Source organism: Drosophila rhopaloa, unplaced genomic scaffold, assembly GCF_018152115.1.
Source record: "Drosophila rhopaloa isolate 14029-0021.01 unplaced genomic scaffold, ASM1815211v1 contig_3, whole genome shotgun sequence".
Classification (NCBI taxonomy): domain Eukaryota; kingdom Metazoa; phylum Arthropoda; class Insecta; order Diptera; family Drosophilidae; genus Drosophila; species Drosophila rhopaloa.
In genome coordinates, this window is record NW_025335123.1 from 22,529,899 (window position 1) to 22,674,077 (window position 144,179).

The following is a 144,179-nucleotide window of genomic DNA, read 5'->3' on the forward strand; positions in this document are numbered from 1 at the left end:
TCATCTTATTGACTATTTATAATGTTTGATAAGTCTTTTTGACACATAATAAAATGATTAATATGTGGATAATATCCTTTTTTACTCTAAGCAGAGCTTCTCTGTGATTTCAAAATGAATTCTGAAAACTTAAGCCCACAGCTGCTGACAATTCCTGTGATCTCCGATGAAACTCCACTTTGTTTTCGAGTTATGAGGGTGCATGTGGGATTTTTTCGGGACTGGGGATGCAGTCAAGTAGATTTAATTGCCGCTAACCCTCAAATTCAATTGATGAGATGGATTTTGCGCTGCCTTACTGCATTTACTTCTTTTTTTTTGTTAGTGCAAATGTTCTCGATTTCATTGATTTCAATTGCTGCATTGCAATGCCCAAATATCGATTACAATAAACACACAAAATGCAGACAACAAAAGCAGCAAAAGGCGGGATTCGGGCGACAACAAAAGATGCAGTGCAACAATGGAATGGCACAAATCGTTTAAGTTTAAGGCCATTAGAGAGATTCCGGCTACCTGGATATCTCCTCTCTTTTCCTGGATTTGGGATCACTTAATTTCCTTTTCTCCTGGCTATTTTCTCCCACTCCCTCGCAATTGCCAGTTCGGATTCCATTCGCAGATGCCAATTGTTTTATTTACACGTGTAATCGATAGCTGGGCAGGTGGCGCTTTTCTCACCCCCAAATATTTTCAGTTTTACAGACTGTACTAAAGGTAATTAGATATGGAATACTTCGGTGGATTGGAATATATATATCACAATATATATATATATGGAATATATATATCACATCTAAAATATGGATAATTGTGCAGTTCACAATCATTTTATATAAAACAAGAGCTGTTCAGTTCCAAATTCTTTTCGATGTTCAAGGAATAGAAATAAGTTTTAATGGGGACTCTCAAGTTTGGATTCTCATGCCCTAAGATATGAAACTACCTACAGATAGAAACATAGTTCCGTAATACAGCTAGGACCCCTTGGCCGATCCGATCTCTTGTCTTTCCCAATTGCCCAGTTGCCCAACATTTTGTCAACCGACCGACAACGAATACCGCCCCTAATTACAGGCTCCCACCCTCCCCACATTATGCCGCAAATCGCAAAAGCGTAAAAATATGTGACAACGCCCGAGCAGCGCTCCAATGGTCACAGCTCGTTAAAAACTGCACTGAGCGAAAAGGTTAGCCCTATTTAACTTTATATTAATAGCTACAAGATACCTATAAACATAACAATGGCTAGGAAAACCATCAAATCAACAATAAGTTCAATATTTCAATATCCTTTTAGATCAGAAAAGTTTCTTAATCAATATCAAGGAATAGATCCTCGTGAGAAATTGTGTATCAAATACTTAGGTATCATATTTTAGATAGAAACAATTACTATATTATAATAAAACAACTGACTAATTTATTTAGCAAATGGACCAAATGTAAAGTCTTAAGTTCGAAACAATACTTTAAAACTAGTTTCTCTAACTCCATTAGTCTATTTTCTTTCAAAACAAGAAACCAGGGAACTGATCATCATAAAAAACGTCATATGAAATATTTAAATCCAATATGCAGTCAAAGTTTTCTTCAGTGTAGTCATTATTACTGGCCGCTCCACTGGCCGCTCCAGTTCACGCCCACACGTTGCGTCGCCTCTTTACATAATGGATATGGAGCAGGGATAGGGGCAGATCGGAGGAACTCCCATGCGAACACTGCGAACAATGCAATTGTTGTGCAAGTGGGGGGAGGGGGGGCTTGAAAACCCCTTCAAAAATATCCGCAATAATTTCCAGTCACAGTCACAATCACAATCCCAGAGATCGGGAGTTACGCTCCGACTGCGCTCTAGGTGAAAGTACACCTCAGTTGGACTTGAGACCCCATATCACCTCGACTAGCACCTACTTACCGACCAAATAATACCAACCTAATGGTTCCATAGATAAATAGATAAAGCAACAGAGAACTTGGAAACGGGCCTTTTCTTGTAATCAGTTACTAGCAAATAAAAAGGCTACTGTAGAGTCGAGATATGTTATAGTATTATTTAGTTATGGCCCCAATATATTTGTATACTAATTTAAAATGAATATCATAAATGGTACATTGCCATAGGGTCTAGTTTGTATAAGAAGTTATTTTTTATTATCAGAAGTATTATGAGGAATGGCCTTTTCTCGTGATTTTAATCTTGATCTTAAAAGTTCTTAATTTGATATAATAAAAGCGGCAGTTTTATTAAATGATTACCCCGCCTAGAGAGTTCCTGGCACTTCAATTGAGTTTCCTCTTCTTCTGGGCCTGGCTTGAAGACTCGTCTTCTGGGTGGGCGATTCTTCTCGATCGCCCAAATTGCGTGGCCACCTCAGCAGAAGAGCGAGCAAGCAGGATGGGTGTAGAGAGTGGGATAGACATAGGGCAGGAAGGAGTGGGAGCGAGGCAGAAGACATTTTGCATAACGCGACATCAGCATGCGAGGCATTACACTGAGAAAAATGATATACTAATATGAAATACTAACAATACTAAAAAGAAATGTTATTAAATTTAAAGTAATTCTATAGTCAGTCCAAAGAAAGTCTTAAAAATCTAAAGCAAATTGTAATCCAATCTAAGAGAAACCTTATCTTCCGAATTTGTATTGTCTGAGTGAATACCAATAAGTTTCAGAAGTATTTATATAAAAATGCTGGGCTTCAAGTTAAGGTTTTACACTTGTTCTCCGCTCACTTTGAGCTAAAAATGTAATCATTTTCTTACAGTGCCCTGAAGACTCTCCACTCGCTCTGTGGTCTTTCATTTTCTCAGGCTAGCAATCAAAATGTGAGCAGCTGGGGGAAGAACACGAAGAGGGACAACGACCAGCTAAATTTGAGACCAAAGTGGAGGCGACGCGTCGCCATCATCATCTTCATCTTCATCAGGCGAGGCAAAAGTTGAAGCAGCATCGTGCATTTACAATTTTCTGCGAAATTTCTGGAAATCTGAACAAACCCGCCCCCCTTTTCCACACCCACTCGCCGGGTTTTCCATTCTTTTTTTTTCTGAATTCTGTTTGTTGTCTTGTTTGCTGGAAATTTTTCTGCTGTTGTTGCTGTGGCCCGCCCGCCATCATCGCTTCGCAATTATAATTAAGTTTAATTGAGTGATTGACGTTTTTAGAGAGTGCGCGGTCACCCACAAATCTACAACAACAATGGCAGCAGCAGCAACAACATGCAGAAAAACAAAGCATTAATAATATCGGTCCTAAATTGTCATCTCGTAATTTACGGAACAAAATACGGGTGGCATTAAAATCCCAAGAGGTTCTGACGAAATTTAAAAGCCAACAGTTCAAATATTTTTGTATAATAACTATATTATTTTGATGTTCTTTTGTAAAAAATATCTGTTGAGTTGTCTACATATGAAAATTGTTTTTACTATATTTACTGAACTAACCAGCAAAATAAATGTTTTTAAAATCATACTATCGAAGACTTTTAAGATTACAAAATAGCAATTTTATATACGAAATTCTTAATATGTCCTAAAACAAATAAGTTAATAGGTTTTTAAAAATATTTTATTCTCGAGAAATACTTTTAGACTTTAAAGAGACCAAAGTCTTAACAACATTACCATGTAGGCTCTGTAAATAATTTATGAAACTAAGGCCCGATTTTTCACTGTGCAAGAGCAACAGAAGAGATTATGAAATCAACGAACAAACAAACAACGACGTCCCCCGTCATAATCAAAACAAGTCAAAAATGTTGAAAGACAACAGCAACAATGGCCGTTTGTTCAAGTGCCTCCGCTCCTCTGACATCTGAAAACCCCATCTGAAAACCCCCATCCGAAATCCCCATTGGAGCCCCCCTCCCACCACTTTTTTTTTTTTATTTTGGGGGAGGGACGGACAGCGTGGGTGGCCCCTTCACTAGACCAAAAGCTCAGGCTGCGATTGCAGCATGCCGCTTTTCCACTTTTCCAATTTTCCGCCGGCCACTGGACATTGCACAAATTCGAGGCAACAACTACTGCAGCAGCAACAACAGCATCTGCAACAGCAACGGCAACAGCAACAACATCAACAGACACAACAGCAACATGAAAATGTTGACAACTTTTTTGGCTCGATTTTGGGTGGTCCCTCCAGTTGGTTGAAGGAATTTGGGAGGTGATTGGCTAACTGTTCTACCGAAAATTGGGAAACCGCTTTTTGAGACATTTCGTTAAAGTTTGTATGACAGATAAAGATGCTATTACCTTAGCAATTAGATTAATTTTTGGCTGACTTACAAATATTTTATCATACTTTATTGGTTGACGCAAATTTCTGTATAATTAAAAACTCATCATTTATTCGATTGAAATGGTTGTAACTTGGCAGGAGTTTTACAAAAGAAATACCAATCAAGAGTGATTAAAAATATCAAATACTGGTTACAAAAATGTTTCAAAAAACGATGAAATGAAATTATGAAAGATGTGCAATTACTATGCGAAATTTACCAGCACCAAAGTCGAATAGCGATAAGTCAACGAGTATTAGAATGAGCATGTCCTCAAAAAAATCTGCCATCATCGGCTTGAGGCCCATTGAGATACACATACATGTACTAACGGCTGCCTTTGATTTCCCCCTAATTAAATCCCCCGCCGACTATGTGGATTGGATTGGCCATCAAAGCGGGTCATAAAATGCTCCCATTCAGCGACTTTTAACAAGCCACTCGAGTGGTGGAGGCCCCATCGATAGACTCATCACATCCGCGCGTAATAAAATGCACGCACGCACGTCCGACACCCAAGAAGATATGGCGGAATCGGTGTAGAGGGGGTGGGGGGATATAAACGGAGGGGAAGGGGGAGGGGTGGACCGAGAGGGGAAGGGGGTTCTTGGCTGTACAGCATCCGCAGACATCTAATCAACTTTGATCGCATCTGGGGGCCCCTAAAAAAAATGCCCACCGCACACACTGATTTATCCGTTGTAGCTTCTCTTTCTCCGCTTCTTTTCATCTCCTCACCCATTCTTCACCCATTTCGTCTCCCCCTTTTTTCCTACATTTCTTCTCCCCCTTTCTTTCTCCATTTCTTCTCCCCATTTCTCTCTTCAATTCTTGCGTGTTTGGTCATTTGTAACACCTAACGGTTTGATTTGTATAATCGTTTAACCCAAAACATTATAATTAACATAAGCTGCTGCCTTGATTGGCCAAAACAAGAGTTTCTCGATCTTCTTTTCTACCCAATTTTATCTTTATGAAAAAAAGGTTGAGTATTCTACCTCAAACTCGATGAAAAGTCTAAGGAGTTAATTGATTTTTGATTTGGCCTTGATGAGCCGAGGAATATCTTATATTCCAGAGAAATGCACACGATAATTGAGGATTTCGAATAACTTGGGCCATAGGGATAAAAATTGGATAAATATGATAATAGACCTACAGGTGGCACAATAAAAAAAAACATTAGCTACTGAAAACATTTATGTCAAACAATATTTGTATTTTTGTAAAAGAAAAAGGGTAATAAGTTAAAGAACAATAAATATTCGTTACAGTATCTAATTGTTTTTAACAATGATTATTATTATTTGATATTTATAATAGCTGTTTGAAAATATAATACCAATATTAATAAAAGCTTTTTGTAAAAACCAGACAGTGGCCCGGTGTTTTTATTGTTAATTAAATATTGAAAGGTATATGTTGATTTAAGATGCATATTATTTGAATCATATAGGTCCCCTTAAATCATAATATATTAGGACTGCAAATGCTTGGCAACTTTCGATTTGGTCGTTATATTTTATGCATTTCCTGAAGGCCTGCCATTGAAACCCATTTGATGCGATGTTTTTTAACGGCAATCAATGAACTTCGATTGGCGAAGGATCCTTTGGCCTGGCTGCGATCCATCAAAGATCACCTGCCCGGATCAGACCGATCATAACTCCAGCCACAGCCGCCGGTGACATCTCTCAATCTCCCGAAACTCGATCCCCGGATCCCCTGATCCCCGGATCCCCCATTTTCGGTCCTCCAGGATCCCAGATCCGAGTTTATCCAGAGTTACGAGCTGCTGTCAAGCGCAGGGCAAAGGCAATGACGTGACCCTTTGTGCGCAGTGCCTCCATAAATTGGATCGCCCGGAATCAGACGACTCGGGATGGGATGAAATCGGATGGCTTTGGAATGGAATGGGATGGGTTCGGTTCGGTTCGGATCAGTCGAGAGTTGAGTGAGTTCGGCGGAAAGTCGGCCGGTCACGGTGGTCTATGTATGTCAATTAAGAGCCAGCGGTTCGCCGCCGCTGATTTATGCAATTGCTTCTACACAGAGCAAATTATTTTAGAATTAATCATATACTAAACAATACTAAATATGTCCTAAGGTCTATTACTTATTGAGAGTATATGGTATATAATAAATGTTCCATACATCATTATTTTAACAATACAATAATTTTTGATTCATAATTCATATGTAAATTAATTCAACGATTGTGGTTCTTAAAAGCAGACAACTTCAGGAGTTTAAGGATAACCTCTGAACTTATCTCTGAAATTAATAACTCAAGTAGTTAGTTTCCACCCTTTTTTCTCCGTGTAAAGCAGCGCCCACGGCTTTGGGTTAGAGATCAAGAAAGAGACGGCGACTTCCTTCCGTTACAGTTGCCCAAAAAAGTATTTTCTCGGACATTGGCCAACTAATTGGCGGACGTTGCCCGCTTTGGGCGATATATAACCAAAAAACACAGGGAAAAAAAGGGGGGGAGACAACGAGGGGGCAGGGGCACTGATAATAACTTCTTCAACGAGCCCCATGAAGTGAAATTATTCGGGTAAACATGCACGCTAATTACAAAACCCTCAAACGAGCAGCCAGAAACCAAAAAAAACTGAAAAAAAAACGAATAAGGAGGAGGGTAAAAAGGCAGCAGCAGCAGAGGAGCTGGGGAGAGGGACGGGGGACGGGGGACGGGGAGGGGGGTCTTCAGAAAAATGATATAATATTTTATGAATCAATTCACGAGAGCGCCAAGTGGACCACCGTCGCTGTCAGCGGCGACGCCAGTCGCCAGTCTTCAGTCTTCAGACCTCAGTCTCCAGTCTTCGGGGCCCCTCTTCCGCCCCCGCCACGCCCCCCTGTGGGCTGGGGGACTTGGGAGGCACACGAATATCGCCATCGTCGTGCAGTTAGCGAATGAGCCACTTAAAGAGCCACAAATAATAATAACGACTTTAACGACAACCACAACAACAGCCACACAGCGAGCTGCGATCTTCGGTGTCTACAGAGTCTTCGGTCTTCAGGCCCGATTCTTCGGACGCAGTCTCCCGTCTTCAGTCTTCAGTCTCCAGTCTTCTGTCTTCAGGCCCAGTCTTCTCCCCCCAGATCCACACAAAGTTGAGCTGGCCGCGCTTATGACTGCTCTTTTCCCTCGGTTATGACTGGGCTTTTGGGATACTTTCGGGCTCTTTTTTTATATTTATATTTTTTGGGCTTTGGGTCTGGGGTTCTTGGGTTTGGGTTTTGGGCCTCCTGAGAAGGGTCGTTCTGGGGCCATTGCCGCGCCCTAACAAGCACAAATCAACAGGTTTATTATGATATGATGATGGCACAGAGTATGGGCCAGTGGCTGTCAAACTGTGATCTCAGGTCATTAGCAACAAGTCAATCGCACTGGGCTCAAACAAACCATTCAATATTTCATTTTTTATTTCAATTCCCTTATGTCAGGAGCTCCTGTTTGCTTTATAATATTTGTATAACACAAGAATATCTTCTCTTAAACTAAGTATACCATTTTTATTTAACTAAGATGATTGATTGTAATTTAAAAGTAATCTATCAAAAAAATATATACTGTGAATGCAAGTTGTTATGAATATAGAAATTATTCATTAGTTGTATTTCTTCTACTTATATTTCCATAACTTTATTTTATTTGCTTACCTAACCAAATATTCAGTCAATAGAAATCAAGGAAAAATCATGGTGAAAATTGAGCCGAAGTTGTGGTAAATAAATTGCAAGAAGGACTTTCTACCTCTGCCGAAAATTCACAAAATCCGATGCGAAATGAGGGCTAACCCCATTTTGGGGGTCATGGTATGGATGTGACATGTATGGGCTGTCAATCAATATTTGCACCTTTGACCCGACGCCTGCGTCATTAATGATGGCCGCCGGGCGGACAAACGAGAAACTCACACCTCAAACAAACAGAGAAGGTCCACATTTGACCAAAATTCTGTTTGCGAATCGTATTAATAGTTGACTTTGCATTGCAGAAAACTACAGAAATATTGCTGACAACCTGTGACAAACAAAGTCGTTGTAAAATCGGAAATTGTGGCTTTTCAATTCAGATATATATCTTTATTTACCCTTTAGGTTAAAATAAGGAAACAAGTTAAGGTTTAAAGTTGCCTTAATATTCATATAACAACACATATTTTTAAAGAGTTAGGAAATGCAAGAACTGCTTAACATGAAATAGTTTACTTAACTCATTTCAAAAACTCGGTTTCCTTAAAATTCTCGCAATTTATCCTGAACTAATCTAAAAGTCTTAGTATTGGCATTTTAAGAAAATACCTATGCCTTGTTACTTATTGGTTTTGGCTGGGGAAACCCCTTTAACAAAACCCCAAGCTTGCGGGACAACTGCGGCAGATGTCTTCATTTCGATCTGGTGGCACCTGGAATCTAGCCTAGACTTTCGGGGCAGGGATCGTCATCCTTGTGGAGAGAGGGGAGGGGAATGGAAATCCCTGTCAACAATGGCAACAGCTTAATTAGGCCTCTACGCTTACCCAATTTGGAATTAGCATCGTGGAGTTGAGAGTTGAGGGGCAAGAGGAGATCTTCTGGCGGAGGAAGGACCGCTGGAGGATGGGACCCCATATAAGCTTACACTCGGGCTCCTGGCTCAATGAATGAAACTCAAGCACAGGATATGCGGCTCCTTTGATCCGCGATTTGAGGAGGGGGAACGAGGGGACGTGGGCGGAGCTGCCTCGAAAACTTAGACAGCCAGGAAAAGATCAAGAAACCTCTGCCGCCGAACCAACTTATGGTAATTCGAGATGCCCCAACCTAAAAAAGGATATGCGAGGATGAGTATGTGTGTGTGTGTGTGTGCGGCAGGATAACTCACAATAATGACTGGGTCGTTCAACCGAGGAGTCAAAGAGCATCCGCATATAATATGGCGAATTCGCACTGATTAACTGATCGTACCCGTTATGAAATGTAACAACACGATATATTTACCCTGATTAAAACAGTTTTTCAGTTATCCCATAACTAGTTTTAATACATTTTTGTTTTAAGTACAACTTTTAAAGCTGTTGGAGTAGTCATATCTTTGTACGAGCTGTTTATAGTTTACAATAAAAATAGATGTTATCCACGAACTTCATTTCAGATTTCAGTTATTAAATTATTAGTATGCAATCTTGTGGAAGTCATTATTACAAATAGATGCACAACATTAAGTTAACGTTTTCATATTTTTGTATATGTTTGTTGTGCCTGATTCTGGTCTTTAATTTCTTAAATTTCTTGAAGGGATTGCCTGGCCCTCCCACTTTCCATGAGTGAATGCATTGACCTCCTTCACACGCAAGGATGTGGAGAAGGGGGGCTGGGGAAAGGGGAAGAAGGTGAGGAGAAGGGCGTGCAACACACACTTACATGGCACTAGGCAATAATGGCCGGACCGAATGGCAAACAGGGTTCCCCTTCCCCCATAAAGATTTCGCCATGTACAAGAGGCTATGTGGCATACGTCGCATATATATACACACACACATATATGTATATATATATAAATATATATATTTGCCCGTCTGAGAATTCCACCCCATAGTCGAATGTTCGAATGTCTGGTTCTTGTGATTTCCTGCAGAAAGTGCCTCGAACGGAGCTCTAAGTGGCCTAATTAGCAGCCGTGCGGCGATCAACACCACTCGTCACCAGCCATCATCCTTGTAGCCCCTGCCCTTTGACCCCCGACTACCCTGCCCCGCCCACCGCCCACTGCCACACACACACACACACACACTGTTTGCACAGCACTTACACCACATGCATGTGTGTGCGCGCCAGAGTATTTTGCATATTATTTCACGCCATTGTAGCGCTTTCAACGCAAAACTGAACAAAGTAAAGTAAAAACGTGGACAGAAAAAAAGTAAAGATGGCTAAAAAAAAGTGGTTACTAGTGGGGGAGGGGGAGGGGGAGAAAGGGAAGGGGGCTCAGAGGTGACTGGGGTGAAGATGGAAACAAACTACGAAACAATGAGGCGACTGAGTGCCATAAAAACTCTGTCGCCGAAACCTCAGAGAACCAGGGTTACACATATTCCAACGTCTCCTCTTCGGAACACTGGGAAAACATCTATTAGCCCCAAATAAAAGTGATCTTAAAAGGTGTTTATTCAAACAAAAATAGTTTATCGTGATGGTTCCAAAGAAATAACAACTAATAGTCAAATATATGATATAATATCTGATATTTATTTAGATTTGCATTATCTTTTCGTTAGAGATTTGCTCTAGTCTTATATTGGTTTTGGTTTGCCTTTCATTTCCTTCATGTTTATACACATATATTCTTTAAAATTGCTATAAATTTAGTTTGGATATCCTTAATTAATGCTTTGTTTTTAAATTATTCTAATTTGCTTAAATTGTTTGAATACAAATTGCCTTTTAATGGTTTTGATTCTCTTAAATTTAGTAATGCAATTGAGTTAACAACATACAAAAAAAGTGTCCAATTACAGTTTTATAAAAGATTAAAAATCGAAGTTAGTACTAAGGATTACAAAAAAATGAACACTGATTTTATCGTAGGAATTTGCATGAAATATTATTGATTGTTTTGTTCAGTGTGTTAGCAGAGTCTGCAGTTTTTTGTGGTCTTTGGCGTTAGTCGCCGCACTTTGGGCGGCAAAAATGCGCTCGGCACACAGCAATGGCGGCCTCCATAGTTTACGGTTTGATTTAACCAAGCCCCAATGCCCCCTTTCCCCCCCCTCCTCAACGTTGCATGCCCCCCTTCCCCCCGCTCACCTTGAGGTGAATGCAGGTGTGGTTTTCCCCCATCGCTTCGGTTTTTTGCCGGCTTTTTGGCATGGCTTCCGTTTTGGGCTGACGTTGCCACTGCCACTGCCATGATTTGTTGAATTTTCTTCGCTTTTCCCTCCCTTTTTTTTGTGCTGTTTTCCCTTGGAAGGTGTTGTCGTTGTTGCCCCACACAGTGGATCATTTAGAGGCTCCACATCCACTTGGGTCTTTCCCCAGCTGCCGCCATTCGTACACAGAGCGAAAAAATATTAATGAAAAATGGGTTTTTAATCTAATATTTAAGAGCAGCTTTAATATATTGTACTTACATTTGAATTAAATTTCTTGCATAGTTAATACATACAAAAAAACTCAAGCAATCCTCATCGTTGAATCCAATTCATTGAGCTCACATTTTTTCTCAGTGTATTGGGAAAATCCTCTGAAAAGTCCTTCGCCGCAGAGTCACTCAGTTGGATGCCCCTTTTCATTGGCATCCATAAACACTTTGCACCAGGCAATCGCATTCCTTGCCAGAGACAACAAAGGCAAACAATCGAATGTTGGGCCAAAAAACCAATGGAAAATATGGAACATTATTTTCTGGCCTGAACCATCCGACAACAAAAGAAAAGAGCAGTTTCTCGGCATTGAGATTCCGAAAACAGGAGTGGAATTCAGGACCAAAAGCTCAAACGGACTTAGTTGTCAAGGTGAACTGAATTCGACCAATTCATCCTTGAGGTCCATTCGAAATTCGGTTATAACATTTCGTTGCCCTTTAGCCAACTTGGAACTTCTGAAAATTTGAATGCAGATTATTAAAGAATCAAACTACAAGTCTTAAAAGGTATATCAGTTTGGAATCGGCTTTCATTTGATAAAGTTATGGACTTCAATTCAATTTTGGGTCACATTTCTAAACGTCTAAAAAACTAACATTAAAATGAGTCAATAAATTGATTAACGATAAAATTGAAAAATTGAATGTAGATTTTTAGAGAACAAAGGAATAAAAGGTTTATCACTTTGGAATGGGCTTAAATTTAGTAATGATATGAACTAGAGAAGTCCAGTTTTTGGTCACCTATTCACAAGTCATCGGAATCTTAGTTGGATGGAGATGGCTAGATCGACTCACCTGGTGATATATACTTTATAGGGTTGGAAATTTGCTCTTCACTGCATTGCAAAGTTTTGACTGATATTTAATACCCTTAGCAAGGATATATTAATCAGTATTGTTCTCTACAGAAAATATAGTAAAATTTTGTTAAAATGTGTCACTTTTGGATTCACTTAAGAATGTATTGGTTAAAGACACGGATTTTGGCCAAAGATTTCCCGAAGATCTGGACCAGCTGCTAAGCCGAGCTTTGGGGGGAGCGATTGGATAAGAGGTCAGAGGTTGTGCCTCTGCGGGGTACAGTTGCCATCGCTGGCGGTGCAGATGGGTGCCTCAATTAGTGGCACTCCACAAGCGCAAGCGCGCTGAAAAGGGGGCAGTGCAAGGGGATGGGTGGGGGGGGTGGGTTGTCGTTCTGGGATTGGGAACTTGCCATTCGAGGCAGAAGGCAGAAGTGTGTGCCATTTTAGACGAGAGAGTCGCACACTCGGCGTGTGTGAATGACATGGAAGACAGCAGCGACATATGCACAAAAGCTCCGGCAACAACGACACATGGAGGCGGCATTGTCAACGCTGCAAACTGTCACACGGGTGAGGAGAGGGTGAAAGGGGGGGGGAGGAAAGCGGAGACAAGTGGCTCTCAGTCGGGGTCACCACCCAATCCCCAATCCCCACCATCCACCGTCCACATCCTCCCACAAACTGCGAATGGAACTGAAACTGGCATGCAAATTACTGTCGAGCATGCTCATCTAAATTAGCAGCGGGATTGTACGGGGGTTGCAGGGGATTTTCAGAAGGGAGGGGGTGTGTAGGTGCTTAGGGGGTTTTTCGGGAGAGGTTAGGGGGATGGGGGGCGGACAGAGGGGGACTAAAGAGAGGTTAAAGAGGCGCAGCGATTCGAGGAACACCGGAGGCTCTGCGACCGTAGGGTGGCATATGCATAATTATTTTTATTATTATTCTCTATGCTTGGTCCCCGTAACCCCGCCCCTCGTTCCCTTACCGCCCCGAACCCCCTCTCAACCGCCACCTCTGATCAACCCCATTTGGGCACAGATTGCAACTTCAGCGCCTACAAAACAACGAACACTGGGCCTACAAATAAGTTAAACAGTATCAAAATATTACAATAATCAAATTACAAACTAATTTTGGAAGAAATACAGTTATATACTACAAACATGTGTTTCTAAATAGTTTTTAGCCAGGAGAAACTTCTTTAAGATGCTCTTTTTTATTTGTCTATCTATCAAATAGCTTAAAAGGCTTCAGTCAATAAAAATTGGGACATTAAATATTCTTTAAAAAACCACAAAAGATTGTACATCTAGAAAAAAAACAAATTCGCTTAAACTCTTTTTATAGAATATATATTTCTTATGAGTAACATGTATGTATATATCATATATCTAAAAAAATGTATGAGGACTTCATTAATTAGAATTCTTTTAGCAATGGAAATGTTATAAAAATCAACTTTATGACTTTAAATGCTTTTTAAATATGATATATGATTTAAATGATATATTTAACAAATGAAAAATTGTAAATTAAAAACACTTTGTTTGAATCTAACCCACTGTTCGGGGTCTCCATCTTCTCTGGCGGCACCGACGCAATGTGCCGTAAAAATAATTATGGCTGCAACTGCACAATTTTCCTGCCAACCCCCCTGCCCCCCCTTTGAAACCCCGCCGCCCATGATTTGCCACACCCCCAGACGCTTGCAACGCTTTCTGCGCCCTCTTGCCAGGAGTTTTCCGCTGGAAAAGCGGCGGGAAAATGCGATTTGGGGGAGTGGCAGACGGTCTTGTCACAAGAATCTAATGTGCAATTTTATTTTACCGCATGCCACGCCCCCTTTTGCGTTCACTTCCCTCGAAGTGGAATCAGACTTACATAATTAACATATACATATACAAATACAAATAAGTATATATATATACGCCTTTCAATCGGAGGTTTTCCATGGTGGTAAATGGCACTTTCGAAATTTATCAAATGCCTTTGTGAATTTCAAGATAAGAACTAAATAACATTTTTTAACTCAAAATGCTGTAAGCCTTGATAAATTTGTACCTAAAGTTTATTTTTATTCCGAAATGTACAAAATTGTCGTCTTTAATGTTCATGGTTAATCAATTAAATAGTGAGTAATTGAATCTAACATGGGTTTTCAATTTAGTTATGTATAAGTATGTTTTTTTAACGGAAAACTCGAATATAATTATTTGCCAATGTGTTTTGCCTTCGTAGTCTGCCGCATCTGTTCATCATTTATTCGTCAGAGAAGAGCATAGCCCATTTGTGGTTAAGGGTTTCCAGGATACCTTGATAGAAGTTGGAGCACAGTTCGAGGGCCGTATCAATGATGAGCTCCACAGCCTGGAGGAAGATGTCCACCAGGTCAACGGGGTCGAAGGTGCGAAGGAATCGCACGATGAAGAGTGCCGACACCACAATCACCACGGGCCAGAGAAGGGCCATCAGGAACCGGGCCACATAGAGGACGACGTACCAGGACACCAGGAACACCACTGCGTAGCTGATGGCGGTGGTGAAGTCCTCCGGGAGGCGGAAGTCCTCCACGAAGAACTTGTAGCCCATGGCCATCCACCAGACACTTAACTCAGTCATTGCAGAATATATTTTGGAATATTAGAAGTATAGTCGATAGCCACAAAATGTCGATTGTGAATGAAAACAGGAAACTGCTAGACGACTTGGAAGACATTGCCCACTTACAAGCATACTTGATCTTTACAATCACAATAAACTATTCTTTTTCTTGAAAATTTAAAATAGTTTATGTGAAGATTTTGTGTCTCACGCAGTTTTTTTATCCGATAAATTAATACAAATCATAAATATATATGTATATATCATATATATCAATTCAATAGTGGTTAAACTCTACGGAATAGAAGTAAAAATATTAAACAAAATATCAGTAATCATTTACTTGAATTATCGGCCATATTCATCAGCTTTAAGACTTCTCAAATCATTTTAAAATCCCGTCAAGTAAGCTAATTCTCCACCGGCTTTTAGAGGCAACTTGAATTGGCTTTTGGGCAAATCTGAATGGTGCTCATTATGGGCTCGATGGCTTAGGTGGTTGGGTGGTTTCGGTGGATGGGTGGTGCTAGTGGTTGGGTGGTGGCGTAAAAGGCTTTGCATTAACACCACCCAAACACCCCAAATGCAGCCAACCAAATGTCAAACGAGGCTACTTTTCTTCTCCCTCTCACTCGCTAATTTTGTTGTATTTTTTGCCCGTTGCCAGCGTTTTCTTCCCTTCTTTCTTTAATGGGATTTACCTAAATGAGAGCTAATAATGCCCCGGTTGGGTCCGAAAGTGGAAAATATTTCCGGGTGCCAGCCTGCGGAGGCTGTAGAATTTAACATGCCATTTGATGTCGAGCTGTTTCTGTTTCAGTTTCTCAGCCTCAGTTCTGTGCCATGATTATTATTGGCACATTAGCCGGCCGACTCGCAGCCAAGTGCCGAGCCAGCCACTCCAGCCACACACTCGACACTCGCCCAAGTCCGGATTCGAACCCCTGACCCCTGACCCCACTCTGCCACTGAAAAAAAATGGCCCCTTAATTACAGAGGCTTGCCGAAAAACTAAAAAAAGACACATTAAACAGGCTAAGTGTATAAACAATATTTCTATGCTGATTTAATGGAACCCATTTATTTTCAAGTGTTATAGTTGCTTTTACTGATTATTAAATTATTTGGAAAATAGACAAAATGATAATACCCCTGTGCTCAAAAATATGAACTATTCAATTATGTGAAAACCTAAAAGTCTTCCTTGGAAACGTGGTAAATGGCTAAAGGTTTATTTGTTTTGGCTTCAAATTTAGTAAGTCCACCGGTCCTCATAAATAGAAATTTTGGAAAATGACCGTAAATCTTTACTTGGGCTTAAAATAAAACCATACCTTCTCGGCCAATTATTAAATTGCATTTATATTAATTCTTTGTATGAATTACACAAAGATTACTTTGCCATAAGTCTCAAAAATATAACATATCCTAAAAATATCCTCATTAACTTTTGTCCCTTTCGTTTGATACAATATGTTTAATTCCCATAAACTGGTGAATAATTTCTGCAAGTCCCTTTGCTTATAAACAATGAAATACATTACAATACTTGTTGGTACTATATTTTTCCCAGTGTTTCCAGTATTTGCAGTGCGGAGCGGAAGCGTCGAATGGAACCTGCATATGTAAGCAAAAGCCAGCGGCGGTTTTTGGGTCCAACCCTTGGAATCTGGTGGGGATGGGCTTCATAATGGGGATGGGGATTCAGGAGACCAGGACGACAATTGTCGCGTCTAGAGGCACTTACGCTAAATTGCATTTCACTTGTGTGTGCGTGCCGGGGAAAAAAGCAAATAACCGACCGTACTTGCAAGTACACTGCACCAAAATGTTTGTAAAATTAGCCATGGATGGAATTTAACGAACGAAAAGGTGGCTTACAGTATTTGGATTTGGTCTTTAGCTATATATTTTCAACAAAAGTGCGTCAGATGTTTGCCAACAAACCTTTAGGCAAAGTCCTAAATAAGTTCTTCATTTTCATAGGGTTTTGCTCAAACATTATTTTAAGTTAACATTTTTACATCGATTTTTGCAATTGAAATCTCATATAAATGGGATGATAATTAATTGATTATAAATGAATGATAGTAATCTCCTTAAAGACAATAATACAATAATTTTTCCTGTGCACCATTAGCTACAGTGAAGCCTCGACTGCAGCACGCAACCTATTTTGGGCCAGGTCAAAACAGCTCAACGCGCATCTCATAATTATCTCCTCGCTTCGCTGCCGTTGTGAAGAGCCACGGAGACAGTTTAATAATCATCAGAATAGCCACCGAGGGGTGACTTCTGCACCACCCGATCTTTTTCAGTCTTTTTCAGTCGTTTTCAGTAATTTTCAGTCTTTTTCAGCTTGTTGCATGTGCCACTGCGGTGCCACATGTGTCTTCTACGTGGAAAGTTGTCTATCCCATCCCTTTATCCTATGCCATCCATATTCCTATCCCTATTCCAATTCCAATCCCCCTGCGTTTTCCGTGTCCGTGACGATGTCCGTGTCCGGTTTTCATAAGTTGGCCAAGCACGCCATCTCATGGAACTGGGAACTGGGAACCGAGAAATCATGAGTGTCAGCTGGCAAAAGGCGAACCTTTAACTCAAGAAACTACAGGTCCTGCAACTCTTGACCCACAAATAAGTGGATGGGGGGGGAAAAATATTTAGAAGCCAGAAGTTACCAATTTAATCCTCTCAATTACCTAGAATGTCAACACTTGCGAATTAGCTAATCTTATGATAACCAAATTTAAGCCTTTTGACGCTTAAATTGCTTTAACTGTCTGGGTAAAAAAACCTTTAATGAGTATTTATTAAAGTTAAAGGTAAAGTGTAAAGTTTTTGGAACATCAATTAAGTAGTGAGTTATTGAAACTAACATGAACATTAAATTTAGCTATTTATATTTATTTAAAGGACAACGCGAAAATAATTATTTGTTTATGTGTTCTGCCTTCGTAGTCCGCCGCATCTGTTCATCATTTATTCGTCAGAGAAGAGCATAGCCCATTTGTGGTTAAGGGTTTCCAGGATATCTTGATAGAAGTTGGAGCACAGTTCGAGGGCCGTGTCAATGATAAGCTCCACAGCCTGGAGGAAGATGTCCACCAGATCCACGGGGTCGAAGGTGCGAAGGAATCGCACGATGAAGAGTGCCGACACCACAATCATCACGGGCCAGAGAAGGGCCATCAGGAACCGGGCCACATAGAGGACGACGTACCAGGACACCAGGAACACCACTGCGTAGCTGATGGCGGTGGTGAAGTCCTCCGGAAGGCGGAAGTCCTCCACGAAGAACTTGTAGCCCATGGCCATCCACCAGACACTTAACTCAGTCATTGCAGAATATATTTTGGAATATTAGAAGTATAGTCGATAGCCACAAAATGTCGATTGTGAATGAAAACAGGAAACTGCTAGACGACTTGGAAGACATTGCCCACTTCCAAACATACTTGATCTTAAAAATTATGCTTTTTCAGTTGTCAATCCAAATCCAATTTTTCACATTTCACATAATTTTTTTTCAAAAATTTTACAAAAAAAAGCTGTGAATACCACGCGATTGCAAATTTTGGTACGAGTTGAACAAGGTATGCTATTCCATTATCGGACCATTATTTTTATTTTTATTTAAAAAATACTAATATTTTTGAGCGAAAATTGTTTAAAATCCCAATTTTTCACATTTTACATTTTTCGTGAGGTTTTCATCATGAGTTTTCTCGAAAATTTTACAAAAAAAGTTGTGAATGCAGTTCGATTGGAAATTTTGTTACGAGTTCAACGAGGTATGCCATTTCATTATTGGACAATTATTGGCGTTGTAATCGTAAAAATACTGATATTTTTAAGCGAAAAATGGTTAAAATCCCAATTTCACATTTTTCGTGAGGTTTTCATCATGAGTTTTCTTGAAAATTTTACAAAAAAAGCTGTGAATGCAATTCGACTGGAAATTTTGTTACGAGCTCAACGAGGTATGCCATTTCATTATTGGATAATTATTGGCGTTGTGATCGTAAAAATACTGATATTTTTTAGCGAAAAATGGTAAAAATCCTAATTTTCTCATTTTTCGCGAGGTTTTCATCATGAGTTTTCTCGAAAATTTTACAAAAAAAAGTTGTGAATGCAGTTCGATTGGAAATTTTGTCACGAGTTCAAAGAGGTATGCCATTTCATTATTGGACAATTATTGGCGTTGTGATCGTAAAAATACTGATATTTTTGAGCGAAAAATGGTAAAAATACCAATTTTCTCATTTTTCGCGAGGTTTTCATCATAAGTTTTCGCGAAAATTTCACAAAAAAAGCTGTGAATGTCACGCGATTGCAAATTTTGCTACAAGTTCAACAAGGTATTGCATTCCAATATTGGAAAATTATTAACCTTTTTATCGTAAAAAATACTGATATTTTTTTTTCCGAAAAACGGGTTAAAATCAAATTTTTTAAAATTGTTTGTAAATTTTGTTAAATACTGAACGAAACCAAATTTTTTTTTTGTAAGAGGCACAATGAATTTTTATCCTTTTGTCGAAAATTGTAGTCCTAAATCATTTCTCTAAAAAAATGGTTTTACAAAAACGCTTCTGTTAAAGTACAGCGAGTAGATATTTAAAATAGAATCAAATCCTATTTCGCAAAGGGCACTATCATCTTTGAATTCCCTGGCCATTTTCCACATTTTCCCCGCTCTTTTCACAAAAACCCAACAATGAAGAGAAGAAAAAAAACCGTCTGTTGTCAATTCATAACTGAAAATGAAACGTTTTCCGCTGGGCTTGTGTTTGTTTGTTTGTTACCATTATTATTGCTACTACTACTATTATTGCTGCTGTTTTGTTTTGTTTCATGCAACTTTTACCATAATTGCGGGTAGCATTATGACATCGGGAAGCGACAAGCGAAACGCAACCTGAACATAATTACAACAATTTGTTGTCTAGTGTTTGACAACAAAAACAACAAAGGCAACAACAACGCAGAGCAAAAAGAAGCCGAGGAGATGATTGTTGTCATGGTTGAATGATGCAACTGGAAAAGGCAGAAAACAGCAGCAACCAAAGTCACGCACATTGACATCGCCTGGAGAAACCGAAAAAGATGACACGGTACAAGGCAGCCAAAGGAAAGGTGGGAAAGCCTGCAGCACCCCTTCACTACACTGGCCAAAACTACGCACTGAAAATGGCAATTTTATAAAACGAAGTAGTATAAAACCACGCTTATTTTGTCAGTTACTGAAAACAAAAGGTGACTGTTGAAAAAACAATTAATCGTTTTAACCAATAAAAGATGTTTGAATATTCTTTAAAGAGCATTCGCTATGAACATCAAAGTATAACTATAGAAATGCACAATACCTTTCTTCTAGGTCTTTGAAAATATAAGTGGCTCTAGAAAAAGAAGAGACAGTTTTCAAAAACCAAATTCCGAGCTAAGAGCTGTTGTATTTTAAACAAACAAAGACTTTCGCTAGATTCTGCTTAATCAAAATGAAAATTTACTTGATTTAATAACAAGAATCAATCCGAATGTTCGCAATAACTTACAGAGCATTCGTTTCAGTGCAATCCTTCCCCCAAGGATAAGGAAATACATCTGTGGCGAAATGTGGCAGCTCCTCTGCGATGCTCGTCACACTTCATTTCGACGCTTTCAACGCTTGTTGCGCCTCCAAATTAATTGCCACAGCCTGTGCAGCGCCAAAATTTAATGCAAAGTTTAGCAAATACAAGGAGCACATCTTTCCCCCCGGTGTCGCCACCCTTTATTTTATCCCTCGGGATCGGGAGCTTCGACTAATTAGCAGGCGAGGGGCAGGCGCCAGAGTTGGGTAGGAAAAAAAAGCGAGCTATATGGAATCGGGAATGGGGAACCGGGATTCGGGATTCGAGATTCGGGAATCGGGAGGATATGCCCGCTACATGGCCCATTATCAACAATTGCACATTGCGCCATATTTAACAGCAGCTGCTGTCGAGGAATTTTTACTCTTTTCGGGGTAGAATCGGATGTTCTTTGGGGTTCGGGATAAGAAATATAAGAGAGGTACATTTTGCTTTTAATTGGTTAAAATCCATTTTGAAAATGCTTCAGTCTTATATATGGAAAAATATAATTAAGATTGATTATGATCTGCAAGATTTATACAGTACTTACATTTTTCCAATCAAAACATGTGGCTTCTATCAGCATATTTTTATATATTTTAACTTACTCCAATATTTGAGCAATACAAAACCTTAACAATAAAATGATCGATTGAGACATTAAAAATTGTTCAATAACAGCAACCGAGATATAAGGTTTTATATCTCGGAAAAAAGTATTGTAATTAACTAATTAGAAAATAACATGAATTAAACGTTTTCGCACAGAAAAGCAAATAAAGCAATAGAGCTTTTAAAGTTAGTTAATTCATAGTAATTACAGTAAAAATTACATTCTTTTAGATCTATTACAGTATTCAATCTACATTACATTAGCTTCATTTCACATATTTAATGTCCGGAAATAGTTGGAAATAGCTAAAATAAATCATATTTAATTACATATAATAATTGAGAGGTTAGAAAAGGAACTGAATTGATAGAATCCTTTTAAAATGCCATTACTTTAGCTCTGTATATCACTCCCTTTTCTCAAATTGAGCCTGAAATTTCGCGCCAAATCTTCAAATGGAATAAAACTAAAGGAAGGAGTGGAAAATGGGAAATGTGTTAAGAAGGGTGGGGGCATGGTTGAAGTAGGGAAACAAGAGGGCACGGAAAAGGAAAAGGACATTCTGGTTGTGTGACAAAATCGCTGCCTTCTTAGGTGTATTCGTGTGTTTGTGTGTGTGTGTTAGTGTATTACTTCTCTCCCGAGTTGCTCCATCTCACTCGCACACACACACACACTCAACCACGAGACTCCGCCCACAAAGCGATCGTGAGGTGGCGAAAAAAAACTCACCACAGATGGGTGAAAAGCGCTCAACTCTCTTTCTTTCTCTCTCTCTCTCTCACGGCGCAAGCGCATTTGCGCAAATAGCTGCCCTCTCGCTCGCTCTCACATGTTGCAGTGTAAAATGGTCGACTTTCAGGGGGCGTTACTCTATATCAGTCTTGCTTGCACCCATTGCAAGCCCATTGGAGAGAGTGAGTGAGAGGCATTGAGTGGGGAGGGGGCAGAGAGTGGAAACGCTGTAAACGAATTTGCATATTTCTCCTGCTTTACGCTTATTGCATATTTTATTCATTACCTTCTGGCGCTTCAGCGGATGAAAAAGCAAAGCGAAACGCGAAAGAAAGTGTCATAAGGCATTCGGACTACCGCTACGGCACATCTTGCCTTCCTTTCTCACGCAGCCTCTGCCCTCTCATTCCCCCTTTTTTTGCTTTTCGTCTTTATTAGACTTTATCTCGGATTTTATCGCTAATGACACCATTTTGTGTCTCAATTTTCCTTATTAAGACATTGAAAACAACAAAGCAACACCTCAAACTTTGAATATTTAATTAATTTATTTCTATTAATTCTGATTTCTATCTTTACGTTTTTAAAGGATAGGGATAATTTAATTTTAGATGCTTAGAACTTATATAAATAAATGTTGTGGTTCTAATTAAATTACTCTTCAATATAGTTAGTACTTAAACATTTTCAATTAAAGTTGTATGATGATTTTCCTTTAAATATTCTTTATAACAAAACAAAATAAAGTGTATACAACTATATATTCCTTAATATACATTTTAAATTAAATATAATATCATATAAATTATCCAATGATTTCGTCTTATAATAACATTCCATTAGCTTTCTTTACGTTCCCAATAATATATTGGAGTTGTAAGAATTTATTTGGGTTATTAAATGTAATGTCTTAAAAAAAATGTTACACATGTATTAAAATCAAGTATTTATCCAAAAATTGTATGTTTTCGTAATATTTTTTAGTTGCCACGTTACAATATATCAATGTAAAATCATTTCTTATAAAAACCCTTTCGTCTTTATTAGAAGAAGAGATACCAAACCATTTGCCATCTTTTGTTTTCACATGAAAAATTTCATTCAAAATCTTTAATTTCTAAGTTCACAATAACCTTCCCTATTTCTCGTTTGTTTTTCACCAAATATCCTTTTATTTACAAACATGAGAACCTTATGTTTCCCATTTCAGTATCTTAAAAATGTCTCCTTATTCCTTTTTAGATACCGAACTTCATAAACAATGTCCTTTGGCCCGATTTTAATTCAACTCCGTTTCCCCGAAATTGCTTTCACGCATAACTTAGTAAATTTGTTTATTTTTCCTTGGCAGGGACTTAATCTGTGCTCCAGTTTTTCTTGGTCTCCCCAAAATGGCCACCGCACGTCCTTAGAACTATCTTTTTTTTTTTGACCAGCGAAGGATGCGATTCGAATCATGCGTGAGTTATCCTGCGTGCTGTTATCCTGGTTCCCAAAAAAAAATGGAATGGAAAAAATAAGAACCGGTTCTGAGTGAGTTACTCAAATACTCAGTTACTCAAGTACTCACTCAAAACGAAGCGAAACGAGGCGAATTCGTGCCACCGCCGCAGTCGACGTCGACTGCGCTGCCGTGGTGGGTTTGCGGGCAGCGGGCAGAGCGTTACGCCGAGTGGCGAATAGCGCCATTCAAACTGGGAATTCTGTTAGTAAACGTCGACACTTCATATGAAACGAAGAGCGGAGATCATAGCGGAAAGTCCAGGGGTGGAGGTGGGTTTAGAAAAGTAGAGAGAGGGACTTAGTGTATCGGTTTACCTAGAAGATAGACTAGAGCTTGGTTTAGAAAAGAAAGGGGGAAAGGGGTCTTGGTGGGTAGGAAACTTGAAGAAAATAGCATAGGTGATTAGAGAGTGCAGGGCAGTACAAATAAAAAACCGAGAAACACTCCAGAGTTTAGGTGACACAATGCAGACTCTACCCACGACTTGAGTGTCAAAATGCTTGTCATTCGGATGGGGAAAACCTATGCTAAGCTGGCCTAAGCTTTTTTGCCTCCGTGGTGAACAACATAGCAACCCCCCGCCCCCCTGAAAAGGGGGATTCCCCACTTTCGCACTCTGCCGACGACTCTGCCGACGTCGCAGTCGACGTCTTTTGCACTTTGGCGCTCGGCGGCGTCTTGGCCCGGTTTTTTTTTTTTTTGGTTTTGTATTTGGATTTCGGGCTTTTCGGCTTTTTGGATCGTTCTCGGCCAGCAGTCGCCGCCTGTCACACGCTCACGTCAAACGCTTTTTGCCGTCGCGTCGCCAGAAAAACCAGAAATCAAATGTCTCGCCGTGTTTACGTGTGATTCCCCCTTTTTTTTGCCGAACAAAAAACACTGACCCTAACCGATACGGTTCGTCGTTAACCGTTTTAACCGTTAACCGTTTCGTTACCGCTAACGATAGCCAGAGAAAAAACAAATATGAAAAACATCACCCTGCATATTCTGTTTTGTTTTGTTTTTTTGTGCAAGCCAGCATTATTGAAAACCTGACAAAATCCAAAAATAGTGCTTCAAATAAGTGCATAAAGTGTGGAGTATTTTAACTATTAACAACAAAAAGAAGGTGGGAGGTCTAAAGAAAATTATAACCAGTATTGGTTGTCGCTTGAGATTTTCTGGTAAAACCGTTTACGATCCTGCAAAATAGTAATAGCTTTTATACTTTTGCTGCCTTGATTTTGAAAATGTATACAAAAAACACCGAAGATAATGTATAAATACATTAACAAAAGTTTGTCGAATAGAATGCAATGGCTGCCTTCGAAATTATAGTATTAATAAAGCTGTTTTACTGTTGAACTTATAAAAAACTTCCAAAAACTATGTCTAACGCTTGCTGATGTTGTCTATTTTTCTTGGAACACCATTTGATAAATTACTTTACAAATAAGCAGTCTACAAAATTCTGCTTTTCTATAAAAAATGTAAGATTAAAATGAAATTTTTCCCAAGACAAATTTGAACCTTCTTTTTTGCAAAAGCAATCCTGTTGTTCAAGAGATCTTATCTTGTAATCTTATAAGTTAATTTGAAAGTCAAAGGAATTAACGAAATACTTAATAACCTGCCAATTCAATAATTTTTAAAACTTATTTGATGGGATATTGTATATATTTATTTGACGGAGCTTATAAACTAAATCGGTTAATTTATTTAGATAAAATGCTTTCCCAATTATAATGTTTATGGGATTTTAATATTCCGTAGGGGTATATGTTTAATTTAGGACTTTACTAAGAACAGATATAAGCTATATGGAAAAAGGAGAATCTCTTATCAAGTCGACAAACCTTAAATTATGATAATTACTCCATGACGTTATTAAGATTCACCCAACCCCCAAGAGATTCCTCCCCCGATCCACTGATGCGCAACGAAATCGGAACCATTATCCAATTAGCTAACTCTTTCCAAACCCGTATCATCAGTTTATCGCCTCGCCAATTGTTTTTCTCATACTTTTTTCGCTACTTAACTGATGTGACAATTTGTAGCCATTAGCCGGAGGCAGTCAGTCAAACAGTCGGGAGATTTGCGGGTTGTTCAGGCATGAATAAATACAGCAAAACTAAAAAACGCACTGGGGAGTTGGGGGCTGAAGAGACGGGGGATCACGATCGCATCTCGACACGCAGCTAAAAGTGTAAATCAGCTCGCCTTCCATTATGTCAACAATCTCTTTGTCTGTCCGTATTATTTACATTTGTCAAATCAAATTTGACAGCTGCGGAAAACATAATATCTCAAGTCGGCGTCTGCAACACAGGCCGGTTTTTGTATGGGGTTTTGTTGATGGGGCAGGGGCAGGGGCAGGGAAACGCGGAGCAGATCGGGGCAGCCTAGGACCGCCGATACAAACTTGTATCCAGAACTGGATTTATTGGCCTGACTTTGCCAAGCGAACTGAGCCATGAACTCGCGAAGAGTTGGCCAGCATTCGATCAATGTGGGCTGGAAAAAATGTATTTTACTTTAAGAATTAAATAGAACCACTTAAAAAAGGTAGTTAAGTACGTTTCTATCATCTTTTAAGCAGTTTCCCTAAAATGAAGAACTTTATTTAAAAACGTTACTAACCTTAAGAAAATATTAAAAAAAGGAATCGTAATACAGTAGTTTCCAAACATATATATCTTATTACATTTGAAATCCAGCCATCTTTCCAACCACCTCAAACTTAACTTACTAAACTTTCGAATGCAAACAAATATTTTCCACTTAAGTTCCCACACGGATGCTCCAAAAATTCAGCATTAATAGTTTCTTCTTATCTGGAATTTATTATCATACTTATTAGCGTTAAGTGACTTTTATGACTGTTTAGAAACATGGTACTTAACCCTTTTCAAAGGATATAACAACCCTTAACCAATTTGTATCCTTATCAGGGAATGTTTTCTTTTCGTTTCTGAGGCAACCTCCATTTCATTTCTGATGCCTATTTAGTAGGGATTACATAATATGTTTGGGGTTAAGAAAATTCCCTTTAAGCCTGTTGTTGTTTTCCTCCCCTGATATTCTTTATTTTCCATTTTGTTTGTTTCCAAAGTTCATTGGGTCTTGATAGATATATAGCCAGTATGATAGCGAGACTTATTCAATATTTTGTAATACTTAAGTAACTCGAAAAATATATAAAAGAAAGCCCTAAAGAAATGAAGGATATTTTTTTTTTTTTTTTTAGTTGATAATTTGTAATTGTAATAAGAAACTACTAACTATACCTTATGGTTTATAACGAATTTACAGAATAGATAAGCCCAGGCTGACTAAAAAAGTATGAGTAACTGGGAAGACTATGGGAAATAACAATGGATTAATTCCTTACATTTCTTTGATTCGTACTGCTCAAATATCCTGACTTTTCAATTAATTGAAGAGGTTTCCACTCCGGATTGCGCGATGTTAAGCTGCTAACGGACTTATGACATGGATATGGGCTATGGGTTATGGACTAGGGGTACATAAGCGAACGCTACTATAAAATGCCAGCTCCATTGTTGCTGTTATTACCGGCGGAAGAAAACGGAAGAGGGGATTGTATTTTGGATTTTTGGGAATTTGGGAATGGCCTGGATGCGGCACTTATCCTTTATTTTTTTCTGGGGGTTGAACACAGTGCACACTTAACCGATAAATACGCACCATATAGATGTGTATGGTGAGTGCTCAGATCCTTTGTGGCCGCCCTGTGTATCGGAGTATCCTGGAGTATCCTGGCCTATCTATTGACTGACTAACACGCCAGCTGACTTGGCAGGGGGAAATCGAGGAGATGGAGAAGGTCCTGCTGTCTGGGGCAAAGCTGACTGACATCCCAGCCAGCAACTTCCTTTGGCCTCAGTTTCAGTTTCAGTTTCATCCTCAGACTTCAGTTACAGCACACGCAATTTTCCATCTATATAAACCCAGGCCCAAGCCCAAACCCCCAACCCCAACTCAAACTCAAACCCAAACCAAAACCCAAACCCAAGGCAAAACCCCCTGATGATTGCTTTTTGGGGGTGGTTCTCATTCGGGCGATTTTCCAACGTGTTGTAATCCCATTTGCAGGATTGCGGATTCAGGAATCAATTACGAATTTAATTTATAAGCAAAGCTCGTGAGGAAATTCAAGAGACGGGAGTCCTCTTTTTCCGTTTTTCTGACAAGGGTGCGTTTGCCTGCAGGTGGGTACAAATTTCATAGAGAGAGAGATGCTACTTGTTACAGGATCAAATCGATTTCGATGGAGATTCGGGGACGACTCCTCTCGAAAAACTTGAACCACTTCATCGGGCCTTTTGATGGCGTCCAAAAGTTTTTCAGCAGCTCGCAGCTGTCAAGTGCATCGTCACCCCCTCGATTTTCCACGCCCCACCTCCCTCAAAGATTTCCCCCCCTTTCCACCCACCGTCGTCTGACAATGGCAGAACTAAAATTCCTTTTTATACTCCTTGTATTTCACTTTTTTTTTTCGTCTTCAAGTTGGAAACATTGCTGAAATGATTTGGCCGCCGACACAAAAAATAAAAGTTGAACGTCTTGGCAGCTGAAACAAACCCCTCCCCCCCTCTCCCCTCTCGCTTTTATTTTTGAGTGGCTGTGCATAATGTATACAGCAAATTTTTGTCTAACAATTTGGCGCATTTTCACGCGATTTCTCTTCTTTATTTGTTTGTTTGTTGTTCTGGAGGGTTAGCATAAAAATACAAAAAAAAAAGAAAATATATAAAAAAAACACTTGACAGTTTCCTTTCGCTTTAATTGCTATGCAAATTGTTGGCGGACAAACTGCGGAGGATAAAAGCTTATTCAAAAGGATTCAGCATCCTTGGTTTTATTGTGCGCAAACTAAAGTTACGCCTTACTGCGGATTTTAATGAAAAGACCTGACACGAACGCGAAAAGTTTCTGGGTAATTTCTTAAGCGGTTTTTGTGGGTTCCAATTAAGCAGATTTGTTTTTGGTTTGCTAATTTATTTTTTAAAAAAAGATAACAATTTGTATAATAATATATAAGCCATGAACGACAACCTCATCAGTAAGAAGTAGTATTTATATTTTAAAGATTTCCAAAAAATATAATATAAGAGATACTAGAGTTTTCATTTTCTTAGGTTCAAAAGTTTTGGTTTCGAAACTTGAAAGGATTCAGCTGCAGTAAGTTTCATTTGGAAGATATCAAGCCAAATCAATTCAATGACATTTCATTCCTTCCATTTATTTTTTATTTTCTGTCTCGGTTTTCTTTACTTATTTTCTCTCATTTTCTTTTGATGGGGAAAAGCTCAAGCCGAGCGCAACTTTTTATGACAGCATCACTTGGCACTTTCAATACAATATCATAATGGCCAAAAGGAGCTTAGGGGGAAAGATGAGGGGAGGGGAGGGGGGGTTGAGTGTAACTAAAGTGTATTTCTATTCCAGCGTCGACGCCTCGATTTTTGCCATTGTCTGGCCCTCTCGCTCACACGCCCGCTGTTGCCGTCCCTGTCTGTCACTGACTTTTACATTAATGAGCATGTTTTTATTTATAAGTGTTCTTTTCTTCTCCTCACACACAGCTTTTCTTGCCATTCTTTGGTGTTCTTTGTTCGCCCCACGAGCTTTGTTGTAACGCCCTGAAAGTCCCCAATGAAAATTCCCCCTCCCCCCTTCCTATTTGTAAGCCCCTCCAGCATTTTCCACCCACTGCCCTTTGGCTTGACATTTTACTGGATATTCTTTTTCGGCCCTCGGAGAACGCTCGATTTCATTTGATGTGCCCGCTGGCGCGTCCATTTGGTCAGATTCATTTAGCTGATTGGTCAGAGGGGTGGCAGAAATCGGGGGAGTGCAAAAAGGGAGGGGGGACTGTGCAACAACAGCATCCAAAAAGTACACAATGGCTCCAAAGATACCACCAAAATGTATGCACACAACGAAAGAAATAAACTTTTTGTATTAAATAAGGCATACGAGCTAGAGGTGTGGCAATATCGCGATTCATCTTTAAATTGTTAAATACATTCGATAGAGAATTAAGTATTTTTATTTTATAAGGGAAAATATCTTTATTTGGCTTTTGTATTCATTAGATACACCATATAAGAATGGTAAAATGTCATCGATAGCAAAAATCGATATATTTTGATACATTCAATTCGTTATGCTTATGTGTACCTGATTTATTCTCTACATTTATTTAATAGCTAGAATATCTATATATCTTATTCATTTTATTTGTTAATTGTTTAAATATCGATCAGCATTTTTGTACAAGATTTCTATAAGCTTCATAAATCTCTAGAATATCTTGATTTCTTGTATCAAGTACAAGATCCATTAGGCTAAAGAATCGGCAATTACGACTACTCAGGCGGCGTTCCATTAGTCAGCACGCAAATCCCTCGACTTGGAGGCCCCGTCCAACTTCGATTTCAACTCCAAGGGGCCCAGTGCAATGTTGTTGTTTACCCATCGCACCTATAAAAGACCCTGTAGCGGGAGGGGGTGGGCTAAGGGGAGAGCGCCGAGGTCCGGAGGGTGTGTTGACCCTACTCTTTGAAAACTTTGGCATTTTCTTGCGCTTGTTCTTGCGGCACATTCACATGCTCTCCCGTCCATTTTAGCCATTGTGTGGCATAATTGCTGAACGCGTCGTCAGGCTGGCGCCTTTTTTATTGCAACGCCCCTTTGGCCAACACCCCATACACACACACATACACACATTCGTACAGTGGTACTCACACACCCATACAAATCCAATCCGACTGGCAAACAAACTTCGGCACACACGCACACAGCCGCAGGTCCTGTAATGAGCTCCTGCCTCAGCTTTTCCAGCTTTTCCTTTTTCCGCTGGTCAGTGCGCAGCACTTCAGGTTGCACTCAGTTATGTTGGGTTGCATTCAGAAGTGCTACCCTGGAGATCTCGGTGGAAATGCTGATGGCACTATCGTACTCACAACACTTAAGTTCGAGCTCTTTAGAACCCAAAGACTTTAGAAAGGTTTGCTAACGTTTAAAATTGGAATACTTGATTGAAGAATATATTCTTGAAATGAAACTTGGAAGATAGAAATTATAATAGCGATAAATGATCAAGCTTAGCTAGATTTAGAGTTACCAATATTTTTACTTTGAGAAAGAATATCGCCTCATAAATTCCATGTTCTAGATTTCAGAATGAGAAATAATAGAACCATCGATGCAATCTTATTTTTCTAGCCAAGTACATATCAAGGTCCAGGAATTTATCAAGTTTCTTATCAATCAATAACCGTTTAGATGCCTGTAGTTAAATCTTAATTTCAAAGTTTCGCGAATTTAATTAGCGGGTATCGTAAAGTCGGAAAACTGCACTATCGCAATCTTGTTAGTTCTTTTTCTTGTTTTTTTTTAGTGAATTTCTGTGCAGCTATGCTCTTTGCATAATAAACGGAAAGTTTGCTTTTTAGCGCATCATAAAAGTTCTGCCAGGTGTCATGTTTTCATTTACACTTTGCTCTCCCGCTTTGCCCCTCCACCCCTCTCTTCGCCGGCTTTCCCCCGCTTTTCCCTGTTTTTCCGCTTTTCCAGATGCACTGCATGGGGCGCACACTGCTGCCGAGTTTTATGAGCGTCATAGAGAGTTTTGTGCGGCTGTTTGTGTTGCCGTTGTTAATGGAATCGTAGTTGGCTTTTGAAAGACTTGACACGAGTCAGACACTTGAAAAGCAAACACACACTCGCATTCACATTCGGGGAAATGAATAAATAAATATGTGAATAAAAGTTTTCAAAATGTTTCACAGGAAAAAGCTGGAAAGGAAAGGCAAAGAGTTTCCTATTTCCATATTCAGTACGAAAATCGATTGACAAAATTTTCATATGATTTATAATTAATTTCAAATGGGTTTTACTAATTTCCCTTGACCAGCGATGTGATTTTCTCATCTGTTTAGCCAACTTCGGGGGGCCTCGAGAATTGATTTTCCTTAATTGCCCTGCACTCAAATCGAAAGTGGAAAATACTCGTTTGATTAACAAAACTTGCTAGAAATTGCTTTCAAATATACCTCTTGGTTTATTTATCGATCAAATAAAGTGCAAGCAAATTAAAGTGCGATTTAGATGTTGGACTCAAGGTACTTGTGTTTATTCTAGAGACGTTTTTTAGTTGAGAATTTGTTGGGAAAAGGAATAATGGTAAAAAGCCTTTATTGTAGTTGATTTTAGTTCGGATTTGACAATACTATACAATATCATTTAATGTTAAATTTGTTTCACAAATATACCATTATTTATAAAATATATAAGATATATAAACATTTACATAAGCATTTTTCTTATCCCCTTTTATTATGGTGAAAGGAAAATTAATTTGGTTTTACTTTATTGATAATATATTTTAATATAAAAAAATATTTTTTTTATTGTCTTAAACTCTTGCATTAAAATAATTGAACATAAACAATAAATATAATTTCATTACGTAATTGTAAATATATAACAAACACATTTTAGTTATTACAAGTTTAGAAATCCTAATATAATAAGTTTCTGCTAAAAATTTACCAAATTTACTAAGAACTGTTTCTGGGTTTTTGCACCTGTATTTTTGTGCTTCTTTAGGAAGCGTTTACTGTACCCATATTATTGTCATCTTGCTTGTATCTTAGAGTGCCTTTCGAGTTTGTTTATGGATGGATATGGCCACTTTTGCCGGGGATCAGATCCGCTTTGGCATCCTTGACACATCCGCAGATGGCACACACGCTCACACCCACACACACACATACTTACACCCACACTCGGGCATGTGGGTGTCCTTGTATCCTGTGTGTGTGTGTGTTTGCCTTGTATCTCACATGTCGTAGGTGGCTTTTGGCTTAGAAAACGAAGACAACTTTGCCGTTTGCCCATTGGCAAGCCATCGCCCCGTCTCGCTCTGACCGGCTATCGCCCTCTCTGTCGCACTCACTGTCTCGCCTTTTGGTGGAGACATACAAACATTTCCATTTTCCCAGTGAGTGAGAAATTGTCAAGTGTTGGTGTTGGTGTGAATTTTGTGTACTTTGGCCACTCCTTCGCCATCGAGGAGATGGTGTTCCCCCCCGTGCCCACCGCCCTGTTTTTCCCCATTTTCCCCCCCATTTTTCCATCTCGCCTCGCCCTCTCTCTTTCGCTCCCGTCTACCCATCTCGCTCGCACACACCATGAACAGGGCCTCTGTGTCTTGGCCAATCGCTTGTGTAAACACTCGAAGCCCAGACATTCCCTACGCCCTCAGAGCTTTTCACACAAAAAGTGTTGGCTGCACACACCATACACCCCCCACTTTCCTAGCCCCCTCACCCCTCCCCCCTCATCTTAACACCCCTGACACCAACCACTTTGCAAGAACCCCCTCGCTCCTTTTACACTCGAAATAAATGTTAAGCTTAAATCGAAATAATCTTATTGTCCATTGAAAATCGCCAAAGATTACAAATTACTTACAAAGGCGTTGAAAAGTATGCTACGATATATTATTAAAGCAAAAGGAGACTTTCTTTTTTTTCGGCATATTTTGATGTCCTTCTTAAAGTAATTTTAAGCCTCTGGGGATTTTTAAGATATCGCCAATAATCCCCCAATTAAACAGCTTATATATTTTTTATATCTACATATAAATATTAATGTATCAAAAAACTGTCAATGCAAACAATTAAAAACAGTTTTTACCATAAAAAAGGAAATATAATGAAATCATTAAAAAAAATTGTTATTAATAGGTATTATTTGTTTCGTCTTTTGTTTATTGTCGTTATTTTGTTGGTCGATTTAATAAAATTTTAAGGTTTTTTTTTAGTGTATTCCCCTTTTAGGCAGGCGATTATTCATATTGCAGTTTTGCAGCTGAGCGCCGGAGTTTGCCATCCATTTATCTTGGCCACATTGTTGGTGCTACCAACTCGAAGCCTCGAATCCCCCAAACACCCCTCACCCACCACCCCCTCCCCCCCTGAGTTGTCCGTTTCGCTTGCGGCGCGGCGTGCAAAACGCTTTTGTGTGTTTAATTGCTTGTGAAGAGCGCTTTTCAATGGAAACTGCCAAACAGCGAGAAGAAAAGAGAGAAAGCAGGGAACGGGGAATGGGGGGTCTGGGAGGGAGAAATTGAGGAGAGAGAGGAGGAAGATCCAAAAAGGAGAGTCGAGAAACAAAACAAAAGCAGTGCAAAAAGGCAGAAAGAAACACCGGACCCGGGAAATCGCCATGAGCCGGAAGATGGAAAACGTCGGCGGGGTAAAGAAAAATAGGGAAGGTGGATCTAATAAAAAAGAAAGAAAAATAAAGTGAAAAGGGAGAGAAAAAAAAATATTACAAAAATGAGTATTAATAGTATGAGAGTAAAATGAGAGTATTAAAATAGGAGTAGAAACATATAAATTCAAAAGTAATATACCAAAAAGTATATAAACCCAATAGGAGTAATAAGTATAGTGGGAAATTAAAATGTAGCGAAAAAATCTGGAGATATATAACAAGATTTTGTCAAACATTCAATCTCTATCAAAACTGTAGACGATTATTCTTAAAAAGAATTTAAAATAATTTGTAACAAACGAGCTATTTTTAATTAGAGCTGTTTAAAAGTGATATTTTTATTTATTAAACTAAACAAAAGGTTATAAACACCATTACTGAATATATTAGAAAATGTTGAGCTGCAATTCAAATTTTTGCAAATAACAAATAGTTTGGGTAAATGCAGAAGCCAAAATCTTTCCTATAAAAAGTTGTAACTTAATTAAATGAATTTCCAACGCACAAATGCTAGCATTGCAAGCCAAAGTTTTTATTATCTAGAAACCACTTTAACTAAAATCAACACGTTATAAAATTTTTTAAAGTTACCCTATTGTGTATATTCACAAAAAAATTAAAACTTGAAGACACATCAACATATTCAACACTTTGGCATAATCCAAACTTCACTAATTTAATTTCTTAGCTTACAAGCCACACGGAAAGTTTATTCTTTAATAAAATAAAAAAGGAGCTATAAAGATGGAGAAGTGAAGCTCTTAGAAAAACCTATAGACTGTGGAAGTGCAGTTTTGGGTCACCTTTCTGCAAGTAATCGAAAAAATATATAAAATAGAATAAATTTACCCCAATAATTGTAATGCCCATGTTTTATTTCTCCAATAAGTATTGAAATAATCGAAATAATCGAATTGAAAATTAATCAGAATACAGATTTCGATGAACAAGCACTCGATACTTTTAAGTGATGAGCCCCATCAGAGAAGTGAGTAATCTTGTAAAGCTTACAAGCAAACTACTAGGTAATCCTTTCGGGAAACCCAATCTTAATTCCACTTCTCACCGATAAACGATAAAGAAAGGAAAGGAGAAAAGTGAGTGGGGGTGATGGGCTCTCGAGGGAAATGCACTTTGTTTTTCACACATTGCCCTAACTGATTAACTTTTGTGTTGAGCTGAAAAAACAACAACAAGCAGCCAGGATGCAAGGACTATATGCACAGAATGCACATATACATGCGGAAAGGCACACAGATACACCAACACCAACACACACACATACAGGGAAAGCCAGACACACACAGACACAGACAGCAGACAAAAGCCGAGCAAACAACATCGAAAGTCTGGCTAGCGCGTTTGTGTGTGTGTGATAGACAGGCGTAAAGTTAATTAAACAATAAATACACACACACAGGCAGACCGACAGACACACACACACACACACGCAGACGCGTTAAAAATGGCGAAAAACTACGGAATACACTTGGCAGCCTGGCGTGAAATTCAACACAACATAACACACTCAAACACACACACACACATACTCGCCTGTGTGTGTGCATTGTCTGTTGCACTGTAATTGAGCAATTGCACTGGCCACCCACTCAGCGACCACGCCCACACCCATCCAACCGCCCACACTGGCTGGCAATTTACTTGACGCTCCAAAGTAGGCAACACTCATCAGGCGAACGCAAAAGCGGGGCGAAAATAGGGGTGAAAGGGAGGGATATAGTTAAAAAAATATCCTTCGGATTGACCAATTTAATATTATTTATTTAGGGAGCTTACAAAATAATGTTTTCTTTTAAATGGTAGCTAACAGTATGGCATTGCATTCAATGGAATCAGTAATGTTTAATCATAAAATATTGGGATATTATAATTTTGTTGCTAAATGATAAATATATATCTAAGAGAAAGATATACAAAATAATAAACATATGCATGTAATCAATAAAATCCATGCCTAGATGGTTTAATCCTTAAAAAAATATAGGTATTGTATCATTAAATTGTGCTTTCATTGTTATTTTTTCTTTGTGTAGCAACATGGTGTTTAAAAAGGGAAGCTGCAACTTCTGTCCATGAGAAAATAGAGAAGTTCGTATCATAAATGAAAATGTAGTTTCCTTTTTTCTTGCACAGGAGATCCCTACGAAAAGTTGCAGAAAAGTTCAGAGGGAAAGTGTTTAAAAAAGAGCAAGTGAGGAAGTAACTGAAACTTGATGATGATTGAAAAAAAATTGTCTTTCCAAACTTAAAAAAGGTGCCTCAGGCATTTTGCCTTCAATTAAATCGGGAAAGAGCAAAGGGAACGGTTGAATTAATTAGTCATAAAGTTTTTCGGCCTTTGTTCATAATAAGTATAGAAATAGTTTCATTAAAATCCCACATCTCTTAAGCCAGGGATTTATTTATTTTTGGATTGTACCATTTCTCTAATGATGTGCTAATTAATAAAGTTGCTACGAGATATTCTTTTGAAAGGAAGTCCCCAGTTTTTCCTAAAATAACATTTTACACAGCATCTTATATAAACTCAACCCACACAGTTAAACCACCTCTAATTGGATTAGTGCAACACAAAAATCAGGGAAAAAACAACGCAAAAAAACTCGAGTAAAAAGCGGGGGATAAACATTCTCTAAAAGGTGCGCACACGTGTGGCTTTAGCCATAAATTGGCTCTACACATATATGTATATTTTCGTGGGTGGACACAAATATCTGAGATAAACGAACTCGGGCGGCTTCGATTTCCACGGAAATGGACGGAAAACCAAAGGAACTTATGTGACACACCCACACTTATTTAAGAGCTATCATATAAAAGTATATACACATATATATAAACAGTTTACATAAGGCTAGACATTTGCCATACCCCATTTTCCGATGCTCTCTATCTCCTTCCACCCGATATCTGATTTTTCCTCCCCCATTTTTTGGGTGGCTGCCAGTCCAGCCATTGTTTTCCTTTGCCATATATTACATTTAATTTTATGTTAATTTTATCGATCGCCTCAACCGTCGAAAGAAAAACAAGCGCAAATTTGTAATTTTCCGAATCTTTGCCTAAAGCAATTGAAAATTAGTGGCGAAAGTGGGGGAATTTAATGGAATATCCTTCAACACCATTGATTACTGGTTTTCATCTGGACTTAAGGTGCCATTTTAGATTGCTTCCGTTTGTTCCCTATCAACATGGATAACACAAATTTAAATTTAATTTAAACATGCAATTTTATAAAGAAAAACTTGGATGCTTTTTAATTTGCAGAGAAAAAAACTTAGTCGAACCAAAAATCGTATTAAAATGAGTGAATTTGTTGGATATGTTTAGCTTAGATGATTGTATTTCAATACATTTTAGTACACTTAAAAATTTAAGCCTAATATATATTTTTTGGGATACATTATAGTTCCTATCTCTAAGTTTGTATTTCTGTGTAGAACGCTTGAATATTATGAACATAAGGGATATTCACACACACACGCCGGGAGCATCAACACATAGACACACAGCCACCCACACCAACAAAAACAGCAGCTTTTCAAAGTGTTAACCCATTCGTCGTCACCTTTTTGCCCCAAACATATTTAGATAATTTAACGCGCGCCGCTCGTAAATTTCCACAGACACTCACACACACACAGAGAAAAGGAGAAAGGGCCTAGCACACACACACACACACATAGAGAGAAAGATATCCACCCACACAGACGGAAAGCAAACACAGACACAACTAAACCATGTTAAGCAAATAAACCAGAGAGTGGGAAAGAGAGAGAGAGAGTTGCTAAAGAGAGGCATAATAGCTGGAAAAGACAGTTTTTTTATGATAATTATGAGCTCTTTTACTTTTTTAGCATACATACAAATTTTAATTAGCTAAATAAAACCTTTAAAAATCACTTAAAGAGAGAGCGAAATGGAGAGAGGGATGCTGTGTAAGTGTAAGTGTAAGCTTTTTTCAACACGCCTCACACACACACACATACACTAAATCAATACTTGGAGAGCAAGAGAGAGCACAAAAGACCCTTTGAAAAACGCCGAACAACTTGAGATATTCTAAAGGCGTTTCGGCGTTTTGGTTGGTTGTTTATAAACACCTTTCCACCTTTAGCTTTTCACAGCAATTGGATTTGTTCGTGTGTGCCAGTCAAACAAAAGTTTGGACCAATTATCAAGAAATTAAATCTAATTAACGATTTAAATTTTTAAAAATACGACAAGGATACAAACTCTATAAGAACAATATTTTATTTAAAGATTAAGCTTTAATGTAGCTACAATTTCATAAGTAACCAAATAAAAATAGAGAATGTATAAACAAAAAGTAGTTATTAAAAATAAAAGGGATTCAAAAAATAAAAAAACATTTTCCACAGTCAAAAATCTCTGAAACTTAAACTTATAACTTGTAGATTTTAAAAACTATTTGTATTATCGCATTGCCTTAATTTTTGGTATTTATTTATTTAGGGGATAGAAATCCGTAGACCAATTAAAACTGCATTTCCTCTTCGCCCTTTTTTCCCTCTACGCCTCTTTTCTTTCTTCGCACCCACGCCAAAACAAAACTTCAAAAAAGAGAGATGAAAAAACCAACCAAAAGCGAAGAAATAAAAAATCGTCGCTACTTTTGCTGTAATTTTTCACACCACAAACACTCACACAGATACAAATGTTGTCACCTCATCTTGCATCCCTTTTGCGCAGGAGAGCGAATTAGAGGTTCCATTTTGATTGTGCTCTCCTCTCTGCAAGTGTGTGTGTGTGTTTGTGGTTAAACTTGTCACACAAGACGCTTGCCGTCTTTTTCTTGCACACGGTAAAGCCGCCATATTGCCAGCTCGCTCTTTGTCTCCTCTTTCTATGTGTGTGTGTGGGTGAGTTCGTACGTGTGACAAAATACATTTGGCTTCTTGGTGTTGGTGACTTGAGCCGGTTGCCTTTTCATTTGCACGCCTTTTGCCATCTCACTCGCACTCGCTGTGTTTGCGCTCCAGCTTTACTTTTGGCGACAACTTTTGTCACACGTCGACGTCAACTGCGACGTCAACAGAGGCAGCGGCAGAGGCAGCGATGTCGGCTGAGGCAGAGGTGAACGTCAGCGTACGTCACTGCTCTTCTGCTTTTTCGCACTTGCGAATTTCTCGTTTCTACGGCTAACCCCCACCCCCTAGCAAATCCCAAATCATTTCATTTACATTTTAGGGACGCATAAAAGCTGCCAAAGCGTCTAACAAGCGTTTAGTTTTTGGCGGGCTAAGGTGCGCAGGGGGAGGGGGGCTAGAAACAGTGAGTAGAGGGGCTAAGGTGGTCAAGGGGGTTAAGGGCGCCCCAAATGGCGAAAAGGGAGATTACGAAGAGGATGAGGAAGGCTAGAATAGGCAGAGGAGGGTTAAAAATGGTCAAAGGGGGCCTAAGATGGTTCAGAGTGGGAAAACATTATATATACAAGTCACAAGAGTCACAACATAACCCTCAAATAACCTACAAAGCTGGCTCCATTTATCATAACTTTTAGAATCCCAGTGAAACGAATGCTATTTTATGTTTCCGAGTAGATATAATCATTAATTTAAGGATAAACCGTTTTTAGGACTTATGCATCTGTTTTCGACCTATAATTTTGTTAGCTTAAAAGCTTTATAGCCCATAGCTGAAGGATGTATGTATCTCCGTTTTAAAGCTAAACTTTTTGCATTCTTTTTTGAGGATCGTCCTCATTTGGTTATTATTTTAGCAGCAGATATTTTGGGTACTTTTTGTTACCATTATAAATATAAGTGATCGACATTCATTTTAATTTATTTTAAGTTATTTCTAATAAGAAAAAACACAATTCTACCCATTTTACCAAAGTGATTTTACGAGCAGTGTCTTTGATTGTCTGGAGGTCATTGTAGGTCAACTTTTGTGCCTTTAAGTGCTTCTCGCAGCCGCTTTATTTTATCTCTGGCCGAGAAATGCCACCCCCTTTCAACCCGCCTTATTTATCTCACCACACCCCCCAACCACCTTCCATCCCCCGTCGCATTTATCTCACCAAATACCCCTGCCCCTTTCTTCTCCCCGGCCCCTCGGCAAACATTTGACCATTGAAGCGCATTTTTCGCTTGCGCGTCATTTGTCAACTTGGCTGCTTTTTTTTCATTATTTGCTTCTTTGCCGTTCTGCCGCCCCCCGTGTTACGCCCACTTTTCGCCTCACCCCCCTTTGAAGGTTGTGATTTACTGTCCTTTTTCATTTGCCTCTAGCTTCTGTTTCACTGGCGGTTCTCTTTTCTGTCCTTTTTTGTTTAATACTACTTTTTATATATTTGAAGTTTTTTTTATTTTTTTTGTATTTGTTTAATTTTTTTTCCTAAGGCTTTCTTGAGATTTTGCTTTTTTCTTATTTTTTCATATTTAAGGCTCCTTCTAAAATTTGTATTCTTTTCTTTTTTGTCCCTTTAATTTTGTATCATTTTCTCTTAGTTTGATTACGTCTCTTTTTATATTTTCTCCTCGTTTATATTAAAGAAATACAATTTTTCTAACAATTTACTTAATATTTTAAACTCTTTTTCGTTCATTAAATTGTTATTCTAACTCTAGTTTTCTCATCATTTATTGTTTCTTTTGTATCTTCTTTATGTTATCTGTTAGTTTTACTTTTAATTAACTATTCATTTGATATTTTATCTTCCGACTGATTTTTCTCGCACGTCCCTCCCTCCTTCTTCATATCCTTCTCTCCCCCCACTCCTTCTTCTTCTTCTTGTAGTGGTGTCAGCTGGCTTGTTACTTCTAACACGCTTTTTCTGCTTTTGAAGCGACGTCGCTGCTTTCGTTATTTTTCGTTATTTCGTTGGTTGGTGCCATTTCCCATTACACACACACACATAGAACCACTCACACAGATACACTTTCATTCACACTCACACTCTCGCACACGCAAACACACACACCTACACACAGGCGTCAACTCAACACTTTTGGTTCGAGTTTTTGCTTTTCTTATTGGAACTCCCTCTCTCTCTCTCTCGCCCTCTCACTCTCACCTTCTCTCCCTCTCTCTCGCACTTGCACACGCCCTCTGTCCGAAGAAACTCAACACTCTTTCGCTCTCTCGCTCGCACTCAAACACTAGCCGCATGCACCCCCTATACGGCCATCTCGTTTGCACGCCCATAAGAGAGACGGTGGAGAGAGCGAGAGAGCGCGAGCGGCGGCAGCGCAGTCGACGTCGCTTATTTTCGGCGTGTGTGTATTTCCATTTCCATTTCCAGTTTCCAGTTTGAATGCGACCGGCGTGTAGTTCGTGTCGTCATCGCCGCTCTGTCGCCTTTGTCGTTTGTCGCCCGTCGTTTACCGTTTTGTCGTCTGCCGCTTTATTCGTCGTTTGTTGCTTTCCCCCCTCGTTCGTCGTGTTTCGGCTCTCTCTTTCACCTCCTAATTCACCGGGTTCCCTTTTGTGCTCTTTTTTTTGCGTTCTCCTTATTGGTAAACAACAAACAAACAAGAAACAACTAACAAACAAAACAAAACAACATCTATGCAACGGCAAAATGAGTAAACTTAAAATTGCCAAGTGAAATTAAGAAGAAAAGCAAAAGAGAAACAAAAACAAAGGTTCATATATTTTCTACGTTTTGCCGTCGCCAAAACAAGAAAAGGCAAGCAAAAATTGAAAACAAAACAAAAAAGCATGCCACAAAAAAGAAAGGGCAAACAAAAGAGAGAATAAAAACGAAAATAAGCAATTAAGAAAATAGTTTCAATAAATTTTAAAGCCCCAAAAGCAAAATACGGAAGGCTTAGAGTCAAAAAAGCAAAACAAATTTTTATATGTTTTGCATACAAATAAATATGTTTGAAAAGCACTAAAATAAGGGCTGTAAATTAAAGCGTAGAATTTGTTTTTTAACAAATTAGGATTATATGCTTTAAAAACCAACAAAATTAGGGAACGGTTTTACAAATTATAATTATACAGGCTATTTAAAACAATATTATTTGGTATTTACCGCAAGAAAATCTTATATAAAGAAGTAAACTATTAAAACAGTAAAAATCCAAGCAGCAAAAGCCATAGATTTAAAAAAAATTAAAGAAGGGAAAAGAAATAGGTGAATAAAAACTCATAATCACGCCAAAAACATTTTTAAAATAGTGAAAAATCCCTATTAGGAATGCACAAATCCAGAAATACTTACAAAACTTAGTAGATAAAGGCAAAAAAAAAACAAAAGATCAATCAAATGAGCTGAAATACAATGCGTATGATACTATTCAAATAAAAACTATAGTTTAAGACCTCAAATCTGGGCAAAGCAAATGTTATTATTATACAATCCTAAGACTCGGGCAGCAATCGCTATAAATCCTTTAATAAGTAAAGACATTCAAGTTTTAATAAATAAACAATAAACTATTGAAAACGACACTGATCAAAATGTATAAAATGAAAACCAAAATCAAGGCAGGAACTGATTTAACACTCAAAAAAATCTCAAGCGGCGAAACCAACTAAAATTCAAATCCATTTTTTCTATAGCAATTAAACAAGAATTTTTTTGAAAACAACAACTGAAGAAAAAGAGAGTGCCAGTGTATGTCAACCCCATCCCAAATTAAAAATCAAGTATAAAAACAAGTACCTGTAGAACAAAAATAAAAATCATCTAAGGACATTTTCGAGAGATCCCTAAAACAGAGATCGCCGTGGGAAATCAATTCTGCATGACGCACTTGGTTGTTTGAAACGGTTATGTGATGAGATACGACGTCCAGGAGCTGCTACTTCATCAGTCTGCTGAGGATCCATTCGCTAGATTTGCCAATGGGATGGCATATCATCCATTTCTGCAGCTAACGCAACGACCCACTGACTTCAGCGTATCCTCGCTGTTGACGGCGGGTAGCAACAACAGTAATAATACTAATAATAGTAACAGCAGCGGAAACAACAACAACTCCAACAACAATTCCAACAACACCAATAATAACACCAATAATCTAGTGGCCGTTTCACCAACGGGTGGTGGTGCGCAGTTATCGCCGCAGAGCAACCACAGCAGCAGCAACACCACCACCACCAGCAACACCAACAACTCCAGTTCCAACAACAACAACAATAATAATAACAACAATAATAATAATAACAACAACAACCATACAAATAATAATAACAACAATAATACGAATCAAAAACAAGGACACCATTTGAGCACCACCGAAGATACAACATCGCCAGCTGGGACACCACCACCGCCCACAATTGTTGGTGTACCGTCAATACCACCCCCCAACAACAACACAGCTGCCCATCCATCGCACCACCCAACAACAACAACAACAGCAAGGGAGGCTCATCACTCACCAAATACGGGTGCCGCTGCACCACCCAGTGGCGTAACGGGCTTACCGCCACCCACACCGCCGCACCACCTCCAACAACAACACCAGCAGCAGGCCCCACCACCACCACCCCCCTATTTTCCCGCTGCGGCACTGGCCGCCCTCGCTGGAAGTCCGGCCGGACCACATCCGGGCCTATATCCCGGCGGCGGACTCCGCTTCCCGCCACACCACCCGGGTGCCCACCCACACGCCCACCACCTGGCCAGCGCCTACACCACCGCCGAGGACGTCGTCCTTGCCTCGGCCGTCGCCCACCAGCTGCATCCGGCGATGCGCCCCCTGCGGGCACTGCAGCCCGAGGACGACGGGGTCGTCGACGATCCCAAGGTCACGCTGGAGGGCAAGGACCTGTGGGAGAAGTTCCACAAGCTGGGCACCGAAATGGTCATCACCAAGAGCGGCAGGTGAGTCTATCCATTGCGTCTTACAGAGTATTTCCGCAAGCGATCTCAGTATTGGGTTTCCATGTTTCCAAATGGGGTATACAAAAGGTACTTATCACTAGGGAAATAGGTGACCACATGAAAATGTGGATTTTCCAAGCCAGGATTAATTATGGTGAATCGGTTTAAAGTGCTCCAATTGGTACCGATCCCAAGTTTCAATAGAGTTTCTAGTTACATATATGGGTATCCTATGATACCTAGATCAAAGTGTTCCAAGTGTATCTCAAATATATTGTCTATATAGAACTCTTCCCTCATAGAATATTTATTTATATGGAAGGAATCCCTCTGACATTAGGTTTTAAAAGAAGTTCAAGTTGTAGGATCCCCAATTGGAACAAATATTACTTGTGAAGATTATAATAGTATAATACCAAATTAAATTGTTATGTTTGTAAGAAAACATATGTGTTACAAGGTGTCATGTCCTAAATCGGTATTCATATTATTTGACAGAGTTTTGAGTGCCCATTTAGGGAAAATGTATTTCCATTGATATGTGCCGTATTTAAAAAGGTTAAACTAAAATGTGTGAATATTTAATGATTATTTGTCAAAAATCTGCGCTAAGTGGAATTAAAAGCTTACAATATTTGTATTGAACAAATTGTGAAAGCAATATTAATGGTTCAATAAAATTGTTTTTTTTTTGTAAAAACCAAATTCTATATAAATAAAAATAGTATTTTGGAAATGTTTGCTGCTATATTGGGTTTTCTCGAGCTTTTGGCAATCGAGGACACAGATCTCCGGCCGTTGAATCTCGAGGCGTTCCCGGGCCGAAGGTCAGGTCACAACCTTTGGGCACTTGAGCACGTGTGGCGACGTCTCAAGCTCCCATTTAGCCGTTAAAAACCGCTCCCAAGTTCCACGCCCAGTTGAGCTGAAAGTAGGTGAACAGACGCCCCTGTTCTTCCCCTTTTTTTTTTTTTTTTTTGAATTTTTCCATTTTTCCAGCATGTCATCAGCCTCAGAAACTCAGACTCTCTCCCTCGAGAAGATGATGATGATACGATGATGATTGTATGTCGACGACGTTGACATTCAAGCTGCGTTGGCGCGTGAAAATGCGTTTTGAGCTTCACACCTACTTGAGAAAGTATTCACGGAGACGCACACATGCTCAAAGTGAGTGTGGAGTGAGTGTCAAGTGAGTGCAAGATGTGGCAGCTGTGAATGCACTCAAAAAAGTCCCAGATAGTGCCGTCTCACACTTGGCAAAAATTCAGGGCTAAAAGGCAGTGCTTCCTTTTTCTATATAATAAAAAAGAGTGATTCCTTAATTTAATATTTTGGTAACAGTATTTGTTTCTAGTCATAAATATGAAATATCTAATATGTATAATATGCATATTAGTTATTTATATATCAGATAATTCATCTTTATGATTAGAAAAAGGCTATTTTCCAAAAGTAAGAACATCTACAATTGTGTAATATTAATCCTAAAAATAAGTATAAATTTTTTTATTTTCTTTTTTATGTCCTTCAATTACTCTTTCATTTTTACGGTGATTCATTGCCCACCAAGCCAAATTCAATTAGCTTCTGTTGTTGCTTTTTTAAGCTACAAATTGCCTGACGCCTCGGCTAAGCTTCTTTGGCCAACGCCTTCACCGCCCCTTTTTCTATATATATTCACGTATATATATATGTATATATCCATATAGTTTCAATGCCAGTCTGGCGGCGTGGGCGTGGCAACAACACCAATAGAAAGTGGAAATAAGCGCAAAAATAAAATATTTGCAAATAGTTTTGTGTGCTGAAAGTTGCGAATACGTCTGGCCAGGTGTCTAGGGCCCCTGGCCACGCCCACTCGCCGCCAACCGCCCACGCTTACGCCCCCAGTTTTATGCAAGTAGTTGCATTTTGTTGTTGGTTGTTCGCACTTGGGTAAATACACACGCAAAAAACACAAAACAAAAAACTACAACCGCAAAAACAACAAAACACACACCAAAAAAGTTGGTGAAAATTATATTTTTCGAGCTTAAGGAGAAGGGAGTTCCTGGCCATATCCTTAAGCTCATTAGCAGTTTGGCGACTTGAAGTGTGAAACTAAACGAAGTGCCCTAGCCATGGGCATAAAAAACCACTACAATCATACAACACTTAAAAAAAATCCTTTAACCAGTCCCTTGAGTTTCCGCTTTAAAAAATGTGCACTCGGCAAAAATGCAATTAAAAGATTCCTCTTATTTTAGGAATTATAAGATCATATTGCATTTATACATATCCTAGCAGCTAGTTAACCTCTTTGAAATGTTTTAAGTATTATTCCTTAAAATTCCCATAGTTTTATATTGGGTCTGGAGTTTCTATAAATTGTATTTGCAAAAGTGATATGTGGTAATATGTACTTTAATACTAATAGTTCGCTATAAAACTGGATAGTCTAGGCTTTTAAAATTAATAATTAGCGAAGAAGAATAAGCTTGCAAATGGTTATAATAAATATTATGTATTCAAATTGTAGATTATACAACTACCATAATATTAAAAAATATATTACGTTGGATGGATGATATGCTAATGCAATTTTTTCTCTGTTCTTCTGAGTTCATGACCCTGCAAAAGGGGCGAGGGAAAAAGGGGGAGTGGCTGGGGCTTGCCCCAAAGTGTGGCATGCAATTGTTGCAAGAAGGGGGAGGGGGCCGGCCCTAGATGAGGAATGGGAGCAAGCAAGATGGGGAGAGAGCGAGAGAGGCAGAGAGAGAGAAAAGGGGAACCCCCGAGTGGCTTGTAAAAGTTTTAAGTACTTGTACCTAGCACACATATGGAGATTAAGGCTGTATGTAAGTTGCAACTTTTTTGTACGCCACACACTCAGTTGTTGTTGCTGCTGTTGCTGTTGCTGTTATTGTTGTTGCTGTTGCATGCTTGCGAGACGTGCGAAAAAAAAAATAAAACAGGCAACAACCAAATGGCAAAACAGCAAACAGAATTATTGTTGCCGCTTCTGTTGCCGTTGCCCCATCATCATCAATGTCAAAATTATTGTTTTTCCTGCCGCCCCCTTGGAAAACACCACCACCCCTTTTTTTTCGCCTCTCCATGTGAGTGCCACTTGAATGTTTTGCGAGTGGATTTGCATTCACTTGGCTCGATTCAATCACTTTTTTGTACTTCCCATTTTATTTTTTTTTGCGAATTTTGTTTCGATTCATTGATGCAATGATTTGAGGTTTCTGGCTGTAGTTTTTCATTCAATAAAGTTATTAACGTGTTTGGGGCAGCTGAAAATAAATGAAAGCTGGAAAATAAGTCATGTAACAGAATCATTTGTAAAATGCTGTAGCTTGTATTTTAATTTAGATAGAGAATTAAGTTATAATGATGTCCATATTGTACCCTTTCTTTATTCCTTTTAAATTAAAATCAACTAACTTTAATAATTTAAAGACTATAATTATAGTTCTGCCCATCGATTCCATTAGTTTTCTCCCTTTTTCACAATTTGTCGCTGGCAATCAAATCGTTAAAGCAAATTGCGTGAAATCTTTCTGCGTTTTGCAGCTTGTTGCTGTGACTTATCAATTAATTGAAATTGCCGTCTAAGCGCAAATAAATAAAGTCTCGTCCCCGCTTTTTCCACACCCCTGAACACTTGGCGACACTTTCAGTGCGAAAGTCAAGCAAATAAGATTTGAAATACAAACAGCATGCCAGCACACAGGGAAACCATTGAAAAAATCTATAGAAAAAATGTCAAAAATTATCAAGTGTTGACCCCGCGTAGAAATGAGATAGAGAAAAGCAATAAATAGCCCATTTATAAAGATGGTGCGAGAGTGCTTTGATTTCGCAAGATTCTAGCTAATTGAAAGTGGCAATTTATAGGCGTAGAATCTTTCCTTGAAACCCCATTCTATAAACAGAATAGCTAGAAACTCAATATGAATTTTATATTCCCTGTTGTAGATTATTTGGATTGTGCACAGATATTTATATTCGCTTTCGAGAGCTATTAGATAATCTTTTACCATAAATTTTCTCCTGTGTATTTATCGTGCCCCCTCTAAATTTCTAATTGATGTCAGACTTTGTGCCAGGCATGCGATAATGTGACAGACAAAAATATTTAATGACACGCCAAAGGACACACACTATGCCACTTTTCCCCCGGTTTTCTTTTTTTCTGGGGTCAACCCCTGGGCAACCGCCTGTCAAAGTTCACTTGTTTAATTTTCATAAATAAAAATTTTCCGTTTCCTCCATATTTATTTTTTTTGTATATTTCTCCGTTGCTTTTTCGTTTTGGGTAAAAACTCAGCTGACGGCGACAAAACGCAATCAAAGTGCACTGGCCTGCCCCGCCCCCTCACGCCCACCTCCTCTAAGCCGTAGGCTCAATTAAATGGGCGTGTCTGCCTACTAGTTTTTTTTTTCCGTTTTCGTTGTCCTCCACAAAGTCATTAGCGGGCGGGGTAAAGGGGTCAATTGGGGGTTGAGGACGAAATTTTGTTATAGTGTACAACCCTTGAAGGACCACCCATCCAGCGATTTTCCCTGCTCCACCATCTTGGAAACGTTTTTCATAATTGTGTTAAAATTGTCGTCCTGCAAAGGGGCTGGAAAATTATCGATGTGCTAAGTTGACAAATACGCAAAAGGTTAAAGGGGGTGCCACGAAATAAAAGGAAAGCCCCCCTTCTAAATTACACTTAATTTGCTTAGCAGCTTAGAAATTTCCTCGGCAATTTTCCTTTTTTTGTAACCCGCACCGAATTCGCTTGACAATTTTCAGCTTAATGAAAAATGCATAATAATTGGCATAGCGATAGATAGTTCCTCTACATATGGTATATATGGTATACATATACATATATCCTTAGGGTATCGCGGTACTTCTTGGAAAATTCATGAATCCTTTGGATAATTTGCGCGTAATTTGATTTCAAATTGATTTCACCGGCTTCGCAGGATAGAGCTTATGGGAAATCGGTGGGATCCAATAGGTAATTGTATATGCAACCGGTAATTATTTACAAAAATTGTTAGTGGGCAATTTGCTACCGTTATGTGCCTGACATGTAACACAGTTTATGGAAATATATTTTAAGTTTATAGATTGTTACGTGTTTTCGGAATTACTTTATTATTTTAAAGATGCTAGTAGTTTTATATATGAAATCTCCAATTATTTTCGCACCAGTAACCCCGTGGTTATCATGGCTTCTATAGAAGTATACTTGCATAATCCCCTAATGAAAATGCCTTTAGTTTTTTATGTGATCTTCACAAGACAACCATTTCAATCATGGCCGACTGACTGACAACCCTCAATCCTAACCCTCCAAAACAAATGGGTCTCCCTATCTGCGCCTATAAAGTATGTATGAAAAAAAGCAAACCCGTTTTGTTCAAACTACAATCCGCACCACCCAAAAACTGAAAACCGAAATCCAAATCTGAATCCGACGCTGCTTAAATTACAATAAAAATGTCATAAAAAATTTGAACAAATTAAAAAGCGACAAGCGTTTGAGAAAAAGAGAGACAGAGAGACATTGAAGTGGCGCATTTTGGTGGCTGTTAATTTAAATTGCATTTACGCCCACTTGGAATTAAATGGAAATTAATTTGACGAACACCAAAATTTCTGTTTTCTGTTTTTTTTTTTTGGTTCGGCTAATTAAGTGAGCGCTTCCGTCGCCGGTAAAATCAAGCCCCCTCTCCCCAAAAAAGAAAGAAAAATAAAGCGCCCACGCAGCGGAAGTTGCAAGTTGGAAGTTGGAAATTGAAGCGCGGCTAGCGGTGCTCTTAACTTGGCTTAATGACGTCTGAGTTTTTGGTCAGAGAACCGCAACCAGCCGAAAATTGATGGTAACAAAATGCCGCTAAATGGTTTCGGGCTTAATCGAGAGAACTCCGCTGTTTACACGCTCCGCTTGGCTAATGAGACGCCAGTTTTGGTGGGTAACTGATAAGCCTAATGGGTGATTATCACTTTTAAGGAAAAGTCGTTGAGAAAAGCAACACCGGAACGATGGAAATGGAACACGGGTACAACGGAATGAAATACCAAGGAATGTCTAAAACCTTTCAATTCGCAAAGAAGTACTTATCCAGAAAATGACCACAACGGAACCGTGGAATTGGCACACCATTTGACCACCAAAAACCCTTGACAACCACTAGTAACGCCCGGAATTCGAAACAGCCCGCCTTGAATTGCATGGAATGGAATATTTAAAACGCATTTGCTGGCTTCCAATTTTTTTTAGTTTCTTCTTGTATTCCTCTTTTGCTCCTCGGACAACTTGGAAATGCATAAAGCAAACAACGCAAAATATGACAACCAACAACGACAGCAACAACCCAAAACGATGACGATGATGACGTCCTTTATAATGAACAACATGAGTTCAGAAGAACCCAAAAAGAAGAAAAGAAAAGAAAGAAAGAAAGAAAAAACACAAAACCGAACAGAAAAAGGAGAGACAACAAGCAAAAACAAAAAAAAATTCGCACAAAGAATGGAGCAGCATTAAAAAAAAAAACCAAAAACTGAATGCCAGGCGAACTCAGCAAGGAGAGTGCGAGTGAGAGGGCCTGCGAGGCGAGAAAGAGACAGAGCTAGCGAGGACGAAGACGGCGTCTTTTTGGCGCCAGAAAAATAACGACAATGCCTGACGAATGTGCGTGGAGTGCTGGAGTCTCAAAAATCGGGTCGGCAAAAGGGGGAGGGGATCGCGTACAGACAAGGTCAGGAATATAGCACTTAGGTCCAATATCTTAAAGGATATTTTCTTAAGATAATCAAATTGTAATACAGACTCCAACCTTTATCTAACAATTTTGTGGATTAATAGTGGTTAGTTCTCTTAGGTAATATCCTTTAAAAAAACATTTTAGAAAATGAATTGAAAGGTATTTATAGGTATAGGTATAGGTTTTAGTCCTGAGTTTTTGTAACAATATAAATTATGATAGTTATCCTTAGAGCTATTTTCTTGACGACTGCTGTATTCTCGCCAGTGGGATTTCTGTGGGACAGAGAACAATGCATCCAAGTTGTTAGCTGGACATGTGTTTGGCATTGGGGCCCACTGAGCAAAAAAGTATGAAAGAAGCGAGAAAAAGCCTCTCTCAAAAGCAGAGAAAGTGATCGAGCAGACGACAAACTGAAAGGAGGTGAAGAAGCAGCATCACATCAGCAACAACACAAACAACAAGAAGAAGCAACAGCCAAGACTAAAAGAAATGTCAAAAACAATGAGAACGGTCGAATGAATTTGACAAACATTTCCTAGATGTACGATGGCAGATCAAAGGAAAATCGCCGGCAAAAGCGGCAGCAGAAACAAAGTCAAAGACGATCTCTCGCTATCCCGCTCGCTCACACCGATCAAATTAGTCAAATTAGCTCTCTCTTTCATAAAAAAAAATTTCAACCGAAAGCATCCTGTGATCTTGGATCCTAACACTTTGTTTTAGATGTTTTCTTAATTTTCATTTTTAATTGGTTTTCTTTTATTTTCAAAAATTTTTCGTTTATTACTAACATTACTTTCGTTACAGTTTTCTTTACTTATTATTGTCAACCTATTGGTTTCATTCGTTACCAATTTTTTCTCCAAACTTTTTTTCGTTACTGATTTTCTTCCTTCTATTACCTTTTGTTTACCCTTTTTGGTTCGTCTTTTGTCCTCGTGGCAAATTCACGCGTTCGAAGCAAACTTGGCTTGGCTTGTAGCATTAGTTTACACTTGATTAGAACGCTAATTGGCCAAAAAATAAAAAAAAATTCAGTCACAGAGGAACACGATGGCAAAAAAAAAGGACGCTCACTGAGCTGGGAAATTTTCGCGGAAACGTGGCAGGCAGTTAAGCTGGTCCCCTAATCCTTTTGATCTATGCGATATACCTGAACCTGATCTTATCTCTAAGTGATGGAGAGCGGTTTGATGGTATTTAAATTTTCCAGAAATTAGAAGTATCGTTTTCAAAAGAGCAACGTATGTAGATATTTAATTCAGGTTGTTTAAAACTCACACAAATTATTTGTACTTGTTGGCAGGGCTTTTGAATCTGCCTATTGTGAAAAAGGTTAGAAATATAAAAGCTGATAGTAAATTGAAAAGATTTCAGACAATAGACACTTGCAAAAGTTGCATTAGCTTCTAAGCCCTTAAAAGTTATAAATGTCGTAACTCGTTTTATTTACCTTGCTAAAAATAAATGTCTTGGTCTGGAAATGTTAAGTTTTAGTTTAATGCAATCCTCCTGGTAGCCTCTTCTTCTTCCCCGCTCCCCCGATTCCCCGATTTTTGCTTCTATATATTGTATATATTCTGCCGCACCGAAGTTTGCTGAGCTGAGACTGGGGCGACGCTTTATGAATTTTAAGTGGCAAAAATTGACGAGTTGCTTTGGTTTTATTTTTTCTTTATTATTATTATTGCTGGTATGCACATGTGTCTGTGTGTGTATGTGTGTGCATATTTATTTAATATTTTCTGGTCTGAAAAATTATACAAATTGTATGGGGCATTTGGTGAGTTTTAACTGCTCTGCGTGTTCTGTTTGCCTGATTAAACTGCCAAACAAAAACAGAATCAGAAACCGAAAAGAACAAGCATCAGCACAAAACACAGGCGGCCAGCCACTTACGTTTTTGGTAACACACACGAATTTATGTTGCCACTTGATTTTTATGAATAAAAATTCTTCTTATTTCGGCTTCGGCTTTCTGGGAAAATAAAAATCAAATTTATGTAGCACCTACACCAGGGTCTCCCCCATTCCAGTTTTTCCTGTCGAGGGTTTTCCACGAGGGAAATTAACACGAAGCCAAAAGGCAATTACGCACGCACATCTACAGAATGGATGGTGGGAGGTTGAGGGAGGGTCCACTGTGCCCACTCAGGATACAGTGGAGACTCGCAGAATGATCTATGAAGAGATTTAGACTCTTGGATTGGAAAGAACATGTAATTGAAAATAATCTTAATCTAAATTTACGACATATTTTGTGATTATATGTTTGAAGATCACTTAAATATTTTGTGTTCGTTGTCGAGAGCTCACTGTAGTGGCACTGAACTGTTGTGGTTGTTGCTTTTAGGTGTCAATGACGTGTGCTATCCGTTTGCATTCATGCCCAAGTCTTTTTAACTGAGCAGTGGTAAACTTGCCAACAACTACAATGTGAACTAAGTCAAGAAATATAGTAATAGCAATTTCAACGATTACACCAATAAAAATAAAATCTTCACCAATAATTGTTGAAAAGTAATTACAAATATTATACCAAAAATTAAATGAAATGATAATTTAAGACTCGCGAACAATTTAAAGAATTTCCCCATAAAAAAGTTTTTAAAAAATATATTTTTAACAAATAAGATAATTGTTATCATTTTTACTTCAACAGATTATAAGAAAAATTAAACCAATAACTTAAAAAAATTACACCAACAATTACACCAACGATGCTTTAAGAAACTTTTTTTTAGCAGCTGCTCTCTACATCCTTCGTCCTATCTCTGTGGCTTTTTCCCACCTCCTACCGTTATTTTGTGTGTGCAGTCAATTAACGGCAAACAAAAGTTTTGCAGTCTATGCTGCGTTTTGCAGAACTCCCACTCACCTTTCCACCCACTTCTTCTAGTGGGTGACGAAAAAAAATAATATATATACATACATATACATATATATTTTCATCGCAGCAGCAAAACTTTTTCGCCTCATGCTTTACATATGTATGGTGTTGTTTTGCTGTTATATTTTTTTGTTTGTTGTTTTACTTTTTGTTGTTTGTCTGCCTGCATCGCGTTAATTGAGTGTGAAGTTGGGCTTTTGTTGTTGTTGTTGATTTTAATTGTTAAGCAACAAAGGCGCGAAATATGTTTTAGCTGTTTTGGCTTTTAATTAAGCTGCCAGCCCAAAAACAAAAAGCCGGGCGTAAGAAAAAAAACACAAGCGAGACAAAAAAAGAAATATGTATAAGAAGTAGATTGCGTGCAAGTGGCAGTAAAAAGTGTTGATTTCATTAAAAGCATTAAAAGCAATTGCAGCAACAAAGTCAAAGTCACACTCCCCATCTCTTTCTGTCGTTTTGGCCGCTCTGGTTAATATACAAATATATTTTTTCTGTTTTTTTTCCGATCGTGTGTTGACTGCATTTAATTGTTGTTGTGCACATGCCTCTGACGGCGACGCCGGCGTCGCTGCTCGCGTTCGTTGTCACTTTGAGTTAACAACTCGATTACACGCTCCGCCTCTGCCGGCGTCGCTGCCGACGTCGCTGTCATCGCCGCCGGCCATGTGCAATTTTTTGAATTATTAATGAATCTCAGCAACGGCCGCAATAAAACAGCAGAAAAGCCAGCAAGAACAAAGAAGTCAAAAACTTGCCAACAAAGTAATACCCTTTATCTTTATTTTGCCGCAAAAGCATGCTTTTGGCCTCAAAAACACAAAAATCCTTCATAGAAGTATGTTAAATCTAAATAAATTATGGGGTTAAAAAATGTAATGCATTTTTCAGAGAATAAAAATAAGTTAAGCTAAGTTTTTGACCACAAAGGTCACTTAAATATTCTGCTTTAAAAGCATGCTTTTGGTTCCAATTGAACTAATCCGAAATTCCCATAAGAAGTTTTGAACCACAAAAGTCAACTAAATATTCGAATACTAAATTTCCTCGCTCCACATTCCTTAAAAATCAATATCCTTTGGATCCCCAATCTCTATATAAATGTTTTAAACTACATAAATTTCTCAGATTTGCTTTTGTTCAGAATTGTGTTGGGTTCGGTAGTCCCCACTTTCGAGTACAGGGTATGAAAAAGGCAGCAGAGGAAGAGCAAGATAAAAGCAAAGCCAGTATACAGCAGCCGGATCGTGTTAATAAAAAACAATTAATATTAAGTGTATGTTTAGTGCGGCTCTTGACGCTGTTGCTGTTATTGTTGTTGCCTGCTGCTGCACTCGTTGATTATTTGTACTATTAACGCGTTGTCAGCAGAACTCGTTATCTGCCGTCTCCCTCTCGTCGCGTGTAATTACTTTTAGTTGGTCATAATTTGTCAATAGCTATTTTGTTGCACTGCCAATTGCCAGGCAGTCGTCAGCAGTCAACAATTGCAATCGGGCCCCAGCAACAACACCAGCGAAAACCAATGCAACGGAAGTGCAAGTGTGCAATCGTGTGTGGAGAGGAAGAAGAAAAGAGAGAGAAAGAGAGAAAGAAAGAGGGGGAGAAAAAAGGGAAGGAGGTGGGGAAAACAGAAAGTGGAACAAGTTAGGTGACAGGCAGAAACAACTTTGCCAGATCCGAACTGTGATTGACAACCGTCAATTGCGGGAATTCACATCGCCTGGGGAATTCCATCACACGCTGCTCGTTACTCGTTACTAGTTGTCGTTACAGTTCAGATTCCATAGATGTTTTTATACTTATCCAATTGTTTGTGAGCATTTATCGCATATCTTAGTAATTAATATTTTGATAAGCTTCTCTAATGTTTACATTTCCCATTATTATTATTACTTGTTTCTTCTAACTCGTTTGTTGTCACTCGCTACTCGTTACTCTTCAAACAACTTTTCTATGAAATTTGAAAATATGACCTAAAGGCCAGACTGATTATATTATGTTGACTTTATTTTATAACTTAAATTATGTTAAATGCCAGCAACGTCAATGTTTTTCAAATCCGCACTCGTTACTTTCCTTCGAAGTGCTTGGTTAATTAGCATAATTGAGATAACTGGATGGCCGACTCGAACGAACACAATAGAAGGTAATCCCCATTTAGCAAGACCCCAGCCTCCTCCCCTATTTCCTCCTCCCTCTTCCGGTTCTCTTCGCTCTTTTTCTCGGTCCGCTGGTCAAATCCCTCTCGCTCAACCTGTTCCCGCTCCCCTGCGGGAATCGTTCGCCGGCGCTTGAACGATTTTTGCGAGCAGAATCGCACAAAAATGGGAAGACAAAGGGGCGGCGGAAGAGTGTGGATGGGGGAGGGGGGAGAAGGTCAGCTGCCTGAAGGGATCCGATCGCAACCCTCGGGGAGGTTTGTTTTTGTCCTTCTTTGTTTGATCCGTCCTTATAGCGCCAGGTAAGCCACATCCTCTGCCCGCCTCCCTCCTTCCTTCGATCACCCCTTGTCCGATCTCATCCTGATCCCTCTCCTCTCCCGATCTCTCAACCTCTCCTCGTTTAGCTTTGTTTGTTTTTCGGTCTCTTTCGGTCTCCTTTGGTTCTCCCCCTCCCGTCGTCTTCATATGGCCACTTGTCCAGTGTCGTTTGTATCTGCATTTTATTATCATTAAAGGCCGTTGGGCTTATTGGCTTCCTTGTCTTTATTTTGCCCCTTCACGATCCTTGCTTTTTGGCCCTTGATCCAAAGTAGTAGGTTGCCTTTCAGTCGGGTATTTAATAGTTTCTTAGTTCCTATAACAGTTTTGTGCTTTGGTCATCATAGCTTTAATCAAAAGAGGCCTATCGAAAAAGCTGGAGATAGTTGGGATTGTGATCGTTTATATACTTTGGATTTCATTTCGATATGGTAATTGGGATAATTGGAATAAAGTATACGAATTCTGCCCTTGATCTATTTCGTAGATTTGATTTTTAGGATGTCATTTGGTTTTGCAGATTGGGCTTGGTAACTAACGCAGTATTCGTAACCTTTCCCCTTATTTCTTAAAACTTACTTCGTTTTCCGCCTATCCTTAATCATTCAGCTGGATCAGCTGTTGATTTCGAGCTTTAGTTTCCCTTTTTGGCAAGTTTTCCGGGGGAGTGGTCACCTATCTGGCTATCTCTTGGAAACCCTCTCCACTCCTCCATCTTCTGGCCTCTCCAGGAACGGAGGCACATTGGCAAAAGGTAAACAGACCACAAATTGGACAGTGGAACACATGTTTGGCGCGTTAAATGCTCGAGCGTGTTATTTATAACGTTTTTTATGCGCTCAACAGCTTTTCTGCAGCCGGGCCGACCACTTGCTCTCTTCCTCTTCCTCACTCTCTTCAGTCCCCAGTCTTCAGTCTTCAGTTGGCCTTCTTGGTCTTCAGAAGCATGGTGTTGTTGTTCTTGTTAAGACGCGTGTACCCAGTTTGCCCCTCGTGTTTTGGCCAGTTGCTGCCGTTGTTGTTTGGTCAACACCTTTTGTAGACTCTGGCTGCGGGCAAAAGAAAAGATTCCCCTTCTCTTCGAGGAAAGGAAAGGGGCTCTGAAGAAACTCTGAAGAAGAGAAGAAACAAAAAAAACGGCAGCAGTTGTAAGTTTCTGTTTGTTCTCCTCTTCGAACGTTTCGTATGACCGCAAAAATATGCGTATGGCCATTCGTCCCTTTTTTGGCCTTATGACAGCCATCGGTCATCGGGGTCCCGAGTCCTTGAGCACAACTGACACACACCAGAAGAAGAGCACGCAATGTCCTCGGGAGCGCCACCAGCCACCAAAAAGCAAAAGAATTCCCATTCTGGATCAAGATCGGTATCTCACAAGAGGCAGATATGGCGTCTCAAAACTGGATGAAAGTCACGAAGAGGTGAAAGAATGTTTGGGAAGAAACGTTAGATCAAGATGGGCTGCTAAGGAATAAATTGCAAGAACATATTCTTGACCAACTCTAAATAAACTGGAAAACAAGAAACGATGCCTCCGAAGCAAGCCGAAGTATACATACCCTTTGCAGCTCTTAAAAAAATTGATCAGCATTAATATGACAAATTTGAATACAGTTTCTTAGAGAATCAGCCCACAAGTCTTTAGAGGTATGCCACTTAGAAATCGGATTATATTTGGTAAAGGTATGGAATCTAGAAGTCCAATTGTGAGTCACCTTTGGGCAACTCATCGGAAACTTAGAAATAACCAACATGAAAATGGCTCAAAAAGTCGGTCAGCGCTAAAATAAAAATTTTGAATGCAGATTTTTAGAGAGTCCAACAACAAGTCTTTAGAGGTATGCCACTTTGAAATCGGATTATATTTGGTAAAGTTATGGAATCTAGAAGTCCGATTGTGGGTCACCTTTGGGCAACTCATCGGAAACTTAGAAATAACCATCATGAAAATGGGTCAAAAAGTCGGTCAGCGCTAAAATAAAAATTTTGAATGCAGATTTTTAGAGAGTCCAACAACAAGTCTTTAGAGGTATGCCACTTTGAAATCGGATTATATTTGGTAAAGTTATGGAATCTAGAAGTCCGATTGTGGGTCACCTTTGGGCAACTCATCGGAAACTTAGAAATAACCAACATGAAAATGGGTCAAAAAATCGGTCAGCGCTAAAATGAAAATTTTGAATGCAGATTTTTAGAGAATCCAACCACAAATCTTTAGAGGTATGCCACTTTGAAATCGGATTATATTTGGTAAAGTTATGGAATCTAGAAGTCCAATTGTGGGTCAACTTTGGGCCACTCATCGAAAACTTAGAAATAACCAACATGAAAATGGGTCAAAAAGTCGGTCAACGCTAAAATGAAAATTTTGAATGCAGATTTTTAGAGAATCCAACCACCAGTCTTTTGAGGTATGTCACTTTGAAATCGGATTACATTTGGTAAAGTTATGGATACTACAAGCCCAATTGTAGGTAACAATTACTACTTTGAAATCGGATTAAATTTGGACGTCCTCTTGTGAATAACTTTTTTACAAATCATCGGACAAATAGACTTGGCTAGATCGTGATGCTGATCAAGACTATATATTTTATATGCTCTTCATTGCGTTGCAAACTTTTGACTGCAAGGGTATACAAATATATAAAAATATATCTTAGAGGCTCCTTTAGCTTATATGATTTTGTGGCAGAACCAGCTGCCTTCAATGCGACTTACCACCAAATCTCTTTAGAAAAAGAACAAGCTCCAAGCAGCAGGAGAATCAACAGAAGACCATGCCGAAACCAAAAGAATCGAACAGATTCGAGGAGAAGCCCAACAGAATTGAACAGGTGAACAGTAGATCTCTCTGGCGAGATTCTTCCCCCGGGGTTCTTCATATTTCTTATATATTGTTTTTTTTTTTGGGAGCTTATCAGCTCTTCAGAGGAGAATTGGAAGGAGGTTTCTCCGAATCGTGTTGATTTGATTTATTTAAAACCAACAAAACAAAACGCAAAGGCAAGCAAACGAGGGAGAATGCGAATTTATCGCTGTTCGATCATAAATAAGAATTATATAAACATGCGTTTGGGACCTCAGTGCACACCACCCATGAATGGGGCCCTCTTTTTGAGTTTTTTTTTGTTTTTAGTTTCTTCTGTGGGCTGAAACAAGTTGCAGTATGTTGTCTGTCTGCATCATGATGAAGATGAAGATGATCATAATGATGATGACGACGATGAGGAGGCTTGGAGTTCGCCGTGTGTGGGACACATTAGAATCCGGTCCTTGGGCTGTCCTGTCTCTCAGCCGCATGTCGGCTATGTTAACAACATTTAAACGCAGCTCGTTTAGAATCTGAATCTTCTCCATTGAGAACTGGGAACTGGGCACCCGGAGCATTGAAGCCTGGAGCCCGGGAACCTGGAACTTCGGACCTCGGACCTCGAATCTCGAACCTCGATTCTAGGCTCGTTACGTGCCCTCCGCCTTGTTGACTTTGAGGATTTATGAGTGTCTGACGTGTGTGATGACTGTTATTAGCAGCGTCCGCGTCCTCAAACCGAGTCTACAACAATTCAAGCAACAACTTGCCAACAAACCATTTAACACTGCGAAAAAAAACACCACCTAAAGGATTTAAGTCTTACAGTTCAATCAATCTATTTCAATGATATGAATTTTGATTTCCAAAATTGTGAACAACAATAAGAAAAGATTAATCTAAAACAGGAAATAACTTTCATATAATATTGAAGAAATTTGTAAATAATATCCTATGCAAATGGGGGTATTCTGAGTTATGTGATTAGTTGAATAATATAACGAAGAACTACAAGTCTAAAGGAATTTGAATAAAACGAAACCTGAGGTATATTTCGCTGCAGTGCAGCGAACAATCCCAGGCAACCTCCACATTTCCCAGTTTTCAGAGCTCTTTAAACGGATGTGCGGATGTGTGCATCGACATGGCCATCAGTGGGCCCGGCCCCCTCCTCGAAATCCCTCCTGAATCATCATCATCATCTTGGTCGTGATCGTGATCCCAACCACTCAGAAAGGATCTTCAGCTCTGGCTTTATGCTGAACAAAAAAAAAACCAGGAAAAAAACGATAAAAAGCAATGCAAACAAACAAACAGAAACGCGTTAATGGCGCCTACCACCATAATTTAGACATTAAACGTGGGCGCTGGGGGCGTGGCAGCTATCGGGATTGTTTGTTTTAACGATTACTCACTGTACATCAAATGAAGACGGGGTATGAGATCCACCTTGTGGGTTTTTCAACAGGGGCAAGCAAATGATTATTTCATTTTAAAAAACATTCTGATTAATTAATAGTATACTTGATAACAAATAAAAATATTTATAAAACATTTCACTGCTTTAAATAATAAAAAAAATTATTTTCCTAGGGACAATTAAATTACTATTTTATTGTATGCATATGTAAATCCCAAATATTCTCTTGTATTTTAGTACCGTTCAGCAGTTATTTATAGCCTGAGTAATAAATTTAATTACTACTGCTATAAATTTATTGGGAAGTTAAAACTACTCGTAAAGGCAAATAATCATATGTAGCTTCCCTACTTATTATTTATTTTTCTGTCAATTTAATGACTTTCAACAGCGACAATTTGTATGGAAATGAGCTCAGTCAGCTTTTAATCGATGGTCCTTGCGATACCACCGCCCCCCAAGGTTCAAAATCCATTCCCAAGCTAAAATTGTAGAGCATCTTGAGCTCATCTTTCTTTATCTGCTCGCTTTGAGCTCACTTGAGCACTAAATGCGCATAAATTACTTACACTTTGGCGGGCAAACATTGACAGGAAAAAAATAAAGTGAGGCCAAAGATGGGAGCCTCGCCCACCGAACCACCCACTAAACCACCCACTAAACCACCCACCGAACCGCCCAACGTGACCAACGAGCTGCAAAACATTTGACGCACAATTTAATTAAAAATAAGACAAACTCTCGCTTGCCCCCTGACAAAATGTATTTAAAACTTGGCCATAAATAATTTAGCACCAACTTTGGGCTCGTCTGTCTGTCTATCTATGAGATGCTTTCCCCCATTTTCCGGCAAATGTCATTGCTTCCACCACTTGGGGAATATTCTGTGGCCTGTGCAATTGCATCTTGGCCAAAAGCAACTTGAGACTCGGGCCAGGAACCCAATTGAGGTTGAACCAATTAGTGGCGGGTCGCCAGGGATCTTTGCCCTTAAAATAGCCAAAGCAAAATGAGTATGCAAATATTGTTTGACATTTAATATACAGCTGAATTCAGAGCGGAATATCTATTCAAGTTTACGGATTAATTCTGTATTTGAATTTGTGTTTTTAAAGTTGACTTGCAAAAAGGTCAACAAAAATATCTAGGGATGACTAAAAAAATAAATTACGATGAGATTAATGTCACGCAAATTAGTTTAAATAATTTAGCAAATTAAAATCAATCAATATTATATCATATTATAATCTAAATCAATTCTTTTCGTGATATAAACGTAAGTAAACGTTTTTGTGAAATGCAAATCAGATTCATCATATTTTATTCAATCGTTTTGCCTGCGTTGCATGTGCGACAAATGAAAATGAAATAAAAATTGCCGCTAAATTGTTATGCCAATTGCTGTTGCTGCTGCCTTTGATTATTGTGCGAAAAGTCACACAACTGACGAAGCCGCCGGCTTGCATATTAAACAGGCCAGAAGCCGGAGGAAACTGAAAATTATTAATAAATGAATGCAAATAAGCAGGGCCACATAAAACAAGAAAGGAAAGCTAACTTCGGGCGGAGCCGAAGTTGATATACCCTTGCAGAATACTCTTGATATTATATTCTCCAAAATTATTCATATGATGCATTCTTAATACTTATTAAATATCCCAACTTCCTAACTTTAAGAACACCAAAGTTATGCCATTTCCGATCGTTCAGTTATATGGCAGCTTTAGGATATAGTCGGCCGATCCTTATGAAATTTGATAGGTCGGATTGATTGGCCAAAAATAAAAGCCATTGAAAATCCCAACTTCCTAACTTAACAAACACCAAAGTTATGGCATATCCGATCAATCAGTTATATGGCAGCTATAGGATATAGTCGGCCGATCCTTATGAAATTTGGTAGGTCGGACTAATTGGCCAAATATAAAAGCCATAGAAAATCCCAGCTTCCTAACTTTACAAACACCAAAGTTATGGCATATCCGATCAATCAGTTATATGGCAGCTATAGGATATAGTCGGCCGATCCTTATGAAATTTGGTAGGTCGGACTAATTGGCCAAATATAAAAGCCATAGAAAATCCCAGCTTCCTAACTTTACAAACACCAAAATTATGGCATTTCCGATCAATCAGTTATATGGCAGCTATAGGATATAGTCGGCCGATCCCGGCCGTTCTGACATATATACTGCGTGCAAAGGAAAGAAGGGTGTGTGCAAAGTTTGAACTCGATAGCTTAAAAACTGAGAGACTAGTTCGCGTAGAAACAGACAGACGGACAGACAGACGGACAGACAGACGGACAGACAGACGGACAGACGGACAGACGGACAGACGGACAGACGGACAGACGGACATGGCTATATCAACTCAGGAGGTGATCCTGATCAAGAATATATATACTTTATAGGGTCGGAGATGTCTCCTTCACTGCGTTGCACACTTTTGACCAAAATTATAATACCCTCTGCAAGGGTATAAAAACACATATACTGACAAATCAAAAGCAAAATTAAAAAAAGGGTAAAGAACATTTCTTGCATGCAAATGAGCTGTGGAGCAAAAGAGATGGGGCGATGGGCGGACCGACTGACCGGCAATTCAGAAAAAAATCTACAAAAATAAAGCAAGCCAAGCAAAAATAACAAAACCAAAGGCACACACACGAAATTAAAAAAAAAATATAATAAATAAATAAAAGAAAAAAATGCAAAGCGAAAAAGAAAAATAAAAATAAATGCGGGGGCGTCGCGCCATCTCTTTTGCACCAAGGCGGGGCACACCTCTGGAGAGAGTGGGATAGCAACAGCCCAAAAGCGGAGCAGGTGAAAAAAGAGGGAGAGGGGCAGTTGGCGGGGGAAAGAGAGGGGTAGCTGCAAAAGGAAAGAGAGGGGCTGCATTTGCAAGGTTAGAACTCGCAAATAAAATAAAAAAGGTGGTGTGTGTGTGTGTGGGTTTTTGTTTGTCTGTGTCAATTGACCGAAAATGATGGCGACCAAAAAAAAAATGTTTCAGCAAAAATGGCGAAAATTCACGTGTGAGTGTGTGTGACAGCAGCCGCAATTATGAGCAATTATGACAAAAAAAAAACACAAAACAAATAAAAAACAAAGAAACAATACAAAGGCAGGCAAACAAAAGCGGCGACAATAAAAAATGTAAAGAAACCAAAGCAAAGGGGTGGACCTTGTTTATACATTCCTACATACAGACATATAATTATCCATATTGGCGATGTCCGCTCAAAATATATATTAACAGCACACTTCAAAAACGCCGTAAATCAGTAATTAAATAAATGCAAATTATAACTTAAGCAATAGTTACATTTTTCTGTCTGTCTTGCTTGTTTTTATAGCTTTCCATTACATTTTATAATTTTACAATAATAAGCCATGTGTAGCCATCTAATTAGTATTTAATCGTAAACACAAAATAATATATTTCAATAAACTGATTCGAATTAACTTCTTATGATATTTAAATCAAACGAGTTCCTGAATGCCAACCAAGATAAACAACATGATGTTTTTTTTTGTATCCCCAACCCGTCTTCAAAAGTGTTGTTTTTGCTGCACTTGTCAAAACGCCACTTGTTGGGTTGTTTTTTATGTTTTATGTGCCCCATCCGCAGACCACATAAATCAACACCCAAAGTCGCAGAGTCGCTGGAATCCGAGTTTTCAAAGCCTGACCCCGCGACCCCTGAACCCTTGTCTCCCCGCTTATCTGCGTGACAACTGCATTTCAATTCATAACAATTAAATTGAACAACAGGCGAGGAAACTGTGATCAGCGAAAAATCTGGGAGAAGGGGCAATAAAGATTGGGGGCGGCGACTGCGGGAATTCTAATCGGCGACAGGGTTAACGGGTTCAGCCATGTTTTTTTCGATTTCGATTTCCCCAAAAAAGGAAAATTTATATTGGGTATATATATATATAAGGGGGTGATTTTTGAGGGGACACCTTATCAACAGACACCAGAAAAGTAGCCGCGTTGACAGCGCCACAAATCTAATCGCTAGCCTCGATAAGAATGTGAGTTCTATTTATGGTTTCTATACCCTTTTTTGGGGTATTATTATTCAAATGTTTATAAAATAGTAATTGACAATTGGAAAACAATATGAAGATTAATCTCCTTAAGAACTTTTACAAACAGATAAAGCTTTGCTTCAAAATAAGTTAAACCGAAACATCTCCCATTGCTCTTCATTTCAAGATCACTACATATTTATACCCTTTTAAGGGCATTCCAAATTCGTTTAGTTTTGGCTGCACATTACCATTAGCATCGCTCGTTTCACGCTCTCCCAAAATGAAGCGATCAAATTGTAATTACACCCGATTTCCCACATTTGATTTATTCATTGCGTCAGATTTATGCTGCTCAGGGTCAGGTGGCCATCGATAAGATAGTTTTCTAGTTATATTCGTATATATGTGGTGGAATTTGTATCCCCGCGAATGCCTTAAGTCGGCTGCTCTTCCCCGTGATCCTGTTTCGGGGTTTTCGGGCCACGGATCTTAATGACATGGCCATCCATTTCGGGCCAAAACGAGACGGGAGTGGGCGTTACCACTAACTGACAGGCTAAAACAAACGGGCAGCGTGTTTACGAGGACTTGGGGCCGTGGTTATGCCTTCATAAATTGTTTTATTATTATATAGACCTGATATATGGCCGGCCAGCCACTTGGTCAGTCAGTTTCTGGGCCTGTCAGTTTATTGGTTTAACTAATTTGCCCCGATCCTTCGTGTGGGTAATTAACGTTTATGATGCAGCTGCCTTTTGGTCCTCCTTGTTCTGTCTGCCACTCCAGTCAGCCGATGATGGGCTCACAAATTTGTCAAATACCCAAACGATGTACATCTGTAAAATGGAAAAAATGGAAGAAAAAAAAACCTGCCCTTTTCCCAAGCAATTTGCATGCAATTGTCATTCAATAAAATTCAAATTAAATGCAATGCAAAAAGTTGCCAAATAAATAAATCAACCGGACGGAAAAAACAGATGTTCTCTAGGCAAATGATGTAAGATGATGTTGAATATGCACCCTTCTTCATTTTGGGCCTCGGCGTTATCGGAAATCCATTGGCAATGTGTTGACAAAGATTAAGGAGGGGGACGGACAACAACAAAAAAAGACGACAGCAATTTTGTTGTCACAAAGCCAAACTGTCAACGGATCCCCACAGCCAGCCCCTATATCTCGAGGGTTTCCCCGCACTACTACCAATTTTCGGTTCCCTTCGGGCCAACTGCAGGTGCTACTTTAATCCCCGCGCCTTGTTGACAAAAGAAGAACAAAAAAAAAAAAAAAACGAAGAAAAATACCCACGAATGCGTTTTGCAAGCCAACCTCTGTGGGTTTTTTCTTATTTATATTTTTCTGTCGGCGTCTGCCGCTTGTTCCTCCTTCTGTTTGTCCCCCTCCATCATCATTGACATTTGCAGCCTCTTTTGCCTGCGTTTTTTTCGGGGTTTCGGGCTGCTGTTTGATTGACTATCAGATAATGCATTGACGCTTCTAAGGCAGCTCGGCCTCACCTCTCACCTGTCCTCTCCAAATCGGCACAGGTGCGTTAATAGACGCCGTTTAGTCCTTGGAGTGAGGGTCTCGGGACACAGGACACAGGATACACAGATGTCACCTGCGGATCCGCTGATGGGATCGATTAATCGATTACATGGCCACCGCCAGTGGCCAAGATTTAGATAAGTGCCGACGAAGGATCGGTTTTTAGTAGAATGAAATACCTAACAAATTCACGATGATTGACTTGAAACTGGGAGGCTTCCACCTATAAAATTACAGTGTATGTGATCTTAAGACAATACATTTGAGAAGAATACATTGTTTTTAGATTTTATTTTTGAATTATAAACTGAACATTTTTTTTTACCAAAAACCAACTCAGCAATAAAATGAATCTTTTTCTCAAAACTACTGATTTATTTATTCATGAAAACGTTTTATTCTAGTGTTAATAAACACATTATTAAGTGTGGTTTTTGTGTAAATTTTTATGTTTTTTAGTGTGTGCTTGATATGCACTTAGCTAGTTGTTTGCTATTCTCTATAATGCTTATCAATTAATACACATTGTCATTGTTTTATTCGGAGAGATTGTGAATATGATAAGCTTTTCATTTCTGGCAAAGTGTTCTTAATGATTTGCGTTTTTCTTTGATTTCGTTTGCCTTAAACTCCAAGGGTGTATACATATAATCAATTATTTATAATGTTTTTTTTTTGTAACGGTGAAATATTTAGTTGACCCCATTTTGTCTTCTTAACATTACTTTCAGTTTTATCATTGTTTCCCCTACTTCACCCGCATTTCGGTCTTTAGCCTGTTTTTGTTTTTTTGCACTGGGCCCAACCCAATTACAACTCAATCGCTGAACATTTTATTTTCGGACCGGGCTAATTGATTAGCCATTAACCCCTATGTGGGCCTGACGAGGCTAAGGACAACTGAGCGACACCTTAACACACTCCGAATGAAGAAAGGAGGGGAAAATACAGAGAACGCACTGAGCCTTAATTAAGCTTAATTATGGGCTCATGGGCTCCTTCGCCTTGCTTCGTTTTCCTCGTTGCCAACTGCCTTCAACACTTTTGGCCGGGGGAAATTGAATTAGCCGTGTGCTGGTGGCTCCGTTTCTGGCTTTTGGACCTGGCTCTGGACCTGGCTCTCCCCGCCGTTAAAATGTGTGTGGCAAAAACAAACAGCGAACGCTGGGTGCGCTCTGGTCAAAAGGTGCAAGTTTTACACGTAACGATTTGCACGAACCTGAATCTCGGTATCGGTCTCGGTCTCGGTCTTTTTGGCCACAAGTCTGTGGAACCAACACAAACGAGAGCAAATCGTTTTGTTGTCGAGCAAGAGCCAGGCGCTTTGGCAGTCCAAGGAAAATAAGAAGAAAAGGAAAAAAAGCAAAAAAAAAAAAAAACAAGGAAAAAAGAAAGAAAAAAGCTGAGAAATACGGCGTGTGGGCCCAGGAAACTGGCTCCAAAGTCGGCCTCGCTTGGGGCCATGTCTCTGGTCTCTGGCCATAACAAGCTGCCAACAACTGGCGCCAAGTGCTCAATAATGTTAACGAGCTATTCAGTTAAGACAACACACACACACACACACACTCTTCTCTCGCCAAAAACAAAAGCCCAGGCAGCGAGAAAAAAAAAAGGAGACCAAACCAAAAGCAAGGCAAGGCAGACAGACGTGCCTGCTTCGTTCCTGGCAAATAAAAAATAATTTGCAGTCGAAAAGGCAGGCAGACCATCCCCCCCTCCCCCCACAGACACACACACACACACACACTCAGGAAAAGGGGGTGCTGTGGCTCTCCTCCAAATAGAAACATCCTCGGTTCGGGGTTCCTCCATCGGGTTCTGCTCAGGCCCGTCCAGTCAGTCAGACATCAGTCAGCTTGTTAGCCCTCCTCCTCCACGCTGTGTATCCCCGATGTATCCCCGGTGTTTGTTGGTTTTTATCAAAATGCAGTCGCAGCTGATGATGATCTGTGAACATGAACAAGACGTTCGTTAAATTTGATTCATGAGGCGCTCTCGCTCCGAGAGTCCCAACCTCAACCTGAAGCTGTAGCTTCGGATGGACACTGCAAAAAATATTTGGGTCTACAATGATTGGATTACTGAGCTTCTTAAAGGTTTTCTTCCTAATGAGTAGAAAATCTTATAATTTAAGGCATTACCCAAGATTTTTAAGCTTCCTGAAAAATCAGTTGGGAATTATAGGGAGATTCAGTTCTAAGGACATGTCACCAAACATTTTTTGAAGACGGAAAACTAAAGAATATGCTGAACATTTTAGGGTTAAATTTAATAAATTGTGTAATTGATATAATTACTAATAACAATCCATTTGGAAACTATATAAATAATAGGGAATCCTAAGGAATGGGAAATAAATAAAAAAAGTCTACTTAGTATTTTCTCAGTGCATCCTGGCTGAACCTGAACCCGAACAGCGATTGAGTGATTGCTACTTAAAGTTATAATTTTCATATTTATGCCCGTGTGTGTGCAGGGCGAGATCTCCTCTGGCCAAAGAGGACGCCTCTGCCTCCGCATCCGCCTCTGTGTCCATCTCCGGGCTCCTTTTTGGGTGGATGGCTGGGCTGGGTTGCTCGGATGTTGGGATATTGGGATGTGGAGATGTGGGGATGTTGGGATGTTCCGAGGGACAACGACATCGCATCGCATCGGAGGAATCGCCTGCGTGTGTTCCCCCTTTTGGCCGGGCCATGTAATTTTCGAGTTTGCACATTGCCACCAACATGGCTAATCAACCTGGCCAACTCAGCCTTTGCCGTTGCTGTTGCTGTTGCTGTTGCCTTTGCCTCTCTTTTTAGGCCAATTTGAATCCGAGTCGGAGTTCGGGGAGTCGAGCCGAAACAATTTGTGGCTTGGCGCCACTTGATAGCCCGATTGGTCTGGTCTGGGGTTTTGTTTGCTTTTGGCCAACTCGTCGTAGTCCGAATCTGATAATGATGATGATGATGATTGTGCGAGTGCGACTGCGACTGTGGTTAAGCTGGCATGGCAGCAGCAGCCGCAGCAGCGATGATCTTCGTCCGATCTTAGCCCCGAAGGTGGGCCCCTGAGAACCAGAACGTGGTCTTAGGCCCCACTGATTAATGTTTTATTTGATTAGCCCGGGAAAATGACCATACACCCCTCTATGCCAAACGTAGCACACCCATCTCTAATCCCCATTTCGCTCATCTCTTCCTTCGTTTCAGACAAATGTTTCCGCAAATGAAATTTCGTGTTTCGGGACTGGATGCCAAGGCTAAATACATCTTGCTACTGGACATCGTGGCGGCGGACGATTATCGTTATAAATTCCATAATAGGTGAGTTTTAAAAAATGTTCTGCACTGGCAGACGATCCTTCAATCGTTATTTATACAATCGCAATTACAGTCGCTGGATGGTGGCTGGGAAAGCGGACCCCGAGATGCCAAAACGCATGTATATCCATCCAGATTCGCCCACAACGGGTGAGCAATGGATGCAGAAAGTTGTTTCATTTCACAAATTAAAATTGACCAACAATATTAGTGATAAACATGGATTTGTAAGTACTGTACGTCTTCTTTGTTTACCGCATTAGTTATCTAAGCTACACCACACCCACAACAAAAAAAATCAAAAAACAGAACTCAACGATACCAAGGCGTATGAAAAGTGTTTCAACAGGAATATTGTAGATAGCTTTGTTTGGAAGTCTTGCAATACAAATTTGAGTGATTTTTCCTGATAAAAGAATGAATGAGTAAGAAAAGTGAGAGTGACATTGTAATTTTGTAAAAATTCTATTGGAAATAGTAGGATTATATCATAGGCTTATCACATGTTTACCATTTTTAATTTAATTACGGTTATGAGTTATGAGTTATTATTCAGAGATAAGTTAAAAAAAAAAAAAGTAATTAACTCATTAGGCAATGAAGCTTGAAAGAAATGAGAAACACCACGATTCAACATCAAAGCGAACTTTATCTTGGTCTGCGCCTAACACTCCGCACTTCAAAAATCATCTCCGCCAGAAAACCCCATCCAATTCTTCTTTTTTCGCTTATCAATGCGAATTTGCATCCCATCCGATGGCTCGTTTTCATTCGCTTTTCTCGGTTTTGCACTTTGAAGTCTATGGTACTCCTCTTTCGGGCTTATCTAAAACTTCTCACACGCATGAAGCGGATGGATAAGCTTGGGGATCGGGGATCGGGGATTGAGGATCGGAAATCGGGGATTCTGGATGCTAAAGAGGGGCGCCAGGCAAATTGTCGGTGGACTTTTCATTTGAAGGCCGCTGAAGTGCGCGCGCGCACATCTTTTCCTTTTGACTTTGTAGTTGTGCCGACGCCGATCGCGTAAATTTCATCAACTGCTGGGCAAATTTTCATTTTTATTGATCGAACGGTGGGGCCCACCCGTTGTGACTATATAAACCCTCCCTATCTCCCTTTCTCCCTCTTTCACCGGCGGATCCACGATCATTATGATCTTGGGCGGGCGCCATGTGGCTCTGCAGTTTTGTGTCATGTCCCCGCCTCCTTATTTCTTTTTTTGTTTTATATCTCGGCTCGTTTTGCATGCCGAGTCATAAATCGCACAGCGAACAAGCGGCGGATAAGGGCTACTCCTCCTCCTCCACCTACAGATATATGCCCCCCCAGGGACGTATATATCCCCTCCCCCGATCGACGGACAATTGGACAATCCGTGTCTCGTGTGCGTGGGCCTCCGCCTAAGTAGCCTGTGTTGGCCATTAATTTCGCTTAGTTCAAACGCCGAAAAGCCGACGCTGCGTGTGGTGTGGTGGCCAGCAATTCCGGATCGGAATCGGTGTCCCAATCGGTGGGGTATTTATTTAATCGGGGGTTCTTAGCTATATATTTCACTTGAAATAAGTCGAGAGCTATAAGTATTAGCATTGGGTGATTACATTTAGCATAATGAGCTCGTAGGAATGTTGTAGGTATTAGGTATTCTTAGGCTATATGTGAAAGTAATACAAAATACACTGTTATATCTTTTTTAAGATATATTCCAATAGGGTTTCAAGTGATTTTTCTTTATAAGTGGTTCTCTTTTCTTAGAAACTCTTGTGGCAAGACACTACCCCGTCCGATAAATAAATCAATATGTAATTTACTCACATATATCCATGATAATGCTGTTTAACTTTGATAGTTTCTGGACAGAACCGGCAATAACATCAACCCTTGAGTGTCGCCAGCTGTTGGCGCTCTCAAAAGCGTTATAATCATATAATCATATATGGGATACCGGGGACCCGGGCGCTATTAAAGTCTATAATTTAACACTTTTTGCGGTCGGTCGGTGGGGTCAGTGGGCGTTGGGTTTTATGGGTGATTTTTGTTTTTGTTTTTGTTTCTGCCTCTCGCTGGCTGCGTGTCAAAACAACAACTACGGAAAGTCGTCGTCGCAGGCCTTCAGAACCCGCAATTCCATAATTGTGGCCCACCTTTGTTCTGCCATCTATATGCACACATATATATATATATAAATATATATTTAAGTTGGGGGGGAATGGGGACGGAGGAGCCCCAAAGCGCTGCGGAAACGGAAGCGGCTTTTCATACATTGAAATGCACTTAGCGGGTGGCAGAAAACGCGCGCGTTTTTAAACGCCCTTTGCACTCGGTATTTTATATTGCATATTGTGCATTTGTACTATTGTGTGTGTGTGTTCCAGTTGAGAGTGTGTGCGTGTTAGTCGGCCATGTTGCCGCAAAGAGCCACCCTAATAAGGCATAATGAACCACCAAAAGGGTCAAAAAGGGGGTGGCTTGCGGGCGGAGGGTGGGTTGCAAGCGGCAAGCGGCAGGAAGGTGTCGCCTAATGCGTTTAATTGTTGCAGCTCAAGTTGGGACACTCTCTACTCCAATTAGCAGCCCCAACTCCTCTCATTTCTGGTGGAAAATATCCCTACAAAGGGGCGAAATATCTCATAAAATCGGATAGACTCTTACAAGGAATGGAAAAGATGTACAAAACAAGAAAATGCTATTCTGAACCGTTAAAGGATGTATTTATTTGATCAAATCTTATTTTATACTTCACAATTACATGTTCTTTTATTGAAATATATATTTTTACAAAGCCCATTTTAGTTAAGGACATAATTCATTAACTAGGTATAAATAAAAAGATTTTATTTTATAGCTTAGGAAATACACGCAATTAAATTTGTTCATTAAATAGTTTAACCATTTTTTATGCTAGTTTAATATTGCATTTTTAAAAAGACTGTATTTATGTATAGCGCAAATACTCATAGAATACAATCGTTTTACAAAATGTATTATATTTTTCTCGGTGTGCTGAATTTTAGCCAGTCGGAAAAGAGAAAGATGTGAAGTCGGGAGGTGGGGCACTTATATGTCTGCTGCCATTAGTTTCCCCGATAGTTCAAAGCATAGTTGGCCATCTTCTGTGCCCATTCAACCATATCCAAGTGGTCTCGAGCATCATCCCAGCCAACAGATTCAGATTCCGATTCCCAATCCCCAGCAGACGAAGCGAAAAGTACGAAAAAAAAATTGTGTCCGAGGAGTGGAACTGAACTGAACTGAACGGAACGGGTTGACAAAACTAAACTCAAGTGGAGTTCCATTTCCGGACACGGACACGAACACGGACGCAAATCAAATTAATTGAGGCGCAAAGAACACACTCGCACACGAGTCCTTTGGATGAAATAAACCATATACCTACGTGGCTCAACCTCAATCTCGGGCAGCGTTCTCTGGTGGTTTTCTTGAAACAATTCGCTTAGAAAATCAAAGGCGGCCGGCAGCGACTGCACGTGTGTGTGTGTGTGTGTATTTGGGATATAGAACTTGGGATATGGGAAATGGGATATGGGATATGGCCAATTTGTCTGCTATAGACGCGCTCTTTAAAGGCCATCATCCCGGTCCATCAGGTAGTTAGGTGTTGCCCACTATACAATTTGAAAGGCTCTTTTGAAGTTGACAGCCTCGCATTCAGATATCCTTGGCTCGTGGTCTCTGGGCGGAGAAGACACTGAAGGAGTGGGGGCTTTGAATTGAAGTGGATTGGAGTGGATGGAATGCTCATTGTGCCACCAATTAGCCCTGGACAAAGGTCCTGGTCCTGGCTGCCTTGCCAACCACCTTGATCACTTAACTGCGAACGGATATAGCTATTTCCACAAGTCCTGCCAGCGTTTTATGATTATTAAGTGTAATGCAGACTATCTTTAATGTCTGCCAAAATTAAAGTCCGTATGTGTGTGATTTTTGTTTTATAGTTAATAGGTGAAAAGAGCATTTGCAACTATTTTTCATGTTTTTTAATGGTTTTTAAGGAATGAAGAAAGTGAATCATAACTTCTAGTGTTATAATATATGGGGAGAAAAAGTTTAATAACATGATTGTGTAATTTTATAAATATATTTTTAGTTGATGAGGAAAAACGAGCATTTAATAGCAATGAAATGGATTTGTAGTTTGTAATGAGTAAATCCTAAGTTATTACCTTTTTATAAATCGAGGTTTTAGGTTTCAGCACATTTGTGTGTAACTTAGTAGTTTTTTTTAGGTGATCAGGAATGAACTGATATCAAATGTAATAGCTAATTCGATTGCATCGATTTTTGATCGGGTTGGCTCCTCTCTTTCGCCTGCTTACCCTCAATTTGAATGGTGAGCAGTTGCGATCTGGTGGTGCAACCCCCGGAATGGCAACCCTCGAAATGCTAAGCCATTAATGAGGATGCTTCCTACCTACTGTAAAAGTATGATGATGATGATGATGATGTTGCTGCTGTTGCAACCACAAATAACCGTCCCTCGTCCGCCCTTTGTGCCCATACATATGGGATATGTATATAAGTGCCTGATTTCTTATCTAATGCCTAATGCCACCGCTATCTGCCGGCCATATCATATCATGCGGTGCCCAAGAGTCCCGAGTTCCCCAGTTCCCGAGTTCCGGACGAGAGCAAAAGGGTATCAATGGCTGGTTATCAGTGGCGATCAGCTAGATTAGGCCTGCTGTTCTTCACCGCTTGGCCAAGTGAAAGGAGCCACATCTTTTTTTTCGCAACAGCTGGTTATTTCTGCCGTCTGCGTACCCCTCTCTTTTTAGAGAAACTGGTCTGGGCCATCCATCAATCATTCAACTGATGTAAGCCACACGCAATTTGCCGGAGGGCGTAACTCGGTTTGGAGCATGTTAAATGGGATTGGGAACGGGAATGGGATCGGAATTGGGATTGGGATTGGGATCGCGAATAAGTCCAGGTGAGAGAGGGGCGAGCAGATTGGAAAATCAGTTTTGAGGAGCTTAGGCTAGATTTGATAGCTTCTTTTTAAGTGAATCTTTTATAATTCACAATTTCCAGTTGAGGAAGTGCTGTAATCTGAAATGCCCAGCTAAGTGGCTTTTTATAACAGAAAATTTAATGAACTCTTAAATTTAATTAAAGAATCTCTAGAAAGCTAACAAGATTGGTGTAAAAATGTCAAATGCAGAACACTTTGTCCGTTCATCGTTTCATTGAATCGAACAAGGATGTCCTTGTAAAATCCCATAGCTCTTGAAAACCTTCTGTATTTTCAGGACTTCTCCACTTAAAGTCCTGACTTTAAGGCCCTTGAATAGGAATGCAAAAATAAGCCGAAACTTACCCCGACAAACTCTTCAAAGGCAAATTTTTTTCGTCTCCCTTGCGCGACTTCATTTGAATATTAAAAAATTCCAAAACACAAAATGGAATTTTTATTTGCGATATTTTGTCGCACCTCGGCGACAACGTACTTGCCACCTCGTTTTCAGCATTCAGCATTTTGGTTTTGGTAGTGCCACCCCAGAAACAAAAAGAGAAAACCGAAAAAAAAAACTGAATGTGGACGGATCTCGGGCTTAATTTAACATAAAAGCGCGTTCGCCATTAGGCGCTCAACCAACCCCTCTCGAAAATAAAATAAAATAAAAAAAAATATGCATAGGGGGGGTGTGTGTGGGAGTGAAATTTATGAGGCATGCTCAGGTTTTTATTAGATTTTAACTAGGCCTGGCGCCAGGACTCTTTCGCAGGGCCGAACCCACGGAGTCAAACGTGCCAAAAACATTAAATATGTTAATTAGTTTCAACGCCCGGCGACCGCAGAAACCTAAACTAAATGTTCCAAAATTTGTGACAAAACACCCAAAAAAAAGGTGGAAGGCTGGAAAAAATGGAGGACTTTAAGTGCCGCTGGTCACGTTAGCCTTAGCATATAGATCCCCGGATCCAAGAGTAATATGCTAATGCCCCAGGGGGTCCTCCAGACCCCCTTAACCCCCTTAGCCGCCTTAACCCTTACCGGGATGGGCTTGGCCAGGGTGAGATTTCGATTTGGCCCGGCATTTCTGGACACTATCTACATCTGCTTGTCCGCATTTGAGGAAAACACTTGGCAAAGATAAGGGGCAGGAAAATTTTGGGAAATTTCAGCTCGGAGTTGGAGGAAATGTAATTAAGTGGATGTGATCTTGAAAACCTTTTTGGGTGGAGTTCATTAAAGAAGTTTTTATATAAGCTTCTATTTTAAAATCCTTCTATTTTAAAAATCCATAACATATTCCAAATAACACTCTTTTATATTGTGACATCAAATATGAAATAAATATTATTGCTATTCATGTATAAAATCTTTTTATTATAACTATAGTTTTAATTGAATTCTGTAGCTTGTATTAATTAGTCCAAATAATGTGGGTTCATTGTCTTTTCAAATGCAATACCAATAACTCATATGGAAGTACCATATCCCCTTAAATGAAGTATAATTTAACCTATCATCTTGGACGGGGAATAAGTGCACCCAATTATGTGGGATAATTTCAGGGGGTTTTCCCTATGATACCTACTGCCTACTTTGCCAATCCCTCATTAACATCGGGCCACAAAGGAGAGAAGTCAGGAATGGTCCTCTCAATGGCAGTTAATCCCCTTGATGATTAGTTGCTGCCCGCCCCTGGATTCTTTCGTTTCGGTTTCGGTTTTGGTTTCGTTTTTGTTTCGATTCGATTCTGCTGATGGGATCGTATCGTATCGGATCGGATGGATGTTTTCTGAATGGCAGGATTATGCGAGTCGCAGCAACAAGATTATCCTATCCTAATATCCTTAGGGGAAAAGGTAGTGAAAAGACGCATCTTGGCTTGGGATCCGATCGTTGTCTAACAACATAATTAACCAGACCCACGCCCACTTTTTTCCCTCCTTTCATTCGTGTCTTATACATATGTGTGTATATATACATTTTGGGGTTTCGGAGATTGCTCATACGCCGCGTCTCCCGCAGTGCAGTCACCGCAATCTTGTGGTCTTCCTTTTTTTATTATCATTCCCCTCTGTTGATTATTGCTCTCATCGGGATTTCTTTATTGTCTCCTTGCGCTCTGCGGTGCATGTCTAAACAAATGCTTAGAGATTAAGGGCGCGCGACGACAGCTGAAGACGAGTTTATGATGCCAGGACAATGCACACATGCTGTGGACCCAGGATCCCCAGGATTCCATTGTGCGGCAAGTGTGCGTGCAGGGCGATTAGGACCCCTCACCCCTCATCCCTCATCCCACATCCCCCACCCCAACCACATCTCAGTAGCTTGTCATAGAGTCTTATAACAAATATAACAACAAATCCAAGTGAGCAGCCCCAGCTGGCGAGGAAAGCCCATTGTTTGGCCATTGTTGCCAAAAAGGAGATCACAGGAAATGTTTTCGGGGGCGGGACGTTGGGTTTTCCATTAGGCCAACGCAAATAGACAAGCTTGACTTGGATTTCCGAGGGGGAGGGGGGGCACAGGAAGTGCAATATTTGTCAGGCAAATAGATTTCTAAACGCGACTATCTCCTCACAGACGCACTTTGCCATAAAGTGTGCCTCTTACACCAGGAGAAAAAGTACAAAGCTGTTCTGTGAAAGCAAATGAATTTGTAATTTATAAGATTTATTGACACTAAAATATATTTTATATATATTTATATTTATATATTTTTCTGGTCATTAAAAGTCTACTAACCTTTAAATGAAGTTTAAATATTAATATTAATATTAAATATTATTTTTCAATTTGTTTTTGCCAAGTGTAGACCCCACTTTAACCCACGATTCCCATCCAAGTTTCTGTTTGGCTCGCTGTGAGTGAACAAGCGCCATCAGATCGGCTGGAATGGGATCGTTATGGTATATGGGATGTTATCTGCCGGGTGCCTAAGTCTGAGGTGACAGTTAAACACCTCAAACATGCTACCACATTGTGTAAATCTCTATTGGTATTCAAATGTTTGTCCCCAACTCAGACGTCTTTCATCTGTTTGTTTGTCTGTTTGCCTTTGTTTCCATTTGAATTTAAGATATTTGTTTGACTTGTCTGCGAGTCTGAAGAGAGCTGCGGCTTGGATTTGGATTCGGATTCGGATTCAGATTGAGATTGAGATGGAGATTCAGAAAAGATAGCGTTCAGACAGCTTGCAACACTCGAGTGGGACAAACGGAAGCTGCCTCCGCTGGCGCCTCAAATTAATCTCTATAATCTCGGAGGTCACCAGATATCAGGTCTTTGTCTTATTCACATTTTTCTGAATACCAAGTAATGCAGTTACAATCTCCAGTTTGCATATACATTTGCTAGATTACGTGAGCTTATTTGGTTACTATTTATATATTATGTTGTTTTGAAAAAAATCCAACATTTTGTATCTTTAACCTTTTATTTATTTTTATATTTTAAAATTAGTAAATTTTGTATTTTAAAGAATTTCCTTTTATCTCAGTGTTCCCAATTTTCTTTAAAGGTTCTTTCCCCCCATGTTTTGTAAATATATATTTTTGTTGGCGCCACTGGCATTTAAAAAGATACCGAAAAATCTGGCAACCTTTGATCCTCTTGTTGATCTTTACTTAGTCAAAAAATGTTTGTCGAGATCCCCAAAAATAAAACCATTCATTCTTTTCTCTCTGTTTACCATCGCTTATCTGTCTTTGTTTTTGGAAGATTCTTTTTCTTTTTCTGGCCAAGTGAAAGTCATTAACCACGAAAATGTCACCTGTTGAAAATGTGGATTTTTAAATTTTCCCATGTATTGTTAATAATTATTTAGATTTTCTAGAACAAAATTAACTTTGCTATTTATTATAATCCAGGTTGACACTCTTATGGTTTCACTTCCTATATTTGATTCGATTAGGGGCCTGACTTATCGTCGCCATGCCATTAACCATATAGTTATAGCTGGTATGACAACAATTATGGCAACAACTTTAACAACATCTAATATCCAGACAACAACGAGAACAACTTTGATGTCGCACGCAAATTCTGTGTTGTCCCTCATTAAAAACGAAAAGGGGCGCCTGTGAAAAAAAATTCAGGGGGTTGTCATAGATTGATTGTTGGTGTAGCTGAATGTGTTTAAGGTTCTGGGTTCCCCGTATGTACTGCATATATATCACTGTATGGTATATCACAACTCCGCTGTGGACATGATTCTTGCGTGTTGACAACTATGTTGTCTCTGTCAAAGCGTCAATCACTGGGAAAACAATTTTCAAAATGTATGAATAAGTGTGTTATTTGCATAAAGGAAGCGCAGGCCGATATCGGGTAATAATATATAGAGAAAATATGGAGAAAACTTGATTAGACAACGCAACGCGCACACAGGCACAAATAACAAAAGGAAAACCAAGAAAGAGGGGAAAAATGGACTATTAGTGGGATAATTAATTGAATCAATCGATGCGATGCCGCTGGCAAATGGAGCGAAGCCTATTCTTATATATTTTCCACTATTTTTCACCATATTCTCCCCGATAATTTACACACACACGGGTCAGTAACAACAACAACAACAACATCATCAGGCAGCTCTAACAAAATAATAATAACCTAGAAAATGTTGGGCAATTATTGTTATCGTTGCACCTCAGCCAGATGATGAGAGTCCAAACTGAAGCGAACCGGACCCTGATCTATGCACATAAAAAAATATCTTCATCTTTTTAGATATTTGAAGAAAAATGAAAACTGACCAACAAATTATTTTTATTAGGAAACTATAAATGAATTAAGTATATCATTTTATTTATAAAAGCAGACTATAGTTTATGGTTATTGATTTCTTTGTGTGTAGTGTAATATTTACCTGACCAGCTGGTGGAAAATAGATGAATGACTATATATGCCCAGACTAGGGCGTTACACAGGGGGCGTGGCAGCTGCACAGTGGGGAGATAATGGCCTCGTTTTGTCTTGTGGCGCAGTTTCTCCGCTCGAGTGAAAATGCCCACTAAAAACTGAAAAGAAAATAGATGATAATACATTTAATAAGTGAAACATTCGAGGGAAATTCAATTAAATAGTGTCATGTAAATAAAATGTCTAGTAATCGCAAAAAAATTATAATTTTTAAAGCAATCAATAATTAAGTAAAGTGTCCTGTACTTTTTATCACCCAACTGTGAAGTATAATACAGAAATCAAAGCACCAAAAAACCGGAAAAAAACCGATTTGTGCAAACATTTGAACTTCTGTCTAGCTGTCATTAAGTTTTCCACTTTTCCAACTCCCCTTGGGCAAGCACATTTCCAGCTTGTTGATAAATTATCGCTTTTAACGAGAAAAGCGCATGAAATTGGCACCCAAAACGCCCAACAAAAAAGAAATGCATTGCACATGCAACTCAGGTCATAATTACCCAAAAAAAAAACAGAAACAGAAAAATATTAATGAATTATTTGGAAAAACAAACGCCACGGGTGAGCGGAGGGGGTTCAACACAAAATTAGGCATTTAATTGTCTCGGCCACAGCGCTCTTACCAATTTATAGAGGCCCTCTCACTCCCGCGAACTGAAAAAGGCCAGCTGACAGGCGTCACGTTGAAAAACCAACAAAAATTTAACTGCCAGCGATGGGGAACCAAGAAAAACAAAAACCAAAAAAAAAAATAAAGGCGGAGGAGGCACATGCAACGCCGACCCTGGCGCCACAAAATGGGCGCAACGTGGTCAACCACCGAAAAAATAATACAAGTAAATACTAAAACTCAAGAGGAGAAAGAAAAATTAGTATGCGTCTGCGGCGGCAACTTCATTTTTCGATGATTTATTAAATGAAAAATTCGACTTCGAGGATCCTGACGATTTCTACACGCGTCTCATTATTAAATGAAATTATACTTTTTATTATAGATTATTAATAATTTGTGACACGTAGCCTCGTTGCTTCCACAGAAATCATCGAATGAAAAAAAGGGAGAAGGAGGTTTTTTGGTTTTGGTGATTCTGATTCTGATTCTGTTTCCATTCCCGACGGCGCCCCGTTTTCGATTCGATTTGATTCCGAACCTGAGTCACGCCATCCTCGGGAATGTCTGATCACTTTTGCTTGCGATGCGATCACTGCTAAAAATACATAAATAAATACGATCCCCACCACACAACAACCTCGACGAAATTGCAATCAGAAATTATTCAAGGCTGAATAATTAATATGTGTTTTTAATATATCGAACTGGATGTGAGCGGTTCGCATTCATGGATGAAAGATCTCCTTTTGACATGCACTCAGAAATCAGGAGTCGTTTATAGGCATTTTATTTTTTGCTTATTTCTTAAAGGTTTATTATTATTATATCAAGCATAATTTATAGGGGGTATTTATTTCTTTTCCAAGTCGTATTCAGAAATTATTCAATCTCAAGTTATGGATAAGATAGAATCATTGATAGATGGTAACAAAATAGTATCAGTTTTTTTTAAAACATGAATTATTTATTCATCTAGGGAGTTAAGTTGGGCTAGGTTTGTTCCAAGGAGAAAAGTAATTTTCTCAAATTCGATATAAACATATCCCAAATTAGTTTGGGAACCCGAATAATTATATTTGTCCAACAATTTGGCTTATCATGGATTGGATTGGATTGAAGATGGCCAGCCACATAGACGGTGGTTTTGGGGTGCTGGTGGTGGCGACTCCCTAATGACCGGCTTCATTTATTGATGACGATTATAAAGCAATTTGTGCAAGTCAACAATTTCTGACCCACTGGCCGAGGTGGTTGAGTAGTTGAGTGGTGCAGTGGGCGCTTTCCAGTAATTAAGCGGGCGACGATCGACCAAGTGGGTTAGCAATTAACCCTTGGGCGCTCTCTGGCTATTTATTATTTATATATAAATATTTTTTTTATTATTACGCTTACGATTTTGATGGCGATTAAAATGCACTCAAGGCGATGACAAATTGCGCAGGGCTGTGGATTGGAGTGTACCTAGTTTAATTGCCCGGGCTGTCGGTTGCGAGTGCGTTTTTGCGTGCTAATTATAGTCGCACTCCCCGTCTCTTTCGTTCGGCATACACCCCTCTCTTTCGTTGGCTCAAGTGGCCACCTCTCATTCACACATTTCCGCCATTGTGGCAAAGCCATTGCATTCGCTCGCTCTCTTTCTGGCCCCTTTCTGCACCTTTGGGCTTTTGCTTTCGCTTTCGTTCTCCTTCTCTTTCTCGCCAGCTTCGTCATCTTTCTTTTTCTTTTGGTTTTTGTTTTTTTGTTTTTTGTTTTTATTTTTCTTTTATTTTTTGTTGGCCTCAAGTGTCTTTTGTCAAGCGGCCATGGATTCTCCTGCTTTCGAGCTGCATTTCACTGCCTCTCTACAGATCCTTGGAATGCATCTTTGCTTTTCCTCCTTTCTTCCTTTTTTTTATAATTTTTTTCTCAACTTTTCGCTGTTTTCTTAATTTTCTTCACTTTTTTCTGTACATACACACTCAGAAAATAAACGAAGTCCTTATAATTGTACCTGTATGTATTCACTTAAGTATATGTTTGTAATTTTGTTTGTCGAACTTAAATTAACACCTTCTTCTAGATTTTTTTTAAGGCTGAGTATTTTATAAAAGACTAGTTTCTTAAGTTAATGTCTTAGGAGTAGGATAATATCTTATGTGAGCTACAAATTGCCATGGCGAATTCTTGAAATTTTTTCAGTGTACATTTTTTGTTGTGCCCGCCTCGTCTTAATTTATTCTGCTCATTTGTTCGCTGCACTGGATGCAAATTGCCAACAGCCAATGCTGTTTCGCTCGCACACTTAACCTGACACCCGGAAAAAAGGAGAGGTTGGTGGAGAAGTGGGTGGGTTTATGTGGATCCAGTGGAGTACTGCCAGTACTTGACAAACACCCAAAAGCATTCTTGCCCTCTCTCTCCAACTGTGGCTGTCTCTTTCTCAACTTTTGGCGCTCATTAGGGAAAAAATGAAAAACATTTCCGTTAGCCGAGTGGCAGGCCATAATATCCTCGCATTTTGCCCCCTGGTTCAAGTGCGCTAATGTCTTTGGAGTGCTTCGCACTCTTCACTCACTCATTATTTAGGCATTATTATGCAGACATTCAATGTGGGGTTTTTGCATTCAGCATTCGGCATCCAGCATCCAGTTTTAGCTCCTTATTGTCACCGCCCTTCCCTTTTTATTTCACTTCCCATTTAATTGGATTTCTTAAAGCTGCGCCTTGACTTAATGGGATTGCCATTTGTGACCGAATGCGATTTGTGATTTCGCATTTTCCGATTTACCATTTTCCGGATCGAGTTGTTCAAGTGGCCAACCGGATAAATGGGTAACCCGGATGATTCCGATGAGTGGCAGGTGTTGGCAGTTCGACGTTGGGCTGGGGGATTAGCCGTGTTCGCTCGATTGTTTGCTGTCTGAGCCCAGTTTGTGGATGGAAAAGACCGTTGGGGCTTTCAAGATGTGAAAACAAATGGATCGCATCCTTAGAAACCATATAAATAGGGCTTCACGTTAAAACAATCCAACCTGAAAGCATCAAAAAGAGCATAATGTTTATACAAACTAAGTTATCCTTTTTATAAAATAAATATATCATTACCCATAGTTCCTTATAACTTGCTGATTTATTTAATTAACAAATTAAAATTAAAATTCTTAGTTATAAACTTTCAAAGACTTAGTCTTTCGAGATGAGGTATTCATCTATTTGTAATTAAATCCCAAAACACTAGTGAAATTATCCCAAAATCTTTATAGTTTCAACAGAATGCCAACCCTCCAACGAATCCCCAAGATACAATAAATATTTGATGAACTTTTGATTGCTGACCAGGCACACTTTTGAACACTATAATTTCGATGGTCAGTTTTTGAGTTCTGTCGATGGGGCGATGGGTACCCCAATTTTGACCCACGTAGAGTGCGTGTGTTCCACTTTTGTCTGGCAGCCATTTACAAACGATTTGTCAACCGGCTAACTGACTTGGCTTTTCCTGCCCCTTTTTTTTTTTTTGCTTTTTGGGGCCCCCGAAAACAACAAAAATCGTGGCTTGTTTGGCCGATGGTGGCCCTTGGCTAAGAACTACTCAAAAACATATTAATCATGCAGCATCAGCAGGCCCAGACAGCTGAAGACAGCACACGAAACGAAATCGTTTAATTGCCACAAGCTCAGAGGCTCAGAGGCCCAGACTTCAGACTTCAGACTCGAGACTTGAGACTTGAGTCTTGAGGGTTCTCGGACTAAGCCAATCATGGTGTGCTGGCAGTGAGTCAGTTAGGGCCCAATTATGGCTGATAGACAGGGTAGATGCAAAAGATATGTGCACGGGGAAAAATTATACATATTGGGGAGTATCTGGTATGGCAAATTGCTGGGGTCAACAAGGGAAGGGGTAATTAAAATGTTACAGAGAGGGAAACGTGCCTCAAAAGAGATATTGACACATTAAACAAGACCCTCCATTTTTTTTGGAGATCAGAACGGTATTTTACTCTATCAAATTATAATTGCCAGACAAAGCATTTTTCTCAATAACTAAAAATGGGTTAAAGTCCGTAGAAAAAGATTGTAAAGGTTTCTGTACTAAAAGTAAATCTATTTATAGTTCTAATAACAACTACAGAATTTCAAGACTTTAGTTTGTGATAGTATCTAAACATTCAAAGAAGTTTTGCTATATTAAATATTAAGCTTGATAACTCATTTTTTTCCCGTGTATATGATCGGGTGGTTCGGATGATCTCGGACCTTGTCTGGTGGCCAATCTTCGTTTATCAATAACTACTGGGAGATCTGATGCGCCCGTAAGAGCACCTCGCTGAGCAGCTTAAAATCAACAATGCTAATATGTGTAGGCCGCCCGCAGGTCAAAGCCACAACACAAATATATCCATATGGTTGTATCTGGCGTATTTGTATCTGTGCTAACGACTAATTTCCAGTTCCCACGGAGATTTGAAAATTAACATTTGGCTTGGCTCTTGGGCCGAGTTTCGGTTTGTTGTTACAGTTCCTGCGGCTAAAATCCAATCGAATCCAATCCACCTGTGTGTATTTCGGATATTACCTGACTGAAGCCCAAGCCCAAGCGAAACGCACACGGGGAGACCCAATAATTTTGTAATTAATGATGTGAGAATGAGCTGCGGACAGGCTGAGTTTGAGTTGAGTTCGGAATCGGGGGTCGGGGTCGGGGGTCGGGGTTCGGGGTTCGGGGTTCGGGCCAAAGACATAACCCCTTTTGGACCTCTTATCCCTCCGGAGCTGTCGACAGTAGGGTGCCCAAATGTGAGACCCCCGGGCTGCTGGCTTGTTTGGCTTTTTGTCATCATCATCATCAGCAGAAGCAGCAGCTCAGCATCTCGGCATCTCGGCATCATTAGAGCCAGATTATAAACTCATCTGGATCTGAATTTGTATCTGTAAATGTATCTGTATCTGTAGCTGTAGCTGTATCTGCATCTGCATCTGTATCTGTTGCCCCTGTTCTGTTTCTGTGGCTTTGTCTTCCGAATTTCCGTGTGTGTGTTGCTCGAGTGTCGCCAAAGGCTTCAAGTGGCTTTCTATTGTTGTGATGCTACTTCTGCTGTCTTCCCTATTGATTAATTGACTAAAGTCGTGTCTGGGGATTAATGCGCACTGCTACTTGAACGCCACACAGTTCCCCTAATGGAGGGAAGCCCGTAATGATATCTGAATCTCTGGGCCAATTAATTAAATGATGTTCAAAAATATACACACACATTTGTTTACCATGTCTGCGAAACAAAAAGGATTTTGGGCCAGGGTAACTGAATGATTTGAACACGGCTGTGTTTCGTTCTCTGGAGTTTGGCTTTGTTAGAAAATATCGACAGTTCCTATTGAAGAATAAACAAAAGCTATATTCGATATTTGCTCCTTTATGTATTTAAAAACATTTTTATACTTAACTTGTTGTGCTGGTTGGTGGCAATTAAGAGCAAAAAAAAACAACGAAAAATTATAACTTCAGAGCCTTTTTGCTGTGCTCTGGTTAAAAAACTCTGTTTTTCTATAAAATTGGCACAGCAAAATTAAAAATTTTTAAGAAGTATTTAATATAAAAACCACCTAATCTATTTTACTATATAGCTATTATTAAAAAGGCAGCTGCCATTTGGTATAAAAGTGAAAACTAAGAGGGGATTTTGTGAAACTCTGTATAAAAAGTTATTTTCTACAAAAAGCAGCAGCTCAATAGTCCAGTTCTGAAAGGTTTCCCTTAAGCCCTTACTCGACTAGAGTTTTGCCCAAGTCTAGTTGCCATTATGGAGCCTTTCACTCTGAACTCTGATTGGGGATTTTCTCGGCCTGTGTTGTTGGGCGCCAACACACAGCTACCACAACATCTGGTGGCAACTTCTGGATGTGCCCGAGGCCCTTCGGCTTAGCCACCATCCCCCGTTTGAATCCATCTGTCTGTCTGACTGTCTTTCTGCCTTCTTGCCTCCCAGTCACTGGCGGCCATTTGGGGCGGCCACCCGCTGCTCACGACGCCCACAACCCGCTCGCTGATAGGCCACCCCGTGGAAAGCTGGAAAAAAGGCAGCTAAAGGCACCTTCCTTTCATACATAAGTGTTGCGAGGCTTGTAGTTTGTCGTCTGGTGGCTGGTGACTGGTGGCTGGTGACTGGCAAAAGGTCAGAACTCAGGCTGCTGCTGCTGTTTTTGTCGTGCCAGCAACATGTGTACCCCATCACATGGTCGCCACGACAACGTTGAGACCTTCCTTTCTTCCTTTCTTCCCTCTTCCCTACTCTTTTCCCTTTTTTGATTTGGCCAACCGCCCCCGATGCGATTTCGATTTCTATCGATGAATTTCATTTGTGTTCTATTTACTGATAGCCATCTAAACTGCGCTCTGCTACCGACAACGACGACGACGACGACGGCCAGAAGCAGCAACTTAAAGTCAAAGACGCTGCCTAAGCCAATTTGTATGCCCCAGACCCAAGGCACAAACAAATTTTATGCAGTCGGCAAGGCCCCCATCGATATATATATTCGCATACATATATATATATATATAAACCGGTCGCTCGGTTGTCGCTTCCTTTGGCGCACGAGTTTTCAGCAAAAATTTCTTATCTCTTTCCGAAAGAGAGCTGGTTTCAAAAATTTTATGGCAGCACCAGGGCGGAATAAAAAAAAAAAAAAAACGGGGAAAAAAGAAAAAAAAGAAAGACTCTGGCGTTAGCAAACGTGGCGACCTTCAGAAGACAGAGAGCCACGCATTTGTCTCTACGCCATAAAAATGCAGCGGACCTCGGCTTATTATTTTGGCAGTTCGAATTTGTTTCGGCCTGGAGCCTCGGCCTCAAGAAGCCAGAAGAAGCCTGAAGTAGCCCAAGAATCGGGCATCCCGTCCAGAGGCCCGGTCTCCGTTGATTTCGAGTTAAGATTTGAATGTCGCTCCTCCTCCGCCACGAAGACAATGCCCCAAAGTTGTTGTCGTCGGTCGTCCTGTGGCGCTCACAAAAGCTCGTGCTCAGCTGAAGACCCTCCCCCCCCCCAACGATCGAATCCCCGACTTTGACTGGCCGCTGGTGGCCTCAACGTCGTCGTCGTCGTCGTCGTCTGCATCGTTGTCTGGTCCTCTTTTATTTTATTTGCTACGTTTTTTGGTTTTACTTTTCTGTTTTCTGTTCTCTTTTTGTTTTTTGGGCTGGCTGGCGCCTGCGGTATTCCTTTGTCGTCGTCGTTTTCGCTTGTCGTCGGCTCGAGAGACCGCTCGCCTATATGAGAAATGATCGGACATGGGAAACAAAAGATTTGCAAATGTCTTTGGGTTTTTGGTTGCCGAATGCAAGGGGGCAGTGGCAGTGGCACTGGCACTGCCACTCGCACTGGCACTGTGTACAGTGGACGCTGGACAGTGGGCGACAGGTGACGCCAGCCAGGCATCTATTTAAGAGGCAAGAACCCAGGCAGAGCCGAACGAAGCCAAAGCAAGCCAATTACATACAAAATACAAGGCCTGACAACGACACACATTCATCTTGGGACGAGGCGACGCGACGGCGGCAAAACAGGCGCCGGCCAAGCCGCCGTCCTGTAACAAGCTTTCGGGGGCAACATCACATCACATCGGTAGAGTATAGTTTTGTTGGGCCTGCCTGCCGGCCTGCCCCTTCCTTCCTGCTTTGCATGAGGCCGTTGGATGCTGGATGCTGCATGCTGGATGTTGAGATGCTGTGTTTGTTGGGCGTGCTGCCTGCTGACTGACGCCAAAAGCCAACTTGTTAATTAGGCACAAACGAACCGACCGCACAAAAAACGCGACAAGGTCGTTCTCACTGCGGATTTTCAGCTAACGGGTTTGGATGTTGCAGCTGCAAGAGGACGCACGCACAAGCTAACCCAATTCCAGAAGCTGTCGAAAGGGGTTGACTGGTAATTCGACTTCTAATTGGAGGGTATTTTAAAGAATTTCTAAATGTTACTATTGCATCCTACAAATCCAAGTTTGGAACTTTAGGCTTTTGATTGTAGGTTTTAAAGTACAACGAATAATAAACTGACCATAAATCTTCCTCTTAATAACAGTTAATATTTTTTTCTCAAAATTAGTTAGTCATTCTGTTGCACATTTTAGTTTAACTTTAAACCCAAATTGGGCGCCATTTTTGTGCTTTCATGTTTTATGTGCAAACTTAAAATTAGGCAAACTAGGTGATTTCTTTAGAACAGTGTAGGATAGACTATTGAAAGCAATCTTCCGACTAATTGAACAATTCTTTCGAGCAAGAGACCTCAACTGTTTTGGCCACACTCATGTGGCAATTGTGTCACTTAAAGGCCCCACGTTGGGCGCCACAAAGACAGTGCAGAGTGCACAACAATGGGTATATTCCGTATGTTCCGTATATTCAGTGTACTCGCTGACTTTGGCCGCTGCGGTGGCCCGCACTTTGGGCGCCTTATCGCGGCTCGTTTGCCGTTTTGTGGCGGCTGTCGTGGACCACCGGTCGCGAATCGCCGCGAGTGGGAAAGAGAGAGGGCGAGATCGTCGGCTGTGTGCGGCCCGAGCAAAAACGCAATGTGGCACTTAAGGTGGCTACCGCTGGCAGCTCGCTACGCAGGCGCTCCGATTGCCACACAATTTCCCCCGCCAGCCGATGTCCATTCCCCATTCTTCTTTATCATTAAACGCATAAATGCGAATCTGCAACATCCGAGGCTGCAAAAGTAGCAGCAACAGCGGCAACAGCACCAGCAGCAGCAGAAGCTGCAGCCTTGTGTGGATATTTATGGGACGTAAATTTTTATGTCCCGGCCTGGGATCGATATGTACTTGGCATAGGCCATCGCATTTCCCACCGAAACGCGTCGGTAGCAGCGCCATTGCCATCGTCATGATCATCATCGTGAAGCGTCCTCTCATCGGTATCGTCATCGTCATCGCCATCGTCACATGAATCTGCCATTTTATTGCCAACTTCACTTTGGCGGCAATGTTATTAACGCACATTTTTATGGCCTTCATGAGGATGCTCTACCTCTTTTTCACCATCAACACGCTCACCTCTTCGCTTATAAAACTAAAATTAATTTCGTCGTTTGGATTTTGTTGCCCTGCCGTTGACTTTCTTTTGCCCGGAATCAACTTTGACCACCCTCATTAGCATAGATCGCGGTGGGAGCACGGAAATTGTGGGCAGTCGTCGACCTACTACTACCTTAAAAGACTCGCATTCATTTTCATTTTCTCCACTTTGCCGTTTCTTGTCGGTTTTTCGGGGGGGGGATTTCCGTTGCAACTGATTAGCTGCCAAATTGGTGCGGGGAAACCAATATGAATGAACAATTTCCTCAATCAACGCAGAGGGGCGCGGTGTGTGTGTTGGATGATTAACATAATTTTACACTTAATTTCTCGATTAGCCGCAAGAAGCGACAAACACGCCGAGAGGGAATTGGTTTTTATTGGACCCATTTTCGGGGTGATTGCAGCGCACCTTGCCTTCTGAAAACGTTTATGACCTCTAAAAACGTTAATTAAAAATACATATTCCGTTTCGGGGCCTCTGAAGGCGAGTGGAGTGTAAAATATCTATCAGTTTAATAAAATTTCCGTCAGCTACTTTTCTCAGCAATAAATGTTTAATGAATTTATAATTGGGGGGTATGCTGATAGCATTTGAGGAGAATAGGTGTGCAGTTTGTTAAAAAACAACAACAAATAAATCAGTTGCAAAACTTTCCCGATCCCATCAGTTAATAACTCTATCCCCCCCTCCTTGTTTTTTTCTTCGTTGGAGTTTCATGCATTTGATTTCGGGTCTGCTAATTAATTTTTATATCCCGCTCTTCTTCGCCACGCTCTGCCATCGCCAGTCTGTCTTGGCCTTTTCCTTTTTCTTAATTAAGCAAAGAACTCAAATGGCAGACAGTAGTGTCTGTGATCTCCTCAGTTCGGTTCTAGCCAACTCCGCCAATGAGTTTTCGGTGAGTGTGTGAGGCCGTAAAAGCGGATCTCACAGCGTGTGGCGCTGTGGGACTCTGAAAACTCTCTGAAAACACTCCGAAAAACCCTAAATGAAAACCCTGCCCACACACACGCTGCGCTGACCCATTATCAGGCTCATTTCCATTCCCCTCTTTTCATTCATTAAAACAAGAGAATACTAAACGCCACAATTTCAGACTTTGAATATCAAACAAGTGACGATTTGTATGTGTTTTTTTTTTTTTTGGGCAGGGTGGGGGATGGGCATAACTTAGATGACTGACTGATGTCCGGCTGCCAGTAATTAAGTTATAAAACAATTTTAATGCTCCGCTGCCTCACTGCTGAGCTCTGATAAGATAGCGGCTGTCATCAAAAGATCGGGTGGTTCAATGGTTCGTTGGATCTGCGGATCATCTGTGGGTCAGCCAGTCAGTCAACACTTTCGATGGCCAAAAAAAGAACAAAAAAAAAAAACAAAAATCGATTGGCAAATTAAGAAGCCAAAAACTGAGCTTGTTCGGTTTGGGGTCTCCTCTCCCACTACCAACATCGCATAACCAACCACTCGAAGTATAAATGCGGCTCATTAGCCGGACCTGCGCTGCCCATTAATTGCCTAGATATCTGGGCTATCTGACCCGGCTACTGTATTTGCCATCTCCGCTTAGTTCCAGTTCCAGACCCAGTTGCTGTTTCAGTTTCTGTTTCAGTTTTGAGTTCCAGTTTGGGCTTTAGTTCTGCTCCCCTGGCTTTCACCTCCCCCCCTCGCTTGCGCTTTTATTTTCATTAACATAAAATGTTTTGTGTTGATTTTTATATACAGTAAATTATCGGCAATTTATGCCGCAGTCGGGGCGGTCGACAGTCTCAGTGTGTGTGTGTGTGTCTGCCTGTGTGTTTGAGGAACCTTTCACATTTTTTTCTCAGCCTCTCAGCTCGGATTCCCATTCATAAAATCGCGGGGCGAACATTGCGTATGCTTAATTTATCGACACTTAATGTCAATGATGCGAGTCGGTCCGCACTTCAATTAAAGTCCAGATCCTCCCCACCTCCAACTCCATATTCCCCATCCCAATTCCCCGCCAACAGAGTGTGTGTCTGCATTATACTTAACACTTGTCGAACAGTAGCCTGGGTCTCAGTCCGCTGCCCAATCCCAATCCCATTCCCATTCCCAATTCCATAGCCACTCCGAGTCCCAAGTCCCGAGTTCCAAAGACAAACCCGCATCGCACAACTCTTCTGCATGCGTGCAAATAAATTTGTCTTTTAGTAATTGCCGAGTTTTCGGAAGGAGGGAAGTGTGATCAGATCCCAGGCGAGGATATGGGATATGGGATAGGGACTGCAACTCGGACTCGGCGACTGGCATCCCAACCTGGAATAATCATTAACGCTCCCAGTTGAATTTCATTAAGCCAGCTGAGTAAAGAGAAGGAAAACAGAGGGCACGCAAAAGGCGATTTGACCACATTCGAAATATATAAAGTATTGGAGATATTTAATTCTTAGAACACATACCAAAAGGGTATTTTAAAAACATATATCTGAAAAGAAGTTATAATATATTTGAAATAGAACTAAACTTCAACAGCAAAGTCTGCAAGAACTTACAACTTTTAGAAACAACATTAAATATTTTGTATTTTTCATCTTAATAAAAAATTAATAAGAAAAGAGGAAATACGAACAGAGCATAAATTTAAACCATATTTGTTTTTTAAAGCTTACTTACATAAGAATGAGAAGAACATCAAAAGAAGATCCATAAAATATTCACTATACAAACCAAATCGAAAATGTAATAGTTTAAATACGAATTAATTATTTTTGGGATTGTACGAATATTAAATGTATGACAATTTTAAAATAAACATAGGTAATGTAAATGTAATTCAGATTGATATAGAAAAGAGATCATATTCCTAAAGTGACTAAGGGTGGCTCAAAAAGTCCCATTGATGGATTCCCAACTCCCGAAATCCCCCGCTCCCAGTATGGCTATACTTCAGATAGTAATCCAGGTAGATCGGCGATCTTCGAAGAGCAGCTGAACTACTTAAGGTAAACAGCAACACCAATCGCAACACCAACACACACGTTATTTGCCTAAGCGAACAACTTTGGTGGACAATCGCTTAATGGCTCGCCTGCGGAACATGAAAAAATACTCAAGTGTTATCGATTAATGTCCAAGTCTAGCGGCTACCGAACGAGCGGCTGAACTGGAACCCAAAACCCACAGACTGTCGAGTGCAGAGCAAAGAATACAGAACACCAGAACATCAGACCTCCAGAAGTCCAGAACTCCAGAGACCCAAAACCCGACGAAACCCAAATCGAAAGAAGATGCGACTGAAAAACCCGCTTCCCAAAGCGGCTGCTCAGCCAAAACTCAGTGGCTAAATGGACGACAACAACTTGAACGACAACGACAACGTCGCGAGTTGTTGGTTCTTTATTATGATTATTCGCCTTTTTAATAAAGAAGAACAAAAGGCGCCGACAAATATGGCAAAAGAGCGATGCGGGTCTAAAAAGCAGCAGGAATAGGGAGGGGGGGGATTGAAAGGTAGGGTACCAATATATACGTATATACGTATAAAGAGCGGTTTGCGGCATTTTGGATGGTGCTAATGTCATCGAGCGTTGAACACCTTTATCAGTGTTGCATTGAAATGCACACACGCATGCGCCGAATGGCCAGTTGCATGTGGCATGCAACACTACTGTTGCTACTCCTTCTTATCGCCGCAAAATAGTTTCCCCGATCCCGATCCTCCTATCCTATCCTCCGCTCCTTCTGTCCACCGATCTTTCACAGTGGTGGGTCGCCATTCAATTTATTAGCTGCAATAAAACGCAAATCATCGAGCGGCATCGGCAAAGTGTTGAAATCATTTGAAATATTTGTCATTCGCTGATAGTCTAGTGGCTGGAAAAAAGGGGGTTTGCTTCGGATCGGATCGGTTCGGGATCGGGATTGGGATCGGTAGCTCCCTCGATCCGATCCTCTCGCTTTAGTTTTTATCTATGGCCCCCCGAGCTCTCCATAACTCGGCTCATTTATAAAACAGGCAGTGGCGGCGGACTTCACATAGAAATACTCTGTGACCAGTTGCAAATTTATGGCCCGCCTAGAAGACTAGACTTCCCGACTATCGGGGAGGGGAGGGAGGAGTTGGGGCAATTGGAAAATGCAAAAGCGATAAATAATCATCGATACTTGGTCTAGGTGTTTGCGTTTTATGTGGGTGGCGGGTGTACAAAACGATTATTAATTAAGCACCCGACCACGGGTTATTACAAACCGATTAACGTCCATTGAAGGAGTGTTTTTTACGATCTAAACGGCTTCAACTGAGTATGGTTATGTTTTGCAAGTCGATTACTTACCAATAAGTTATGGTTTTGGCTTGGCTGTGGGATTTATTGAGCGGGGAAGGTTCTTTGAACTTACTTTTTACACCCGAAGGTATCAATCTAAATGGTCTTTAATGATTGAATGCGTAAACATCCTTTAATTGAAATGTAAATCATTCGATGTGCCATGAAACAGTTTGCATGTGTGGTAATTGGTTATCGAGCCTATCGAAATAATCGAAAACTGATCGATTTTCGCTCAACCGTAATACGAGAGTGATGTTCAGTCACCTCGCCTTTCTGCTTGACTTCCGATCTGGCCACGACCGCCGCCTATCGATAACCCGTGGCTATCGAGGCTGGTGGGGATCAGTGGGCCGCATCCAACCGCAGCCACTGGGTGCCAGAACTCATGTTCCGAGCTGGCTTTTTAGCTGGGCATTTGCTTACAGCTCCCGGCCAATCGACTGTGACTGTTGTTTTCTTATTTCATTTTCATGTGAAGGAGGCGGGGGGTGGATATTTTCCAGAGGACCAGGCACGATCGATTTGCATACAGCAAAAGAGAGAAAAACCGCCGCAGTGGACAGGCAAAGGCATCATTAGGCAGCTGCTGCAGCGATTTCATTGAATACCGAATGTTGGGTTTATTTTTCTTCATGTCTTTTTTTTTGTTTTTTTGTTTTTTCTCTGGCCCCAAAACGCCGCCCATTTCGCTTAGCAAATTTGCAATTGGCTGCAGTCTGCTGGAGCTTTTCAAGTGGGCCTCTCTACCACATACAACTCTTTCTGTCTCTGCGTCTTTCTGTATCTCAATCGGTTTCTTTTCGGGGGGCTCTTGTGGCCTTCGCTTCGTGTTGTCATTAAAATGTAAATCCGTTTAATTAACATTTTTCCTCCCCCCACACCGAGAAAAAAAAAACAAACGAACGACCACCGGCCGATAAGGCAGCCCAAAAAGAATTGTTATAAATTGTAAATAAATTTTGACTTGGTCACCGTATTTCGGATTCAGATTCGGATTCAGATTCGAATTCGATTCGATTGGCAGCTGCATCGTGAGAGTTTTGACATGTCCATGGTAAAAGAGATTTTGGACTTGGGTGGCTGTTTGTTTTCCTTTTTTTTTGTTTCTCTTTCGGGGGCATTAAAATTATGCATAATTTACAGATTAATATGAGGCAGCATGGTGGGCCCCCGTCGGGGGATCTACTCCTCTACTCTTTTTTTTCTGGGTCTACCTGATCCGGCGGCTTAATTAAGACATGGGGCTCTCCGGCTGGATCAGAGTTTCGTGTTGATATTTATGGTATAGATCGCTCAATATGCATATCGCTTTAATACTTAATACAGCTTAATAAAAAAGCGACTCGACTCGAATCGACTCGACTGGGATCTTTGGCTTAGTCATCATCAGAGGCGCTTCAATTATGCCCATAATTGGTCAACAGGTAGCCGAAAATGGTTGTGTTGCCTAATTGAGTCCGGAGATGATCATTGAGAGAGTTTATCATTGTCATTTGGCCCCGAAAGCCGGTGCCTTAGAACTCGCGATCGTACGAGATCATTGAACCAGCGATCAGTGGGATCAACCGATCATCCGATCAACCGATCAAGCGATCAACCGATCAAGCCATCAACCGATCAAGCCATCAATTGCTCAAACGAATAAAAACGAAAAACATTTTGCTGATCACTTGCTGCCAATTTCAATTTGGCATCGATCTTCTTCACACGATCTCCCAGTATATTTTGCCAAAAGAAACTCACTCGTAGAGTCGCTGAAATTGAAATTCACTCACGATCACCTTTTGCTTGAGTTCCTTTATTTTCGCTATTTTTGCTATTTTTCCTGAACTTTCCACTGAGTTGGAGAGTCAATTCAATCTAACTGGCGATCACCGTTAACTCGCTGGTTACATGCCAAATCGAATCAAAGTGTGAGTGATCATTCAATTAACCCAGCACGCCAGCAACACCAGCAACACAAGTTGCTGCAGCAACAACTGCAACAGCAACAGCAACAACTCGGCGACAGCAATCACACAAGGCAACAACGACAGCAGTGCCATCATCAGTTAAATTATGTGATAATATGCCAACAATGAGTGTGCAACAGCAACAGCAGCGGCAGCAACAACTGCAACAGCAATCTACCGGCAGCAACAACGATTTTACCTTTTAGCAATCAACACGCAAAAGCCCAAAACAAACGTGTTGCTGGCGGGGGAAGGAGCAACATCACAGCAAAGCACAGCAGCAGCAACAACAGGAGCTCAAGCTGGGTGCAGATGCAGCCGGCAGCCGGCAGCCAGCAACCAGCAACCAGCGAGCAGCAACACGTAGCAACAGCAACAGCAACACGGGAGCAACAGCAGCAACACCAAAGGCAACATGAAATTGTCGCACCATTTTTGGTATTGACCGCCGGCGGCTCAATCAGTTTGTCACCCGGGCGATATATAGAGTGATTAACTGCTCCACGGATTGGATTGTACTTTGTCAATACAAAACTTGACACTGCAAACTGCACAGCAGCAGCAGCAGTAAAAGCAGCAACATGCAACATGCAACTTGCAATTTCTACGTGCAGCAAGGCAATATTTGATGCATAATTGCCTTGGGTTTTTGTTCGCCAATCAATTCAATCAGCAAATACAATCACGACAGCAGCAGCAGCAGCACCAGCAGCAGCAGCAACATCAGAAAACCCAGCAGCAACATCAGCAATCTGGTTGCTGCCTGTTTGAGTGACGACAATCGCACTTCATGTCTAATTAGACTTGTTTATGCCCATTTGGAAAAAAAAAAACTGCAAAAGTGCAGAGCAGAGAACAAACTGCATTGCATGCTTATATTTTTATGGCTATCTTCACGGTTATTTTCATTTAAATCGCAATTCAAACTCGGCGCACAAAACTCAGCGACCAAAATGACATTTTAAATGACAATTTTGCGCCTTGTGCGCCATGCATGGCAGGCCAATGAAAAATTAACGTAATAATGCAAATTGTTTTATCAATAAATTCTAGACACACACAGCTACACTAGCGGCGTAATTATGATGATTGCTGAAATGAATTTATGTGTCAATAAATTTAAAGCAAATTAGCAAATGACGTTTTAAGTAGACGACGACGACGACGACGCGTTTTGCCCGCGATTTATGGACTTGTGTTGCCTCTTTTTTTTTTTTGCTTTTTTGTTGATTTCGACTTTCGGCTCGAGTTTGATGGATGATCGCCCGGCCATAAAGTGTTTGCCTTTAAAAGGCTTTCCAGCTTGGTTGATTGGCGATTTTCCGAGGACCCAAAAAAGCGGGTGGAGCAAAAGCGTTTAGTTCAAAATGGCGGGGCAATTAATCAGCTCTTTGTTGGCATTTTGTTTGGCCTTTTGTGTTTCGGTTTTTCGGTGTTTTTCAGCTCTGGAGTAAAGTGTTCGATTGAATGCCTTGTTTTCATGCCAATGGAGGGGGTTCATATCTGATTTGATTGGATCGATTTCGAAACACCATCAGTTTTTGATTTTCATGATAATAAAACGAATGCTCACCCATACCACTTGTGCCATTTATTACTAAATTCCAATCAAATAATAAATAACAATAGTATTAAGTAGTCATAATTAATACTACGAATTAATCAAAAATATATCCAAAAATATATACCTATATTTATCAAATACCTGATACTTCAAAATGTTCAATTATAAATTGTAGTTGCAAACAGAATCTGCTAAGTAGTTTAATTTATACTACCAGGGGAAGTCAAACATAGGAAACAATATTTATATTCTTATTTTTTGATTACTGATTAAAAAAATAAAGTCCTTTTCATTATTCGCTAGGTAGTGTCTCTTTTGTATTTCGTGATATTTATAAATGTGGGTATTGTAATTGTATTCAGTAATTTGAACTCTGTGAGCAGTATTTCTAGTACTTCAAAGCTTTTGCTTATTTATGTGTTCAGGTATTTCGTAGCCACATCTTTCTTAAACGAATTGTGAAATATATTTGTATTCAGTATACACAGTCGTGGTCCAAAATGAAGTCATATCCACTCCTCCCGCGCGGTGATGTAGTCACTTGGAGCTCCGATACTGATTCATCCTTGAACCTCCCCCCATCGCATTAGTCACACCTTCGTTTCTTGGGCCGAGTCGCCATTGGTGGTCTGATAGTCTGGTGGTTTTGGTTTTGGCTTTGGCTTGGCGAGAGGCGTGCGAATCCGGCGCAGATACAAGATACGAGATACTCGTACTATGAGATACACATTGTGGGCTGTCTCGCTTTGTTTGCTCTCTTTGTCTCCTTGCTTCGCTCGTTCGTTGTAGCAACAACCCAAAGTTTTTTTTCCTTTTTTTTTCATTCCAAATTACACGAACAAAATGGCGACGGGTGCTGCTTGTGGGGTCTCCACACGCAGCAGCAACAGCAACAGCAGCAACAGCAACAGCAGCAACAGCAACAACAGACACAGCAGCAACTTGTCCAGGTTTTACTAGGCCTGTTTGTCGCTTAATCGAAGTCGAGCCGACGAGTTATGGTAATTAAAAAGGTGTTCCTTTCTGCAACAACGGATCGAAACGGATCGAAATGGATTGGGCAATATACTCGTATATAGGGGGTTTCAAGCGGGGGGAGGGGGTTGGGGAGAAGAAGAGGGCCATTGCAGCTTGCTTGGGGGGTCTTTCTCTCTGTCAGCCTTTTTTCCGCCGCCGACAAATTCATATTTTATGACAACAACTTTGTATTGGCAAGAAGGCTCCCTCGTAGCTCTCCCTTCCATACCTTCTGTATGCATATATCTCCTCCTCGATTTTCTCGTGCCTTTTGGTGGGTGGTCGTCGTTGGCTGTTTTGCACAAATGTTGCAAATGTTGCTGCCGTCGTCAATGTTGCTGGCGTGTAAAGTGAACGGCGACGACGACGCCGGCAAATCGTCAGCAATGTCGCCGTATTTTTCGGGGTCCCTCACCTAGGCAAATTTACGGTAACTGCACAGAGAGAAAATCTGGATGGTAGCGTTTTGAAATTACATTTCACATTGCTTATGCCTTAATCAATTAGGAATTAGAAGACACAAAAAACACAAGCAAAGCTAACAAAAAAGGTGTTTTAAGACAAAATAATTTACTTAAATGATAAATAATTGTATATATCGTATAGGAAATAAGTATTCTGCATTTATTTTCATATAACACTTTAATTATTTTTGTTTTGAGAGCTTGAAGTATACAAAATATTGCATTTTCTGCCTTGTTAACTTCAGAAAATGGTTTGTTTTTCTTGTGGAAAGCCTATCTGCTTGGTGTGCCCTTCTTTTTCTCAGTGTGCTTGTGCCGTGGAGTTTTCTGCCGTTCAGAGTTTTGTGAATTCCTTGCGCCGTTCCTTGGTCTCTCGTTTTTGTTTTCCCTCGGTTGGTCGAAACGAACTAACCACGGCCGTCTGACAATACTCCACTAATCCCCCCATTTGCATCTATTTCTGTTCTCCGCCCGCAGACGATCCTGAACTCGATGCACAAGTACCAGCCGCGTTTCCACCTGGTGCGAGCCAATGACATCCTGAAGCTGCCGTACTCCACGTTTCGCACGTACGTCTTCAAGGAGACCGAGTTCATCGCCGTCACTGCATATCAAAATGAGAAGGTGAGTGCCCATCAATGCCCATCATCTCCACTGCCTATTAATCGCTTCTCGTTCCCCGCAGATAACTCAATTGAAAATCGACAACAATCCCTTTGCGAAGGGCTTTCGTGATACTGGTGCTGGCAAGCGGGAAAAGAAGTGAGTATCACCAGTGAATGTGGGATATGTATTTTTTATTGGATAATGCACTTTATCAGAGTGGGGTTAAATAGTTTTAAGAACTTACAAGTAAATCATCAACAAATAAATTAGCCTACTAATACGATCTTTAAGCAAGGAAAGTTATAATAAACCTATTCTTTCTACCAGAGTTCCAAATCATAACAATACAAACGAAATAAGGTAGTTTTAGCTTAAATTAAGAGCTTAAACTATTTGCTAGTTATTAAATACATTAGATCTACGTCTTTTTAAAAAGGCTTACAAAGTGCTTGCCTTGTTTGGTCCTTTCCCCAAAATCTCTGCCCCCCTAATCTTCTATTCCCCCGGAAAAATCATTATCAAAAAGCAAACTAATCAGGACACGACTAATGGGGAAAACTCGGTTGGCCTTTTGTGGCTGTCAGACAATCAAAACTTTGCAGCTCCCTAGTCGAGAACTCATTTGTCTCTTGGTCTGGTATATCTACAATTTACCATCTACCATCTACATCTCCATCTCAATCAGGCCAGCCATCCATCTATGTATCCTCTCCCCCCCTCCCCATTTTTTTCCTGCTTTGTGGCTTGATTAGCAGGCTAAAGCTGCAGATACAGATACAGATACAGATACAGATACATTTACAGATACAGATACACAGAGGGACATTAATTTTTGTCAAATCTATGCGGAACTAATTAGCCTGCAGCTTGTCAAATTGCAAGTCACACAAAGGAGGCTGGGCGAAGGAGGAGGAGGAGTTTGTGGGCGTGGCAGGACCAACCAATGATGATGCTCTTGGCCATTTGGCTTCTGTTTTCCGATGGTAATACTGATGACTGGCACCTCTGATGGCAGCTCGAACATGTAATCCATATTGATGGATTGATTGCAATTTCCTGTTGGGTATGAAAACCCAAAACACCACCCCCCCTCCCCCAGGAAAAGCTTTGAGTTTTTAGAACACAGATTTTCCAATTTCTGTTTGCCACCCGGTGGGTTTGTTCATGGGTATGGAGTTTCGGTGGGTTCTGAGATCCCCCTTTTTTCGAGTGGTTCCGGTTTCCTGTGGGTGGCAGTGACTTAGCATAATGATGAATGACATTTAATAGCCAAAGCGGACTGTCGAAATGTCCATGGCTAAACGTTACAAATCAATTTTCCACCCAGCCACCCTGGGCGAACATCCACCGCACATTTGACACAAACAATTTACTCAAGTCGAGGTCGGCTTTTTGTGTACCGAGAACTGATTACTTCTGGCTTGATTGGCATTAGCGTGTCTGTCTAACCTAAGCTCTATATTCTATATTCCACCCGCCAAAGTTTGAGGCCGAAAAAATCAGTGAATTTGCCTGGTCATTGATGTGACAGCCAGTTGTCAGTTAGTCTACTTTACTCAACTCCACTCTATTCTACCCAATTGTTAATTAAATGCTGGGAGCCGAGCAGGAGGGGAGGGGAGGGGAAGGGGCAGCCCGAAAAAAGGGGTCAGAAAACAAAACCACTAAACCGCTTACAATTCCGCAGAGCAAAAGGCCCAAAGAAGTGAAAGAAGTGCTGGGAGAGCTGCCAAAAATCCTTGGCAATTAGTGACGACTTAGTCAACTCTTTTTTTTCCTGTTTTGTTTTGTTGCTGTGCGCTACCCCCTTTTAACAACTGTCACGCCCCTGCCATGACAACAACAAAAAAGGGAAATATATCCTGGGTGCTGCTGTAAAATGATGACGATGATGATGATGATGATGGTGATGGCATTCCAATGTTGAGTCCTTCACAGCAAGAGATGCTAATTGGTGGCAATCTAGTGCGCAACTTCCGGCGGAATGATATTCAACTGCATAAAAACCCCTTTTGCGGGACTGCTTTAACCCCCTTTAGCACCCCCTTTTTTTTATTTTTGAAACCCCTGCCACTGCCCGCGGCGCAACGAGAACCGGAAATCCAAAGTGAAAACGTTTTAACAGCAGCAATTGAAATTCGCTTTTCTCGGCGCCTTTTGTTGTTCCTGTTGCTCTGGGATTTTTGCGCAAAAACTCTCACCCCATTATAAATTTATTTACTTTTTTCTTTTTTTTTTTTTTTTTTTTGAATTTTTGCTTACCCGAGGCGTTAGTTGACAATAGGTCTTGGTCTCTGGGTATTTATATTTATATATTTATATATTTATATATCTAAAGGAGGCTTTGTGGGCGTGCGTGGGCTGTTAAAGCCGCAAATTTAGACGTAATTCAAAAATTACAGAGCACACAAAACAGCGCAATTTCGTTGGACCTTCTGGAAAGAACCACACCCATGGCAAAATACCAACTCCCTTTTTCGGGGGGCGTTTACTTCGCCGCCACACACAACCACAACAACAATGGGAGACAAAAGGGCAATAGATAAACGTCTTTGGGTTTTGGGCCCAATTTTATGGGCCCGCTGCATGAGATAATACAGGGGCGGAATGACGGGAAATTACCCCCAAATGGGGCGTACAAATTTAATATTACTAGCAAGAAGTACTTTAAAATTTGTTTGAAACTGGGATGACATAGGTTATTTGTTCTTTGCTTTGAGGAAAACATTTTAGATTATTAAATACATTATTGTACAGCGTAAGGAATTTTCTAATGAATATCAAAACAGAAAGTTCCTTACCTTCCTAAAATCTATTGAAAGAAATTAATGAAATCATACCAATATTAATTTAGATACTTTTCTCTTGAGTTTGGATTTTGAGAGCCCCAAAAATAAGGCCTTAAAAGAAAAGAGTTTATGCCGTCCCTGAGTAACCCCGTGAAAAGTTGGCCGTCTTGGGCTTTGTAGTTAAGTGGGTGGGTCAGATACGTTGCCTGGATTAACACAAATTGATTTGCTATTAAATTAGGCTCTCGCACACACACAGGTAGGTGGAAAAACAGTTAAGTGTAAAAGAAGACGCCCTTGGCGCAATGCCAGCAATGCAAAAGTGGGTGGTTTCGGGTGGCTTGGGTGGTGTGGGTGGTTTGCAATGGGTGTGGTTGCTGTGATAATGATACACACACCATTCGCATGTGTGTTCGCTGGCTAAAATTGCCCAATTTGTGAGGCAGTTCGGCTTTGATGTGTGAACAACAGCGGTGCGGAAAAATAAGGAAAATTGAAATGGGAAATGTGTGTGTGTGTGTGTGTAATGGAGGGAGGGGGAGAAGGAGGGGGAAGATTGGCCAGAGCAGACACTAAATTACACTAACGTGTTTTGAATTATTTTTCAATTTCATTGTCAGCCGCAGACACACAGACGGACGGACAGACTTGCGGACAGACTACGTCCGTACGAAACGGACGGACGGAGAGCTCCGGCCCGTTTCCGCCTAGCATTGTTACATTTCAATTAAGGTTCAGTGGGGGAATGTGGGCGGTGGGTGGTGGGTGGTGGTTTCGTGGGTGGGTGCCAATGTGGGGCACACGTCACCCAACTGACAGAAGGTAGCCCATTTTCGGGGCTCGAGCGGTGTGTGTGGAACTGGGATTTCGGAACTAGGTACTGGGTACTGGGAACTGGGAACAGGAACCAACCGCCGCCAGCGCTGGTTTATCATTTAGCAGATATTTCAGTTACCAACAATATTATCAAAGCTTGGCCCTCTGATCCCAAACGAAAATTCCGCTGGAAAATCAACCGATAAATGTGGCTAAAAGGTTTAAGAATTCGTGGAAGGGGTTGGGAGCTAAACTAGTCCGCATAGTGGCAATATATATCCATTAACACTTTGATTCCCAAATAGAATTAATAAATATAAATATATAATTATAATTAAAGTATATTTAAGATAAATATGCATCACTATTGAGCAAACATTTTTCATTACTTCATCTATTTACTAAGCTAAAACAAATTTAAGTCAAAGGTTACATTTAAGCATTAATAATATAATCGATTTAGTTTGTTAGAATCTACTTTCTAAATATTTTCGATTGTAATCAATTAAGTAAAAGAGTTTTTACTTAAGGAGGACTTTAAAAACACAATATTTATTGATGAGATCAATTTGTTGACATATAAATATTATTTATTATTGGTTGCTGTTTTTTTAATACGGCTATTTTCAAGGCAATATAAGTACCCGTTTATTTAAGTGCTTATTATCCTTGATGAATCTATTGGGGGTATCCTTTTCCACCTGACCATTGGATGTTCTAATTTGTGGCCCGTCTCTCGTACAACTGTTGTTACAGGCAGGCGTTGATGTCGAACCGAGGGTCCGATTCGGACAAGCTAAACCCGACCCACGTGAGCAGTTCGCGGGCACCGCTCCACCTGGGCCACGCCGGCCGTCCGCCCCACCTGCACCCCCCACGCCGCCCTCCTCGACAACCAGCAGGACGACGACGACAAGCTCCTGGACGTCGTGGGTCCTCCGCAGAGTCCGCTCCTGCCGCTCAGCCACTCGCTGCAGCAGATGCACGCCCACCAGCACTCCGGTGAGTAATGGGACATCGAAAGTACTGAAAAACAGATTTGCAGTGATGGGAATTGGCAGCTACCTTGAAAGACAGACATCGTTTTTTATGAAGATACCAATTTAAATGGATAAAATCAGGGACATTATTTGAATAGTGTTGCACAATAAGATCTAAGAAGATGTAGAGGATTTCAAAACGGTTGGATAATAATAGGGTGCATTTAAACTCGGTATAATAATGAATTTTATTTTATATAATGATCCCTCAAAGAGTTCCTAAGATTGTAGGTTATTTTACAGCCACAGAGAGAAATATCTGAGAAACATAGGGTAAGATAAAGGTGGATATTCTTGAAAACTTTTTGATATGGAAACTTAGTAATGATGGGGAAAATACTCTACAATAATAAAGATCATACTGTAACAAGAATTGATTGATCAGGACTTCAAGCATTTAGTTGACTTTCGTGATAGGAAACATTACACAAACAAAAAGAAATGACATAAGAATCTATGTGAATCTGGCTTGGCCAATAACACTAGGTAGTTGCAATGGGGAAGTTCGAATTTCTCAATAAGATGTAAAATATATGCAGTTTGTTTTGTTTTCTGTGTATTTGCAAGTAGGAGACACTGCCATCCACTGCCCATCACTGCTCTATACCCGACAACTCCTGATGTCTGTCCATTGCCATGAACTCTTCTAATTTTCCCTTTTTTTTTCTCCCACCAAACAGCCTTGGCCGCCTGGTTCAACCACCTGGCGGGCGCGGGAGCCGGCGCCTCGGAGCACGCAGCCGCTGCTGCCGCGAATGCCAGTGCGGAGGATGCACTGCGTCGCCGCTTGCAGGCGGACGCCGACGCGGAGCGGGATGGCAGCGACTCGAGCTGCTCGGAGAGCGTCGGCGGCAGCACCGGCGGTGCCTTCAGGCCCACCTCGACGGGCAGTCCCAAGGAGGCGGTGGTGGGGCGGCCGCCGCGGCCGCTGGCCTAAATCCCGGCGGTGGCGGTGGTGGCGGCAGCTACCCCTCGCCGAACATCTCGGTGGGTCCGCCGATCCATCCGTCGCCGCACCTGTTGCCTTACCTCTATCCCCACGGCCTCTATCCGCCGCCGCATCTGGGCCTGCTGCACAATCCGGCGGCGGCGGCGGCCATGAGTCCGGCGGGCCTCAATCCCGGCCTGCTCTTCAACGCCCAGCTGGCGCTGGCCGCCCAGCATCCGGCCTTGTTTGGCCACGCCTACGCGGCGGCGGGACACACGCCGGTGTCGCCGTTGCAGGGATTGAAGAGCCACCGCTTCTCGCCGTACAGTTTGCCGGGCAGCCTGGGCTCCGCCTTCGATGCAGTGACTCCCGGCTCGAATGCCAATCGCTCGGGCGATCCGCCCGGCGGCGGACCTCTGGGTGGGGGCGTGGTGGAGAACGGACCCCGCAGCCTGAGCTCCAGTCCGCGACCGCGGCCCGCCTCCCACTCGCCGCCCACGCGACCCATCTCCATGTCGCCCACCACGCCCCCTTCCCTGATGAAGCGCGGCGGGGGCGGAGGGGGCGTGGCCCAGGCCCAGCACTCGCCGTCGGAGCTGAAGAGCATGGAGAAGATGGTCAACGGACTGGAGGTGCAGCACAACGGCAGTGCGGCGGCGGCAGCGGCTGCTTTGCAACTGGCCGAGGAGGCGGCCCAACACCACCACCACACCCAGGCGCACCACCCACAGCAGCCGCATCCGCACCACCAGCCGCAGCAGCACCAGGCGCACCACCAGCAGCAGCAGCACCACCCGACCCATCTGCACCCGCATCCGCATCATGGGGCGACGACGGGCGGGGCGGACCAGTGACAATTACTGGACGGCCGCTCCGACTGCGAGGACGGCGGCCTGGAACTGGAGCTGGAGCTGGAGCTGGAGGAGGACGTGGAGGAGCAGGAGGAGGCGGAGGAGCAGGACGAGGACCGCAGCTCGGTGATCGACCTCGACCTGGACGTCGACGTCTGACCGCGAACGGAGGAACGCCGCAGCCTCTAGCCCCCGAAGTACACGGCCGCCGTTTTCGTGGCTTAGCCGCCAGTGTTGTACATACATATAGCGATCTGATCCCCGGACTTGGGCATTTGTAGCATAAAGGAGAGAGAGAGAGGAGTAGGGAGTGGAGTCGTCCTTTCCAATCACCCTGCCCCCCGCTCGAATCGCCGGCCATAAGTCCTTTTTTTTCTGTCTCGTTTCTAAGCAAAGCCTAGCCCCTAGAAATCGCCGGCGATTTGCAGGCAGTGTGATTGAGGGAGGGGAGGGGGGAGGAAAGGAGTAGGGGCGTGGCAAGAACGGATGAAACTTTTAGCGCCTTGAAGGGCCAACACACTTGGAGATCAAACAAACATAAAAAAACAATGAGAAATAAGGGGCAAACAAATACCCTCATACAAATTTATAAAGGCATATATAAAATATGTATCACCCATATATGTATATTGATTGGATTGGAAATAGCAACATCAAAGATGGCGCCTCTTTATATACATCTAGAACATATATATATATATATATATATATATAGTATATATAGAAGCTGATATATATACAGATTGTAACCTTAGTAAAACATACAAAAAAAAACAAAACAAGAATGGAAAAACCCCCAAAAAAATAACACAAAAAAAAAACAAAATAAATGCAATTTTTTTTCTTAGTCTTAGGTGGATGAATTTTTTTTTAGTAAACGTAAATAAAACCTATATACATAGAAATATATATACATGAATAATTTATGTAGCTCTTAAGTACCAAGATACCGTAAACACTCAACAAACACACAGACACATGCAGCACCACCCCCACACACACACACTCACACACACACACACACCAGTGACAAGTTTTCTTCGTAGACGATGGAAAATGCTTATCGAAACAAAAACTATATAAACTATGAGAGCTTGAGTTTTCCTAATTAAACTATAATATATTTTTTTTCGATTTTTTTTCGTACTTTTAAGTTCTAAAAACCAAAGAAGAAAGTAATCAATTTTTTTTGTCGTATTTTTATTTTAATTTTCGGAACCCCCTGAGATGCTAATTTAGGGCACGAGTTCTGTGTGTGTTTATATCATAAATATATATACATATATACTATAAAAGTATGGATAAAAAATTTAATTTTTTTTATTAGAAAAGTACACTTTTTTTTGTGTAAGATGGATTAAAAAAAGATAATGAAAAGAGTTGAATTCAACGCATGTTCCTCGCATAATTTAAGAGAGAGCGACAAAGACGCAGCTAACACACACCCACACACCAGCCCCTCACACACACACACACACTCGCACACCAACACACACACACCCACAATACACTCACACAAATAACGAGAAAAAACCAGTAAAAAATTCACAAAAAAAAAATTAAAAATAAATTTCTGTAGCGATTTGTTTTCCTTGTAACCCAATAATAATGCAAAATCACACCATCATCATCATCATTATCATCACCTGGCATCATCTTTATGATGGAAAAGAATTGACTTTTTTTTTCTGTTGGTTAGCTGTTTTTTGAAAATGAATTATACGCAAAAGCAATATTAATTATAGTTAATTAAATTTAAAACAAACGCAAACAACCCGAAACAAGAACAAAAACAGCAACATCAACAGCAACAACAACAAATTATGTACGAAAGGATATATATTTAAATATATATATGTATATGGATAAAATTAATGAAGAAGCAACAACACCTCATGTCACTGCAATTATATATAAAATTAATTAAACAACAACAAAACAAAGGAAATTAAATAAAAATTATTACTAAAAAAAAACAATAAGCAAACACTGCATTTTCAAACAAATATGAATGGTACAAACTGGAAAAACAACAACATGCAATCAAAATCGGCCCGTGTTTCATTAGATTTTCCGTTTTATTTATTTGGATAACTTTTTTCTTTTATTTGGGCTTATTGTTTGTTGTCTGGTTGCTGGATTTCCCCCCTCGGCACGCATCCTTCCCCGAAATGAGCAGCGCCAACGGGAATATTAAATAAAATGAATAAATAAATAGCAGCGGCTGGCAAACAGTGCGTGTCATAATTAACTGACCCACACTGCCCGTCAATTGTCTGCTGATGGCCAGGTTTGCTGGGGACTGTACTGACCAGGATTTCCTCTCCATTAAGGACACCCAACAGAATTTTGCAAGAAATCCCATTGGTCGTGAATTTGTTGGCATAAAAGTAAGTATGAAGGGAAAATCAATGCATGTAAAGTCTACTAAGGGAAGAGATAACTCCAGAAAAAAGTTTTTCCCAAGAACTTGAAAATACTTTTATAAAAAACCAAATATTCTTAGATTTAAAATGTATACCAATCCCAATTATATAGTTCTTTTTAAATAACAAGTTAATTGAGCAGATTTTGAAGAGCTTTGTGGACAAGAGTAAAACGAGTTTTATTTGTGATGTTGTAAAAGAAAAATACAGTAGTCCTTCAAAAGTAAAAGTCTAAAATAACGATTTTCGGTCCCTGAATCATTCTATACTCGCATATATTCTTAAAATTTCCTGTATTCTTAATTCTAAATGAATCATTCTCTACTCGCATATATTCTTCAAATTTCCTGTATTCTTAATTGATTTTTTCGGAAACTGTCGCTTATCCGCACCCTCAATTTGAAAAGTTTTCGGCTTTTCCTGTCCCCGGCAGACTGGCGATGATGGGCTTGAGCACTTGGGCCAACTTGACTGCCGGATATCGAAGGTGTAACATTTAATTTAATAAAAACTTCGCCTGCGGCTGCAGTTTGACAGGCAGTTTGGATTAGCCAAGCGGCGATTATCGACGGCGTGGCTAAGCCAAGCGTTAAGCACTGGGCTAATAGAATTTGGCACGAATGCTCCCAGCTCGACGAGATAACGTCGGATTACGGCGTATTTGTATTTTCGGATCCCTAATTGAATGCCCGCATGCGGGAAAAGTATATACACACGTATAATATAGCAGAGTATAGTGTAGTATAGTTGCAGTCTGGAATCGTTGGTTACGCCCGACTGACGGCGGTTGTAAATTGTAACGCTTCACTAGCAAAAGGCGCAAAGAGTTTAAGTGCGGCCGTAAAAGTTGCAGCATTTCCCCTGCCCCTTTAGTTAACCCTTTTCCTTTCCTCTTTTTGCCCACGCAATGTCTGAGTGTTTTGGGCCAAAAGTCAAATAGAATTGAATGCCGAACATAAATTACGTATTATTAATTGCCGCCGCCGCTGTCGCCAGTGTCACCAATGTCACCACCAAAACCCGTCGGCCCAACCAACTGTTCGACAAAAGGGGTAATGTCGATGTTGACAACAATAACTTCTCCCCCCCCACACACTCGTATCCACCCCCTCCCCACCCTCTCAACCCACGCACTCGAGTCATTTTCCGTGCAATTTCCAGATATAACTTGTGGAAGTAAGCTAAACTGGAAATATAACTATGGGATTAACTGCTACAAACTATCTTTATCAACAAAAGACCAATGTTGAAACAATCCAACACAGTCATTTTTAATGACCAAAATCAACTAAAATTTCCTTTTTTTGATCAAAACCAAATGCCATACCTCCCTGAATTCGTTACAAAATTTCCAATTCATTGGTATTCCTTAGCTTAACATTTTTATTTTAGGCCAGTTTGTATGATTGTTGATTTTATTTTTGGGTCGATTTTTCATCTTTTTAAGCAATGTAACCCCTTCCAAATTTTCGAAAAATGGGCCTGCAGAAAAGTGACCTAAAACCTGCACTTCTTAGCCCAGAACTTTTCTTACGGACATCTGACTTCAAAGTGGCATACTTTAAAATGATTGTGGCTCCACTCTCTAAAAAACTGCGTTTCCACTTTATTTTTTTTTTTTGGGTCCATTTTTCATCATTTTAAGCAATGTAACCCCTTTCCAAATTTTCGAAAAATGGGCCTGCAGAAAAGTGACCTAAAACCTGCACTTCTTAGCCCATAACTTTTCTTACGGACATCCGATTTCAAAGTGGCATACCTTAAAATTATTGTGGCCCCACTCTCTAAAAAACTGCGTTTCCACTTTATTTTTTTTTTTTGGGTCCATTTTTCATCATTTTAAGCAATGTAACCCCTTTCCAAATTTTCGAAAAATGGGCCTGCAGAAAAGTGACCTAAAAAATGCACTTCTTAGCCCATAACTTTTCTTACGGACATCTGACTTCAAAGTGGCATACCTTAAAATGATTGTGGCTCCACTCTCTAAAAAACTGCGTTTCCACTTTATTTTTTTTTTTGGGTCCATTTTTCATCATTTTAAGCAATGTAACCCCTTTCCAAATTTTCGAAAAATGGGCCTGCAGAAAAGTGACCTAAAACCTGCACTTCTTAGCCCATAACTTTTCTTACGAACATCCGATTTCAAAGTGGCATACCTTAAAATGATTGTGGCTCTACTCTCTAAAAAACTGCGTTTCCACTTTTTTTTTTTTTTTTGGTCCATTTTTCATCATTTTAAGCAATGTAACCCCTTTCCAAATTTTCGAAAAATGGGCCTGCAGAAAAGTGACCTAAAAAATGCACTTCTTAGCCCATAACTTTTCTTACGGACATCTGACTTCAAAGTGGCATACCTTAAAATGATTGTGGCTCCACTCTCTAAAAAACTGCGTTTCCACTTTATTTTTTTTTTTTGGGTCCATTTTTCATCATTTTAAGCAATGTAACCCCTTTCCAAATTTTCGAAAAATGGGCCTGCAGAAAAGTGACCTAAAAAATGCACTTCTTAGCCTATAACTTTTCTTACGGACATCTGACTTCAAAGTGGCATACCTTAAAATGATTGTGGCTCCACTCTCTAAAAAACTGCGTTTCCACTTTATTTTTTTTTTTTGGTCCATTTTTCATCAAATGGCCCTGCAGAAAAGTGACCTAAAACCTGCACTTCTTAGCCCATAACTTTTCTTACGGACATCCGATTTCAAAGTGGCATACCTTAAAATGATTGTGGCCCCACTCTCTAAAAAACTGCGTTTCCACTTTATTTTTTTTTTTTGGGTCCATTTTTCATCATTTTAAGCAATGTAACCCCTTTCCAAATTTTCGAAAAATGGGCCTGCAGAAAAGTGACCTAAAACCTGCACTTCTTAGCCCATAACTTTTCTTACGGACATCCGATTTCAAAGTGGCATACCTTAAAATGATTGTGGCCCCACTCTCTAAAAAACTGCGTTTCCACTTTATTTTTTTTCTTTTGGGTCCATTTTTCATCATTTTAAGCAATGTAACCCCTTTCCAAATTTTCGAAAAATGGGCCTGCAGAAAAGTGACCTAAAACTTGCACTTCTTAGCCCATAACTTTGCTTACGAACATCCGATTTCAAAGTGGCATACCTTAAAATGATTGTGGGAGCCACTCTCTAAAAATCTGTGTTCCACTTTAAAAACTAAAAAAAATATTTTGGTACAGTTTTTGCAGACTGAGTCTCAGTTTTTGATCAAATGAAATATGAAAGATTTTAATGTGGATAAATCGAAAATGAAACCACCTATTCTGTGCTATATATTCCATTTGTCGATCTGATATTCGAAGCGATGGTGTGCCACCTGCTGATCCCCGATGACAGCCATCCATCAGCCGAACTTTCTGCACGTCATTGGGTCGAACATGCAAACACTCGCCGGTATAAATATTTAGATATCTCCGCCACTAAACATGAATTGGCATTATCATAACTTGCGTTTTATTGCCAAAACATTTATGAGGGACAGACAGCGCGAAGAGTTTTGGTGTGGAGTGTGGAAGGTGGAAGGGTCGAAAGGTGGGTTCGAAATGCGTCAAAGTGCGTGTCGAAAGTTACTGGGCATACGAATACCCTTCGCCGGCTTTCAAAGGGGCGGCCCCTGCCATATTGATCATAATAATAGTTTTACGGGTTAGAGAAGTCACAGTCGCAGCGACAGCGACAACGAGCAGCAATAATTTAGCAGCAAATCGACATTGGGTTAAATCGGCGAAATGCCTTTTGTCCTTTCTTGTGTTCTTTTGAGCAGTGATGGTTGTACCAATTTCCGTACCCATAAAGTATTGAAATTAGATGCAATATGTTTTCTTTATACTTAATTAAACATCTATAATATATCGTTTATCATAAACTACATAAATGAAAAGTATTTTACTTCCTAATTGATTAATTGATTTTTAAAGTAACAAATTGATGAGCACGGATTGCCTATGAAAGTGCAAGGATTTTTTCCAATTTTAGGTACAATTTCGAACAGGAACAGAGAAGGTTAAAAGGATATGCAGTACCTTTCCCATCACTGATTTTAACCCCTTGACGGTGCGTAGATGTTGCGTGAGTTGGCTTAAAAAGGGGTGGCCTTCGACGGGTTGCTGGGTGGGTGGCTCAAGTTTGTTATGCATATTTGATTAGTTAGCGCATTTTGTGGATACGCACAGGAAGTTGACTCTTTGCGTGCAGCACGGCGAAGGGGTTGGGAGCCCCAAACCCCTGACACCCCCCTTCCTTTCTGGTCGATGGGCGGAGTTGTTGTTGTACGTAAGCGGCCGCACGGCAGCAATTAAAATGCTCAACTTGTCAACAACGCATTCCATCCCCCAATCTCCACCTCAGTCCCTTTTTCGCAAACGGCTTTGATTTGTGGACAACAAGAGTCGAAAAACTGTTGACAACATGATGATGATGATGATGATGATGATGATGACGATGATTCAGTTGGCTGTTTGGTGGCGATGATTCAGCCAAATGGGATGTTCCCAAAGGAGGGGACATGACTCTGGATGCTGGACACTTTTTACCGACTCTCCATCGATTCATTAGCAATCGAAGAATTTCTATGCTTTGTCGCTCAGAATCTCATTTTTTAGCTACGAAAAATCTCATCATTTGGGAATGTTCGATTAAATATATATATGGAATAGTATAATTGATACACAATTATTTAAAGAGTTGCATCAAGTGTACAATCAAAAATATATATTAACTTTTATTATCTTTTATTATTAATCATTTCATTACACTTTTTTTAAGAAGAATTTTGGAAACAAGTTTATTATATCTTAAGCCAGCTTTTACCAACAGATTGCATTGCAGATTGCTGTATGCTCTTACCAACTTATTGGCAGAAGATCTCAGCTAAGTACCAGCTATTTTAAAATACTTAGCAACAATGTAAGGAAAATTTGCATATGCTACGTTTTGCAGCTCTTAGCGATCTTGCCTGTTCATATTTCTTAACTGCAAGTTTAATATGCAACTTATAAAGAGTGCATTAAACGAGGATATCTATCATCCTTTTCCAGTTCTGGCTCCTTCAACACATTAGCCACCTGATGTCGGTAATTTGTACTTCATCCCGCAGTAGGCATTTTCAAGCAGCTTGCAACATTGTAGGGGAAATTTGCATATGCCTCGTTCGGGTGCTTAAATACTGAATGGAAACTGCGACGTGGGGCAGCACCGCGATCCACTGCATCCATTATCCCCAGGGGCGGTGCTCCAAGGCCACAAAAAGCCGCCACAGTCAGCACCTCGATTAATGGACACGGCCTAATCAGGAAAGCGGGGGGAAGCCAACCACACACATCACATATTGGCGTGTCCTGGGTTGCGATCATTTTATAAGCCCAATTTCCCCCTTTTACCATTATCCTCTCATGCGAAACAGGGTTTTTTTTTTTGGCGAAGGGGGGGCAACTCTGCCTATCAATACGTGGAAATTTGTTTTCAATTTTTCGGTTGCAGCGGTCATAAAAAGAGCTCACGCACACACACACACACACACACACACCTGTGCTCGAAAAAGGGTTGACAGGAAAGTCGAAAAAGGGTTAAGGGGGATCGGCTATATCCCTATACTATATACACCTTTATTTGCCTGTGTATTTGTGCAACCATCAAAATGCAAATGCGCGACCATAAATAATGTGCACAGACGGAGACAAGCGGCCTAATAAAAACCACCCAAACGATTTAAAAAAAGAAATACCTATAAAACCGAGACAAAACCCAAAATCGAAGTGGGCGTGGCAGAGGGGGGGGGCTTTCGAAAGGGGGTTTTTTTTGGGTGACGCTTCAATGGCTGCGGCGTTAAAGGGTTGCCATCGATTTGGTCGCTCTGCTCGCGTTTAAACGACGCGACAAATTAAAATTCCCTACATCCGGGAAAGGTACCCCTCCCCCCCCCATGCCACTACTATTGGAAATAAAAAAAGCCCCCTTCCCACGCCCCTGCTGCTGCGTAGGCGTTGCTCTACAAGTTTAACCAAAAGTCATGCTCGATTAAATTGCTTTTGTTTGGCAGCCAAACGGAAGTTGAGTTACCGAAAAACTCAAAAAGCCCATGGAACACCAGTGAGAGATATAGCAGATACCAGATACCAGATACAGTATATGGTAATATAACCCATGGAGGCATAGGTATATCCCTCTCCATTGATCTGTGACGTAGGTGCGGCATTCGCAGCGTAATGAAAGGGAGTTGCCTTTTGTATTTCGCGGTGGGGGCGCAAATTTGAAAATCAGTTAACGGCCAATTTGTTGGCCAGCCGCAAAAGAGCCGAAAATAATGCGGTGCCGCTTGGTGTGGCATTGTGGCACTCTCATCTATAGCTCGGACCAAAAACCCCCTCCCCCCCAAACACACACAAACACACACACACACTGGTAGCCATCGATCCATTTACTTATTAACGAAAAGCATTTTCCACATTCGGCCAGCGGCTGCCAAAAGATGACAAGATGATGGGATGTGCCCGATATCTGAGCCTGCAGTTCGGCGGAACTCTATTTGCGGTAAATTGCCGACCCCTCGGTTGACATCTCCTCTAAACCACACCGAAAATAAATATTAAACAAATGTGTATTAACTGGCATGATGGTAATCGTTTTGAAATGCACCTGATCTAGGGATAGAAATGAACTTTAGTACATAAAGAAACAGACTGTTAATAAGAAAAATGTTTACGACAGCCGAAATTAGTTATCAGAAAGTTCCAAGTCTTAAAACTAACTAACACATTCAATTTAATAATCAATAAACAAAGTGTTATGTTTATAAACCTTTTATTGGAAAAGGAATGGAAAGTATTATGTAGCAATATTTTATTAATATTAATATTCAACATTTAATTAATATTTATTTGAAGAAAGTGTAAATAGAGTTATAAGTTAGTTAATATAGCAAACTCCAATATTTCCTCATTAAAGTTACCATTTTGTGGGATCATTCGATTTGATACGATTGTGGGTTGATCGTTTGTTCTTTTTTATCCAAGATATACATGCCAAGTGTTTTTCACAGTGCATCTTTCAGAACGAGCCATCGAAATGAGTGAACGGTGGACATTCGCGTGGACTGGCTGACCAAACTGGCTGACTGACGCTGCCATTATCCAATTTCCATATGCAAAGCCAGTTGACATTTTGCGGCAGCTACAATAGCCGCCCATGGCCCCCTCCCCTCCCATCCCCTCCCCTCTTCCACCCTATATATATGGCTATATATCCCAAAGACCCCCCCACCCCCACCCCAGTGTTCCACTTGCATAGCAATTTCGTCTGCGCCGTTGTCGTCACTTTGATTGATTTGACTTTTTGTGCTGCGATTTTCGTGTCGATTGCGAATGTTTGCGGGGTGGGGGAATTGGATGACGGCAGTGGGGCGGGGGAGGGGGGTACCATCGATCGGTCGGGCTTTTCGCTGGATTAAGTCTTGTGGCACACTTGCTATACTTCTACAATAAATGCGACATCTTTTGGAAGAAGAGAGCTGCTTATCGTATTGATTTCTGTCGAACAAGTTTTTTTTTCTGGATTAAAAAGGGATTTCAAGGAATCACAAACTACACTTTTAATCCAAACATTATTACAGCTTGTTCTGACATGGCGGATTGATGATAGAAACAGTAAACTAAATGCATTCCTTAACTGATTCAATACCATGAATATGACAAACTTACTATATACATGTATGAATTAGTATCTCCAGATTTCGTCTATAATGTTTTCACATAAATGCCATAAAATCATTTGCATTCTGGTACTTCTATCTCCAAAACTACGATCTAAAGTACTTGCATCGCTTTCCATTCACCAGATAATTGCTTAATTGATTGCCCTAAGACATCAATTAAGATGCCCAATTGTTTTGTCATACGTATAGTGCCAAATTCAGGGAATAGTATTTACAATCGGCATTATCAGATGTTATATCAGAACAATACTAGTGATGTCAGATTTTCACCGAGGTTAAAACCAAGGAGCGCCATAAATGATTGGCCTTTCAATTTTAATCAAGTAATCGATTAAGCTCGACTTCGAAACCAAGAACTTTGCCACTGAGCGAAAAGCTGCTGAAATCAAGTCAAAGTCCCGGACAAAGAACATACTGAATCGGAACAATAGGAAGGAGTGCAGACGAGTGGGGGGGGAGGGGGGAGGGACTGCCGAGGACTTCAGAGATTGTCAATATGGGGGATGAGAGGAGGGATGATGGGGTCCTCGCAATAGAGGGGCAGTCCTGCCGAGAACTTTATTGTCAATGCTCCGTTTAAAATTCCAATCGACACCCGAACGCGGCAAAGTTCAAGCGACTGCAGATCCGCGGATCGGGGATTCTATATGGCCAGAACCCTCGAGTCGAGTGTGTTTGTGCATATTTTATGCAAATTATCGCATCGCCGCCGCGATTTATGTGGACTCTCGCAACTCCAGCGACGGTGGAATGTAAAACAATTTAACACTTTACACGACATTCAAATACTTTTGTGGGAAATTACGCGCAGACTCCTCATCCGTCGCCGATTGTTCCGATATAACTACGTATATAACTGCCCCCGAGTAATTGGCCGCCTGTTTATTGGGTGTCGTCAGCAATCGGCAATTGGCGCTGCCAACTCCGCAGCTCAATTCCCCATATAATCCCCAGTTGCATCTGCATTTGGCGGCCTCAAATTGGGATTGGATTGCTGCAGCCAGACATCTCCATCCAATCTGTCTAGGAAAACCCGGAGGGAAGAGGTGTTCCTCCCCAGTTCCCCAGATTCCCAGTTTTCCAGTTTCCCAGTTGCAATTGCATTCACAGATTCCTCCTGCTTGATGGCTAAATTCTGCAAAAATTCGCACTTAAATTGGTGCTAGTATGTTTACTACGTTTTAAATGATCAAAGGGAAACTGACAAAATTGAGTACTGGATTCTTCAGGTTTTGCTGCTATATTTATTAGAATAATTAGTAAATCAATTAGTCAACAATTTCTTTTGGGACTTCTGCTAATATTAATCCAGATTATCTTAAATTCAATTAGGTTAAGCAAAAGCTTTATAAATATTAATAAAGAAAATGTCTAAGCGACTGCAATTTGTAATTGCTAATTAAATACTTGCTAAATACTTGCATTTTAATACACAAATAAATGAATTGAAATTTAAAACTGCCTCTTATTAACAGGTGGTTCGTCATTGTTTTACTATGAATATATTACAATTAGTGCGTTTAAGCCATTTGCATTGCTTTGGTATCTCAAATAAATTATTTGGGATTAAATGTTGCAACGCTTTCTATTGTATTATAATCGCACACAGTCATTGTCTAATTGATAGGCTTAAGACAACAATCAAGATGAGCCATTGTTCTGTGTTTTATTGTGCTCGATATTCAATCTTCTTACTCTTACTATGGTCCAAATTCAAAGGCCATTTGATGATAATGTTCGCTGGGAACATGGAAGCCACGTTTATGGGTTAATTTTTTGTAAAAGGTAATGGTTTTTTAACAGTATGCAAAAACAATCGTTTTATTTGCTTGAAATATTGGGCTGCTCTTCTGAAAATATATATAACCCATAAAGAAAGTTAAAAACACTTGTTTTGTTCCCATTTTTTCACTGTATTTTTTCAATATGCATTTATTTATGGTTGACAAAGGCATTGATTTTGCTAGCCACTCGCAAATTCTTGAAAAAATCGCAGGACAATAAGGGCATCGCAGCGACAACATTAAGAACAACCACAAACAGTGTTTCGGCAATAAAGAAATCGACGACGGGGGCAACAGAAATTGGTCAAAAGAATCGGGCATAATAAATTGGCTACAACTGACGGATTGTGGGCAGACAGAGGCCCAAAAAAAAGAGGAAAAAAGCACCAAGGGGGCGTGGGGGGTTAAACGCAGACGAAGAAGAAGCAGAAGAAAATACGCGCACGGATGCACAGGGGGTGGAAATGAGGGGTGCGGCGGGGGTTAACGGCTGCTGCTGCTGCTGCGTCCAGCATTTAACACTCAATTTAATACGAAATTTATGGCCAAGCGTCAGCGACGACATGCGACTTCGATTGGGCGATTGCGAGCTGCACTGAGCGAAAAGATCACCAAAACTAGGAGCAAATTTAATAGTCTTTAGCACACCAAAATGGTTTAAATATCAGGAAACGAAAGCATTTCTTTGTTATTCTGTAAAACTTTAATTTTAATATTTAAACAACTACAATTAATATATAGTTTCACATTTACATATGGTCAAACTCATTAATTTGTCAATTTAAGTTTGAGTATCACTGTGAGCAGCAAGCCCACTCTACGCTTATTAAAGGAAACAGGTCACACTAAACGAACTTGTTGCATAATAAAGTGCAGTGTTTTCAGCATAATAGCTCTTTGTTTGGAGCATTCTAAATTAAAAATGTATTTAAAACTAATAATGAGATAGACTAAGCAAATAAACCTCTTATTTCTCAGTGTAACGAATTGAGAACTGGAGAATTTTTGGAACCGACTGACTAACTGACTGACTTGGCGGACGCATCGCTGCACACTTGACTGCCCGAAAATCGGGGGAAATCGGACTTGGGAGGGGCATACACATATATACATATACATGTAAACAGTGGGCGGGGGTGGGACAACTCAAACAAATTAAAGACATTAGAGTTGATTTAATTTACGCCTGGCCATCTGACCCCGCAGCGAAACGGACCTGCAATTGGCACTTTTTACGCTGCCCCGTGACAAATTGTCGTCCGGCCACCAAAAGTGACCCCGTGGATGGGATTGCCCTTCTCCCATTGCCGAACAGTTCCATATGGGCCCGCACAATTTAATTGCTGGGGTTGACTCGAGACCTGCCCCCGGAATTTGGGAATCTTTCGAGTGTCAATTTCGTAAATTACAACGATTTGCCAAAAGGCGAAAGCCAGATGGGCAGCGTTACAAGAGGGTGGAACGCATCGTGGGCATTAAGCCATCAGGATAATGCGTTTTCAATACTAGTCGAGCAATTTTCTAATGAACCTTGGCTTTTGCCAAGAAAAAGGGGCTGAGTAAGCTGTCATTGGGATGAATATGCCTGAAATTGACAGAAGATCAAATGGAAATGTCAGTTTAGAGAGTTACTTGCTTAAATTACTCAACCCTTTAATTGGTAAAGATATACCACTGCATTAATAGGAAAAGTTTCATCTTTAGTCACATCTAATTTGCCATTTAGTTTCATTTTTATTCAAAATTTGATATCTAACGTTATTTTAGCCTTTGTCTAACTTTAAAGAGAGATTCTCTGGGTTTCCATTTTTATTTACTTTATTGCTAATGAAATATAAATGTTTCCTTATACTTTTTCTGTCTACTATGGAACTGAAATCTATCAGAAAATATAACTTAGTAGTCAAAGAAGAAAGCCACTTTTGAGTTTACTAACTGTCAACCAAATTAAGGTGTATTAAGTTGATACAAAAGAGACTTTCGCAATCCAGGGACAACCCATCTGTCCCAGCTAATTTATATCATTTAATTGCCCATCTATTTGATGGCCGATAAAGCTTATAGTGCAACCTGAGCAATTTCCATGATCTTTTCGCTTTTCTCGCCAGAAATCGCCAAATGCTCACTCAATCGCAAAGGGATCGCAAATTGATCGAGGCTGATCCAGGGAAAAGGTCCATCCTATGGCTACCTAAAACTTTGGCCAACTAAAACCCATCAAAAGCAAGTCAGCGGCAACAATGTAGATGTAGATCAAAAAGCGAAGGCGAAGATCAACTCGGCACAGCTCGCACTCAGAAATTTAGGCTCAGGTCCGCATGTGCCGCCTCAATGAGTTTGCTTTGGCGAGGGGTCTTTGCCAAGGGATCTCATAAAAAAGAGCCCAGTTAGGGACTACTGGGAGGGGGAGGGAGTTACGGGCTACGGGGAGGGGGTATCTGGCCGGGAACTGCCTTTTGGTGCCCTTTAAGGCCTATCGCGTGATACGATCGCATAGCCGAATGTCGTCTTCGTCTATAGTTTTCGCGCCAGGAAGAAGTCAGCGATGGCCATATGGCTATTTTGTAGTCATCAATACATTATCTTATAAGTATATATTTTAGAAGTATAGTAGATCTATACGATTTACCGAAACCTGAACTTGCTGAAGATCGAATATCGAGGTAACCAACCTGTAGCATCAGTTTCAGTACGGTTTGCAAAAAATGTCTATTTTGTCTATAATTATATAAATCATGTTGAATATTTTGTAGGTTAAGTAACTAGCTCAATCTGTACATATGTATTTTATTGGTTTTGTATTTTAGGATACAAAGCAAAGATAAAACAAGTAAAACTAATATTTATATTATTGTTCGTGAGTGTTAAGAAGTGATTTCACTCCAAGTAAATCCTGAATCCAATTAATAGTTTCTGATTTGTAATTTGTAATATATTTTCAAGACATGATACACCAAGTTAAAAAAAGGTTTTGGGAACTCCAAATAAATAAAAAAGCTACTGCAATAAAATAAAAATATTTTGTTATGGAATTCTAGCTTTTTCCAGCTATACCTTTAGCCAATCCGATCTGAACCGATCCTAACCAAGTTGAGATGGGCGCATATGTGCATTTGTGGCTGCCGTTACGTGCGATCGGTCATTTGGAACCGATCAATTAGGCGCAAATACAGCAGACAACCGCAGGAGAGGAATAGCCATAGGTATTCCGATTCCGGATCGGTGGAGACGATCGATGGATGGACGGTTGCCAGTTGCAGTGGCACTGGCAAAGTGTTGGCCCTAATGGGAAAAGTGGTTTGGCTAAATGCACCGCTGGGTTGTTCCGGTGGCTGTCTCTCTTTCTTCTTCTCTCGCTTCGTTTTTTACCCCGAGCCCAGTGTCAAAGGTCAAAGTCGAGGCCAGTCTAGCAATCCTGACCGCCGCACCTGACGCTCTGGCTCGTTCACACGGTGGTGCGGCATTATCATTATATCGGGCACCGCATATCGCACATCGCACATCGCATATAGCGTATAGCATATCGCATGGTGGTGCTCCTTTTGCGGTTTTGTGCCAGTTGGCATGGCTGTAATTTTTAGCACGAAAGGTTTTCGCCACAATGCGAATGCGTGCGTATTCAACTGTCAAAGTCTTTGAGTTTTGGGCGTTTTAATCAGCAAATAACAAGGCCATGTCGGCGGTGCCCTTGCCCCTTCTATATGGCATTGAAATTGAATCGAATCGATTCGATCGGAATTGGAATTTCTTGCAGTTGTTGGGTGTCAGTTTGATAAGTTGGTTGGGTCCCCAAAACAATGCCCGCTGTTAGCTGTTTCGCCCGATCTCTTCTGGCGTTAGCTATATAAATATATATATATAAATATATATATAAATGTATATACATATATATACTCAGTCGCAAGGCAGTGCAACTAAAGCAACAGCTGACATTTCAGAATTCAGCCTGAACACTTGGAGTGGGATTTGCTTCTGGGTTCCCTTTAGATCGATGAAGTGGCCACTGGGCAGCAGATAAATCAGCAGTTGATAAATCAATCAGGTGACAAGTAATGCCCAATAAAGCAGCACCCACTCCCAGCCGATCTCAATTTTTGCCCAATTTTTGTATAGATTTTGGCGATATTTTTGTTGAATAGAATATATTAAAATCGACGCATTTGCGTATTTGTATTTTGTACAAAAGATAAAAACAAAAAGGCATTGCTAAAAATCTATTTTTTGACCAAACCTCAAGTTGACTTTTTCGGGATTTTGGGAATAAAAAAAATGTACAATTATATGTTTTTTCGTAATAATTTAACCAAAATAACAAGTAATAGCAAAAAGAATGACTGTTTCCTGCAGTTGAGAACCTATACAATTAATTCCTGGTTGATTCGGAAGAATTTTTTTTTCGTATTTTTTCGTATTGATTTTTTTTTTAAAATTGGGCCAAAATAAAATTTTTTTACTAAGAATACCAATAGATTGGAAATTTTGTAACAAATTAAACGATATATGACATTCCAACATCTGACCATTATTTCCCAGGGTTTTGATAAAAAAAAAAGATTTTCATGTTGGTTTTTTCGGGATTTTGAACAAAAAAAGGTGTCCAAAAAAGGGCTTTTCAGTTCTAACTTGGCCAAAATACGACTCACAGCGAAAAGAATGACTGTTTTGTGCAGCTGAGGACCCAAACTATCGATTCCTGGTTGATTTGGACAAAATTATTTTTTGACCGATTTTCGCATTTTTTATAAGGGGTAACACTTGATTTTTTTTCAAATTTGGTCCAAAATAAAATTTTTGAGCTGAGAATACCAATCGATTGGAAATTTTATAACGAATTTAACGAGGTATGACATTCTAAGGTCTGACCATTATTTCCAAGGGCTTTGATTAAAAAACTGAAAAAAGGAACTGTATTTTTCTGGATTTTGGCTATTAAAAACATATTTAAATCACATTTCTTAAGGGTTTTTCTGTTGTAACTTTTCCAAAATAAAACGCACAGTCAAATGAATGACTGTTTTGTGCAGCTGGTGACCTACACAATCGATTCCAGGTGGATTTGGAAAACTTTAATTTTTGACCGATTTTCGCATTTTTTATAAAACACTTGATTTTTTTCCAAATTTCGGCCGAAATAAAATTTTTGAACCGAAAATACCAATCGATTGCAAATTTTATAGCGAATTTAACGAGGTATGACATTCCAACATCCGACTACTATTTCTTAAGGTTTTGATCAAAAAACCGAATTTTTATTTGATTTTTTCTAATTGTTGGCAAAAAAAGGTGTCCAAAAAAGGGCTTTTCAGTTCTAACTTGGCCAAAATACGACTCACAGCCAAAAGAATGACTGTTTTGTGCAGCTGAGGACCCAAACTTTCGATTCTTGCTTGATTTGGACAAAATTATTTTTTGACCGATTTTCGCATTTTTTATAAGGGGTAACACTATGATTTTTGCCAAAACTGGCACAAAATAAAATTTTTTAGCTGAGAATACCAATGGATTGGAAATTTTATGACGAATTCAACAAGATATGACATCCAACATGCAACCATTTTTTCCCAAGGTTTTGATTGAAACACCGAATTTTAAGTTGTATTTTTCCAGATTTTAGTCATCAAAAAAATGTACATAGAAGGGCTTGGACTGATCGAATCTTTAAATCTCACTAAATTTAATTGCTGTTTGCATATATCCTTAAAAAAGGTAGTGAGCTATTAGGCTTGACGCAGGTTTCCGTAGTAGTTCAGTACTCAGTACGTGGAGAATAGTGCAAAGTGGTCCATCGGAGCCTTGTGGCCTCTTTGTCGCTGGTTAAAGATTCATCCGCTTCCATGGATCCATGTCTGGCTTGAAGTGCCCCGATATACATGTGAGTATGCGAGGCAGTGCCCCATCTCTTGGGGCAATTAGAATGTGCCGTGGCTGTTTGGCTTTGCATGACTTGGGAGCATATGATATATGCCCCCTCGAAAGCGATGCACACACGTGGCCAGCTGATTAATCACGTAAATGCGTAGTGGAGCACTCTGCCATATATATTCCTCGGTATGCCCCTGGATATATCCCCCCTTCACCTCCTTTCCCTATTGACGAGTACGTGCAGCCGGAGAACACTCTTGCTCTAATGAACTAAATGGCGGCAAACGGCGACGACGACGACGACAGCGGTCATCTCGAGTTTCTTCAGCTCTGTGATCCGATGCGATGCGATGTGATGTGATGTGCCACACGCATGCGAATGATGCAGCAGCCCCCATTTGCAGTGGTGGTAGTAGTAGCAGTATCCTTTCGCCACCGACACTGCCACGCCCCCGCTGGCGACCCCATTAATATGCCATGCCAGCGCTCAAATTGCAGGCCATCCTGCGAATGTCTCATCCGAACTGCAGCGGAAATGTGGCCACTCCTCTACACTCGCACCCATCCTCCTTACCCCTGCATCCCGAATCCCTTCTCCTGAGTCCTGAAACTGAAGCGGAAACGGAACCCAAGCGAACTGAGTTGAACCGACCATAAGTGACCAGGACACAGTGCAATTTGGCAGCATCGAAGTCAACTCTCGCCATGGCGGCTCATCATTAACACACAGGCAGACAAGTTGCGGCAGAAGGGGCACGAAATGAAGACACACTGAGAAAACATGTGGTACAGTATTCCCAAAGCAAGTTCAGGATAGAAGACATCAATACTTATCTTGCAATTAACCCTTTTGTTTAACGATAAATAAATAGACTAATAACTATTGGAACATTTTGCCCTTCAATTTATATATTCCTCTTTGCTACATGCAATTATCAAGGCAGAGAATAAAAGTATATATATCAAGAGTGTTAAGAAAATTGGCTTAACCACTTGAATAAAATCATAATGGTCTAATCAATTTCTAAATTTGTAATTTACATTTCGAGATCGTTTTCATACATTAGTTGGGCCCCTTTTTTTTGTACGTACAACTTCTTTAAAATTTAAACTTTTTTTAGAGTGTATGTCCGCGCAGACTTGCCTACAACAGAACTTCAGCCAATTGAGTTGTGTCCACTGCACACTCAAGGGGCAAGGAGGCTGCGGGGCAGGGAGGGGTTGGGATGGGATGGTATGGGATGGCCATGGTGGACATGGGCGATTCGGAGGGCAAGGACTCAAAGTCCTGCAGCCGCAGAGAGGGACGGACAAACAACAAATGGTTTACGTGCCCCTCAACTAACGGACTACCAGAGAGCTCTCTGAATCCCTTGATCCGCCGAAATGAAGTTATATAGTATGGCATGGTATGGAATGGTGTGGCATGGCATGTGCCCCATGCAAATGCTGAGGTTTGGGGCGGAGATGCTGGGCAGCGAACCAAGAGCAGTTCCACATGCATTATTTATAGTTTTGACATCCCCGTTCAGAACGAAATGTTGACCCATCACATCTGGAGATGGCTCCAGCTAATTTCTCTAAAAGATTTCAAGAAATTACCATTGTTTAATTGTAAAACAACCATTGACTGGTTTCTTTTCCATTTCATTTTCCATTTACCAAATATTAACTCTCTTCTCCCACTCAAAGTACAAGTTTTTGATCCTGATTAAAATTATACATACTGCCTTCATAGTTTTCAACGAATACAATATACCCTTTTACTTACGAGTACCGGGTGTAATAACAAGACATTTTAAGGTTGTCCATTTACCAAATAACGCATTTTATTAATGCACTTATTTCAAGCAGGAAATCTCTTTCCACTCAACGTACGAGTGCTTCAATTTAAGTATCAAGTGTGCAAAATCACAGTAAATATGCGATGACACCCAAAAATGTACTAAAGTGTTGTCTCAACGAGGAACAATGCTAGTTGATGATGCCTATGAGAGCTCTTTTCCAATGCCTCTTATTTAGGAAGTCAGACAAAAGCGCAATGTGCCGCCACATTGGGCCCAGCAGGTGACTTCTTGGGGTGACAAAATGCGATGGTAATTGCCGGAATAATCGCTCCACCTCCGCTCCACAATCAGTTCGCCTTTGTCCCGTAACTTCGTTAAGTCCAACTTCACGGCCAAGTCCAACTCCAAGTAGAGCCAAGTCGCAAATCCAGGAAGCAGTCGCAGTCCGACCGCAGGAAAAATCCCGTGGCTTCTGTGGCGTCTCAACCGCAGAAATCCCTTCGATCCACAGCCCTCAACCCACAACCCCCTCCTCTTCGCCACCCATGACAGCTCCTGCTTCTTTTTTCGGGGGGTGGCTGTGATAATTTGGGTGCCACTGCACAGACGCCGCGGGAAATGTAATAATACATCCGAAAATCAGTTGTTATTATTGCTAAGCGTAAGCGATACGGTCAGATCCGGCCACCCCTTCCACTGCACTGAGAAAAAATGGCAAGTAACTTGCTTGCAGGTTTCACTCTAGATGCATTAGCATATACAAACTACTTGTTTTATAAACATGACTAAAAATAAGGTATTATTTATTATCTTTGTATTATCATAGTATAGTTATAGTAATAAACACTTATAAATATTATACTGTTATGGGTTGTGAGCCCCGGCTTTTGTGAGTCAGAGTCAAATGAGCTGCGAACTATCTATTGCTTTATCTTATTTGCTTTTAAAAATTAGGTGGTTATATTTTAAAATGATTAATAAAATAATATACAAAAATCGTCTTTCTGTGTGCATACGTCCGAGTTTCTCAGCGGAATTCATAACGCACTTCGGCGGCGGCATAATCACAGTAATCATAATTTAGGGGTTGGGTGCCAGGGGATGGGACTCGGAAAAAAAAGTAAGGGAGGGGAGGGGTGTGTTGGGCTGAGCACCCCACCGACTCGTTGTTGCTGTTTATTTTTTACGCTGACTCAATAGAAATGTTTTGTGCAATTGCGGCTCATAAAATCACAGCGGGTTGGCGTCTGGCGCGATCGGGGAAACCGAAACAGAAAAACAAAAACCGATTCCGGACCTCGAGCTCCAGAGAGTTGTGCAAAACGATGACAACAGCAATAAAAATTGGTGGCTCCTGCCCTTGCACTGCCCCACCTCCTCTTCCCCTTCCGCCCTTTGTCTCGGTGGTGCAAACTGTCACATAAAAGAGTTCACTTTGTGCCTTCATGAGTCAAAGTTGCTAATTGGTTGGAAAAACAAGGTGGAGAGTTGAGGAAATCAAGTGGTCGGAGGTTGCTAAATAGATGATCATAAGGTCTGGTGGTTAAAATTGGATATAGTCATGAGAAAATTCTGTTTTCTTAAACTGCTCTGGTAAATTCATTTCAAATTCAAGAAAAATCTTATACTCTTTTAAGTATGATTTTCTATATACACTTTGTATATTTATTTCTCCAAGAAGGAATGTCTAAAAGTCTGATGGTAATATATTTTACAAGTGAAAGATGCAAGTTTATATTAATAATACATTTTAAATGGAATAAATTTAAAGTTTGTGTGAGCAGAAACTAAATAAAGTTAGCTATTTAAAGCTACCTTGGTGAATCAGCTTCATTTCATTTCTTAACCAGTTAAGTATTTTTTCAAGGAAATTTAATTCTTAATTTTTATCATAGATCGCTCTATAACCTTAATCCCAATTCCGATCCAAGAGCTCTCATCACCACATCAATATTAATCAGCATAAGCTGCGCCCTAATGGTTGCCATAGCCGGGTGTTGACACCACCCAAGGATCGGGGTCACCACCACCAATGCCTCCTCCGGTTTGCTGCGTGCTTGGTTCCGGTTCCACCGCGAATACATATATATATCCTTTGCCGTTTGGGGGATCCTTTTCGGCGATGTCACCGCCGCTTTGCATGTCGCGAGTCCACAAAAGGTGAGTTCGCCCCAAGGAGACAGCACCACCGAGGCGAAAGAGTTGGTCGGGTAGTTGGGTGGTTGGGCGGTGGCTCAGTGGCCTCGAGTGTGGGTGAGCTGAAAAAATTAACGGAATAATAAACAGGCGCTGCTAACGACACGCGGACAGAGCGGAAAGGCAACCAAAGCCAGCGGCACGAATCCTTGCGAATTAATTGTAATTCATGCGCCGCAATTATCACAAAAAGAAGTCCTGAAATTTCAGGCAGTTTCAAGTTGGTTCCCCGCAGCTATATCCCACCATAATACCTTGTGCACAAAGAAAAATATATGAACTTGAAAATAATACTTTACCTTCTAATTATAAATATATTATGATTTCTATGAATTAATGGGTATTAAAATAATTGATATTAAACTTATTGGTATACATACTTCAATTGCAATTCCCCATAACATTTTATTTAAGACTTTATTTTTGATATGAAAAATGTGAAATCTGTTTAGGTAAAAATGAAAAAATATATGCACACTTTTTGAAAGCCTAATGGTTTACAAATCTCTATTTTGGCCACAAGAAATATATACGATCAAGTTAACACTTAGTTTTTAGTTTCCCAGTCAGAAATCTGAATTTGTTTAAAACTTAAATACTACTTTTCAATCTTATCTATTGTATTATTACCCATATCCTTGCAGTGCATCATAGTTTGACAAATTTTATTCTAGTGTAAGTATTCAAAACCATCAGATCTCCTACCGCCACGGGCCGTTTCGAAAACAACTCAAACTGTCAACTGTTTTCGAGGTCATAGCCTAACAACGACAACCACAACAACGTGGATTTGGGGTGGTCGTTGGGTGGTTTTGGGTGGTCTTGTGGGGGGGGTGGCTTTACGGGGAAGACGTTCGGTGGCGGAGGCTCTCGCGCTTATTTAGTGACACTGATGAGTGGGCGTGGCAATAGCAATGAGCGTTAAAGTGAGCAGCGCCATCGAGGCATAACGTTTTGGGGACCCCTTGGGTAACCCCCCTCCCCCCTCACAGCTATATCTAGCTATATCCCCACCGTACTTCCCCTTTTAATCAGAGGGGCTGTGGCAAACTTTTCGCTCTTTTCCACTTTTCTTTCAGTAGTAGGAGTGGGGGGGTGGAGTAAGGGGGGGCTGGCCGCAGAATTATGTTGATTGGCAGCAATTTGTCATAACGTGAAATGAGTTTGTTGTCGTAACAAGCTTAAAAAACCACCAACCAACAATCCCAACCAACTCCCTCTCAATCCCCACAAAAAAAGCACAGATAGTTGGGCAAAAATATGTCGATAAAAACAAACAAATTAACATTAAATGAAAAGATTAAGTGTTTAAGTTTTGCCCTTTTGCCAGGCACGAAAGACGGCACCACATTTCTGGGGGATTATGTCAGGGAGTTATGTCAGCCACAAAATGGCAGCCATTCAGGGGTATGCTAATTAGGGGATCTATATAATTTTAATTACACCTACAACTTGGTTTTACTCATCGTAAATTCAATGTTTTTCCTTTGGAAATAGCACATTTAATGAACTTAACTCAAGTGGCTCTTCCATTGCAGTAGAATAATATAATTGGTAACTTAAAATATTCCAAAATTGGAGTGTCATAAAGATGGCTGTCAAATTTGATGTGCTTAGTTTACTCAAACACAGTTTTGCAACACTATGACGACCAACACATTGAGGTTAAGTTGTCAGCACTCTAAGTTTACGGATAGTGTGAGGCAACTGTACCGCTCATAAGGATTATGGCTAATTCTTCTGCTCCCATTCGTTTCCTTTTCTCTCGCCCACTTTGAGATAAGGACAAGCTGCTACAGGTCCAATTTATATGACTCTCTCTCACTTTTCGGTACAGTACAGCTCCTTCCGCTCGAAGTTCCAGGCTAAATGCAGAAAAAGCGCCGCTGACAAACGACCCGAGGCGGATCCACAGGACCGGCCACAGCCACCGCCGGAAGTCGAACAATTTCAGGCTATTTAACTTGGCCAGCCGAGCTCCGGTTTTCAGTTACCAGTTTCCCAGTTTCACAGTTTTCCAGTTGCCAGCTTTCTGTTTTCAGCTCCGGGCCGTTTTGGTCCACGCTTTGCCACGCTTTGTTGACAATAGTTTCACAGCAAATTAAGAAAAGGTTGGACACAGCACAGCAGCCTCCGAAATTTGTGGTGACACTTTCTATGCAAATTGCAGGGCGCATACAAAATCACACACACATCCCACATCCCACATCCCACACCCCACTCCACATGGCGCAAAAGTACAGTCACCGCACCGGAAGTACAGTCACGAAAAGCGGACGCAGTGTTGCATTCGGCTGCCCGTTTACTATACGTGTGTGTGTGTGTATCTGTGTGTATGTGGCAAGTTTTTGGGGAAACTCTCATAAATCTTCGCTTACACAATGTTGGCGGGTCAGTTGTTGTAGCCGCCCCGCCCCCACGCCTCCTTCCCAGTTGCCCTGTTTCGCCTTCAGCTTCCCTGCAGCCGCCAGAGTTGCCACCCTTATGTGACAAGCAATTAAAAGACAAATTCTAATAGCTAAACGTAACTTCTATTAAGCAACACCACTTTGAAATCAAAGTTATGCGAATCAAAGTATGGGCTTCAAAGGTTTCATTTTTAGATTATCGTGCTGGGAGCTTTTAAAAACATTGAAACAATCATCTACAAATTTATTTAAAAACAAATCACAACTATAATTAAATACTTAAATATTCAATATTCTAAATTTAGAGGTAAATCGCCTTAAAATAGATTTGTAATATGTCAAGTTATAGGCTTAGAGGTCTAGATCAGTTATTCTGATAGCTTTTAAATATGCAATTTGGCATCACTGACTGCCATCCCAAAGCCGTAAACTTTTGACCAGCTTTGCATATTCGGGGGCATCTGTTGGCGGGGATTTCAAAGGGGGTTTGCATGTGGCGGTGGTGTTTCAAGGCAGGCAGGAAAGTTTTATTGAACATATTGTCTAAACAACATTATCCAAACCAAACCAAACCGAACCGAAGTTTCGGAACCCAAACCCCTTTTTGCAGTTTGCTGTTAGTTTTGGAGTCAATTGAAATTAATTATGTTGTTGGTCGACAATTTATGCGCCATAAGTTGGCCCACAAGTGTGCGGCGGCATAAATTGCCAAGAGAGCATTACCACACAGGGCGAAATATAGATAGATGATTAAAAACGATTTTAATATTTTTCGTTTTGGCTTGGTTACCCATATGGAAAATATGATAAAGATAAAGTCCTTAAAATTTGTGAATTATTAGATTTTGAAATGTGTTTAAATATTCTTTCACCTCTAGGCTTTCATACTATTATTATTTGTGGAAATGCATCCAGTTCTCTCCTGTGCAGTGGGCCGAAATGGGGCAAGGGATTGGGTTTTTGGGCCAGCATTACATGCTGGCAATTCTGGCAATTTCCGTAATGGCCAAAATTACACTGACCGCGAGCGGTTGGCTGCCAAACGCTGACAAATTTCCCATCGAGTGTCGCCTGACACTTTAAACGCCCGTCTACCTGGTTTTACTCCACCTGTGATGGATAAGAAAATTACAAAATTTCATGTGACACTTCATAAAAGGAAAAGCAATTGGCCAGTCAAAGAAAATTACAGCAAAAATTACCAGCGGCCAAAGAGGTTAAAGAACGCAGACGAAGCTTGCATATTAAGCAGCTGAAATTTTTATGAATGGAATTGGGATTGGGTTTGGGTTTGGTTTTGGGTTAAGGGATTGGGGCTGTGGATTTTGGGACTCCGATTTGGATTGGGAGCGATCTTATCTGGGCGCATTGACGCCGCTCTCGACACTCGACACACACCTAGAAACCAAATAAAAAACATTTCCAGTAGTCGGGGGGATCGTGACAAGTGCACTTGATTGCCCGAGAACAATGAGCCAAGATTTTACAGAAGACCGGGCTTCCGAGAATTAATAGCCCATCGGGGAAATGGGCTTGGCCACCATTCAATATTTCATTTGGTTATCTGGGTTACTTTTGGTCTTCCTGCTCATAATTATTAAACTTAAGAAATACCCAAATACCCTGGAAAATATCTATGTTTATTCTTATGAAATTTTTCTCTTCCAATAACCGATACAACTTTTAAAGTAAGGATATGTTTGATTCCTTTCAGATTCTTAAGAACAGTGCGAAATGAAAACTCTATTTTTTCAATGAAAAACAATCTCAAGACTTTGGATACTTTTCCAAATGCCATGAAACGCCACTTAATTGAGCCCCTCCTCTATCAAAAAAAGAAAAGCAGGACGTGGAAACAACGCGGTACTTGAGGACATCCTGAATAGCTTTCTTTGGCATTCAAGACCAAAGTGCGGCACTCCAGCTCTCCAGTTCTCCAGTTCCTGGCTCTCATGTGTTTATATGTGCGATTCACACCTGCGGACCCCGGCAGGTGAATATATGTATACGAGTAGAGTATGCCCAACTCAATCCAATTGCCAGCCACATCCTCAACAGAATCCCCGGGAAGAACTAACTGGAGCGGAGGCACCAGGAGTGCCACTCGTCAGATAATCGCAAAACGGCCAAGAAGAGCATCCTCAAGAAAATGATATATAAAATGCCAGTCCCCATTTTCCAGGGGGCCGAGTCCAAGTCGGTGAGTGAGTCGACACATCAAAGCAAGTGCACAAATTAAGCTAAACAAAACCAAACAACGGGCCAAATGACAGGGGCTCTGTGATGGGGGGCTTTTAAATACAGCAAATAAATAAAAAGGGTTAAGTAAAATGGGGTGAAAATCCGCTTTAAGTTTGACAAGGCACAAATTACCCAGAAAAAGCTCTGATAAGTAAGTTGGATATTTTTGTAAACCATTATAAGTAGTGTATCAATTTTATTATTTGTGATTTCCAATCTCTAGGTATTTCAATAAGTTAATTGTACTAAGAATTTATTTATTTATTTTTGTCGCTAAAAATCGTTGAGACATTATTAACTAAAACATATATATGTATTTAAATTTTAATTGCTTTTAAATCACTTGATCAATATAACAATCTGTACATTTCTGTTCAAGGATTAAAGGATTTTCAGTTCACTAGTCACTACAGATTTCAGAGGCGGTTCTTTTTGGATAAATTTATAAAACTTACAATCATGAAACTGAAATATTTTTCATTTTGTGTGTAATTAAGAAAGGCAAACGAATTAAGTGCACCTGAAATTGTTTCCAGGCACTTTTGCCCCCCTTCTTAAGTTTCTTAAAACTCCCCTTTTGAGCTACGCCACTGGTGGGGACAGTCTTGTCGGCATTCTTTCAAAGCGGATCCCCAGCTGCCCCTCACCTCCCCTCCGTTATCCCTGGAAAGTTAGCCCCAAGTTGCAGGAGCGTCAGATGAAGTTGCTCCACTTCAACTCATACACTCAAGACTCGCTTGGTTAAGCATGTGTGTGTGCGTATGAATGCCAGTGTGTGTGTGGGGGTGTGTGTGGGTGAAAGTCCAACTTGAAAGTAGCTGTACTTGGTTGCCTTTTTTTCAGCGCAACTTTGCCGACTCCTCAGCCCGCAGGACGAAAGGACGCACCAAGACGACATTCCTGGGGAAAGGAACAATTTTGAAATCAGCCAGCGAAAATGTGTGGGCTTTTGGATTGAAGAAACAGCAGTTTTCCCCATCGAGGGTCGCCCCATAAATTGTATTGTGTAAACAGGGCGTCAATCAATCGATTAATTTTATTTATAGCACTGGAAAATACATTACCTATTTATATGATTAATTCAAGAGCAATATGTATGTTTTCAGGAGTCCCAGAAACAAGGTAACTAAACAATTACCTTTATTTTCAAGAGATATTTTAGTTTAAGTCCCTCAAATTTTATTACCAAATGTCGTAAAGAATAAACACTAACCACTTATTGTTCAATCCATTATTATTGTTTAAGACCCTGGCGTTTCAATTCACATTTAATTTATATTTATAATGTTAAAGTAACTAAAGCCAATTTGGGATTACCCAATGCGGCCAAATCACATCTCACTTTTATAGCCAACAGTCCTTTCCTTATGCAAAGCCTAATCCTTTTGCCATTTATTTCATCTTTATTTATTTTTTTGCCAAAATAAATTTCTGTGCCACTTTTGGTCAGTATATGGAACCCAATTAGGCTCATCTTTTGGGCATTTTATGAGGGGCAAACTTGTCAGTGCACCTGAATCCTTTACGGTATAAAAGGGTAATAAATAGAATTGAAATGCATAAATACATAGTTTTGATAGCTGCTGCAATCGATTTACGCACACAGTTTTCCTGGCCTGCGAAGGGAAATGCTCGAGTGCCAATTGCAGTCGGAAAAACACCACCGCACACACATGTCAAAGGGGCATTAACTAATTTTATTAAGCCATCATCAAAAAGCCGGACAAATTGCAGGCTGGCAGTGCGGAGGAACGAAAAAGGAAAAGGAAAAACTGCGGGCTAGCTACAAAATTAAATGGACTGGAAAACTGGTCACTCACTCGTGTGCCCAAGGAAATTTCGGGGGTGGAATATCGTCCATCCATCCATCCATCCATCCACCCAGCTATCCCTCCATGGATGGATATCCATCCTGTGGAGAGTGCGTGCATAAAACATTGCTTATTACAACAATAACTACAGCAACTGGAACAACAACTTTGAGTTGGGACATCCGCAGAGCAGCAAAATTCCACAAATTCCGTACACAGAAAGGAGCTTCGATGCAAATTTGGCTGCTCCTTTTGGCTCCTTTGGCTGCTGCTGCTGTTGTTGTTGTTGCTGTTGTTGTGGCAGAAACTAATGGGGCACAATGTGTCCACACACACACGCACACACACTGCCACACGCACACACACAGACGCATCGCCTCGGGTCGAGAGCAAAGAGTCCTGGCCTTAAACATGAGCTAAATCATCTGTAAATGCGGGCCTCAGCACGAGAGTCTCGGTTCAGTTAACTACACTGCCAGAAAGGCATGACATAATACGGTATATATTCAGAGGACTGGTCATATCGATCTACTTCATAGCCGTGTAACCATGTCAGATAGGTCTGATCTGATAGTGGGTAGATTTTAGGTACTAGCTACGCCAACATTTTTATTTTAAACTAAGCATGTCTAAATAAATGTCCACTTATCAATATTATAATGATATTTTGGGCAACTCTGCATAAAATTGTATTTTAATTGTAAATGATGGATCCATAATTTGAAAGACTTGTCAATATGCCAATAATATGATTTTACTTTAAATATTTTATATAACTCTTATATTTCTTCGCATTCAAACCATTATTAGCATGACTTGTTCTTTGTGTTGAAATCCTAGTTTTTATTCATTATAAATATAAGCAGTTTCTTTGTCTTAACGTAGATATAATATGAATAATAGTATTTAATAATAGTATGAGTATATATTATTTATTTTCCGGATCATTTATATAAATAACTTTAGCTATTTATAAAATTTCAGCTTTGAAATATTAGTGAATGACTTATCAAACTATGGGCTTTAGAGTTTCCCCTGAACTGCCTTCTCATTTCTGCCAGTGTAGGCTTCTTCGGACCATCGTTCGGTTCGGTTCAGTTGGGGCCAGTCGGTGTGGGTGGGTTTCTGTGGGGTTCTGGCCAGCATCACGGCATCATCGGCCTCATCAGCCATGGCCAACAGCACAGTCCACCACGTCCTCACAATGCACACGCACTACGCACATGTGAGTGGGTGGTGGGTGATTGTGGGGGGGTGAGTGGGCGAGTGGGTGGCTCGGCCAGTGGGTGGTGGTCTGGTCAGGGGGGTGGAGGCGAGTGCTGCTGCTGACGTTGCTCTATAGCCGTTTCAGGCGAGAAAATTAAATTGGCCAAAAGTTGAATCCATAACTTTTGGCTATGGACTGGACACACACCCAAACACCCACACACTCGCCTGTGAAAATTGAGTGTGTCCAGGATGGGTAGTGAAATGGAAATGGAAATGAGAACGGGAACGGGAAAATTGGGGCTGGGCTGGCTGGGTGAAAATGGATGGGCAGCAGAGTCGGCCATTTTGGTTCGACCCCAAGGGAGGGCAGGAAAAATACGTGTGCGAAAATGGTCACGATGAAAATGGTCAAAACGGGAAATTGGCCATAATAAGTCAGCGATAACTTGCCGAAACTCAGCGTTATTTATTTTATTTTAGTATTTGTTTCCAAAGTTTCCGATTTTGTTTAATAGTAAATAGTAATAACTAGTTTAAAAGAGTCAATGATAAAATATAAAACAAAGTACTCACTGCCAAATGGATTTTAAATACAAAAATATAATTGTGTCCCAAACTCTTCATATATGGTCCACTGTGTATTCATGTTTTCTCTTTTTAGCGATTTGCCTCATATTACCCGAGGCTATGGCATTATTTTCGATTTAATTTAATCTCAAACTGTGATAAAAAACAACTGCAAAATTAATACTTGACATACCGTGAAGAGTTTTCCGAGCCGAGAGGAATGCAATAGGCGCCCGAAAACCCAGTGTCTGGCTCACAAGGGCAAAAATCCCGGGGGTTTTGTGTGGAATGACGGGAATTTCAGGGACCACCGACTTGCGAGCTCCATTTTGGGGTCACTCTAATAAAGAGCCCGTGCCGAAATTCGGGAGTCCGCCCCAACCCTCCCTTTTCATAACATATATGTGTGAGTTTCTGCTTAAAAGCCAACAGCAGCTGCCCAAAAAACCCAAGGAAAACTGGGGAAACTCTGGGTTGGATGCAGTGGGTAGATCCGACGGCCCGGTAATGTTTGTTGCTGCCTTGTTGACTGGAAAATATGACCGCCAGCTGTTTGTTGTTCTCTACAAACCCACCAACGAAATTTCTCCCACCCACCCCCTACACACACACACACACACATATGGCGATGGCTCGGAAATTTATGCACTGCCAGACCTCCTCCTTAATTCCCCGGCTTATTTCCCCACTTTTTTACCCCTCTTGTCAAAGCTGGTTAAGTAATTTATCCTTTTTTACGCCCCCACTGGGCAGTTTTTAGCCCTGAAATATCTGCATCCCCTAATCTATGATTTTTTCTTATCAACTGGCAATGTTTTTTATGACTTCAAGGGAAACAAATTAAAAAACCCCTGTCCCATCATCATGAACATTTAAATAAAGGCTAAGATAATCAGGTTTTATCCAATATTTAGTGAACTAACATTAATTTTATAGGTAAATCAAGTGTTGTACAAAAACTCCCCTATTTGCGCACATTGTCGCCACCTGGCCACCAACGCAGGCAGCCTGGAGGCGCCATCTGTGGGACGGTGACGACACTTCGGCTGGGAGTCTTTCGCTGTGGTGGCAAAAAAAGCAAGAAAACAGGCTTCGTCTTCAGCGATTTTGCAATGGGGGTGGATTCTTTGCACTCCGACATAAGACAGGGTTGTTATTTGTTATTCGCAAGCGAATTTCGATTAAGGAAAGGGGAGCAGTGTAGGGTATTCAAGATCAGTGAAGAGGAGAATACCATTTCATTTCATTTTCAATTGTAGCCTCCCTAATTTACAAAAAAAAATTTAAAGGCTAATTAGAAAATAATTTCAACCATACATATCTTACTAATTTAACTATGTATTTTATGTTACAGCAGTGTATAAAATGAAAATTAAACCTAATCTAATTGTACAACTGACTAATAAGTTAAAACATTTTATCTTTTGCAATTTTTAGTTTTACAACATTATAAATTGTAAAATAAATAGTTTTTAGCTTTAAATGTTTGTAAGTAAGGTGTAATCAAATCCTGCTTCTACTTTTATTTAATGTTACTGTGTAACTTAACTATGGCTATTATAGACATTTTTAGGATTTATTTTCAAAGACTTACACAAATAAAACATTGTAATGAATTTAATTTCTGGTTTTTGTTTTTTTCAAAATAAACATACATAATGAAGCGACCACTGAACAGTTTGCCCACCTGGTTTTCTTGCCACAATCCAATTTCATTTTTGGCGCAACTCTTCAAACATTCTACATTGCTCACTATTTAATAACGAATTGTAAACAAACTTGTGAGCCAATGTAATTGCAAATATTTTAATGAAATTAGCAGCAGAGGTTCATGATAGAGCTCATAATGCAGCCCCAACGATCCTCCAACCACTTGTTGCCCCATTTCCGGATAGTTTTACGCTCAGCCCACAATCACCAAAAAAAAAAGGAAAGCTGAGAAAACCCACGGAAAAACCGGGAAAAATTAAAGGCTCATGTGAGTGTGTGTGTGTGTGAGTGTGTGTTGGTGAGAGGATAATAAAAGGTGATGGTGTGCGGGTAGTCCCGGTGGTCATGTGTCACCATTGGCCAAGTGCTTCTCAAAGGACAACGGAGACACACTCGAGAGCGGAAAGAGAGCCAGAGAGCAAGAGAGCGAGAGAGAGAGAGTGAGTGTAATGAGGAGCAAGGACTAAGGGTGGTTTTCTGCCGGCGTCGCTGCCGTGGTGAGTTTCACTTAGCCGAGTGCCTCGTCCTTTTAGATTTGTCACCACCGCCAAAGGGGAGGATTTCTTGATGGAAAAAAACGCTGGCAGGGTGAAAAAAGGACAAAGGGGGAGTTCTTGTTTTGCTATTATTGTTTGCCAACGTCGCCGACTGGATGTTTATAAAAGTCGCCTGTCTCTGCTTTGCCCTATGTGTGTGTGATGTCCTGCGTGTGTGACAAAATGGTGAATTTGCTATCGCCGTCATTCCACATGGCGTTTTCTAATAAAATGGCAGCGCGTGTCCTAGCCAAAAAAACAAGGACCCTCCTTCCCTCAATTCCTCCCCTTACAGTTGCCTCGAAAATCAAACCCACACACATCTCAAATAAGAAAACAGAGCTGATGAGAAAGATACTGATTGCGTTTGGGTGTTGCTGCTTTTTAGGGTGCCCCTCTGATCGCTTGTTTAGACACAACAGAAAAATATTAACATCTGCGGCTTAACCTGAATATAAATGTACAGTTTAACTGTAATTATCAAGCACCACTTAGGGTTTATAACATTTCAGATGCTCAACTTCTGAAAACTTTTAAACTGACAATAAATTTCTGTTAAAATATTCATTCTAGAATACTTAGAATGTTGGATATTTGTTTTGACTTACCCATAATACGATGCACAGCCATAAGATATGTTTTTTTTCCCCGATTTTCGCATTATTTCTAATATTAAATCCCCTTAGAATTTTTTGCGAATATTGACCGTTAACGCCAATCGATAATATCCCAGGGCTGTGATCAAATTTTTTTTTTCGAAATTTTGAACAAAAAAATGTGTCCAAAAAAGAGCTTTTCTGTTTTAATTTGGCCAAAATACAACTCACAGCCAAAATAATGACTATTACGTGCAGCTGAGGACCCAAACTTTCGATTTCGGGTTAATTTGGACCAAATTATTTTTTGACCGTTTTTCGCACTTTTTATAAGGGGTAACACTATGATTTTTTGCCCAAACTGGCCCAAAATAAAATTTTTTAGCTGAGAATACCAATGGATTGGAAATTTTATAACGAATTCAACAAGATATGACATTCCAACATCCGACTACTATTTCTTAAGGTTTTGATCAAAAAACAGAATTTTTATTTGATTTTTTCTAATTGTTGGCAAAAAAAGGTGTCCAAAAAAGGGCTTTTCAGTTCTAACTTGGCCAAAATACGACTCACAGCGAAAAGAATGACTGTTTTGTGCAGCTGAGGACCCAAACTATCGATTCCTGGTTGACTTGGACAAAATTATTTTTTGACCGATTTTCGCATTTTTTATAAGGGGTAACACTATGATTTTTTTTCAAATTTGGTCCAAAATAAAATTTTTGAGCTGAGAATACCAATCGATTGGAAATTTTATAACGAATTTAACGAGGTATGACATTCTAAGGTCTGACCATTATTTCCAAGGGCTTTGATTAAAAAACTGAAAAAAGGAACTGTATTTTTCTGGATTTTGGCTATTAAAAACATATTTAAATCACATTTCTTAAAAGTTTTTCTGTTGTAACTTTGCCAAAATAAGACGCACAGTCAAATGAATGACTGTTTTGTGCAGCTGGTGACCTTCACAATCGATTCCAGGTGGATTTGGAAAACTTTACTTTTTGACCGATTTTCGCATTTTTTATAAGGGGTAACACTTGATTTTTTTCCAAATTTGGGCCAAAATAAAATTTTTGAACTGAGAATACCAATCGATTGGAAATTTTATAACGAATTCAACGAGGTATAACATTCCAACATCTGACCAATATGTCTTACGATTTTGATCAAAAAACCGTATTTTAAGTTCATTTTTTTTAGATTTTGTCCATATAAAGTGCACATGAATGAGTGTACAAATAGTTAATAAGAAACTCCCTATGGCAGATTATTTTTTATGGATTTCAAGGATCGTTGGTCTTCCAACAAAATCAGCAAGAGTAAAAAGATAATTTTATCTCTTGGCTTTGGCTTTTAAGTGTTTGCAAGTCGACTTAAAAGGTCCAGAAATCAATAGACAATGTTTTGCGAACAGGGTCCATCCCGAATATGTCCAGTGCTGTGTTTCTGGGGCCACCTTTTCATGGGAGCCCTCATTCTTGAGGACTCTTTGCTTATTTCCAATTTGAGCTTGGGCGAGGCGGTCCTTCGTGTCAACCGTCGTCATCCTTAGACGCCATTGTTGTTGCCTCCCCTCGGCTGTTGTTGTTGTTAATTTTCCTCTTGATTTTGTTGTTGCTGTTGTTGTGTTTCTTTTTTTTTCTGCGAAAGCTTGTCCTGTTGTTGTCCTGACATTGTTGTTGGTATCCTGGCTTTGGCGTTGGCGTTGTCGCCCCGAGGGTGAAAATAAGGCATTCAAGCGAGAGACACATTCAACATCTATCTTATGCAGCACATCACCCACAAGAACATATATATACCAACAAACAAATATATATATATTTACATATATATGCCTTATATGGATCGTGTTGTTGTTGTTGTTGTGTACATTTGCGGCAGCCGGCAATTTGCAAATTATTTAAGATGCCATCATTTATGTATATTGATTTGCCCCGGCAACAAGAACAACATAATGAACAACAGGGGAGATAGCTACTTATATGCGACCATTTGCCATCACTAATTGAAATACTTTTATCAGTGGCCGTTGTTCTAGTTGTGCACAGAGAAAAAATGTGTCCAAATTTGGTCCGAAGTAATTGTATCTCATAGCAGTAGATCAAATGAAACAGTTTGCACTTTCATTGGTTTTAAGACAGGTAAATACACTATCACTTGAATGGAATATATCAATTTAAAGGACTCACATAAAAACATTATTATTTTATTCTTATTTTGGCTATCTAAACCTAAGATATCTTTCTATGATTATGATTATGAAATACTTGATTACACAAAACATTTTATTTTATGAAGACAGTTTCTCTTTTCGTATTGACAATCTGAAAGGCACTGGATAGGGCTCTACTTTTTCTCCCCGTGCACTAGTGTCGGTTGTTGTTGTTGTCTTGGGCTCATCCTTGGTCCCTGTCCGTTTATCCAGCCTCGAGGGACTAGCATCGATATGATCTAAGGGCTGCTGCTGTCCTGATTTGGCTTCCTTTGCTCTCCTTTCCTTTCATTTCATTTCATTTCATTTCGGCTGCTTTTATTTTATTTCGTTTAGTTTGGTCTCGAATCGTTTCTGTTTTTGTAGTTTGCGCCTGATTGCGCAATTCCTGCCCACTCAGCTGTAATCACCAGCCCTATTCCTATCCGCATCATCCTAATCATCAGGTAGAGGATCGCTAACCGAAACTAAGCCAAACAAAAATCAAAAAATAACTAAAATCGAAATCGGGTAGCAATCTCGCGGCCAATATGGAAATGGAGAACCCGCTGGGGAAATGGCAGGAATTGGGCCAATGTTTGCCCCATCTGGTGCCCCGGAAAATGTGTTAAATATTTCAATTTCAAATCCAATCCAATGCAATTCTAATAACCAAATCCGGGGCCATATGCAATTTGCATGGCCAGCTCCTGGCCAAAATGTCGACCCCTTTTTAAGCCCCAAGAGAAAATGGCCAAGCGGAGTGAAAATATTTTATAACTTGTTTTATTTTATGGTTCGGGGCTTTAGTTTATGTTTCGCATTTAGGAAGTTTGCCAGTTAAACTATCGCAAATTGAGTTTAGTCTGTTGACACATTGGCCAAAGTCCCTTTTAATAGTTTGAAGTGATAATTATCGTAAAACCTTCGTTCCAAAAAATACCAATTAGAATTTGAATGAAGGTGGGCGAATGGGAACTTCTGAAATTGAAAGCAAAACTGCTTAGCCAGTTTTTTTTTATTTTTATCTAAATTTATTTGATGTCAAAGAAGCGAGGTTTCAATTTTAATTGGAAAATGTTAAGACCTATTTAAGGAGTGATTTTTATGTCTTTTAAATCTTCTAAGGAAGATTTCAAATGGAGAGCAGATTAAAAAAATCGGACTAAATAATAGATATCATTTTGATAAAGATGCATACAAGATATTTTTCAAAAAAACCAAATTGAAGTAACTAAAGAAGTGAGTTAATAAGATTTAAAAATGTTTATAGTTCGGTGCACTTCTCAAAGAATAATTCAAATCTTAACCATCTTTAAACTTTTGACTCTTGGAACCATTGTTCGGTGGTCCCGCAGTTAAAACAGATATTGTGATTGCTTTTCCATTATGAATAATGTTGGGAATGTAGAGAAGTAGGAGCTGGTGGTAAAAATATCTGCATTCCCGGCGCAGTCGAGCATAAAGCTAATCAAAAATCGAATTCAAAATTCAAATCTCGTTCACTCACGTATGCAGAGGCGTTCGAAAGTATGCAACATGTTTAAAAATGCAAAAGTGTGTATGGGGGGAAGGGGGGCTGGCAAAGGGGGCGTGGCATGGACGGGTGGCGCCAAATATGCAAATTCAAAATAAATCAAATCAAACGCGCCGCACGAGGTAACGAAGCGGCAGCAACACCAGCGCCTCGCTGACCAAGGGTTGACCAATGATGGGGGGTTTCCAATGGGGATTCCATTGGGGACTCCCAAGGGGGCTCCACTGGAGGCGCAGAGTGGCCCCAGAGAGGGGTGCGGCCACCTAAATATTTTATGTTGTATTTCGCGCTGATTGTTCATCGGCAAATTGCCTGGAAGCGCTTTGAACGCTCCATAGAGCGCCCACAACAAGTGCAACATTTTGAAATATCCGCACTGTGGAACCTATAGAAGGAATCAATCTGGACGATACCCTGTTAAAAATGAAAACAATTAGAATTTATATACTTAATATAGAAAATCGACACCAATCACTGCTTATGAGCTTAAGGTGACTCCTAATTGAAACCAGAACACATATCTATCTAACCCAAATACAAACTGGAAGAGCCAAAAACAAAAACAGACTTTAAATATTTGTTATTATTAATTCTTTAAATGTTCTTTATTTTATCCTAATATCTACAACTATATACACTTAACCAGTTTAATTACAAGTTTTTTAAAAAGTATTCTCTAAACATAACAAAATTACTTAAGATAGCTGAAGTTTTCCACTAGATCCACCAATTTTAAACATACTTATTTGTAAGTTTTTAGCACTCAATAATGTTTTCAAAACAATCGATTTAATAAGGTAAAACACATACACATATTAAACATATAATTAATCTAAAACATAATTTTTTAATCAAAAGTATGTATTTCCATTTGCTGCTATGTGAAATATATAATTTGTAATTAATTGTTATAAATTCATGTTTAATGCTATACATTTTCAGTTCCCTATATATACTGTAAGTCCTCCAAAGGACCCTCGAAAGGGGAATCCCGACGGTTACGAAAATGCGAAATCTGGCCGAGAAAAGTTGCACCGCACAGCAGCGCCCCCAGCGTCATAAATACGCAACAAACGTAAAAATTAAACAAAAACATAACAAATTCATATATTCAAGTGTGTGTATGTGTATTTGGGCGAATATAGCAATATTTTGTGTGGTCCTACACTGCAAAAAAATGTATTGTCTTGTAAAACATAATCCTTCCCAAATACAGTCAAACGAAGTTTAATAATATAGTTTGGTGTGTGCAAATTAAAAAAAAAAAAATAAAGTTACTTGCTATTTTAAGCTTTAATTTCTTTAACAACGCAGTCAAATATTATAGGTTTTTGTGCCTGTAAATAACTTTGTAATTGTCTATGATCAATCTCTTAATTACAATTGTTTTTTCGACTGTTCAAGGGAATTGGAGTTGGAATAAATCCAGAGGAGGCTGGCTAGCCGCATTGGTCGCTAGGCCCAATTGAGTTTTGTCTACATGCTCCCAGCCGTTATCCTTTATCCTCCGATTCCCCGCGCCCTTCGTCCTTGTAACCATCCTTCAACATTCCCCCCGATTTTCCATTCCCCCCCCGACTTTTCACCGGCGATCCCCTCAACACTCGTGGAAATTGCGGAAACGGGAGATGGAGATCCTTTGGGGAATGGGTTCGAGTTCGAGTTCATTGTGCATAGTCAAATATTTTTCACCATAAATTTCGCACGTCCATCAAAAATTGATTGCGCAACGGACCGTGCAACCTTTGCACCTTCAACTTTTACACACACACCCACACACACAAACACAACATTGTTGGTGTTCAAATTTGGAATATTGTTTACATATGGGCATTGTCCAGAAATTTAACCACCCGCAGATTGGCGGTGTATTTCTTTTTCCCCAAACAGCATTTTCCTCTCCGGCTACCCATATTTCAGTTTCCGATTTAGAGCCGGCGATAAATAAATTCAGCAATTCGGTTGGAAAATTAATAATCTTTGAGCGGGTTGCCAGTTGGGTTACTCAAAAACAATTTAAAGATTATGTACAGCTATCCTGTTTAACTTAAAAAAAAATACTGATATCTAGGAATAATGAAAGTCGCCACGAATTTGACCATCAAATTAATGTTGCTTGCATAATTTGGTTAAACACTGGGTTAATTTTGGTACTTGGGCCTGTCGAAACGGCGATTAAAGCGGCTGGCAATCACTTGAATAAATTTGTGTACTCAGTGCACCTGCTGCACCACTCCCGAAACCCCCTTGAGCTCCCAGCACCACCGTCGCCATCGCCAATAGCTGTCCCCAAATGCAGGAGCGAATGGGGTAAAAAAGTTGAGCTGAAATGGCAGCCGAAGTGCAGCAATGTGCACTAATTTCATTGCTGAGTGCTTTTAGTGGGGACAGCAGTGCAGCACCACCCCCTAAATTCTGCACCACCCAAACGCAAGCCAAACTCAAACCACTGGACCCGCCAATCCACCGGGCGAATGAAAAACCCGAGTGGAAAGTTGTGCACAAAAAAGAAAGATGTCAACAGCACCAATTAGTTTGAAAAATTGGCATAAATGAAGCCCGAAGCGGGGGGTGGTGCAAAGGTGGTGCAAGTGGTGGTGCAAGTGGTGGTCCGGGCAAGTGGAAAGTGGAAAGTGGGTGGTGCAGCTGCGACAAGTGCCTGCCATTGCCATGTTGTAAATAAATGTAGTGCTGGCTCAGCCTCGAGAGCCACTCGATTTCGAATTATGAGCACCGCCCAGCCATCTAATGAGAACTTCCATTCCACTTTTTCATACACGGCGAGAAAATTAGATTTATATTGTTCTCATTACTCACATCCAGAAGTCACATCTTGAATATCTTAAAAATATTAAACTTGTCAAGCAATCAAATAAGAAATCAAAGTTTATTTGCTTAATTTTGCTAATATAGTTTTTCTTAAAGCTTAAACATAATTAAATACACATTTTACTTATTTTGTGGCTATTATTACAATTATTAAGTTCATTCCTCATTTAATTTAATTTG

General features: G+C 40.3%; 1 protein-coding gene across 1 annotated transcript; it reads left to right on the plus strand.

The window, feature by feature from the left end:
• Positions 1 to 41,369: 41,369 nt before the first annotated feature.
• Positions 41,370 to 105,338, plus strand: LOC108045342 (optomotor-blind protein). Its single transcript, XM_017124639.2, is given in 9 exon segments — positions 41,370 to 43,438; positions 68,582 to 68,695; positions 68,766 to 68,928; positions 98,035 to 98,181; positions 98,243 to 98,319; positions 102,525 to 102,639; positions 102,641 to 102,770; positions 103,489 to 103,713; positions 103,716 to 105,338. Coding segments are annotated over 9 exon segments (3,054 nt in total). The 5' UTR covers positions 41,370 to 42,386; the 3' UTR covers positions 104,747 to 105,338.
• The last annotated feature ends 38,841 nt before the right edge of the window (positions 105,339 to 144,179 follow it).